The sequence below is a fragment of the Schistocerca gregaria genome, chromosome X (assembly GCF_023897955.1).
Source record: "Schistocerca gregaria isolate iqSchGreg1 chromosome X, iqSchGreg1.2, whole genome shotgun sequence".
Lineage (NCBI taxonomy): Eukaryota > Metazoa > Arthropoda > Insecta > Orthoptera > Acrididae > Schistocerca > Schistocerca gregaria.
Window position 1 is genome coordinate 674,760,081 of NC_064931.1, and position 144,179 is coordinate 674,904,259.

Sequence of the window (144,179 nt, forward strand, 5' to 3'; positions counted from 1 at the left end):
TACAATTAATATGAAGTAAGATGAGCTAGTTTATGTGGCTGGATATTAGCAGGCCCGGGGCTCAGGGCGTGGGCGTGACAAGCTCAGCCAAAGAGCCGCGGGAGCGACCGTGCCAGGTGAGTCAAGGTGCTGACACGCCAGCGAAGGGCCAGATGTGGGTAAATCCCGGTACGGGGGACCTGAACGACGGTCGATCGCTTAAGAGGGCCGGCGATGCACCAACAATGGCGGAGAGTCAGATAATCTGTTAAAAGGCGTCCGCAATAAATCACAGTCAAATAAACCAAATATGAACACACCACGTTCTCAAAAAAATTAGAGGTATCCAGTGACGCAACAACAATTTCAATATCTTTAAAACTAAGGCAGGCAATATTTTACAGTGAGTGAACATTTTCGAAAGGAACCTCTGAATTATCAACTTTTAAATGGTTCGTGCGATTTCAACAAACGTTATCTCAGATGATAGTTTGGTACTACAGCTGCCGTCCCTGAAAGCTGCAGATCTTTATCTGTTTCATTTATTGGGGCTTTTTTTAGATCTTTTTCATTATACAAATGTCTGTCAGAACATCATATTCTCCTCAATAACACAGCAACTGAATGCAGCATGAATACCTCAGATCTTGTCGTACTCATTTAACGCATACGATTTTACTTTTGCCAGATATTTTTTAAACTGTTGATTACAATTACTAATACAAAAGCATAGTAAATTAAGAAGTGGTTAATCCCATGTGTTATTTAACACAACTATTGAAAAGAGATCCAACAGACGTTTCTAACAAGCAGATCTAAATAATTGTTTAAACAATACTTTCTGACAATTTGTTGACATTTAAGGAGAGTGCAATTGCGCAATAATACTTGCTTATTTATTTATGAACATACCTTTATTTGTAATTATTGTAAATCAGTTGGGTGATACTGAATGTTTATAATATTTCTCTATTTAAATATTGTTGTAATATATTAGTTCTCCCCATGAACCATGGACCTTGACATTGGTGGGGAGGCTTGCTTGCCTCAGCGGTTCAGATAGCCGTACCGCAGGTGCAACCACAACGCAGGAGTTCTGCTGAGAGGCCAGACTAACGTGTGGTTCCTGAAGAGGGCAGCAGCCTTTTCAGTACTTGCTGGGGCAACAGTCTGGTTGATTGACGGACCTGGCCCTGTAACATCAGCCAAAACGGCCTTTCTGTGCTGGTACTGCGAACGGCTGAAAGCAAAGGGAAACTACAGCCGTAATTTTTCCCGAGGGCATGCAGTTTACTGTATGGTGAAAAGATGTTGGCAACCTTGTGGGTAAAATATTACGGAGGTAAAATAGTCGCCCATTCGGATCTCCGGGCGAGGACTACTTAGGAGGACGTCGTTATCAGGAGAAACAAATTTGGCGTGCTAAGGATCGGAGAGTGAAATGTCAGATCTCTTAATCGGGCAGGTAGGTTACAAAATTTCAAAAGGGAAATGAATAGGTCAAAGCTAGATATAGCGGAAATCAGTGAAGTCGGTGGCAGGAGAAACATGACTTGTGGTCAGGTGAATAGAAGGTTATAAGCCGGCCGTGGCGGCCGAGCGGTTCTAGGCGCTACAGTCTGGAACCGTGAGACCGCTACGGTTACTTGGGCTTAAGTAGTTCTAAGTTCTAGGAAACTGATGAGCTCAGAAGTTAAGTCCCATAGTGCTCAGAGCCATTTGAACCATTTGAACCAGGTTTATAAATACAAAATCAGATAGAGGTAATGCAGGAGTATGTTCAATATCGAATAACGAAATAGGAACACAAGTAAACTACTACGAACAGCATAGTGAACGCATTATTGTAGCGAAGATAGAAACGAAGCCCCCACCCACCACAGAAGTGCAACTTTATATGTCAACTAGCTCCGCAGATGAGGAGGAGATGGAGGAAACGTATGATGAGATAACAGAAATTATTCAGGTAGTCAAGGGGACAGGAATTAGGTGTAAATAATTCTGAGTTCTAGGGGACTGATGACCTCATAAGTTAAGTCCCATAGTGCTCAGAGCCATTTTAAATCATATACTGCACATCCAGAACCGGCACTGAGGCAACTGTGGTGCACCACGGGCCATAGTTAACAGAGGTGAACGACGGCTGCGGTGTTGCGTATAAGGGAATAGACGTGCGATTGTTAAGCAATTGACCACCTAGATGAGCCAAGGAGGTAGCAACACTGTCTCCTCAACGACCGTTCAGAGAACTTCGCTGTGTATGAGCCCTGGAGCAGGTCCCTGGTTCATGCATCCATGCTCACTGCTATTCATCCTCGACAAAGGCTGTTATTTTCACGCCAATACTTCAACTGGCTGCCACTGAGTGTCTCGACAGCTGTCCTTTTTAGATGAATCACTTATAATGTTCCATAGGAATGTCTGAAGGATACACGCTGCATCCAGTCGAATAACGAAATAGGAACACAAGTAAACTACTACGAATGTCTTCAGTGGCATTCCCTGGTTAATCTCATCATTCTGGAGGCACAATATTTCAACAAAATACACTCCTGGAAACGGAAAAAAAGAACACATTGACACCGGTGTGTCAGACCCACCATACTTGCTCCGGACACTGCGAGAGGGCTGTACAAGCAATGATCACACGCACGGCACAGCGGACACACCAGGAACCGCGGTGTTGGCCGTCGAATGGCTCTAGCTGCGCACCATTTGTGCACCGCCGCCGTCAGTGTCAGCCAGTTTGCCGTTTGCCGTGGCATACGGAGCTCCATCGCAGTCTTTAACACTGGTAGCATGCCGCGACAGCGTGGACGTGAACCGTATGTGGAGTTGACGGACTTTGAGCGAGGGCGTATAGTGGGCATGCGGGAGACCGGGTGGATGTACCGCCGAATTGCTCAACACGTGGGGCGTGAGGTCTCCACAGTACATCGATGTTGTCGCCAGTGATCGGCGGAAGGTGCACATGCCCGTCGACCTGGGACCGGATCGCAGCGACGCACGGATGCACGCCAAGACCGTAGGATCCTACGCAGTGCCGTAGGGGACCGCACCACCACTTCCCAGCAAATTAGGGACACTGTTGCTCCTGGGGTATCGGCGAGGACCATTCGCAACCGTCTCCATGAATCTGGGCTACGGTCCCGCACACCGTTAGGCCGTCTTCCGCTCACGCCCCAACATCGTGCAGCCCGCCTCCAGTGGTGTCGCGACAGGCATGAGTGGAGGGACGAATGGAGACGTGTCGTCTTCAGCGATGAGAGTCGCTTCTGCCTTGGTGCCAATGATGGTCGTATGCGTGTTTGGCGCCGTGCAGGTGAGCGCCACAATCAGGACTGCATACGACCGAGGCACACAGGGCCAACACCCTGCATCATGGTGTGGGGAGCGATCTCCTACACTGGCCGTACACCTCTGGTGATCGTCGAGGGGACACTGAATAGTGCACGGTACATCCAAACCGTTATCGAACCCATCGTTCTACCGTTCCTAGACCGGCAAGGGAACTTGCTGTTCCAACAGGACAATGCACATCCGCATGTATCCCGTGCCACCGAACGTGCTCTAGAAGGTGTAAGTCAACTACCCTGGCCAGCAAGATCTCCGGATCTGTCCCCCATTGAGCATGTTTGGGACTGGACGAAGCGTCATCTCACGCGGTGTGCACGTCCAGCACGAACGCTGGTCCAACTGAGGCGCCAGGTGGAAATGGCATGGCAAGCCGTTCCACAGGACTACATCCAACATCTCTACGATCGTCTCCATGGGAGAATAGCAGCCTGCATTGCTGCGAAAGGTGGATATACACTGTACTAGTGCCGACATTGTGCATGCTATGTTGCCTGTGTCTATGTGCCTGTGGTTCTGTCAGTGTGATCATGTGATGTATATGACCCCAGGAATGTGTCAATAAAGTTTCCCCTTCCTGGGACAATGAATTCACGGTGTTCTTATTTCAGTTTTCAGGAGTGTACTTATATCCATTTGTCCCATACATTAATTTTGTTTTTCCTTGACATGATGCCACCTACCGGCAGCACAAAGCATCATGTCACATAGATTGCAGTGTATGGGCGTGTTTCGAGGAGCAACAGGATCAGTATACTGTTGTCCCCTGGCTGCCAACCTCCCTGGATTGATCCTAGTTGAGAATCTGTGGGACTAGCTCGATCCCACCATGGAGCCTCAACCGAGAAACTTAGCTCAGCTGGCAATTGTGCTGGAGTCGGCATGACTCCACATCCCTCTCTGTAACCCTAGAACCTCACTGCCTTTTTCTACACATCTCACACTGCAAGAGGTGGACATTCAGGCTTTTGTCAGGTGGTCACATTAATACGAGTGGCCCAAGCAGTACCCAGAACTGCCAGTTCTGGCATCAACGATGGCTCCAATTTGGCTGAGCATTGAGTTGAATTGAGCTTGTTTGAGAGGTATGGGTGCAGCACGCTATGCTGCTTCAGTTACATGGCAATCGTAGTGTCAAGTGCAAGCATCCTAGTCTCTTGTCAAAACCGTGACCAAATTTATTCAATGGGCGAGAGATCTGGAGAACGTGTTGACCAGGACTATAGTTGTACACCCTGTGTGTAGAGGTAGGTTTGTACATTGTGGTTACATGCGGTCTTGCATTGTCTTGCCAGCACGCTATGCTGCTTCAGTTACATGGCAATCGTAGTGTCAAGTGCAAGCATCCTAGTCTCTTGTCAAACCGTGATCAAATTTATTCAATGGGCGAGAGATCTGGAGAACGTGTTGACCAGGACTATAGTTGTACACCCTGTGTGTAGAGGTAGGTATGTACATTGTGGTTACATGCGGTCTTGCATTGTCTTGCTTAAACATAACGTTTTGGAGACCTCAGATATAAGGCAATGTCACTGGGTTTAAGGAGTCGCAAATGTAACGGCTGCTGTCCAAGTTACCGGCTATGAGAATCAGAAGTAGATATTTCCGGTACCCATTGCCCTTCAATAGCACGATGCCAGGTATTGGAGCATGTATGACAATGATGGGAAAGCTGAAAAACGATGATGGTATACGCAGAAAGAGTGTGATGGCGCCACTCCTGTGTCCAGGGTTGTCACCACACCTCGCTCTGCTGCTGTGTGAAGGGTTGCAGCAGCAATGGTTTCTGCACTGATAGTCCGCAGTGCTCGAGACTTCACCTCACTCTACGCGTGGATACGTGTCGTAAGTAAGCAAACCCATTTCCTGGTTCTTGGCATGTAACTTTACTTTGTGATCCTCCACAGTTGAATGAATATGCATGTCCCAAAGGCTCGAGATATATGTGATTGTTGCAATCCCTCATGTCGTTGAATAAAGATCTAGTGAATGCATTAATTCCGTATTACGTGACAATCGTGGGATGCCAACCAACGCAAGTAGTGATATCGGGGAACGATAAACCACTGTTTCGAATGTTCACGATGCTGCCACTGTCGAATTCTGACTCGTGCTGGTAGACGTTTCTGTTCGTACGTGAGGCGTAACACGATCATCTCACAAGCAAACAACATTCTGAATGAGAAACCCATATATACATAATGTAGGTGGTATTACTCCTACTACACTGCGTAGTGACAGTATCCAGAATTCTGGTAAAAGTGATAAATGTTTATTATAAGCACTGAAAGTAGCATGGAGGGCACCACGGAGTATTGCAGTGACAGCTCTGGCCACCATCCATGATACGTCGGCAAATAGGACAGAATAATAGATGCGTAAGTGGGTTGTGAAGCAAGTATAGATTAGCGCAATGGTAAATTGCCCCACGCACTAAAGACTCTACATCTACGTGTACATCTACTAAGATACTCTGCAAATCACATTTAAGTGCCTGGCAGAGGGCTAATCGAACCACCATCACAATTCTCTGTTATTCCAATATCGTGTAGCGTGCGGAAAGAACAAACACCTACATCTTTCCGTACGAGCTCTGATTTCCCTTATTTTATCGTGATGATCGTTTCTCCCTGTGTAGGACGGTGTCAACAAAATATTTTCGCATTCGGAGAAGAAAGTTGGTGACTGGAATTTTGTGAGAAGATTCCGTCGCTACGAAAAACGCCTTTCTTTTAATTTTGTCCAGCAAAAATTCTGTATCATTTCTGTGATACTCTCTCCCATATTTCGCGATAATGCGAAACGTGTTGCCCTTTTTTGAAGTTTTTCGATGTACTGCGTCAGTCCTATCTTGGTAAGGATCCCACACCCTGCGGCAGTATTGTAAAAGACGACGGACAAGTGTAGTATAAGCAGTCTCCTTAGCAGTTCTGTTACATTTTCTAAGTGTCCTGCCGATAAAACGCAGTCTTTGGGTAGATTTCCCCCCAAAACATTTTCTGTGTGTTCCTTGCAGTTTACGTTGTTCGTAATTGCAATACCTAGGCTCTTCAATTCTTGGCTTTTAGATTAGTTGAACGGATTCCTTTTAGCACTCATGTGGATGATCTCACACATTTCGTTATTTAGGGTCAACTTCCAATTTACGCACCATTCAGAATTTTTTTCTAAATTGCTTTGCAGTTTGTTTTGATCTTCTGATGACTTTATTAATCGATAAACGACAGCGTCATCTGCAAACAACTTCAGACGGCTGCTCAGGTTGTCCCTCAAATCGTTTATATAGATAAGGAACAGCAAAGGGCTTATAACACTACGTTGAGGAACGCGAAAACTCTCATCTGTTTTACTCGATGACTTTTCGTCGGTTACTACGAACTGTGACCTCTGTGACAGGAAATCATAAATCCATTCACATAAATGAGACGATATTCCATAAGCACGCAATTGCACAACCCGCTTGTGCGGCTCAGTGTCTAAAACTTTCCAAAAATTCATAAATATGGATTCGATTGAAATGCATTGTCAATAGCACTAAGCACTTCATGTGAATAAAAAACTAGTTATGTTTCCCAGGAACGATCTTTTCTAAACCCATGTTGACTGTGTGTCAATGGACAGTTTTCTTCGAGGCTAATTCATAATGATGTAGCAATTGGGTCATTGCCACTGCACTGAAGCAGGTCTATCTGTTATGGGCAGTGTGACTAGACTCCAGGCTTTAGAGGAACAAATGGGCAGTAACGGAATATAAATGAGGCTGAATTCGAGGATAGGAAGTAATTAGTCAGGTACTTGGTAACTGCTGAGTAGCCGCACTACAATTCTGGAGCACGACTGGCCAATCAGACGACTGGGCAGCGCCAGCAGCAGCCTATGGTTCGAGACCAGGCTGTGAGTGCCGCCACAGTGGGTCCTTTGTGAGACTTGGCGTCATGGCCCTGCTGGCTTCCTGTTCCTGTCTGAGGGGTATGGGTTCAGACCCACGCACAACCGCCTCTGCAACCGCTGAGCGAAGAGAAGCCAGGTCGCCTTCTTGGGTGTCACTCCCCTGGAAAGCGCCGCAGCAGCAACTGCCTACTTTTACCCATTCTACATACTACCTTTTCACAATCTTCATAATAGTGACAATAGCATCGTAATTAAATTTTGTAACTGGTTACTTTTTGCTCATGTAGGCACGTTTATATGGAAAATAATCAACAACACACTCAATAATTATCGGTGGCCGCAGGAAAATCTGCACGCTACAGTGGAACCCAATTTACAAGTTCTTTTTACGATTACTGTTTGGTGTGACACCATTGGTAAAATGCTGATAGGTTCAATCAGTTTAGAAGAGCGAATAACAAGACAGAGTGATTTGCATGTTGAAAGCTTAGGAGCGTTCTCTTGGCCTCAGGAACTGCAATGTACTTCCGGCATTAAGGAGACACTCTTCATTGTACCAGACGTATGAGAAAACTTCTCAGTCGCTCTTCCCTAGTCGCTGGTTTGGTTGTAATACTACAATTAACTGGCCACTGGGATGCCAGGTATTACGTCATTAGATTTTTGACTTTGATTTTAGATGAAGTTTCAGATGTACAAGCGAAAGATATGTACGAGAGATGAACCGCATGGTCGCATAATGGACACTGCTATCCTCATTAGGGAACGTGCTGAGGCAGCGACAGGCAAAACGACATGTTCTTCAAGAGTGAACAAATGCAATGAAGTTGGCGCTGCGATACTCGAACACTGATTGTGCACCGTACATCAGCTGTGATGTGACGTGTACGATAATACTTCGAGATGAATGTGCTAAAAACATTTTTTGAGCTGATACTTTGTTAAACTAATCATGTTATATTTACTAACTGTTGTACATGGGTGATGCTGAAAATTTATTGAAGAACACAGAAAATAAATAACGATGTACATTAACTGTGTTCTGTCTCGAAAGTCATTTGGAATAGGGCATATGCCTGTATGAAGTGTTTTGCTTCAAACGATCGTTCCTGTGACATCCCTGAATATTGACCACTCCTCCTGGGACACCCTGTTCCCCAGCAAAGTGTGATGCTGGCCTTGCTGTTCATGTTGAAAATTAATGACAGTGCAGAAAATATTAACGACAACCTCAGACTTTTTGTAGATGGTGTAGTTGTTTACAATTAAGAGCTGCCTGAAACACGGTCCACAGATACTCAGTCTAATCTTGATAGAATTTCAGAGTGATGCAACATCTGGACACTGTCTTCAAATCCTAAGCATGCAAAATTACGTTCTTAACAAAAAGAAAACAATGTAGTATTTTGTAACTACAATATCAACGAGTCTTAATTGGAATCTGTCAACATATACAAATCCTTGGAAGTAACAGGTTTTGAAGGAATGAAACGGAATGATCGCAGTATTTAAAGAAGAAGAGACACAGGGCAATCATTTGCGACCCATTAGTTTTACTAACTGCATATCTAGATTTCGGCTCTAAGTAGCCGTCTTTACATATGGTTCAAATGGCCCTGAGCGCTATGGGACTTAATATCTGAGGTCATCAGTCCTCTAGAACTATTTAAACCTAACTAACCTAAGGTCATCACACACATCCATTCCCCGAGGCAGGATTCGAACCTGCGAGCGTAGCAGTCGCGCGGTTCCGGATTGAAGCGTCTAGAACCCCTCGGTCACCACGGCCGACTCTTCGCTTATACAAGAGAAAGAAAAGAAATGGAAATACGACTGAGTGCTGTGTTTTTTCCTTCCTTGTAGTCTACGATTCCTGTGCACAACAGTTCCTTGTGGAATCAAAGTTTATCGCAAAACTGGTACGTTTTTGCAGATGATGCTTGTGTTTTAAGAAATGCCATTAAAGGGAAAGCATCAGAAGCCATTTTTAATGATGATTTTCAAAGGGGTATTAACTGAGTCTCGAAAATTGGACTCTCTCTAAATTTTTGGGAAAATATATTCAGTTCTGTACAATAAACAGAGTAATATCAACAATAGACGTGGTACAACAACAGGAGACAGTAAACAGGGTAGCATGCTTCAGAATTTGGGGTCTACATACTGATAAAAACTTGAACTGGAAGAAGCGTGTCTCTGTGTTTCTCAAACAGTTAAGTTCAGCTCCTTTTGTTCTTCGTATTGTTGCTAGTCTTCTAGTCTTGGAAACAACATGCTAACATATTTTGCGTATTTACTCTGAATAATGACTCATACAGTAATTTTCTTCGGACATTACCAGTTAGAAATAAGGTACTGCCCAAAATCGAGCAGTAAGAATAATAAGTAACAATGTGTGATGTTCACGCACGGTCATCATGTAGGTACTTCTTGAAGGAGCTGTGCATTTTACATCTACATCTACATCTACATGATTACTCTGCAATTCACATTTAAGTGCTTGGCAGAGGGTTCATCGAACCACAATCATACTATCTCTCTAACATTCCACTCTCGAACAGCGCGCGGGAAAGACGAACACCTAAACCTTTCTGTTCGAGCTCTATTTCATTTTGATGATCATTCCTACCTATGTAGATTGGGCTCAACAAAATATTTTCGCATTCAGAAGAGAAAGTTGGTGACTGAAATTTCGTAAATAGATCTCGCCGCGACGAAAAACGTCTTTGCTTTAATGACTTCCATCCCAACTCGCGTATCATATCTGACACACTTTCTCCCCTGTAACGTGATAATACAAAACGACCTGACCTTTCTTGCACCCTTTCGATGTTCTCCGTAATCCCACCTGATAAGGATCCCCCACCGCGCAGCAATATTCTAACAGAGTACGAACGAGTTGTAGTTTAAGCTGTCTCTTTAGTGGACTTGTTGCATCTTCTAAGTGTCCTGCCAATGAAACGCAGTCTTTGGCTCGCCCTCCCCACAATGTTATCTATGTGGTCTTTCCAACTGAAGTTGTTCGTAATTTTAACACCCAGGTACTTAGTTGAATTGACAGCCTTGAGAATTGTACTATTTATCGAGTAATCGAATTCCAACGGATTTCTTTTGGAACTCGTGTGGATCACCTCACACTTTTCGTTATTTAGCGTCAACTGCCACCTACCACACCATACAGCAGTCTTTTCTAAATCGCTTTGCAACTGATACTGGTCTTCGGATGACCTTACAAGGCGGTAAATTACAGCATCATCAGCGAACAACCTAAGAGAACTGCTCAGATTGTCACCCAGCTCATTTATATAGATCTGGAACAGCATAGGTCCCAGGACGCTTCCCTGGGGAACACCTGATATCACTTCAGTTTTAACTGTGATGTCACAGATTCGTCATAAATAATACACCAAAATTTCAGAACAATAGTGATTTACACCCCTACAAAACTATAGGGAAAAATGTACTTTATTAACAATTATTAAAGCAGTCAGTGGCTCACAAAGGAGTTCAATGTGCTGCAATTTTTTTTTGATCATTTGCACAATAGCGTAATACGTCTGACAGGTAGCGCAGCAAGGTTTAAATATAAATTATAATCATCTTCCCTAGACAACCCAGTTCTACTTCGTGGGCGAACTTATCTTTAAAAGCCGGTAGCCTGAGAAAGGCAATATTTTTAATTGTAGTTGAGCGAGTATGACAAAATCAATGTGTTCATTAATGTAAACAGTCGTCACATATACGTACCCTGTAAACTGAATAATTCCATATCATTTTCTGCGCTGTAGGCAAAGCAGATCGCAGAATTCGTTTCATTGGTTGAATACTAGGATGTATTCAGTCTTCAAATGAGACTGCTTACACAACACTCATACGACCCTTCCTAGAATATTGCTCTAGTGTCACAGTTCGCAGTGATAGACAAATCATCAAGTTCAACAGAAGTGATATCTGGCGTTCCCCAAGGCAGTGTCATAGGCCCTCTGGTGTTCCTGATTTACGTAAATGATCTAGGTGATAATCTGAGCAGCCCCTTAGATTGTTTGCAGATGACGCTGTAATTTGTCGTCTAGTAAAATCATCAGACGATGAATTCTAATTACAAAATGATTTAGAGGGAATTTCTGTATGGCACGAAAAGTGGCAATAGGCAGTAAAGCGAGAAAAGTGCGAGGTCATCCACATGGGTACTAAAAGAAATCCATTAAATTTTGGGTATACGATAAATCGCACAAATCTAAGAGCTGTCAATTCCACTAAATACTACGAGCAACTTGCATTGGAAAGACCACATAGATAATATTGTGTGGAAGGCAAAACAAAGACTGCGCTTTGTTGGCAGAACACTTAGAAGATGTGACAAACCCACTAAAGAGACAGTCTACATTACACTTGTCCGCCCTCTGCTGGAATATTGTTGCGTGGTGTGAGATCCTTACCAGGTGGGATTGACGGAGGACATCGAAAAAGTGCAAAGAAGGGCTGCTCGTCTCGTGTTATCGTGCAATAGGGGTGAGAGTGTCACTGTTTTGATACGCGAGTTGGGGTGTCAGTTACTGAAACAAAGGCGGATTTCTTTGCGGCGAAATCTATTTACGACATTTCAATCACCAACTTTCTCTTCCGAACGCGAAAATCTTTTTTTGACACCCACCTACGTACGGAGAAATAATGATTATAATAAAATAAGAGAAATTAGAGCTCGATCGGAAACATTTAGGTGTTCCTTTTTCCCACGTTCCATTCGAGAGTGGAATGGTAGAGAAGTAGTATGAAAATGGTTCGATGAAACCTCTGCCAGGCACTTAAGTGTGAATTGCAGAGTAACTATGTAGATGGTGATGTAAATCCTATCCCAATAGGACGAACAAGAGTATAGAACACATACAGAGAAAGACAACAGCAATGATCACATGTTTGTTTGATCTGCAGGACAGTGTCACGGAAATTCTGGAGTAACTGGACTGGCAGACACCTACATAAAAGTGTCAAGAACCAGTTTTAGTAGACGAACTTTGGAATATACTACAATGCCGCTACAGGGATCGAGAGGACAAGATTAAGTTAACTACAGAGAGTATAAAGGCGTATAAACAGTCATATTTCTCGAAATCTGTAGGTGAATGGAACGAGAAGAAACCCTAATTAGTTCAGTTGGAACTACCAAATGGTTCAAATGGCTCTGAGCACTATGGTCTTAACTTCTGAGGTCATCAGTCCCCTAGAACATAGAACTACTTAAACCAAACTAACCTTAGGACATCACACACATCCATGCCCAATGCACGATTCGAAACTCCGGCGGTAGCGGTCGCGCGGTTCCAGATATTAGCTCCTAGAACCGCTCGCCCCCCACCCCCCAAACCCCGCACCCCCCCCCCCCCACCACCCGGCCATCTGGAAGTACCCTCTACCATATACATTTCATAGTGGTTTGCAGAATATGGATACAGATATACAGGGGTTTGGCAATGGATGTAGATATACGGGTGTTGGACAAAAACATGGAAGAACTGAGAGAAATACAAAACATTCTTGAACATAAATGCAGATGCTAGCCAAACCTGCTGGGTGCGCTGTTGCAATTGATCACGAACGGCACCTGTGCAATGCTCTCAATATGTTGCAAGTGTCAGTCGTGGCCAGAAGAGTGTTCCGTGTAGCTGTAAATGTGTTATGTCAGAGGTAAGTGAATTCATACATGGCCAGATTGTTGGCGATTTTATGTATTTGCTTCTATTACCAAGTGGTTCGTGTTTCATGAGGCACCGTATCTAAGATTTATACCGAATACCGATAGAGCGGAAACGCGCCCTCTTAGTCACAATGCGAACGAAAGTGTGCGTTGAGTAACCAGCACAAATCATCATTAAAGAGGACTGTGACGAAACATAAGAGGACAAAAGCTATAATAGTCACTGCAGAACTCAATATCGCACTCGAGCACCCTGTCAGCACCAAAAGCCAGGAAGGGGTCTTCATAAACAGAGAACTGCAGGCCGATGTGGAATTTGAAAACCAAGCATTAGCGACTGCAGTGGCTGTAACAGGAAAATGTGGTCCTGAAGCCATAAAATCTTAAATATGGAGCAATGGAAGAAAGTCATTTAGTTGGCTGAGTTTTGTTTTACACTGTTTCCAATTGCTGCCCGCGTTAATGTCTGGACAGCACAAATGGTAGTCGCATCAAATGAAAATGAAAATGACACTTGACGCTTTTATGTGAGATTTGAGGTCATTTGCTACAAAGTGACTTCTCTGCTGGTTCTGTAAGTTATCCCAATAAATTTCTATATGATTCCAAAGTTGTGAAATCCTTTTCGACTCGCCCTGTATAGACCATCAGTTGTTGTATGTTCCACAGAGACAGAGAGTCTGTTGATACTTCCAGTGGAACAAATACAATTATCTTATGTTATTAGCATCTGAATATGTGCAGGTCTGACAGGTATTCACTCAATTATTCATTCCAAGAGATAAGAAACCTTCTGAGATAGTTATTCTGAAATTGGAAGTTGTCGTAAGCAAATTGAGCGTCTTTACAAGCATATAAATAATTTCCCCTATTAGGACATAAAATTAGCTTTAAGGCAAAATGCGGAAATGTATATATTCAGGATTGTGCAGCTTGATGTGATATTGAATACTTATGGTAGGTTCCATCTGAAACACTGTGAAGAGGAACAACTACTCTGTGCTTCTACATTAGAATTTATCTCCATAGCTGCTCTTGTTGTAGCATGGTTGGAGTCCACTGGGGATGTTGGAGAAATGTTAGTGAGCTTATCTTACATTATCTAGACATGCTGGTTGAGTTGGTACACCTTCTGGTCATGTTTGCTTCATGACTGCCAAGCTTCTATGTAACAATTGTGAACCATGCCAATAGAGCCAGTTCTGCATAAACTACTGTTTAGTGTCTCTGCTGGTATAGATTATGGATTGCTTGTTGTGTAGGGGTTTCAATTAGATTGCTTACTGGCTGTGAAACCATGCTTGCTATCGATGGACTGATCACAAGACAAGCTTGAATTCTTCACGTTTCTAATTGTTTTCCTTGTGCCACGACTACCTAATTATATAACAAACTTTGTGTAGTTAACTTGCATTTAATAAGTGGCATTTGCCACATCTATTACTTGCAGTTTTTTAATCACTGTCTCTAGGTCTTCCATCAGAATTAGCCCTTAGTTTTTAGATTCCTTATGGTACTAAGTAATACACAGTAGTGAGTATTTATGACAACAGCGAAGAGCTTTGTGTTTGAGTGCATTCAGCTTTTGACGTTGTGCAACACAAGGGTTGCTGACATTCAAGCAGTCAACAGTCAAAGCAGTTCAGAATTAATTCAATACATCATCAGCAGATAGACTGAAAGTGAAATTAGAATTGGTAACTGATTCATATAGAACTGGAGGTGGTGCACCATTTAACACGATAGTCAGTTTTGATAAGCACACTTCAATAATTCTATTGTGAAACAACAAGCAACTAAGAGAATATTATGTGTCATCTACAAAACAATGGTAAAAAGTCAAGTCCAGCTTGTTAAACCCCCTGCTCTTAACCTGAACTTTATTTCTGGTAGTTGTAATTCAGCTCCTTACTGTAGGTATAGAAATGGGAATAAAACCCCGTGTGATATCCTATTAGTTATTTTTTTCTGTCTCCTCACTTCAGTGCTTGGACATGGCGTCTTCTTTCAGCTGCCAGCTTGACAATGTGCTCTTTTCAGACCAACACAAGGAACTGACCAGCTATGTAAATGCACTCTTTTTGCTGTTAGTGCCATTAAGGCTTTGCAGAATTGATAGAGACTGTTGAAACCTGTTTGATTGTTCAGCTGATAAGGGCCCCCTTCTGGTGAGCAGTACATGAGAATTCAACCTCTAGGTCTGTTGTAACTTGCCATTGCCAATGCTCACTTGGTAGTAGTGATGTCAGATGCAAACAATGATGTTAAGAGAGAGACAGTTTGTGCAAGTGACTTTTTAGCAGTACAAGAGTAGTATTTTTATTCGTTTTTCCATGTTTGGGAAGTGCTCTTCTACAAATATGAATTAACAAACATTGCTCCAGTTGCTAAAAATTCATTTTACTCCACAGCCGGGTTTGGCTTTTGTATTGAAACCATTTTATTGTGGAAACTGAAACTGACATTTTGACTGTATGATATAATGAATATTGAAATATGTTTCATAACAGGAATGTTAAAGTTTCAACACGAAATAAAAATCTTTGGCAAGTTTATGAATGTACAATGTAAGTACAGAAAAAGAAAAATTAACTTAGATTGTCCTATGGTGAAACCAAATCAAATGATTATGAAAGTTAAATAGATTTAGAAGGTGGTGTACCCAATAATATTGTAGGAAAATGTGTGTGTCATGATTATAAGAACTGGACAGTTTCATGCCTTAAAGCTATTGTCATGCTTTAGCATTAAAAGGAACTATATTTGTACATGTTTAAAATTTTAAATTGCTTGCTGTGCTGGTTTAAACCTAAAGGTGGTAGTTTAGATGTACTGAGGTTTTTTATAGTTTTTGACTCCAAGGATTTTACCTACTGCAGAAGTAAAATTTCATCAACTGAAGATGGTCATGTGATTTGGTTTCAACATATTAAGTAGACAATACAACAATAGATTTTGGTGGTATACAAAAATATTTTTAAAAGTGTTGAAGCTGTGATATACTGCTCATGCAAAATACTTGAGAATCAGTAGAAGAATGTTATTTTAAACTATGTACTTAGTGGTGAATTGTATGCTGTCCAGTCACATTAATGTGCTCTCCTGTCAGAAGCCTGTATAACCGCCTTTTGCTGCGCAGACATGCAAGAAGACTGTCAGTGAGGTTCTGGAAGGTACCAACAGTCATGTGAAGCCATGCTTACTCCAGTGCCATGGCCATCTGTGCTAGGTTTTTCGGTTGAGGTCCCATTGTGTGAACAGCCTGATCGAGATGGTCCCGCCGATTGTCAGTTGGGTTTTAACTTTGGGAGTTGGTGGCCAGGGGCATATGGTAAACTCATCCTGACACTTATCGAACCATGCAGATACACAGAAAGCCGTATGACACATTGCATTGCCATGCTGTGTAGGGGTGGACATGGTCCCCAAGGAGACATGCATACTTGTCGTCATAACTGCCGTCTGCTTCACATCTGCTGTGCAGCGAGCTACGTTAATTTAAGTATTTTCCGTATTTTTCTTACTTGTCACTTCTTCTTCCATGTGTTTTTGCTTTTAGGAAGCTTTAATTTTTGAGTACTAGTAATAGTGTTCCATAGATTTTGTGTTTGTTTTGAATACAGTCCAGAGACAGGTAGTGCTTATTTTCATTGTTTTCAACAAGAAGTGTCTAGTAAATACAGTTTAGTCAGCTATCAGCCGCCTTTAGTGAATTAGCAGTCTAGTTAAAAGTTGATTAACTCTCTACAGTAAATTGTTGATTTCTCAGGATGGATAGGATGTGTGACTGCTGTGTACGGATGCAGGAGGAGCTGACCACTGTTCGTGAACAGCTGAACGTGTTGATGGCTGCGGTCAGCCATCTGCAGGCTGCTGCCTTGGAGTGTAGCGGCAGTGAGAAGTCTGGTGGGTCGCATGGTACACCCCAGGTGTTACATGCTTCACCCATGGCCCCTGCTGTCGAAACATCTTCGTGGGTACAGGGTGCTGTTGGGTCACCCTCTCCCCAAGGGGAGTGGCGGGTTCAGCAGCGTTCGCAGCTCACGAGGCGGCGGGTCAATGTAAAGGCTGGCCGTGTGGCATCGCCCGCTCTGCCTGTGAGTGGACATGGGGCTGTTCCTTCAGCAAGGTCCGAGCAGGGGGGAGGGGTTTATTAGTGATTGGGAGCTCCAACGTTAGGTAGGTGATGGAGCCCCTTAGGGAAATAGCAGAAAGGTCGGGGAAGAAGGCCAGTGTTCACTCCGTCTGCTTGCCGGAGTGGTCTCATCCGAGATGTGGAGGAGGCCCTGCCGGCAGCGATAGAGAGCACTGGGTGTGCCCGACTGCAAATTGTTGCTCATGTTGGCACCAATGACTCCTGCCGTCTGGGTTCAGAGGTCATCCTCAGTTCACACAGGCGGTTGGCGGAGTTGGTGAAGGCAGAAGCCTCTCTCGTGGGGTGGACCTCCGCTGTAAGGTGGAGAAATGTAGGGCCCCCTGAATAGGTCAGGCGTGCACTACACGCAGGAATCGGCTACAAGGGTAGCGGAGTATGTGTAGAGTGCACATGTGGGTTAGAGAATTCCCTCCCTAGGCCCGAAAAGACGCCTCCGAGACTCAACAAGGCAAAATGCAACAGGGAATAACAATATTAATATGCTAATAGTAAACTGTAGGAGTGTCTATAGAAAGGTCCCAGAACTGCTCTCATTAATAAGTGGTCATAATGCCCACATAGTACTCTGGACAGAAAGTTGGTTGAAACCAGATGTAAACAGTAATGAAATTCTAATCTCAGATTGGCATGTATACCGCAGAGAAAGTTTGGACAGTGAAGGGAGAGGCGTGTTTATAGCGATAAAAAGTGCCATAGTATCGAAGGAAATTGACGGAGATCCGAAATGTGAAATAATTTGGGTGAAGGTCACGGTTAAAGCAGGTTCAAACTTGGTAATTTGATGTCTCTATAGGCCCCCTGGCTCAGCAGCTGTTGCGGCAGAGCACCTCAAGGAAAACTTGGAAAATATTTTGTGTAGATTTCCCAACCATGTCATAGTTCAGGGTGGAGATTTTAACTTACCGGACATAGACTGAGAGACTCAAACGTTATAATGGGTGCCAGGGACAAAGAAGCCAGCGAATTATTAAAAAAAAAAAAAAAAAACTACCTTGAAAACTACCTTGAGCAGTTAAACAGAGAACCGACTCGTGGCAACAACATATTAGACCTTCTGGTGACAAACAGACCTGAACTATTTGGAACAGTTCACGCAGAACAGGGAATCAACGATCATAAAGCGGTTACTGCATTGATGATTTCAGCCTTAAATAGGAATATTTAAAAAGGTAGGAAAGTTTTTCTGTTTAGCAAAAGTGACAAAAATCAGATTTCAGAGTACTTGATGGCTGAACACAAAAGTTTTGTCTCAAGTGCAGATAGTGTTGACGATCAGTGGAAAAGGTGGAAACCATCGTACAATATGCGTTAGATGAGTATGTGCCAAGCAAGATAATAAGAGATGGAAAAGAGCCACCGTGGTACAACAATCGAGTTAGAAAACTGCTGCAGAACCAAAGGGAACTTCACAGCAAACATATACATAGCCAAAGCCTTGCAGACAATCAAAAATTACGCGAATCGAAATGTAGTGTGAGGAGGGCTATGCGAGAGGTGTTCAATGAATTAGAAAGTAAAGTTCTATGTACTGATTTGGCCGAAAATCCTAAGAAATTTTCATCTTATGTCAAAGCGGCAAGTGGATTAAAACAAAGTGTCCAGACACTCTGTGACCATAATGGTACTGAAACAGAGGATGACAGACTAAAGGCCGAAATACTAAATGTGTTTCTCCAAAGCTGTTTCACAGAGGAAGACTGCAATGTAGTTCCTTCTCTAGATTGTCGCACCGATGACAAAATGGTAGATATTGAAATAGCTGACAGAGGGATAGAAAACAATTAAAATTACTCAAAAGAGGAAAGGCCGCTGGACCTGATGGGATACCAGTTCGATTTTACACAGAGTACGCGAAAGAAGTTTCCCCCCTTCTTGCAGCAGTGTAGAAGAGTGTAGCATTCCAAAGGACTGGTAAAGAGCACAGGTCATCCCCGTTTTCAAGAAGGGACGTCGAACAGATGTGCAGAACTATAGACCTATATCTCTAACGTCGATCAGTTGTAGAATTTTGGAACACGTATTATGTTCGAGTATAATGACGTTTCTGGAGACTAGAAATCTGCTATGTAAGAATCAGCATGGGTTTCGAAAAAGACGGTCGTGTGAAACCCAGCTCGCGCTACTTGTCCACGAGACTCAGAGAACCATAGACACGGGTTCCCAGGTAGATGCCGTGTTTCTTGACTTCGCAAGGCGTTCGATACAGTTCCCCACAGTCCTTTAATGAACAAAGAGCATATGGACTATCAGACCAATTGTGTAACTGGATTGAAGAGTTCTTAGATAACAGAATGCAGCATGTCATTCTCAATGGGGAGAAGTCTTCTGAAGTAAGACTGATTTCAGGTGTGCTGCAGGGGAGTGTTGTAGTATGTACCGTTGCTATTCAAAACATACATAAAAGACCTTGTGGATAACATCGGAAGTTCACTGAGGTTTTTTTCGGATGATGCTGTAGTATATCTAGAGGATGTAACAATGGAAAATTGTACTGAAATGCAGGAGGATCTGCAACGAATTGACGCATGGTGCAGGAAATGGCAATTGAATCTCAATGTAGACAAGTGTAAAGTGCTGCGAATACATAGAAAGAAAGATCCTTTATCACTTAGCTACAATATAGCAGATCAGCTACCGGAAGCAGTTAATTCCATAAATTATCTGGGAGTAGGCATTAGGAGTGATTTAAAATGGAATGATCATATAAAATTAATCGTCGGTAAATTAGATGCCAGACTGAGATTCATTGGAAGACTCCTAACGAAATGCAATCCGAAAACAAAGTATGTAGGTTACAGTACACTTTTTCGCCCACTGCTTGAATATTGCTCACCATTGTGGAATCTGTACCAGATAGGGTTGATAGAAGAGGAAGAGACAATCAAACAGAGAGCAGTGCGATTCACTACAGGATCATTTAGTAATTACGAAAGCGTTATGGAGAAGATAGGTAAACTGCAGTGGAAGACTCTGCAGGAGAGACGCTCAGTAGCCTGGTACAGGCTTTTTTTGAAGTTTTGAGAACATACCTTCACCGAGGAGTCAAGCAGTATATTGCTCCCTCCTACGTATATCTTGCGAAGAGACCATGAGGATAAAACCAGAGAGATTAGAGCCCACACAGAGGCATACAGACAATCTTTCTTTCCACGAACAATACGAGACTGGAATAGAAGGGAGAACCGACCGAGGTATTCAAAGTACCCTCCGCCACACACTGTCAGGTGGCTTGCGGAGTATGGATGTAGATGTAGATGTAGAAGTTTCATATTATTGAACATATTATTGTAAAGTTTGACAGTATTAGCAGCTTAGCATTAATTGTGAAAAGACCACACAGAGATTTTCATCAACTGAATAATTAAAGACAGCTGAATTGTGGATGCCATAATAAATGTTAAAAAGTTGGTCTGTGGCAAGTCAATTCAAGAAATTTCCTTGTCAGTGTTTTTCTCGAGTCTCAACTAGTCCACTTGATACACATGTACTGACTACGAGACTGCGAACATTATTGTGGCTTTTGACTGTTATAAAATCTTAATTCTTACATAATTGTATTTAAAAGCATTTTTGTATTTGTATTCCTTTCTTTGTTGTTGTTCTGGCCCTATTTTTAAAGTAACTGGTAATTGAAAAATTACTTTAATCGATATTATTTAGTTCGGCTTTCATGTAGTGTAATACCAATATTAAGGAAATTAAATTTGCATGTATTTTTGCCTGATAGCAACTGAAAAAAACAGTCCTCAAAGCAAACACAGAATGACAGATCCCACCACCCACCAGACCTCCCCATTTGCTATAACGACTTGCTGTGCCACTTATTCTCGACCACCGTCCATTCTAGAAGTTATTATTCCCCTTCCTCTTTATAGTATTGCCCTCATTTTCCAGAGGGAAGGCTGTTATAGCTGTTAGTTCAAATACTGTTAAGAAACAGGTAACTTTGTCACTTTAACACACCATAATATGTATTGAATTCTTTGTTAATTGGGAATCAATAGATGCATAATCTCTCAACTGTATTTCCATATTTTCATAATATTCCAAAATACTGCTTGTGTGATACACAAGAGTGCATGTAGAAAATCTGTTTTGAGGCCAAAAGTGAGGTGGTGTAGTGCTTAGCTCAATGGACTCACATTTGGGAGGACGATTGTTCAAATCTTCATCCAACCATCCGAGTTTAAGTTTTCTGTGATTTACGTAAATCACTCCATGACTCCAGGCAAAATCTGGGATGGTTCCTTTAAAAAATCATGGGCAATTTCTTTCCCCATCCTTGACACAATCTGAGCTTGTGCTCTGTCTCTAATGACCTCATTTTCAATGAGACGTTAAACACCAATATTCCTTCCTTTGAAGTCAAAAGTGAGTAATATCATAGAACCTTGTGACATTTTGGGCAGTTGCTTTTCCTTTTATTAAAATAAATTTTCTTCATAAGCTAATAAAGATATGTTTGCAATGAATTTGTTTTCTTCCTTCAGAGGGTTCATGACTCTTTCATGAGTATCTGTGTGCGAGTGCAAGGCCCCAAGCTATTGCAGCACGTGCTTCCTTTCTTGTGCTGCAGTCTCTCATCTCAGACTATCCTTCCTTCTCTTACTTACTTTCTGATGATTGGGGCCTTTGATGTTGACCCAGTTATCTTCTAGGTTTTGCCTTCCCTTCTCGACATTTAATTAATTTACTTTACAAAACCATTTGGATGAAGTAATTTTTGGTGCAAGGGTAACATTCATTCTCAAAATAGTGTGTTCGGGCTTGGGAAGAACATCTTAAATAGCATGTACTGCATGCAGTAGCCAATATCACGTGCATACCATACCTGTGTAGTCCCATTATGGGCTTAAAAGCCAATGTGATAGCCATTCAGATGTAGGGGATTTATTATGTACTCTTTCAGTACAGCTCCCTCACACCATAGAGATCGTATTGCTGATGCCTGAGCTGTTAGCTCCCCACGCATGTGAAGCAGTAGATGCCTGTCTTCCTGGGGCATCAGGACTCCCAGCAATGGCTGTCACGTGCTTGAACAGATGGAGGTACTTTTACTGTGATAGAGCATGTTATTTTTTGTGGAATATATTGAAGATAAATTGGGAGAAGAAGAGTCATCGAAAAATTGTGCTGTGGTTCATTACTGATTAAAGTCTTCTGTGCTGCTCGATCTAGTGCTCTTCAGATGTGTAAATGACTGGGTGACATATCAGTGACCATTTTTTCACATGAAAGTTTGAATATGGCCCAAGTAGTCATCTTTCAGAGACCTCGCACTCCAAACAGACAAGGAGCCAAGTGATAATATCGAAAAGTGAGGTGTACTTTTGCTCTGGCCCCAATGATAATCGAACAGATACTGGTGCTTTCATTTTAGTCTTTAAAGGAAATTCCCTCACCCCTCAGAAAAATTTAAGGTCATAGTGAACAGATGTGATGTGAAACTTCATGTCCTGCTACCCATGAGCTGTTTCATATGCTTACACTTGGGTCGTATGTCATTTCATTGTGCAGCAGACCCGTAGTGTGGAAACTGTGGATGATCACTCCACAAAGGTAGTCCTTGCAAACAACTGCCTTTTTGTGTCAGTTGCATGGCACACCATCCTCCTCATTCACAGATTTGCTTAGTCTGTAAGAAAGAAATTTTTGCAAACCAGATATCCCACCACCCTCCTCTCTTGTTCACATGGCACCAACTTTGGGATCTACATCCCGGACCCACCCAGAAAAGATAAAGAGCCAGTGTCAGGGCTCCCTCCTGGGACTCCCCTCCCTTGAAACCTGCAGATGACAGGCCAGACACAAGCCAGTGGCTGAAGAATCCGCAGCCAATGGGTCCCAGTGCTGCCTGCTGTTCATCTGGTCCCATGGTCACTGCAGATAGGTCATGCAAGAATCTTGGCCACTAAAGGCTGTGAAGGAGAAGAAGAAAAATCAGAACAAGGGTACTCTGGTGACCTGGTGAACCCTGAGGGGCCAGACTCCCCCCCCCCCCCCCCCACACACACACACACAATTTTTGTTGCTCTATAAGAAATATGCTTCATTGGTGACGATTCCACAATGCTCAGTGATTATCGTGTATTCTGTTTGAACTGTGCTGACCCCTAGAAGGCATTGGGAGGAGTCTGTACATTGGTTCACATAGATCGCACCAGTGAGTAGATGCACTTCATAGCACACTGGAAGCAGTACTGGTACTGGTGCGCGTGTATACAACCTCAATTATCACCATTTGTTGTGTTTATTTACCTCCAGGCAATCCACTTACTGTTATTCAGTTGACCACCTTAATGCATCAGCTTTTCCCCAGTTTTATTCTACTGTGGGATTTCAATGTGCACCACCTCCTGTGTGGAGGGGGGTGGGGAGGAGGGAGGTACTACTTTGTCTAGGTGGGGTCTTCTGATTGAGCAACTTCTGAATGATCGTGAGCTGTGTCTCCTCAGTGAAGCCACTCCTACCCATTTCAGTGCTGCCCATAGCATTCTTCACATGCCGCCCTCTTCACTTTTAGGTGACTCTGCACCAAGGCTCAGTATCCAATTAAGCACAGTAAAAACGAATGCTGGAAACATTGTTTCCTCATTGGGAATATGTATCTCTTCCTCCTGGATGTGGGCCAAGCTGTGTACTCTTATGGGCTGCCAATTATCAACAGCTCTTCTGGATCTTGTCCTTCAGGATGGTCTTTGTACCGATGCATATTGGTTCTTGCTGAATACCTTGCAACCCAATTTGTGACAGCATCAGCATCATCCTCTTACCTGGCAACCTCTCTGATGCATAAATGACAAGTTGAAGACATCCCCCCCATGTTTCACCCCCCCCCCCCAATCAAGCCAAATTACTGGACCTTTCACTGACTGGGAAATGCCTCTGGCTCTTGCCTCATCTCACAATATGGCCTCAGGTCCTGGTTCAGTTCATTATCAAATGATCCAGCACCTGAACTTCACTCAAAGGCTATTTTACTTAGTCTTCAATTTATTTGGCTCAAAGATTCCTTCCCTTTACTATGGTGAGATAGTATCATCACCAGAAACCTTAAGCGAGGGGAAAATCCAATGTCTCTTGGCAACTACTGACTGATTAGCTTCACCAATGTGTTCTGCAAACTGCTTGAGTGGGAGGTTGCCTACAGATTGTGGGGGGCTCTCAAATGTTGTGGCCTTTGGTCACTCTGTCAGTGTTCTTTTCAGGAGGGGTGATCCACAGCTGAACATGTGTTTACATTGGAAACAGCAATCCAGTGGGCTTCTTCTATTTACCAACACCTCATCACAATCTCTTTTGACCTGCATGAGCCACATGACACAAATTGGCATAATCACATTTAACTTACCCTACGTGATGGGCGTTCAGTGCTCCCTACCAGTTTTTAATTGTCAGTTCCTATCCCACCAGTTCCTCTAGGTTAGAGCTGACACTTCACGCAGCTCTCCATGAGTTCAAGAAAGTGGTGTCCCACAGGGCTCTGTACCGAGTGTCACAATCTTCCCCATCACCATCAATGGGCTTGTGACCTCTGTCAGTCTACCTGTCACCCCTGCCCTGTATGTTGTTGACTTTTGCTCGCAGAATGCCAGCATCAAGACACCATCTGATGAAGGGCCTCCCCTTGGACTCTTTCCCATGGATTCCAGTTCTTTCGCCCCGAAACTTGGTTCATGTATTTCTTTTGTCATACCATGATCCATCCTGACACAGAAATTTACTTTGGCACCCAGCACTTGGCCATTGTTGCAGAGTCCTTTTTTTCTTTGTCCTCCTTTTTGATAAAAAAAGTTGACTCGACTACCCCATATTCATCAAATAAGACTACCTGTACAAGGAAGCTTAATGCTCTCTTCTTCCTTTCTCACACTTCTTGGGGTCTAGGTCACGCTACTCTTCTTTGTGTGTACTGGACCCTGGTCTTGTTCAGACTGGTCTAGATTTATGGTTTGGTAGAACCTTCTGCTTTGTAACTGTCAGACCCAGTCCACCATTGTGACATGCAACTGGCCACTGGTGCCTCCCAGTCTAGTCCCTTATACAGTCTCCTTGGTGATGTGGGAATCTTTATTCCTCAGTTCTGACTATAACAACTCTTGATTTCTATGCATTTGCCATTTTACAATTCCATGGTCAGTCAATGTATCCCATTCTTTTTGCATAAAAGGGACTTCATTCTCTTGATACACACCCTCAGGTGGGATTACTGTTTAGGATGCACCTCATGCTGCTCTGCCTGTGCCTCCAGTGTTTTCTCATCTCCAACCCCCCCTCCCCCCCCCCCCCCCCCCCGCCCCGTCCCTTCTCATCCCTTCCATTGCTGATCTCTAGGCCACAAATTAGGACCGAACTATTTCAAGTTCATAAAGTCATAGTCACACCCATGGTGTTTCGGTGTCTGTTATGTTCAGTTTTTCAGCAGATTACAACCACCTTTAATGTTTATGGTTGTAAAACCATAAATAATACAGGATAAGCTTTTACATATCCTGCAAGTCAGGAACACAATTTGTTGCTGCTTTCCTCTAGTGTTTATTTGGAAAAGCTGATATTAATTAACAGAGTCTTCCATTTTATTAAGAGGTCTTTATTCACCATGTTTTAATATGTAGTGACTCAGTGAGCATTCTTCAGGCAACTGACCAATGTTACTCTTGTCACCCTGTGGTCTCTGCTATTCATGACCTTCTCACTGAACTTGGCTATACTGCATCCTCAGTTGTCTTTCTCTCGGTTCCAAGTCATAACGGTACCCCAGGGAGTGAACTGGCTAACCCTTTTGCTAAAGGAGCAATTAACCATCCAAAATTTGCTTTTTGACCCCAAGTGCAGATTTGCAAATGCAAATAAGACCTCACCTCACTCAGAGATGGAACTACATCTGGCGGGCTGCTGCCCCCTCCAATAAATTTTGCACAGTCAAGGAGACAACTGCTACATGGCCCTCTTCCTCAAGTTACCTTCCGGATGAATCCACCATCCTATGTCACCTACACATCGATCATGCCAGGCTAACCTGTAGTTTTATTTTATGTAAAGAACCATACCCACATCGTGGTTGTGGAGCCCAACAGATAGTAGCCCATATCCCGGCGAAATGCCCTGTCTTTCTGGCCCTCCATACTGAACATGGTTTTCTGAACTCCTTGCCTCTAATATTGGTGAACAATTCATGGATGGTTGAACTAGTTGTCCATTTTCTCCATGAAAGTGGTTTTTATTCTCAGATATCAGATTTAAGCTACATTCAGAGTAGTGCTGAAGTGCTTGGGTTGGGGCACCTCCCATTGCATGCTGGGTCTGGGGCCCCCAACCCTACCTTCTTGACCAGCTCATACTTTCATTTTGTGTGTGTGTGTGTGTGTGTGTGTGTGTGTGTGTGTGTGTGTGTGTGTGTGTGTGTGTGTGTGTGCGAGTGTACACCTGTCCTTTTTTTCCCCTAAGGGAAGTCTTTCCGCTCCCGAGATTGGAATGACTCCTTACCCTCTCCCTTAAAACCCACATCCTTTCATCTTTCCCTCTCCTTCCTGAAGAAGCAACCATCGGTTGCGAAAGATAATAATTCTTTGTGTGTTTTGTTCATGTGCCTGTCTGCTGGCGCTTTCCCTCTTGGTAAGTCTTGGAATCTTTGTTTTTAACATATACAATAATTTTAAATGACAAGAATAGAACAAATGTTGCATATGATCAGTATTACTCAACACAATATTTTATCATAAAGTTTCAACTTTGTTAGTATAATTCATCATTATAGTGTTTAGCAAGAGTACAATGCTAGCTTCTTTATTTATGAACAAACCTTATTTGGGTTTGTTTATAAAAAGCTTTTCTGCTACTAGTCATGATTTTTCTTTATTTATATTTTTTTACATGATGAGTTTTAGGAAATGATTCCTATTTCCCCACCTTTATTTATATTTTTGTTGTACGTGGTCTATGTGTGACAAAATGTTTATACTATTTCTTTCTTTAAAAATTGTTACAACATATTAGTTTAGTGTGGAAAGTAGTCGAGTCAAAATCATGTTTGTATAACGTAAGAAAGATTTATTCTTGGTGGAGATGGCCTTCAGGCAATAGAGAAGAAGACAGTGGAGAATACAACTAGAGCCAAGTGGGGATAGACATTTTCTGAGTAGTGCACTCAAGGGAGCGATTTACGACACTTTTATGTGAGTTCTTGAAGAAGGCGGACATGCCTGTGGTACACTGCGATATTCGGTTGTATTGGTAATTGATTGCAGGTGGTGAGCAGCCACTACAAGACTAACTTCAGCAGCAACTCTAACTTTCACAAGGTCTGAATGTACTCCAGTGTAGAACTTTTAACTTTTCTGCTTGCAGTTTGGAGCTGAGAATAAACAGATAGAGTGTGAGTTCCTACTTGTTATCCCTCGTATATTAATGTGTAGATCATTATGCTGAACTTAGAATTATTTTGAGCTGGTGAATATTTTGTGCACTGTGATCACAAACTGGAATTAGGTTTTCATGTCTTGGATGACTGTTTAGCTTGCAAATTTTGTACCATTCTCATAATGCTGGCAATACAAATTTACTGCATTTAATAAGGTTATTTTATGTCTTTATTTTACTTTGTTATTAACGGACCATTTCTATTTATTTGAGATTTACCTTCTTGAATAAACATTATGCACCTAATTCTCTGATGTCAGACTACATCAATTACATACATTAGAACAGAACCCTTTTTCTTAATTATTCATTTATATTTAATTTATTATTTCTGTTAATTTCATTAATTTGCAATTCTAGCCATTGCATAGACTATTCAACTGTAGGATCACAGCTACAAGTTATAGCTGCTGGGCATGAAAGCACATGTGTGGCTCGACCCTACGATATCATTGAGCTATTCTTTTTAAACAGAGCTGTGTATAGCCAAATAACCTTAGGTATGAGTAACCACAGGTAAAGTCACAACTGATTTGCTCATATAGGATGCTGGTTACAAAACCATCTACACAGGGCATAATATCCATTAGGTAACATCACAGAATGAATGCTGTGAGAAGAAAACACTGGAAACTGACCAAACATAACAAAATGTGTTCTCGGTGTTTTTGGGAACAGAACACACACTGAATGTCAGTTTTATCAGTCTGTATTAAGGAAAACTGTGGATTCAGAAATAGCCTTTTCATACCATGTACTTCTCTTCTTGGATCTTTAAAACAAACAACAAGAAGAAGGTTACTTTCAAGAGGTGAAATGCGTCGTATTGCTGGATCAAATATGCATTTCAGACTAAAAAAGTTTGGAAATTTCTTTCTGGTGGTGTCTTATTCATGAAAGCACTATAACATTTTATATTTAATAAAACTGTTGTGTGCACATAACAGAACTAAAGAATAAGAAACAATCATCAACAAGAGCCTGCTACTGTTTTGGGGCATCTAACATGGCAGCACTAGTTTCAAAGCTACGTATAGTGTAAGTCTGTAGCACTACCTCACCTTATTATACCTCCATGGGTCAGTAGGCATGGGGCAAAGTGATACATCCATTCCATCCATTGGCCCCATGTCATGTGGGTGAACTGTAGTGGCAGATTTAAGGACTGCTGCTGACCATCTCAGCGTCTTGATTACAATTAAGTGCAAAATTTGTGGCAGGATACTATACAACATTGGAAGAGCATCTTTTGGAATGAAGAATCACAGTTTCTCTGTGCCATGTATGCATACATGTCATGTGAACATTAGTGTGGGAATGCAATTTTCCCACTGTCAGATTTGATGTAGGAGCAGTTTTGCTAATAACTGGTTTGTCCCTGAGACACACCCAAACCAGGAAAACTCTTCTACAGCTACACTTAATTTCTGTAGTTGGAACTAGATTCAGGGATGAAGCCTTATTATCAAGTGCCTCTAGCATACGTAGGAGTCAAATGAGATTTAAAATTAAAGTGAATGAATTGAAAAGCATTCCAAAGCACCAATCTCAACCTGGCTAAGCATCTCCTAAGTTACAGTGTGATGATGTTTGGTTTGTGGGGCACTCAACTATGCCGTCATCAGTGCCTGTACAAAGTCCCAATTTTTACACAGTTCAATGTAGCCACTGTCACAAATAATGATGATGAAATGATTATGACAACACAAACACCCAATCCCTAGGTAGAGAAAATCCCCAACCAGGCTGGGAATTCAGCCCAGTACCCCATGATCGAGAAGCAGCAATGCTACCCAACAGACGACGAGCTGTGGGTGAGTTACAATATGACTTGGTAGGGCAATCAGACCATTCTGAAACAGTTTAAAAAAAACTGTTCTTCGTGCTATAGGAAGAATCATAAGAGAATGCTGTAGGTGTAAATATATGCAACAACTTAAAGGGAAGTGCAATCTTATGTCCACTAAAGCAAGTCTAGTTCCTAAAAGCCAAGGTGGCTGGCAGAATAATCTTGCATCTACAATCTCTTTGGTGAAAGCAGAAAGTACTGCCTGATGAGAGCACCCTCAGTGATGACTGATATCACTAACGGCAGATGGATCTGATGCTTTGAAGGACCTGTAGTAGAAGTATAAATTAGTTCCAATATGTGAGTGTCAGCTAAGTGTAAACTGCTTGCTGCTTTTGAGGCTCCTGACATGAAATGTGTGTGCTTGGTAGCACACTTTTGTGATATTGCTATCTGCTTTGTGGCTATATACACAGTATCCTTCCCTTTGGGGGGGGGGGGGGGGGGGGGAGTGAGTGAGGGGTGAGGAATGATTGATGTGGGAGGGGGGGAGGAGGAGCTGATGAAGCTGGCTTCATAAGCTTGATGCTTCCTCACTTCCTGACATGTGAATACGGTGGGTGCACAAATGTTGCTCCTGTTCCCATTTTTCTGCAGTACCAGAAAAAACCATACGTGAAACCTCGGTGAGGGGGTGGTCAGCAAAGATATCCTACCATGACCATTTCCATAGGTTTGTCTGCGAGTTGAAGCAAGATGTCCACATTCAGGGATATGTCATGGGTTAGCTGCAGTTGGCCCCACTGCTGGAGACAAAGTTGGAGGCAGCTGTAGGCTGTATCTGCAAGTCTTCCACATGGCTGGCTGCATGGAAATCATCAGATCCTTAAAAAAGAGACCAGCCAAGGAGTTCTTCCTGCATGTATTTGAGCACATTGTGGTCTTATGTGGTTTTTAAGGAACATGCAACACCATGTTGACATGAAATTACAACATCAAGTAATAACAGATAAAATAATATATGTACGAACCCAAAAAAGAACAAGCCATAAGTTTAAGTAAATGCAGTCAACAATATAACATAGGAATCAGCTTAATTTTTCAAGGAACTCCTCAACAGAATAGAAGGAGTGACACATGCGGAAGCTCTTCAGTGTCAATTTGAAAGCATGTGGGTTACTGCTAAGATGTTTGAACTCTCGTGGTAGCTATCTGAAAATGGATGCAGCAGTATACTGCACACCTTTTATGCACAAGTGTCAAGGAAGTTTGATCCAAATGCAGACTGGATTTCTGTCTAGTATTAACTGTGTGAAAGCTTCTAATTCTTGGGAATAAGGTGATATTGTTAACAAGTAATGACAGTAAAGAATATATATATTGAAAGTCCAATGTCAGATTACCCAGACCAGTGAACAGGGGTCGACAAGGGGTTCATGAATGTACACCACTTATTGACCCGAAATGCTCATTTCTGAGTCAAAAATATCCTTTGAGAATGCAAAGAGTTATCCCAAAATGTAATGCCATATGACACAAGTGAATGAAAATAAGCAAAGTAGACTACTTTTTGTGTTTAACGATCACTTACTTCAGATACTGTTTGAGTAGTAAAAATGGCAGCATTGACCATTGGTTATGGATTCTATGATACCATATTGTTCCAGGTGGTCAAGTTCCTTTTTAACTTTATTCTTTTACAAAGGGAAAATTGTGTGCTTTGCAAAATTTGGACACTGTTTGGCTTCTACATGGTGTGTGCCTTGTTATTTTTAATGCTACTTGTTGCTTCTGAAAAAAATATAGTGATATTTCTGCAATAGTTTTTGTAACATTTTGTCGAAACATCAGTATGAATGTGATTCACTCTTTCATGAATTGTGAAGCCTAGTGTATTGAAGAGATCGAAGCCCAGCAAATTTGTAGCATTATGTGAACTGACAACTATGAATCTCGCCTGTTTGGTAAATTGCTTATTTGCAATGTACATTGTAAATTGATCTTTGGCCAGGATGTGCTGGTTGCTGTAACTAAACAATGAAGTCCAAAATTTTGTTAATTTTGATGACCCTAATTTCTGGTACACCTGTACCTTAATTATTGAAATTGATCAGCACAGGACGTGCTTGGATCAAGGAACAGTCGGAATTATAGTTGTAAACTGTTGTAGTTGCGCTGGAAAAGTCCCTGAGCTTCAAGCGCTAATAGAAAGCACAGAAGCTGATATCGTTATAGGTACAGAAAGCTAGCTAAAGCCTGAAATAAGTTCTGCAGAAATTTTTACGAAGTCTCAGACGGTGTTCAGGAAAGATAGATTAGGCAGAATTGGTGGTGGAGTGTTGGTGTCTGTCAGTAGTGGTTTATCTTGTAGTGAAGTCGAAGTAGATACTCCGTGCGAATTGGTGTGGGTGGAGGTTATACTTAACAGCCGAATTAAGTTAATAATTGGCTCCTTCTACCGACCCCCAGACTCCGATGATACAGTTGCGGAACAGTTCAGAGAAAGTTTGAGTCTCGTAACAAATAAATACCCCACTCATACGGTTATAGTTGGTGGGGACTTCAACCTACCCTTGGTATTTTGGCAAAAATACTTGTTCAAAACCGGTGGTAGGCAGAAAACGTCTTCCGAGATTGTCCTAAATGCATTCTCCGAAAATTATTTAGAGCAGTTAGTCCACGAACCCACGCGAATTGTAAATGGTTGCGAAAACACACTTGACCTCTTGGCCACAAACAATCCAGAGCTGATAGAGAGCATCATGACTGATACAGGGATTAGTGATCACAAGGTCATTGTAGCTAGGCTCAATACCATTTCTTCCAAATCCATCAGAAACAAACGCAAAATAATTTTATTTAAAAAAGTGGATAAAGTGCCACTAGAAGCCTTCCTAAAAGACAATTTCCATTCCTTCCGAACTGACTATGCGAATGTAGACGAGATGTGGCTCAAATTCAAAGATATAGTAGCAACAGCAATTGAGATATTCATACCTCACAAATTGGTAAGAGATGGAACGGATCCCCCGTGGTACACAAAAAAGGTCCGAACGCTGTTGCAGAGGCAACGGAAAAAGCATGCGAAGTTCAGAAGAACGCGAAATCCTGAAGATGGGCTAAAATTTACAGACGCGCGAAATTTGGCACGTACTTCGATGCGAGATGCCTTTAATAGGTTCCACAACGAAACATTGTCTCGAAATTTGGTAGAAAATCCGAAGAAATTCTGGTCGTATGTAAAGTACACAAGCGGCAAGACGCAGTCAATACCTTCACTGCGCAGTGCCGATGGTACTGTTATCGACGACTGTGCCACTAAAGCGGAGTTATTGAACGCAGTTTTCCGAAATTCCTTCACCAGGGAAGACGAATGGAATATTCCAGAATTTGAAACACGAACATCTGCTAGCATGAGTTTCTTAGAAGTAGATACCTTAGGGGTTGCGAAGCAACTCAAATCGCTTGATACGGGCAAGTCTTCAGGTCCAGATTGTATTCCGATTAGGTTCCTTTCAGATTACGCTGATACTATAGCTCCCTACTTAGCACTCATATACAACCGTTCGCTCACCGATAGATCTGTACCTACAGATTGGAAAATTGCGCAGGTCGCACCAGTGTTCAAGAAGGGTAGTAGGAGGGTGCAAAGAAGGGCAGCTCGTTTTGTATTATCGCGTTATAGAGGAGAGAGTGTGGCAGATATGATACACGAGTTGGGATGGAAGTCATTACAGCATAGACGTTTTTCGTCGCGGCGAGAGCTTTTTACAAAATTTCAGTCACCAACTTTCTCTTCCGAATGCGAAAATATTTTGTTGAGCCCAACCTACATAGGTAGGAATGATCATCAAAATAAAATAAGAGAAATCAGAGCTCGAACAGAAAGGTTTAGGTGTTCGTTTTTCCCGCTCGCTGTTCGGGAGTGGAATAGTAGAGAGATAGTATGATTGTGGTTCGATGAACCCTCTGCCAAGCACTTAAATGTGAATTGCAGAGTAGTCATGTAGATGTAGATGTAGATGTAGATGTGTCATTTTGAAATTTTAGCAGCACTTCATTAACTCTAAGTGTTACAGTTAAAACCTCATCACTCATCATCATCATCATCATCATCATCATCATCATTTATTGCCCATAAACAGGCCATTTAAGGCCATGGAAGAAAACAAAAATATACAAAGTCATAAACGTATAACATAACAAGATGATCAACATTTCCAGTTCATGAATCATGACTAAACAGATTTGTGACAACACAAAAATTGATTGCATGTGTTTGCCCATTTACTTCTGTCTCAGGCATTTCCAGTGCTGGCTCTTGGATTTGCTTCTTCCAGGGTCACTAAAGTTTTGTCTTCCCACCTCACTGGCAGATGACTTCTTGGACACTGATATACTAAGCCATACGGCTTCAGCTGACAGAGACTGCAGTCTCGTGTGTGTGTGTGTGTGTGTGTGTGTGTGTGTGTGTGTGTGTGTGTGTGTGTGGCACACAGTAGCAACTATCCTTTCCATAATATTGTTAAATTCCTTACTGCATTTTCCAGTGTTTGATTAGCAAATATCTAATTCGAGAATCTGTATAAGGCTTTCCACACATTTTTTTGTAACTTTCACGCTGAAATTTACAATCTCTGGTTGAACCATGTAGTTGTGCTATCGACTCTTTATAGTCTTGATTCATTTTCTTAAACATAAAAACACAAATTATACCTGGCTGCAGTAACAAGGAATTGTGACTTGAAATGTGATCCTAATTTTTTCTTAATTTCAGAATAGGAAAGAGTCGCTGGTTCAAGTTGTGGACACTTCTGGATTGATTTAAATATCTCTGACCCTACATTAGTGATGAGGAAAGCTTTGCACCCAGCATCACCCAATACTTGATGTGAGATGAAGTGTTGTTCCAATATTGCTATAGCTGGACCATGACTAATTTCTGGTCAGACACTGGAGAGGGTGCTGGCAATATCTTAATATTTCGTGGTCATTTTCCTTGAGTTGCATATTTCATCACTACCTTATGTGATACATACGTAATTATAGATTTCTCTTTTATTTGCAATATGTTGAATAGTGATTCAAAAATGGAAGCATTTCAACAAGAAATTGGAGGTGACATGTAGCTTCAATTAACATTTGTAAAATAATTTATTTAAACTGTATATTTTTAATTTACAGGTAATTTTTCCTGAGAAGATCCACTGAACCTTGAGTCACAGCTTACAAAAGATGAAATCAGCATATGAGACAGTGTCCAAGCTTACTGCAGTGAGAAGCTGGCACCTCGTATTATTCTTGCTCATGGAAATGAAGGTATACTCTCACTTCTTTGATCAAACGTTCATAATAAGTTGTACTTTCTCCTGGGAATTTCCTTTTAAGATGGGACTGTTCATGCGGACAGAGAGGTTGTTATGGTTGGAAAGCCATGCCAGCACTGGCCATTGCACTGTTTACCAAGCTGAATAGGATACAGCAGATAAACCAGACAAAATGTTGCACACAAAAATGTCTCTCCCATCTGTTCTTTTCTTTACTCTTCCATATTATATATCCATAGAGTGTTACTCTGAGCTTAAGTCCAGATCTCTTACATGGCAGTGGCAGAAACAGGATCATTTCAAGAACTCTTATGCAATTTCCTATTGATAAACTGTATTCAGGACATGACTAATATGCATTCAGAGTATTTTAAAATATTTGTAGTGGTAGTAGTAGTAGAAGTAGTAGTAGTAATGCTTGTGATATTTATTAGACATTTCAGAGCAGACTGAAAGAATACCAAACCCCAGGTGCCTGTTTCATAAATGAAAATTGTGAACTTGGCTTGAGCAACACTGAAAATTGGAAAATACTTGCAAAATATTTTGATGAGCTTCTTAACTGTCTGGAAGCAATACATAATCTGGAATTCTCAAACACTCAGAAAAGTCTACATGATTTTCCTCTGAGTATCAAAGAAAATGAAAAATTAATTAGTACCTTAGGAAACAATAAAACTAGTGGCGAAGATGATATTACAGATGAATTTTTAAAATTGTCTGTACCAAAAATTAAAAAAATGAGCTGCAATTAATCTTTGAAGAAATCTGAAAAACAAAAAAGGCCAAGATAGTGAAAGCTAGCCTTGATAAATTGACAACATAAGAAAGGCAGTTAACAATATGTTAACAATAGCAGAGGTCCTTTGCTGCTGGTTGACATAAAATATTTCTCAAGATTGTACTAAACAGTGTGGAGACGACAGGCTAGACTTTTAGTTGAATATCAAGGTGGTTGTAGGAAGGGCAGATCATATTCTGAACGAATATTTAATCTGAAGTCAGTCGTTTGTCACAGATTATATAATACAAAAAATGTTGTCTTAATGCTTGTTGATTTTAGGAAGGCTTTTGATTCTGTTGACAGAGAAGCTATGAATAAAATTATCCAATAATTAGGTGTAAAGTCTAAATTAGCAAATGTAATTTGCGTAACACTTAAAGGCTCAATATCTAATGTGAAGTTTTGGAAGACATACATAGTTCTATTAAAATAAACTGAAGTATATAGCTAGATGATGGCCTGTACGCAGTTATTTTTAATTGCTTTTTAGAAGAAAACAGTGGGAATTGGAATGAAAAGTTGAATGAATGTAAGATTTCACCAATAAGATTGGGAGACAAAACAAAAATATTGGAATAAACTGTCTTCCATTTGCAGAAGACTTTGCTATACTCTCTGACAATGTGACATATGCTGTAAAACAAATTAATCTTTTTGAATAAATAGCCAGTAGAACCAGCTTAAGTTTTTCTGCAAATAAAAAACAAATTCGTAACAAACATAAAAAAATACAACAAAATTTCTGAAAACAGGTATTGATTAGGAAATGAGACACTTAAAGGAGTTTTGCTGTTTGGGGAGCAAAATAACTGATGATGGTTGAAGTAGAGAGGATATAAAATATAGACTGGTAATGGCAAGGATAGCTTTTCTGAGGAATAGAAATTTGTTAACATTGAGTATTGATTTAAGTGTCAGGAAGTCATTTCTGAAAATATTTGTATGGAGTGTAGCCATGTATGGAAATGAAACATAGCCGATAAATAGTTTAGACATGAAGAGAATAGAAGCTTTCAAAATGTGGTGCTACAGAATAATGCTTAAGTTTAGATGGTTAGATCACACAACTAATGAGGAGGTACTGAATATGATTGGGGAGAAGAGGAGTTTGTGGCACAACTTGACTAGAAGAAGGGATCGGTTGGTAGGACATGTTCTGAGGCATCAAGGGATCACCAATTTGGTACTGGAGGGTAGAATGGAGGGTAAAAATCGTAGAGGGAGACCAAGAGATGAATACACTAAGCAGATTCATAAGGATGTAGGCTGCAACAGGTACTGGGAGATGAAGTAGCTTGCACAGGATAGAGTAACATGGAGAGCTGCATCAAACCAGTCTCAGGACTGAAGACCACAACAACACCATGAATACTTGTCTTGATCTGTGTGTCAGGTTGTGTGTTCTACCATTTACTGCAAACAGGTCTGTGTTTTCTGACAAACTAGGCTGTTTATAGAATGTAAATACAGGTGCTATCTATTACACTGAGTACTTTGATAGATATACAGATTGTATTCTTACTCACTTTGTTATTTTTATTAGTCTCTTTAGCGGAGGGAGAATTTCTGCATGCCCTATATACCAACAGCCTACAGAGAAAGTGAATATAAAGCTAGTCTGATAACATGACACAACCACCATCAACCAATGGAACAAGAAATGACCCTAATATATGGGTCAATAAAAAGTACTTTTCCAAATACAATTAACTGTTATTTTCAGGGTATAGGTATAGATGTACAGTGATGCAATTATATTGGATGTATGACCACTTCCATAACAAATCTAATGTCATTCTATTAACAACATAGCTGCTGCATAAAGTGAGAAACACCAGACATTTAATTAATTTTACATTTGATTTGGTTGCCTGAGGTATGATTCTTTTCCACTGCGAATGTTGTGCTGTAGAAAAGTACCAAAAGTACTAGATGTGTAGAAGTACAGTAAATACAGGTTTTGTAAAAGTGAAAGAATTTGTGAGTAGATAAGTACTATATTAATTTGATTAACTGTATAAATTTATTTAGTTTACAGAAAATGATCCACCTTGTAATGATAGTCACTACAACAATTTGATCATAATTTCATTCCAGTATTTGACAGAGAGATTATGAAAGATTTTGGTGAACTAGGAATTCTGGTTGCTACCATTCAGGGGTATGGATGTGCTGGTATTTCCAATGTAGCTAGTGGACTGATGTGCCATGAGGTGGAACGGATTGGTAGTGGTTATCGATCTGCCATGAGTGTGCAGTCTTCCCTAGTTATGGGTCCAATTCATGATTTTGGTACACAACAACAAAAGGAAAGTTTCTTTCAAAGTTGGGTAAGCTGTGTTTTGTTTGTTCACTAAGTGTAAATTTTATTTGAGAAAAATATAGTAGAATTGTTGCCAACAGCTTTAAATATGTTTGATCACTTTCCTTATAACTTAAACATTATTAACAGCAAATAGATAGACAAGCACAAATGCATAATATCAGATTTGCAAGTATATTTATTTATCTATTTATTTGTTTGAATACATGACAGGAATGCTTAGTAAATCAATGTTGTGTTTGTACATGATAGTTTACTGAATATTTATCACTCTGCAAAAAAAAAAAAAAAAAAAAAAAAAAAAAAAAAAAAAAAAAAAAATGTGAAAAAGATAATTTACAGATAAGGGGTCAATGATAAATTCTGAAATGATATAAAACCCATATGTATTTAATTCTATTCATACAGCAATCATTAATTTCATCTCATAATGTACCCACACATATGGGTAGATTATATTTGCAACTCTTACAGAATCATGTTTGCATGCAACAGTTTTGAGTACTTCCTGTATCTATTCCAGAATAATTCCTCTGTTTGCTCTTTATATGATGTGATGTGGTATGAATGTGAGGGTGGGTGTGTGGGTGTGGGTGTGTGTGTGGGGGCTGGAGGGGGGGGAGGGGTGCTTGCACACACTTGACTCAGTATGTTTTCTTTTATTTTGAATGAATTGTTCTCTGTCTGCCCCAGGTAGCTTAGTGGTCAGTGCGCTGGAATGTCAGTCCTAAGGGTCCGGGTTCGATTCCTGGCTGGGTGGGAGATTTTCTCCACTCAGGGACTGGGTGTTGTGTTGCCCTAATCATCATCATTTCTTGCCCATCGATGAGCAAGTCGCTGAAGTGGCGTCAAATAGATAGACTTTCACCCAGCGAATGGTCTGCCTGACGGGAGACCCTAGTAACATGCATTTACATTCACATGTACCTTTAGAATTCTTCTGACACACTTAACACCCAAGACTGACCATTTGGCTGTATTGTCAAAGAAGTCTAATATTGACATAAGCCAGAGATGTATTCTTCCAATGCAGTCAAATAACATGGCCAGGTACATATTGTTAATAGTGCAAAACACACCAAAATGTATTTATATCCGATGTAAGAATGTACAGTCATACACACTTTTGTTACAAAATTCATTAATTCCAAGTCAATTATTGAGTAATGCACATTTATTTTTATGTTGTTGTGTTGAAGTTGCCTGTGTTATATGTTGCAGTAGTCTATTTATAAATAAGTTTTTGTTTGTTATTGCTAGAGTATTCTATGAATGTTGTTAAGGTTGTTGTATATGTCAATGTTGAAAGGTATTTTATTGTCACATGTTATTAGTAATAATAGTATTTATGAAATGAAATGTAGTGGTCACTGGTTTAAGATGGTCAGTAGACATGTTGTCTTTGAACAGTCAGAGAGTTGGTTTTGTGTGCCAGTTTTTGACAATATGTGTTTGTTGGGGAGATCAAAGGCATATGTGTTTGTTGGTGAGATCAAAGGCAATAAATGAACAAATCTGAGAATTATGAATAGAATAGTAGTGTAAAGCACACTTTAGCATTGTGATGCATGTATTAATGAAATCTTGGCATAGTGCTGTGGGCTTCATTACTTAAAGAGCAGCAAAAAATTTTGATGTTACAAGTTTTTGCTGGTGCCATAGTAGATCTGTGAATGTTGTGAAATTTTGCCCACTATGGTTACATGTCGTAGCATAACTTTAATAAGGTAATGATGAAATGGGTAGCCTTCAGAAGTGACCTAAAAACTGAGGAGTGGATGCACCAGCCATTTGATGGATGTAGTCATAATATGATCCGCTCAGTGGGTTTTTTCTTTAGTGTTCAATCCTGAGGTTGGTTTGCAGCAGTATGCCATACCCCGTCTGTTTCATTGCCTCTTCATTTCTGCATATGTAGCACATCCCATCATTCATAATGTGCTGCATTTGTGATGTCCTTGGTCATTCCCAGCAATCCCCCCCTTCAACATCTCCTTCTGTTATTGTTTAGATGATGTTATTGTTTCTTAAAATGTGGCCTATGAGTTTGCCTCTTCTTGTTTGGATGCACCTCCAGAGGGATCTGGTTCCCTCTGCTCTACCACAGTAGTTTCATGAACTTGTCTATAGCTTCCTGGATGTAAGTATTGAATATAGGAGGTATTGTGAGTATAAGAAGTATTGTGAGTTTAATGGCACTGCATTATTAGACAAACCTTCTCGAAGTCATATTTGGGCATTACCTGTGGCTTGTGAGAAAACACCTGCTTATTATGATAACCACTACACTATGATGTGACATCTCACAATGCTTTGGACCAGATGAGATGTGTGTTAGCTATAAAATTACTATGATTACCTCAGTACACTGCAAGCCATTCAGTGCCGGTACACAGCAGAGAAACCAGTGCAGAATATGCAGAGCGTCCTCATTTCTTCACAACATCTAGGGGAAGAGGTGATATTCTTCCCAGGTACTAGTGAATAGAGAGGCAATGAAGTAGTGTGTACTACATCCAAGGATGCCTGCTTAACATCTGCTGAGACACAATGTAACATTCCCCTATAACCAGTGATATTACTGTTGAGATATAGGAAGAAAGAGTGACTGGACGTGAGGGACAACAAGCTGCAACCTGGCCATTACGTAAGTCCTCGCAGCCACTGAGGTGGAATAACATCCTTTTGATGTGCATCTATATTCAGTACTGTCTCCTAACACATGTATTCCTCCTGTAATGCATGGTGCCTATGGTGTACAGATTGTAATATGTCACATTTTAACTGGTTGTTTTTTATACACACGCGAAAGGGCAAAACCTAGTTTACCAGTTGATCTGTCATCTACTTTAGCATTTGAGAAAGTGAATGTGGTATGACTTTCAAGATTCATAAAAAGGCAAAATGTAATGCCATTCTTACAGTCATTTGCTGTACTCTCATGTGGTCTGCATGATGTCCCTGTATCATTATTTGTGATTGTTACATTATGGTATTAACTAAATAGCCATTTCTGATGCTCTGTGCTGAGCCAACTATCCATCTTCAAAAAATTTGTAATTGTTCAGACATGTGTACCTGCTCCAGTTTCATGATGCAACAGCAATGAGGAGTCCAGTTTTCATGTCCATATTGCAGGAATGAAACAATTAATACTTGCTACTCTATCAGTTTATTGCTTATTCCTAGGCCATTATTGAGAAGACCCAATGGCAGATGTGTCCAAAGGCTGCATGGGTAGTACAGATTCTGTTTTCCATGTCCTTTACAGAGGTGCAGTATTCCAAGAGGATTCTTCAGACATTGATGTCTCTTGAGAAATTAAAGCCACACTAAGATTCCAGGACTGTTTTCTTCAAGACAGTCTCAAGTGTGTTCAGTAGTATTGAGCAAAGGTTTTACCTGTGATGAAGACCAGATATGTGCCTCAATAATTGAGCCAGATGCTGTGATTATCTTTCGTAAACATGGTGACTATCATAGACCTCCTGCATCACATAATTCTTGTAGTTCCTTTGCTTTCTGTTGCCACCGGTTGCTCTTTATTTCAGTTTCTTTGCACCAACATGTATTTTACATCTATTTGAAATGTATATTTTTAACTTTAATGAGTAGAACCAGGGCTTGAGATAGATTTCGCTTTTGGCATTGAGATTTAAACTTTCAAGTTGTTCTAGTCTTTTTCTTTTCTAGAAACTAGTGGTCTTTTTTTCTAGTAATACACAGGCGTTTTAAGTGTTGTCCATCCCAACTCTAATTCTTTTCTGGTGACTAGTGATGATGAGTGAGCTGGTCTGAAATAGTGTGTTGGTAGTCTGTGTTGACAGCTCATTTGAGATATTTTCATGTATCAAATCCTCTCCAAGAGGGGCACCGAGTGAGGTGGTACAGTGTTTAGCATGCTGTACTCAAATTTTGGACAATGACAGTTAAAATCCATGCCGATGCCTCCAAATGTAGGTTTTCTGTGGTCCCTGTAAATGACTTCAGGCAAATGCTGAGATGGTTCCTATGAAAAAGGGCATGGTTGATTTCCTCCCCATACTTTTGTGATCTGAGCTAGTGCTCAATCTCTACCGACCACACTGTCGATGGGATATTAAACTCTAATCTCTCTTCCTTTCTTCCAAGAGGGATTGGTGAAATGGCTGTGAGGCTTTCAGTGAGCAGAAAATCAAAGGTAATTTAGGTAATCCAATTGTTGAGGATGTTTACTGCCAGGTGATATGTCAGTTATTCACCATGATCTTAGCACTGTATATCAACGTACTGAACAAGTTTGTTCTGGAAATTGCACAAGTAAGTGGCTGTTGTGCTTTGACTAATACCTTTTTTTCATAGACTGAAACTACCTTTCTTCACCATAGATTTGTTATCCCCATGGAGCTGCATGTGTTACTGCACTGTTCAAAGTGTACCAACACATAGCTTTTTGCCCAACCTGTAGTGATGGCAGGATTTCATCTCTTCTGGGATTATCTCTAAGGTCACAAAGAAATTTGTAGACAGTGTATATGACTCTTCATTTGATACTGTGTGTCTTGAAACAAAATGATAAAGCTATGACAACATGAACCAGGAACAGTATGTTTACACAAACCAATGACGGATATCTGTTCAGTATCCTTTGCTTCTTATGATGCTACCTAGCTGGACATTGTGGTTGAAATGTCATTGTGACAACAGTGTGCATTTAGAATCACATACTAAGTGAAATGCTCCCCATGGGCACTTACTGAACAAAAGAAACATGAAGGGTGGGAGAACTAGCTTTGCCTTCCCAGCCACCACTTTGGGTGTTTCCTTGTACAGTAGCCAGAGGACAGCAGCACATCCATTTTTGGACAAGGAATAAAGAACTGACAGTAAGATGAGCACTGATCCCATTACTGTTCTTCTGGAAGTACTGAAGAAGGTGAGACAGTGGTTAAGAGACTGGAGTAACACTAAGAAGGTTGGGTATAAAATCTTCTCCTAGCCATTCAGATTTTTGGTTTTCATGGTATTTGTAAATTACTTAAGGCAAATGCCAGATGGTTTGTTTGAAAAAGTTGCAGGCAATTTCCCATCCCATCTTTCTCCTAACTGATCTTGTGCACCATCTCAAAAGACCTTGCAGCTTCTGATGCATTAACCTGTACCTTCATTTTCTTACAATGAAACTGTTTTAATTCAGTCTGACATGCGTGTACTGTGTCCTGTGCCCACCTCCATGCTGTACCCAGTAACTAATGTCAGCTCCAGTTGAGTTTATTGTCACAAGTTTGAATTTATTATGCTTCTTTCTGTTATGGTTACCTAGGCTGAAGTTGTGTTGGCTGGGATCTTGATTTCTCTGAGTTTGAATTGTGATCTGTTCCTGCATAACTGTCCATGTACATCTTTAGTATGTCATGTACATTTTCCACTCCATTTTTAACCGTACTTGTGGCAGTCTAATCAATGTAGTTTTTGTGGGCTTGAATTATACATATTTCTAGTGTCTGATAAATTAAACAGCGTTTGTATACAAAATTGAAGGAAAAGCTTTGTTACAATTGAAGAATCTGAGAAACTGTATGCAACAGCATACCAGCCAGACTATTTAAACAGTTCCATACATGGAATATGTATGCCACCTATAATTAAAAGAAATTTTGTGTGTAGATCGACATGGAAAATGGGCACAAATAAACATTTTTTTGAACCAAAATTCTGTGTCACAATGTTTTATGCTGGAACTCTGTAGCAGAAGAATTGCCAGAAACTCAAACTTAAAACAGTAACTTCAACTGAAACCCAGGTTATTTGCTTAACACAGTGTGGAAGTGGATACTGCACATTGAGAGGCATGCTGGACTGTGTGAAAACAGTTTAAAATATATGGCATATGGACTGGTGCCCAGGTAAGTTTCATTCTAGAATGTTTGGTTTGAGTGGAGATTGATGGTTGGATGTTACCACATATTTCAGCTGTTAGCATTATTTCCATGGACATTCAAACTGCCTGCCTCATCTTCTGCGTTTCAAAAGCTTTGTATCCTCCACCTTGTTGTAGATGGTGTAATCCTTAAACCTTAACAGTCCATTTTTCTCGTGACATTCATAGTTTAGATGGTTGTGAAAAGCTTAGATTCTAGATTTTAGTGACACAACTTGGCTAATAAGAAGACTTTTCCATGACTGTGTCTATTACAGTTAACAACACATGGAGTGAAAAAAAACTAAATATTCAGAATTAATTTACACATTCTAACATACGTGAGTAACTGCCAGTACACGTCTGTTTCTCTATTCTTTAGCAAAAGGTGAGCTTATTGATTGCTTTGGCCTGACTGAACCAGACCATGGAAGTGATATAGCTGGATTACAAACGAGAGCAAAGTACTCAGCGGCTACTAAATCATATTTCCTTACTGGAAGCAAGACATGTTAAGTTGGTCACTGCTGTGGGACTTTTTCAGTAATTTTTATTAGTAATTTGAAACGTGTGTTACTAGGTATGAAGCATAGTATTGCTGGTGGTGTTCATGTTTCTAATGCAAGCTTGTCATTGCATATTGTGTGTGAAATTATCAAAAAATTGCCCTGATTTAAAATTTCATTGTCTACCTATTTACATTGATTTAAAATTTGTTCATGCTTTGCAGAAACCCATACATATTATGAGACCTATATTTTATCTTCTCTGTGAATAAAACAATGTAGTTAATGCAGAGAGAGAGAAGGATGAGGGAGAGAGAGAGAGAGAGAGAGAGAGAGAGAGAGAGAGAGAGAGAGAGAGAGAGTGGGTGGGCACATGTGCAATATACTAGCGAGAATGTACTGTGTCTCAGCCTTTTGATTTTTACTGTGCTTCATAGCATTTATTACCAGAAGACAATCTACAGCAAATGCAAAAGTTGCAGACACAAATAGCTCTTCTGGTGTTTAATAATCACAAAACAGTGCAACACTACTTATATCACTGAAATATGGATAGTATTATTTCTCAGTGAAGAGAAAGTGTGACAAGTTGAATGATTTACAAGTACAAAACCTCACGAGAAAGGCAAATTTGGACTGTAAAACGGCACTTGTATTTATGATAATAGATGATTCATTGTCAGTTTTGCACAGCAATATTTGCATGCCTATTTTGATCTGTCACAGGCAACAAATTTCAGGCTTTCATCTACAAGTATCCACTAGATATTCTGACAGTCATCAAGCATAGAATTTACAGTTTGTGCCAAAGAAAAGGAGATTCAGGAATTACAGATGAATATATGTATGTAATATGCAGAGGTCAAGAAGTCATTGAAGTCCAAGGAATTACCAATTCAGCTTTTTTTACCATATTATCTGTTTGAGGTATTTCACTCTGTGAATCTCTGCTTTTGTGCGGAAAATATGAAATTTTGTATACTTAAAAGTACCATGCAATAAGCGAATGCTTTACTAGAATATTTTGTTCATCATCTGGCAATCCACAAGAAAAAAGTTCTCAGAATAAAAAACATCAAAATATATATCTTACCAAACAAATAGAAGCATAGAAGTATTACTTCAATTGAATGTCATTCTCTTCTCCTCCCCGCCCTCCACCCAATTCTCTCTCTCTCTCTCTCTCTCTCACACACACACACACACACACACACACAGACAGACAAATGGTTCAAATGGCTCTGAGCACTATGGGACTTAACAGCTGAGGTCATCAGCCCCTAGTACTTAGATCTACTTAAACCTAAATAACCTAAGAACATCATACACATCCATGCCCGAGGCAGGATTCTAACCTGCGACTGTAGCGGTCGCGCGGTTCCAGACTGCAGTGCCTGGAAGCACTCGGCCACCACGGCCGGCCACACACAGACACACATACACACACTTGTGGTAAGTAGGAGGTGTCATGGGGCAGACAGAACTCCCAGACATTCATCTAAGTGGCCAGCATGTAGCCATACATGAAAGTTATAACAATCTAATTCCCATCAAGATTTACATTAACTTTCAGTAACAATCTCAAGGAAAGTATTTATAAAATTAACTTCCCAACACAGAAACATTTCATTTCATTTTTTATTGGTCATTTTAATCATTTGTTGTACACAGTATAAAATATGACATTGGACAAGTCATTGTGATTTGCAATACATATTTTTGAAACATACAGGTATATTTACATTGATTTAGACTTAATATTATCACAGCTGAAAATTTGGCTTTCATACCTGATATTTAACACAGGTAATTCAATCAGGTTTTTTTACATAAATCTTTTGATTGACATTTCAGTCATTCTTTTTTTAATATCTGGCAACAAATTTTTATGTTTCAAGATATTCATCTATACTCTAACAACACCTTTGCAATAAATATTTATGGACTGCAGTTTTAAATTTTGAAGTGTATTTTATTGTTTTAATATTATTAATTAGCTTATTGTAGAGTCTGTTTTGTGTTTGTAGTGGTCCATTCTGTTTCAGTGTTATGTATGCATGTTGAATATGTATATCCTACTTTCTCTTTGAGTTATGCAGATGGATAGTCTGGTTAATTGATACAAGATTGTTGCTGTTTTCTAAGAATTGCCTAACAAATAGTATCACTTTTAAGATATACAGAAACAGTAGCGGAAGGGTGTTAAGTTTACTAAATGAGGGCTTATGTGAGCTTCTTGAAGCAGCATTTTCTGTGGCTCTTACAATTCTCTTTTGGCATATAAAACAACTTCTGCTTGAAGATGTATTTCTTCAATAGATTATGCTATATCACAATAAGGATTCTGCCTGGGCAAAATGTACATTTTTAGTGTGTATTTTGATGTGCAACCAGAAAGAATTTTGAAAGTCTAGCAAATCTAATTCAATTTATTTGTAATGTATTTTGCATGTTGAACCCATCTTAGACCTTCTTGTTCCATATTCAAAGAAATTTTGTGGAGCTCACGTTTCAAGAGTCCTGGTGAACAACTCTATGTCTGGTGTTCGTGGACATTTATTTTTCACTGTGTGTAAGTTTATTGTAACTGTTTTTTACTGTATTTATTGCTAAACTGTTTCAAGAAAAACAGTCCGTATTGTGGGTGGTACACTTTTTAATCTCATGCAGTAATTCTTCTCTGGTCCTTCCTTTTACTATCAAATTTGTGTAATCTGTGAATTTTATATAGTTATGGCATGGATTGGTTAGTTCCAAGTCATTCACAAAGAGTAGCAACAGAGTTGGCCCTAGAATGGAGCCTTGTGGTACACCGTACCTAACGCTCTGCTTTTCTGAGCAGTCGGACTTTATCTTGTTCCCTTCTTGGATAGCAAGCTCAACTAATTGCTCTCTGTTTTGGAGATACGGTTTTGTCCATTCATAGGCTGGGCCACTGATACTGACAGATTCACGTTTCTTAAGTAACATGTTGTGATTGATGACATCAAATGATTTAGAGGGGTCTAAAAATATGCTGAAATATGCTCTTTGCTGTCTATAGCACTTAAGGCTTCATTTAGAAATGCAAAAATATCCGTCTCAGTAGATTTAGATTTTTTGAATCCATGTTGCATATTAAGAAATTTCTTCTATGAAATTGATTAGTCTGTTTTCTTTTTCACTTCAAATCACCCATCTTTGGGGTACATCAGATCAATCACTTCTTTGATGCTTGTGCTCTCTTTTTCTCCCAATAGTTCTTCATTCTATCTGATGTCTTCTTTCCTTCCTCCTCTGATATCTGAATCGGTTTCCTGGTGTTGATCTTAACTTGGAAACTCTTTGTTTTGACTTTGGTCACGGTCTTGGCTGTCCCATTTTTTAACATGTCTTCAGTAATCTGGAGTTTTCTCAAATCCTTTTCCACTGCCTTAAACCAATTGGGTTTAGTACCTTTTTTTTTTTTTTGTAAAAGAAGTCAAAGATTTGTTTAGTTAGTCTGTCAGGATTCATTCAGAGTATGTGTCCATAGAAATCAATCCTCCTTTTCCTCGTGGTTTTTGAGAGTCTATCTGACTTTGCATACAGGGCTTTGTTTCTATAGAAAACTTGTTTGTTATTTCCAAATTTGGGACCCATAGTTTTTCTCAAAATTTTCCTCTCCTTGATTTCCTATTCCTCCTTTTGCCCTTTCCTCCCTATGACTAGTGTCTCTGCTGCATAGAGTGCTTCCGGCTTAATTACTTTGCTATAATGCCTTATTTTGATTTTCCAAGAGAGGGCTTTCTTTTTGTATGTGCTTTTGGTTTTCGAGAAAGCTAGTTCCATTTTATTCCTTCTTGCTTCTATTGCTTTCTCTTCAAGGTTGTTCCATTCAGTCCATTCCCCTAGGTACTTTAAACTCCTAATCAACTCTATTTTTTGAGACCCTACTTTAATTCTCTTAGGAGTAACCAGTATATTCATTATAATCTTCAATTCTTCGTAAGAAATCTTAAGTCCTTTCTTCCCTGCCTGCTCTTGTAACTTGGCGATTTGTTCTTTAGCTTCCTCCCTTGTTTCCACAAGCAGCGCCATGTCGTCAACAAATGCCAAACACTTAATCATGATTCCTTTGTTTTTTGTTCCAAGTCTTATTCCCCTCTCATTCTTGCATTCCATTGCCTCACAACCTTTTCGAGTGCACAGTTAAACAACACGGGTGAGAGACCATCCCCTTGTCGGACCCCTGTTCTCATCTCAAAAGGTTCTGACAGTTCACAGGCAACTGCACAGAGAACTAAAATATAATGAAGATATAGCTTTCATTAAATATGTTAGACTCTATAAAACCATATTTAAAAGAGTTGTCAAGGCAGCAAAACAACTGGCAAATAACAGGCTAAGTTTAAATCATAAAAATAAGACAAAGGCTGTGTGGTCTGTCATTAAATCTGTGTTAGGTGTTAAAGCCTGTAACCAAGAAATTTCAAAAGTTGACATTGAAGGAAATACTATTGTAAATCCAGCTCAAATGCCAGAGTACTTTAATGATTTTTTTTTTATAAATGTAGCGAAGTCTAATGTAGATGTAAGAGATTATCACAACAAAGTAAATCCCTTTGGCCTAGGCAAAAACCCGGAAAACTTTATGAAATTCTCAAAAGTTTCTGTAAAGGATGTAGAAAATGCTTTTCTAACATTAAGAAACAAAAAATCTGCCGGTTGGGATGGAATACCCATCAAAGTTATTAAAGTGGTACACAATAGAATTACAAACCCACTAGCTCAGATAATAAATCGATGTTTAGAAGAAGGCTGTTTCCCATAGGTACTGAAATATGCTGAAGCCAAACCACTCTTCAAGAAGGGATCAAGAGAGATCATGGGAAATTATCATCCTATCTCCATTCTCCCAGTCCTATCTAAAATATTTGAAAAATGTGCTGTTGCACAAATCCAAAATTTCATTGCAAAATATTCTGTTATTCTAAACAATCAATTTGGTTTTCAGCAGTGTAAAAACACCATCAATGCAGTAAACAGTTTCACTGAGAAAATAAGCACATCATTAGACAAGAGAAATAAGGTGGCAGGAATTTTCGGTGACCTCACAAAGGCATTTGATTCTGTAAACGATGCATTGTTTGTTTACGAACTTGAAAAGCATGGCATTAGCGGCAGTACCCTACAATGGCTTAACTCCTACTTATCCAACAGAAAGCAAAGAGTTAGCATTTTTTCAAATGGCACATTTTATTTGTCTGACTGGAAAAAAATATCTCAGGGTGTTCTACAAGGATCCATATTAGGCCCAGTCCTATTTCTCTTTTACGTTAGTGCCTTGCCCAGCCATAATGATGATTCTATGTTCATTTAATGTGTCCATTAGAGTCTTAAGTTTCCCCACATTCAAAAGTGAATTTGCGTTAATGACTTACCATTAAATGTCAGCTCCCCACCAGTTCTGTTCGCAGATGATACTTCTGTCTTAGTTAAAGATCAGGACTCGGAAAAAATTCCCAAATCTGTGATTAGTACCCTCAGTACCTAGTTTGCTTTCCCGTATTTTACTTTGTTTGAGGTTCCAAGACTTTCCAATTCATCTTTGTGTGACATTGCAAAATCATCAGAATCAAAATGTCTGCTTGTGCACTAATGTACGGTGGATTGACCACCTGGGCTAATTAGTTTCACATCACACTTTTCCATGATTGATAAATCTTTGAGTCCTGATGGTGACTTCTAGAGCCACCATTTTTTACAACCAAGGTTGTTAACCCTGGAGGATTATTCACAGCTGCCCCTTACATGGAGACAGATGCTGACCAAAAGCTGCCCAATTTGAGAACAGACGCTTTTGGATTTTGATTTGATTTTTAATTCATGGTTAACTCCACTAGGCTCTTCTACTCTCTCCACCATTGGGTATCGGATTCCTCTACCACCTTCGAGAGCGTTGACCAGATTTCACCTAAGAACCTTAGGCAGGGGTACTTACAGGGTTCTACCATCTGGAGCCAGATGGACACAGGTTTTTTTTTTTAATGAGGTGTTACTCCTCCCCCACCTCCTTCCTCATCACTTGCAACATGAGGCCCCAGGCTTGGGACTGCCAGTGGCATATGGCTTTCATCTTATTGGTGGAATTTTTGCTTGTTTGACAACCATTTTGGAGATATTTTTATAGGTTTTGCGATAAGTATAAAATTCTGGTGACGTGAGTTGTTGGGACAACCTGTGTAGTAATATTTTTTGAGGATACCAGAATTCCAGAAGTGATCCATTTATGTTTTGTTTTCTTTGTATATATTTTATTCTGTGTTGGACGGAAGCACAATTAAAAATAGTAGGAAAAATTTCTGATTAAGTTTCATATTAAATTTTCCATCTGTGTGTTTAAGTTGTATACCTCTTTCCAGATTCTTTTCTGAAGTAATGGAGAAAGTGATTTATATTTTCATTACTGTAGTTTCTACTGGTGGTTGTTAGGCAGTGTTTAAATTGCAGCTCAGTTTCCATTCTCAGAAAGAGTTTTTGAGCTGTGTGTGTTAATATATTGGTGAGATTTTACTTCCCAGGAAATCCATTAGCTTTAAATTGGTTCTACTGATTGATTAAGTCACTGATTATTTTTAATTTGGTCTCATTCATGTGAAAATGTTAACTCAGTATATACAAATTAACGAAGAGAATGATTACTCAGTTTGTAACGGTTCTACCTACTTTAGTTCTTTGTTTGTTGTCCTTGGTGTTGATATACTGTGTTGCTATACTGGCTGAAAAATGGCGTTTGTAATTTGGACACTGACTATGGTAAATAATGCACCCGACAGATGCATAGTTACTTTTCACAGTCTTTTACTTCTGCTGTTCACAACCCCTACCCCCTCCAATAATACACAGTGATATGGCCAGTGCACTATTGTTTAACCTTCGATAAGTCTCATTAATAGGTTGCAGGCAAACAATCACATACTGCTACAATACTTTCCTGTTGAACATCTACAGGCAGTAAAACCTAACCACAAAGTCCACATTTCTTGAAGAATAATCAGGTATGTATGGAGCAGACACTGTCATTAGTTTAACACACGATCTCACTGCCTCGTGACCAAAAATCGGGTCCTTATCAATAATAGGTACTGAAACTACACATTGTTCAAAGTTAAATTTACAGAAATTACAGTTAAAACTTAACACATTAAATTTACTAAATAAATTGAAAAATTCTGTCTTTTTAACAGTTTCTTCTACTACAATGTTTAGGTCGAATTATTTGGTTAAATGATGAAATTAACATGTATAGTTATGTAAACAATACTTTTGACAAAACTGTTAACTACTTTGGAATTAATGAAGGGCATGTTTTGCAAATAAATACTTTAAGAATACTAGCATTTCATCTTCAAAATGATTACAATTACTACAGAATTTATGTTTGTTTGTATGTCAACAGTAGAATTTAAGTTATGAAACAATTATGGATTTTACCCTATAACAAAAGAACTAACTAGGAATAGTCAAAATAAATTATAAAATCAATTACATACCTAAAGCTAAGCCCAGAATTAGATCTGGTGTTAAATTCTTTAAAACGGAGGGCCAACTGTTCTTTTATATGAAAATACAGATTATACTCGTGTATGTAAATGGTAATTAGTTAAAAGTGAAAAAAATGAATTTAAGGAGGCTGATGGCAAAACAAGAGGAGAATTAAAACCAGCTTGCTGCCTCACAAGTTAATTTGGTTTATTACACCATCTTAATAGTATAAGGTTATTTCTGCATTGAATAATGTCTAGTGTCTTTGAGATAATCTCCTAATGTTTTATGTCTTATACACTCTTCAGTAGAATGTGAAACAACTAGATTCCTGGGTCCCATCTCTCTTTCTTAAGCATTTTCATTGTGAGCCATTTGAGTCTTGGTTTTTCCATTGGGAACATTTGTATTTATTTCCAATTTATATTCATGGAAAAATCAATGTATGACAGTTATCGAAGCAGTTTCTACATGAATCTGTCTTCCATTTTCTTCCAGTCATCAAAACTAAATCTTGCTCTTTCATATCAAAGTAAAAGCTTTTTTTGTGGTATGAATGTTACAGTTTCCCACCACTGTTATTACAACTCTATATATAGTTAAAAAAATCTGTGGTCTCCAGCACACAGCAGATGTTCATCTGTGTAGTCCTATTGTGAAAGGTGCTTCATTGTAAATATAAATAAGCATAATTTATATGTCATTAGATCACCTGTACATCATCTCTACATGAAGTGCAATCTAAATCCTTCCACCGTGCTCACTTTAGTCAAGCATTGGTCTCCTAAAATTTTACACGCCGTGCTTTCCTCCATTACAGAATTGACAATTCTGTGGTACCTCAGGATATAATGCATCATCTGATCCCCTCTTTTTGTCAAGTTGTGCTACAGATTCCCCCCCCCCTCCCCCCCCCCAGACCAACAATTCGACTCAGTACCTCTTCATTTGTTATTCTGTCTATCCATCTAATTTTCAGTATACTTCTGTTCAGTGCTTGATTTGTGGTGGTATGTACCGGTACTCTGCACTGGTACATGTGCAGAACCACAGATTATGAGATTGATAATCACATTATTACACCAGGTTGTCAATCCAATGCCAGTATTTCTAGCATGACTGATCTTTCAGATTCAGGGGTAGCCAGGTTAAAATGCAGTGTGATTCAACAGAGGAAGTCGGAGTCCTCTCGCCAACTTAAAACCAAAACAAATACATTTTTTGCAACCAAGTAAACTTCATAAATTGGGAGATACATTAAAAGAACAGAAGATTCAAATTTTGGCACTTCAAGAAACATGAATGACAGACAATAACACCATGGATTTTCGCAATTATTGTCTCTTTAAAAGTAAAACTGATAAAAGAATACTTAATAATACACCACATCTGGGAGTCACTTTTGCAGTCTGCAAAAATATTTTAAATTCAATGACAGAAGTAAAACCTATTAATAATAGACTAATAACAATTTCTCTTAAGTGTGCAAATAAAGCATACACTTTAATTAATGGCCATATGCCAGTCAACGAAGATAACTGTAAAAAACGTGAAAAAGTTAATAAAGCTTGGGAAACGTTAGAAAGCATCATCTCAAAAATTCCCTCAAACCATGCTGAAATTTTAATGGGTGCTTTTAATGCTCAATTAGGTAAAGAGAAGGACATATAAGAAAATGGTGGATGGATTTCCTGCTCATAAGTAGACCAATCAAAATGGTCAAAGACTTGTTGAAACATGCAAAAATTTTAACCTTAAAATCACATCAGCACATTTTAAAAAGAAGCCTTCTAAACAAAAGCTTGACAGGAGCTCAATACATTTATTGGGGAATTTCATATCGATCATGTAGCAATTTCATACCCTAACGACAAAGAAATTTTAAATTTCCAAGTTAGGAAAGGGGCTAATCTTGATTCTGACCATTATTTAACGTGAATAAAAGTAAAACTTCATCCTCAAAAACCCTTCAAAACAAAAAATGTTATCCCAAAATTTGACACTGCTAAAATAACCTCAAACCTAACAAGTGAGCTTGACATAAAACAATCCAACAATTGGCAAAGCCTAAAAGAAAAGTTCATCAAACTAGCACAAAATTTAATTATGCTTCGAAAGAAAGAAAAACACCCTTGGTGGGAGGCATTAAAAATTGGAATAGTAACAAAACTGAAAATACATGCAACACCTTTCTAACGGTAATAAAAGAAAGATCTAAATTAATCTGACAGACTAAAAGAAATTGTGAAAATGCCCAACTTATAGAAATCAAAAAGACTTCCAAAAGAACAATACAAGAAACTTTTATAAGACATTAAAAACAAAACTAACTGGTTACCAACATCAAAGTCTTTGCTTCAAAAATGAAAATGGCAGTTTGCCTCATAATAACCAGGAATATTGTAAGGCACTTGCTAATTATTTTTAAAACTTTTAAACTGTCTAGAACCACAGAATAAATTCCAACCACAGCAAAGTAACACCAATGCTAATTCTAAAGAACCTGATGAAATTGAAATAATTAAACAAATTAACAGACTTAGAACAATAAAGCTTACAGAAAAGATGATATAATTGCAGAACTACTAAAAATCAGCTGGCCCTAACACTATAAAATAGATCACACAACTAATAGGACATATCTGGCAATCTGAGGAAATACCTGAGGACTGGAAAATTGCCCTGATTCATCAGTTACATAAAAAAGGGGATAGAGCCAATGTTAATAATTACTGAGGAATCTCTCTCCTTCTGGTCACATACAAAATTCTCTCGCAAAGTTTACTTGATCGAGCCCAAGAACAATTAGAACCTGAAACTGGTGAATACCAAGAGGTTATAGACCAAACAAATTCGTAATTTAAAACTAATCCTTAGGCACCAAAGAATTTCTGGTAACAATATTGTAACTACATTTGTGATTTGTAAAAAGAGCTACAACTCAGTTGATTTTTCTACATTTTGTAGGAACAAGGGCTAGATAATAAAACTCTCACACTTAATGAGGAAACATTAACTGACACTAGCTCTAAAGTTAAATTCATGCGAGAAATTTCTGAAACATTTGATATAACAACTGGTGTTAGACAGACTCTCCCAATTACTATTTAACTGATAATTACAGAATGGTGACAGCAAACATCAAGTCAAAATATACACTCCTGGAAATGGAAATAAGAACACCATGAATTCATTGTCCCAGGAAGGGGAAACTTTATTGACACATTCCTGGGGTCAGATACATCACATGATCACACTGACAGAACCACAGGCACATAGACACAGGCAACAGAGCATGCACAATGTCGGCACTAGTACAGTGTATATCCACCTTTCGCAGCAATGCAGGCTGCTATTCTCCCATGGAGACGATCGTAGAGATGTTGGATGTAGTCCTGTGGAACGGCTTGCCATGCCATTTCCACCTGGTGCCTCAGTTGGACCAGCGTTCGTGCTGGACGTGCAGACCGCGTGAGACAACGCTTCATCCAGTCCCAAACATGCTCAATGGGGGACAGATCGGAGATCTTGCTGGTCAGGGTAGTTGACTTACACCTTCTAGAGCACGTTGGGTGGCACGGGATGCATGCGGACGTGGATTGTCCTGTTGGAACAGCAAGTTTCCTTGCCGGTCTAGGAATGGTAGAACTATGGGTTTGATGACGGTTTGGATGTACCGTGCACTATTCAGTGTCCCCTCGATGATCACCAGAGGTGTACGGCCAGTGTAGGAGATCGCTCCCCACACCATGATGCCGGGTGTTGGCCCTGTGTGCCTCAGTCGTATGCAGTCCTGATTGTGGCGCTCACCTGCACCGCGCCAAACACGCATACGACCATCATTGGCACCAAGGCAGAAGTAACTCTCATCGCTGAAGACGACACGTCTTCATTCGTCCCTCCATTCACGCCTGTCGCGACACCATTGGAGGCGGGCTGCACGATGTTGGGGCGTGAGCGGAAGATGGCCTAACGGTATGCGGGACCGTAGCCCAGCTTCATGGAGACAGTTGCGAATGGTCCTCGCTGATACCCCAGGAGCAACAGTGTCCCTAATTTGCTGGGAAGTGGCGGTGTGGTCCCCTACGGCACTGCGTAGGATCCTACGGTCTTGGCGTGCATCCGTGCGTCGCTGCGGTCCGGTCCCAGGTCGACGGGCACGTGCACCTTCCGCCGACCACTGGCGACAACATCGATGTACTGTGGAGACCTCACGCCCCACATGTTGAGCAATTTGGCGGTACGTCCACCCGGCCTCCCGCATGCCCACTATACGCCCTCGCTCAAAGTCCGTCAACTGCACATACGGTTCGCGTCCACGCTGTCATGGCATGCTACCAGTGTTAAAGGCTGCGATGGAGCTCCGTATGCCACGGCAAAGTGGCTGACACTGACAGCAGCGGTGCACAAATGCTGCGCAGCTAGCGCCATTCAACGGCCAACACCGCGGTTCCTGTTGTGTCCGCTGTGCCGTGCGTGTGATCATTGCTTGTACAGCCCTCTCGCAGTGTCCGGAGCAAGTATGGTGGGTCTGACACACCGGTGTCAATGTGTTCTTTTTTCCATTTCCAGGAGTGTAGATCAATCAGTCGAGTTAGGTAGAAGTAATATTAGAGTAGATTTCCTCGCCTTTGCAGATGATCTGGCAATTTTAGCTAGTGATATTACCACAGGTCAAAAACAATTGTAAATTCTTAACCAAGTTGTAGAAAAAGTAAGACTACAAATATCATTTGAAGAAACAGAATATATGACATGCAAGAAACTAACACCAAAATTTGTGACCACAAAAGATGGAAAATTGAAAAGGGTTCAAATACTTGGGGGGAACCATGGAAGAAAACAATCTTAAAAAGCTGCAATTGAAGATCGCTGTCAAAAAATGGCAACTGCATTCAGATTAACAAAAAATATTTATAACAACAAAATCACTTTCTAAATTCAGTAAACTTAGGCATTACGGCACTGTAGTCAAACCTGAATGTTTTTATGGGGCAGAAATGTTAATTTTAAATACAAAGAGGGATATTGAAGAAATTCAAAAGAAAGAAAGATTATTAGGAAAATAATAGGGCTCAAAATTACTGCTGGAGATATTTATAGGCTCAGAAGTAATAAGGAAATAGAAGAATACACATACATGGTGACATGATAAAAAAAAGACTTAAATTTTATGGACGCATTTAAAGAATGGCACCCACTAGGCTGACAAAACAAATAGTAGAACTCTACAAAAACAGAAATAAGGCCAAAACTGATCAAATTAAATGGATTTCTGCAATGAAGGGGGATCTTAAAGTAGCTGGTATAACTCAGGCAGACATTACAGGTAGAGAAACATTCCGGCAAAATATATTTGATTGGAAAGTTGGCCAGAGGGAAATTAGAAAATGGACTGCAACATCGTGATCTGATGAAAGAAAGAGATGTCATTCTGAAAGGATGAAACAAATTTACACACTAAGGGGAGGCCAACCATCAAAAGTGACATTGATGGACTGTACCTTGCGTGGTCCTACTGGGCCCATACATGAATAATAACAGTAATAATAATAATAATAATATTAAGTTTGGATGTAGCTACATCCAAACTTATATATACAACTACAGAAATCCGTAATTATTGATACATGTTCAATTACCCGAAAGTTTCTAAATGCAATATAACATATACTGTACAGTTAAAAGGAAGTCACGCTTGATCAAGGTCCATGTCACTTTCCATTTTTGAGCACACATAACATCTGAGAAAAGAAAGAAAGGATAATAATAATAATAAAACCCGTGGAGGCCCGGGAAAAGAATAGACGTCCAGTATGTTCTGCCAGTCATAAAAGGCGACGAAAAGAACAAACCACATAAGGGCTAACCCCCCTTTGAGTGTGATTAGTTGGTTCAGGACAGAACTAATGAAGCCTCGAACAAGCGCTGTCATGGTCGGGGATGACGCTTGAACCCTATGCCCGTCCACATTGGTAATGACACTGCTAACCACACGGAAAATGATTTAAATCCAAATAGAGGTGTTTTGCAGGATATGCTTCCTCCAACAACTCTAGAAGGAAAACAAAGACAGAGGATGAGATGGTCAGATGAAGTTAACTGACACCTCATGTTCTGTTATTACCAAGCAACAAACTTAGGAAGCAACACAACTGGATACAGATCACAAGTATACACAACATTTATTACCAGATATCCAGAATTAAATTTTTAACAGGAACAATGACTAGCTGATCAGATCCGTGTAATAATCAAAAATAACAGGATACCCCAGTCAGAATTAGAAAACATCAAACAACAAGTACAACAAATACTAGGACAAATTGATGTGGAATCAGAAGAAGAAGAAAATACAGTAATGGGCTCAAACATCCCAGAACAAACAAACTAAGAACAACATGCATCAATTAAGCAATGAGAGGAAAACGAAATCTTAAGACAACCACCAGAAGAAGCACAAATAGAACATGAAGTGACATACATGCTAGATATAGAAGAAAAATTTCAGCTTAATGCAATTTTGTCATATGATGATATGTTGGAGACCGTGGTTGTTGTTTGAAGACAAATGTTGATGGTGTTAGGACAGCAACCAGCCACAAATTTACCTACAGTTCCTTTATTCAAAGGAAACTGTTACTGGTTTCAAATCGTTGTGACTCATCATCAGATGGTTTACACACATTCTTTCAGACATTTGGTGTGTTTTTATAGATTAATTGTCCTAAAATATAAATAAAATATAATTATAAACACGGCACACACAGATGGTTGCATTACAGATTTTTCATTGCATGTGACTTACGTGAAACGTCGGTTTTGAGTGTTTGTTTTCATAATGTTCGTCCAATCGATGTAAATGCATTCCCACTGCATCCTTGTTGTCGCACACGTAATAGTTTTCACTGTACCCTTTAGATTTGTCGCTGAGATCATTTCAACCACGCACCACATGTTTTGATACATATAAATCAAAGCAAATTTGTGGCTGGTTGCTGTCCTAACACTATCAGAATTTCAGCTGACATGTATAGAATACAAAGACACAAATACAGACATTAGACCATTCTTGCATAGAACACCAAATAACCCACAAGTCGAAACAACAATAACAACTATCAACACAATCATACACAACAAAATAAATGAAAATACAACTATGGAAGAGTTACAACTACTGGTTTATATAGGAGCACTCACTACACACTAGGCAGAGATCAGAACCAACCAACACACAGAAGAAACCCACAAAACCAGCATGGCAACACAGATCAGAATAGAAAAACTGAGAAAAGACATCGGACAGCTAACATAATTTATAAGAAATGAAATGTCAGAAAAAAAAACAAAAAGGTTAGGTAAAATCTCACAGTAAGAAGCAATAGAGCAATTAGATTAAAAGAAGCAGAAATTACAAGCACTGGCCAAACGACTTAGAAGATACAAAAAAAAGTGAAAACAGAAGGAAACAAAACCAAACATTCAACACAAATCAAAATAAATTTTGCCAGACAATAGATAACACACACACTGAAATAGACAATCCACCAAACATAACAGACATAGAACACTTCTGGAGCAACATGTGGTCAAACCCGATACAACATAACAGCCATGCGCGGTGGATACAAGCAGAAACAGACACATACAAGATGATACCACAAATGCCTGAAGTGATAACTTTACAACATGAAGTCACTCAAGCAATTAATTCTACTCACAATTGGAATGCCCCTGCAAAAGATAAAATAGCAAATTTCTGGCTAAAGAAGTTCACCTCAACACATTCACATCTAACTAAATTATTTACCAGTTACATTGCAGACACATACACATTCCCTGATACACTTACACATGGAATAACTTACCTGAAACATAAAGATCAAGCAGACACAGCAAACCCTGCTAAATATTGCCCCATAACGTGCCTACCAACAATATACAAAATATTATCTTCAGTCATTACACAGAAATTAATGACACATACAACACAGAACAAAATTATAAAAGATTAGATTAGATTAGATTAGATTACATTATACTTGTTCCATAGATAATGAATACGACATTTCGTAATGATGTGGAACATGTCAGGTTAATGAAAGATGTCTGTACAAGATATTACATTACACAAAATATTGCATGACACTAATGCTTAAGTTAGTTTTTTTCCCTCCCTTAATTTATATCTAAAAATTCAGCCAATGAGTAGGAGTTGTCATCTAGAAGTACTTTTAATTTATTTTTAAATGTTGGTTGACTATCTGTCAGGCTTTTGATGCTATTTGGTAGGTGACCAAAGACTTTTGTGGCAGCATAATTTACCCCCTTCTGTGCCAAAGTCAGATTTAACCCTGCATAGTGAAGATCATCCTTTCTCCTGGTGTTATAGCTATGCCCACTGCTATTACTTTTGAACTGGGCTGGATTATTAACAACAAATTTCATAAGTGAATATCTATACTGTGAGGTTACTGTGAGGATCCCTAGATCCTTAAATAGATGTCTGCAAGATGACTGTGGGTGGGCTCCAGCAATTATTCTGATTACACGTTTTTGAGCAATGAATACTTTTCTACTCATCGATGAATTACCCCAGAATATGATACCATATGAAAGCACTGAATGAAAGTAGGCATAGTAGGCTAATTTACTGAGATTCTTATCACCAAATTTGCAATAACCCTAATAGCATACTTAGCCGAACTCAGATGTTTCAGCAGACCATCAATGTGTGGCTTCCAGTGCATTGCCCCCCTCGAACCATAATGATTTAGCTTATCTAAATACAACACATACAACACAGAACAAAATTATAAATGAAGAACAAAAAGGCTGTTGCAGAGGAGCACGAGGATGTAAAGAGCAACTGATAGCAGATGCAGAGGTGACATATCAAGCTAAAACTAAACAAAGTTCGCTACACTAAGGATACATTGATTACCAAAAAGCTTTTGATAGTGTACCCCACTCATGGTTACTACAGATATTGGGAATATACAAAGTAGATCATAAATTGATACAGTTCCTAAACATACTAATGAAAAATTGGAAAACCACACTTAATATCCAAACAAATTCAAATAATTTCACATCACGGCCAATACAGATTAAGCATGGAATATATCAAGGAGACTCATTAAGTCCTTTCTGGTTCTGCCTTGCTCTGAACCCACTATCCGACATGCTAAATGATACAAATTATGGATACAATATTACTGGAACATACCAACACAAAATCACACATTTGCTATACATGGATGATCTAAAACTACTGGCAGCAACAAATCAACAACTCAACCAATTACTAAAGATAACAGAAGTATTCAGCAATGATATAAATATGGCATTTGGAACAGACAACTGTAATAAAAATAGCATAGTCAAGGGAAAACACGCTAAACAAGAAGATTACATATTGGATAACCACAGCGACTGCATAGAAGCGATGGATAAAACAGATACCTATAAATATCTAGGATACAGACAAAAAATAGGAATAGAAGTATCAAAGAAGAACTAAAAGAAAAATATTGACAAAGACTAACATATATACTGAAAACAGAACTGACAGTAAGAAACAAGATAAAAGCTATACCAATATTGACCTACTTATTTGGAGTATTGAAGTGGAGTAACACAGACATAGAAGCACTCAACACACTTTTTTTTTTTTTTTTTTTTTTTTTTTTCCCTCCTCCATCGAACTACTGACTGGTTTGATGCGGCCCGCACTTGCAACCTACGTCCTCAATTATTTGCTTGACGTATTCCAATCTCTGTCTTCCTCTACAGTTTTTGCCCTCTACAGCTCCCTCTAGTACCATGGAAGTCATTCCCTCATGTCTTAGCAGATGTCCTATCATCCTGTCCCTTCTCCTTATCAGTGTTTTCCACATATTCATTTCCTCTCTGATTCTGCGGAGAACCTCCTCATTCCTTACCTTATCAGTCCACCTAATTTTCAACATTCATCTATAGCACCACATCTCAGATGCTTCGATTCTCTTCTGTTCCGGTTTTCCCACAGTCCATGTTTCACTACCATACAATGCTGTACTCCAGACATACATCCTCAGAAATATCTTCCTCAAATTAAGGCCAGTATTTGATATTAGTAGACTTCTCTTGGTCAGAAATGCCTTTTTTGCCATAGCGAGTCTGCTTTTGATGTCCTCCTTGCTCCGTCCGTCATTGGGTATTTTACTGCCTAGGTAGCAGAATTCCTTAGCTTCATTGACTTCGTGACCATCAATCCTGATGTTAAGTTTCTCGCTGTTCTCATTTCTGCTACTTCTCATTACCTTCATCTTTCTCCAATTTACTCTCAAACCATACGGTGTACTCATTAGACTGTTCATTCCATTCAGCAGATCATTTAATTCTTCTTCACTTTCACTCAGGATAGCAATGTCATCAGCGAATCGTATCATTGATATCCTTTCACCTTGTATTTTAATTCCACTCCTGAACCTTTCTTTTATTTCCATCATTGCTTCCTCGATGTACAGATTGAAGAGCAGGGGCGAAAGGCTACAGCGTTGTCTTACACCCTTCTTAATATGAGCACTTCGTTCTTGATCGTCCACTCTTATTATTCCCTCTTGGTTGTTGTACATATTGTATATGACCCATCTCTCCCTATAGCTTACCCCTACTTTTTTCAGAATCTCGAACAGCTTCCACCATTTTATATTGTCAAACGCTTTTTCCAGGTCGACAAATCCTATGAACGTGTCTTGATTTTTCTTTAGCCTTGCTTCCATTATTAGCCGTAATGTCAGAATTGCCTCTATCGTGCCTTTACTTTTCCTAAATCCAAACTGATCGTCACCCAGCACATTCTCAATTTTCTTTTCCATTCTTCTGTATATTATTCTTGTAAGCAACTTCGATGCATGGGCTGTTAAGCTGATTGTGCAATAATTCTCGCACTTGTCAGCTCTTGCCATCTTCGGAATTGTGTGCATGATGCTTTTCCGAAAGTCAGATAGTATGTCACCAGACTCATATATTTTACACACCAACATGAATAGTCGTTTTGTTGCCACTTCCCCTAATGATTTTAGAAATTCTGATCGAATGTTATGTATCCCTTCTGCCTTATTTGATCATAAGTCCTCCAAAGCTCTTTTACATTCCGATTCTAATACTGGATCCCCAATCTCTTCTAAATCAACTCCTGTTTCTTCTTCTATCACATCAGACAAATCTTCGCCCTCATAGAGGCTTTCAATGTATTCTTTCCACCTATCTGCTCTCTCCTCTGCATTTAACAGTGGACTTCCCGTTGCACTCTTAATGTTACCACCATTGCTTTTAATGTCATCAAAGGTTCTTTTTACTTTCCTGTATGCTGAGTCTGTCCTTCTGACAATCATATCTTTTTCAATGTCTTCACATTTTTCCTGCAGCCATTTTGTCTTAGCTTCCCTGCACTTCCTATTTATTTCATTCCTCAGCGACTTGTATTTCTGTATTCCTGATTTTCCCAGAACATGTTTGTACTTCCTCCTTTCATCAATCAACTGAAGTATTTCTTCTGTTACCCATGGTTTCTTCACAGCTACCTTCTTTGTACCTATTTTTTCCTTCCCAACTTCTGTGATGGCCCTTTTTAGAGGTGTCCATTCCTCTTCAACTGTGCTGCCTACTGCGCGATTCCTTATGGCTGTATCTATAGAGTTAGAGAACTTCAAACGTATCTCGTCATTCCTTAGAACTTCCGTATCCCACTTCTTTGCGTATTGATTCTTCCTTACTAATGTCTTGAACTTCAGCCTACTCTTCATCACTACTATATTGTGATCTGAGTCTATATCTGCTCCTCGGTACGCCTCACAATCCAGTATCTGATTTCGGAATCTCTGTCTGACCATGATGTAATCTAATTGAAATCTTCCTGTATCTCCCAGCCTTTTCCAAGTATACCTCCTCCTCTTGTGATTCTTGAACAGAGTATTTGCTATTACTTGCTGAAACTTCTTACAGAACTCAATTAGTCTTTCTCCTCTTTCATTCCTTATCCCAAGCCCATATCCTCCTGTAACCTTTTCTTCTACTCCTTCCCCTACAACTGCATTCCAGTCAACCATGACTATTAGATTTTTATCTCCCTTTACATACTGCATTACCCTTTCAATATCCTCATACACTTTCTCTCTCTGTTCACCTTCAGCTTGCGATGTCGGCATGTATACCTGAACTATCGTTGTCGGTGTTGGTCTGCTGTCGATTCTGATTAGAACAACCCGACCACTGAACTGTTCACAGTAACACATCCTCTGCCCTACCTACCTATTCATAACGAATCCTACACCTGTTATACCATTTTCTGCTGCTGTTGATATTACCCGATACGCATCTGACCAGAAATCCTTGTCTTCCTTCCACTTCACTTCACTGACCCTTACTATATCTAGATTGAGCCTTTGCATTTCCCTTTTCAGATTTTCTAGTTTCCCTACTACGTTCAAGCTTCTGACAGTCCATGCCCCAACTCATAGAACATTATCCTTTCATTGATTAGTCAGTCTTTTTCTCATGGTAACCTCCCCCTTGGCAGTCCCCTCCCAGAGATCCGAATGGGGGACTATTCCGGAATCTTTTGCCAATGGAGAGATCATCATGACACTTCTTCAACTTCAGGCCTCATGTCTTGTGGATACACATTACGTGTCTTTAATGCAGTGGTTTCCATTGCCTTCTGCATCCTCATGTCGTTGATCATTGCTGATTCTTCCGCCTTTAGGGGCAATTTCCCACCCCTAGGACAAGAGAGTGCCCTGAACCTCTATCCGCTCCTCCGCCCTCTTTGACAAGGCCGTTGGCAGAATGAGGCTGACTTCTTATGCCGGAAGTCTTCGGACGCCAATGCAGATTATTTATCAAAATTGAGGCAGTGGCAGGGATCAAACCCGTGACCGAAGACGTTTTAATTATGAATCAAAGACGCTACCCCTAGACCACGGGCTGGACCTTCAATAAACTTACATGATCGCAATGCCACAAATATAGAATACATCACATACATTCAGCAACAGAAAGATTCACATTAAAAAGAAAGGAAGGAGGAAGGGGATTTATCGACATAAAACAGCTACACTTTGGACAGGTAGACAATTTAAGAAAATTCTTTCCAGGGTGAGCAGAAAATAGCAAAATACGCAAAGCAATCACTCATATAAATACATCGGCTACACCACTGCAATTTCATAACCACTTCTACAACCCTCTAGATCACATAACATCAACAGATATGAAGAAAGTAAATTGGAAAAAGAAAACACTACATGGCAAGGACCCGTATCATCTAACACAGCCACACATCGATCAAGACACACCCAACACGTGGCCAAGGAAAGGCAATATATACAGTGAGATGGAAGGATTCATGACTGCAATACAGGATCAAACAATAAACACCAGATATTACAGCAAGCATATTATTAAAGATCCCAATACCACAACAGATAAATGCAGACTTTGCAAACAACAAATAGAAACAGTAGATCACATCACAATACTAGCAAATACAGATTACCCCAGAAGACATGACAATGTAGCAAAAATAATACATCAACAACTTGCTATACAACATAAACTAATAAGACAATATGTTCCCACATACAAGTATGCTCCACAAAATGTACTGGAGAATGATGAATGCAAAATTATACTGGAACAGGACCATTATAACAGATAAAACAACACCACATAACAAACCTAACATCATACTCACCAATAAAAATTAGAAATTAACACAAGTAATTGAAATATCCATACCCAATACGACAAATATACAGAAAAAAGGAGAAAAAATTGAAAAATACATCCAACTGGCTGAGGAAGTCAAGGACATGTGGCATCAGGATAAAGCTGACATTATACAAATTATACTATCAACTATAAGACTCATACCACACAATATCCACCAGTACATCGATGCAATACTGCTACATCCAAACGTATATATACAACTACAGAAATCTGTAATTATTGATGTTGTTGTTGTTGTGGTCTTCAGTCCTGAGACTGGTTCGACCCAGCTCTCCACGCTACTCTATCCTGTGCAAGCTTCTTCATCTCCCAGTACTTACTGCAACCTACATCCTTCTGAATCTGTTTAGTGTATTCATCTCTTGGTCTCCCTCTACGATTTTTACCCTCCATGCTAGCCTCCAATACTAAATTGGTGATCCCTTGATGTCTCAGAACATGTCCTACCAACTGATCTCTTCTTCTAGTCAAGTTGTGCCACAAGCTCCTCTTCTCCCTAATTCTATTCAATACCTCCTCATTAGTTAAGTGATCAACCCATCTAATCTTCAGCATTCTTCTGTAGCATCACATTTCGAAAGCTTCTTTTCTCTTCTTGTCTAAGCTATTTATCTTCCACATTTCACTTCCACACATCGCTACACTCCATACAAATAGTTTACATGTTCAATTACCCAAAAGTTCCTAAGTGCAATGTAACATATATCATACAGATAAAGGAATCACACTTGATCAAGGTCTGCATCACTTTCCATTTTTAACCAGACATAATGTCTGAGAAAGGAAAGAAATAATAATAATCTGATAGTTCACTAATATTCATACCTGTCAGCACCTGCCTTTTTTGGAAGTCAGTTTATATTTCATTTTTCTTACAAATCTTGCACTCAAGGTGGACTACTTTTTGTCATATCTGGCTCTCCCAAGGCTCTTTGTAATTCTGAGGGATTGACATACACCCTACGTGCCTTGTTTTGGCTTAGATCTTTCAGCTGTCTACCAAATTCTTATTGAAAAATCACATGTGTTATCTCGTATTCATCTACTTCCTGTTCCATTCCTATAATATTCTCTTAAAGTTTATTTCCCTTCCATATATTCCTTCCCACTTCCAGCTTCCCTTTCTTAACTTGGTAGTAGCTTGCCAACTGGGCTCTTGACATCCATACAGCTGCTTCTGTTTTCTGCAAAGGTCTCTATGATTTTTCTTTAGGCAGCATATGTCTTTCCTGTAGTCATGCATACTTTTACAGCTTCATATTGCTCCCCTAGTCATTCCTGCTTTACCATGTTGCAATTCTGTCAGTCAGATGTTTTACACATCTGCACTCTCTTTTGACACCATCATTTACTGCATTTTTGTATTTTCTCTTTTTGGTCAGTTACATTCCATATCTCATGTGTTATCCAAGGATTTCTACTGGGCCTTTCTTCTTGCCTTTATAATTCTATGCTGCTTTCATTATGCTACCCTTTCATTTTTTACTGTATTCCTTCTGCCTGTTTCAGTTAATTCGTAATGCTCCAAGTGCAATTCTCAACCACCTCTGGTTCCTTTAACTTAGGCAGCCCCATCTCCTTAATTTCCTGCTTTTCTGCAATTTCTTTAGTTTTAATCTGCAATCTATAACCACTATATTATGGTCTGAGTCCACATCTGTCCCTTGAAATATTTTTCACTTTGAAACCTGCTTTTGAAATCTATGCCTTACTATTATATAATCTGTCTGAAACCTTCTTGTGTTTTAAGGTGTTTTCTGTGCATACAGATCATACAAATTTCTTTTCATGATTCTTAAATCAAGTGTGGAAATGATGAAACTATACTCTGTGCAAAATTCTGCCAGGCTGCTTCCCATTCCATTCCTTTCCCCTAGTCCATATTTTCCCACTATTTTCCCCATTTTCCATTTATTGCTATCAAATTCCTGGTCCTCTAAACAAGGGGATACCACCACTGTTAAACCATGCAATAGAACTGTGTGTCCTCAGCAAATCTAATAGCTGTAGTTTCCTCTTGATTTCAGCCAGTGGAGTATCAACATAGAAAGGCCATATTAGTTAATATTACAATACCAGATCAATCAATCATCCCAACAACTACTGAACAACCTGCTATCTCTCTTCAGGAGGCCTATGTTAATCTGAGTCAGACACCCCTCACATGTGGTTACACCTATCGTGCAGGTAACTGTATCTTGGAAGCACACAAGCCATCCCACTGCACCAAGGTCCATGGTTGGCTACATAACTTGTAGCACACCCTGATCCAGGTGAGAAAATCATAGCAAATTAATGGCAGAGGTTTCCGAATACTTAGAAGGGAATTGCATTGGACACTGACTTAACAGTATCCCTAATTATGGGGTCAAATGAAATGAAGTTTCCAAATGGAACTTAGTTTTGTGTTTGCAATAATCATTAAAGCTGACTAAGTGACTGCGTTATGTCCACACTGGCTGAGATCACAAATAGCTGAGGATTTTTAAATTTATGTGGCCTACAGATGTCTTTAATTACTCACAACAGAGTTCCTAAAAAGGACAGTACCACTGTGCATTAGGAAGTTTGTATAGGACTGTTCAAATTCAGAATTTAAACATATAGAATCTGGTGTTTTCAGTCTTTTTGCTGCTTGAAATTATAGTAAGACATTTAGGTTTCAATGATTACATCCATTAGCTGGTTGCTGTCAGGTACTGTTGATGAAGTTGATTGATATAATCATCAAAGTTTTTAGTTTTTACTCTGATTTCACATGCCAAGAGAACTGAAAACATTTTATACAAAGATATTCATTTGTTTCATGCAAATGGCATTTACAGGTCAAACCACAAATATAGTACCTCATAAAGTTGCCCCTGATGCTCCTGACATTGATATACAACAAAGTGGCTTTCCTTGTTGACATATGACTGGAATAGGCCATAGGCAACAAGACTGGGTTCATTAATGACGTATATTTTCTCAGTACCTTAAATATTTGTGTCTCTATCCATGACAAGAAATTGTAATGATTCTGTTATATTTTGACCTAATTTTTGTCTCAAAAGTTATCAAATGTGGCAAAATATTGATGAAGATGGAAGGGTTTGAGTCTTTTACACAGCAGACAAAGAGATAATTAAGATAATATTTACTACAAAATAAGATTGTATGTTTTATTTTAGACAGAAAATTAGTAGTTATTTTTTTTATTATCCTGAGCTGTATGAGAAAAGTTATTAACAATAGAAATGCTAGTTCTACATAGACATGTGCTATACTGTGTTCCCACTACACTGGGTTCATAAATACCCATACAAAAACCTCTCTGCCCCTGGCAAGAGGCTGGCCTCAACCTCCATCACTTTCACTCTCTACAACCTCCTTTGCTCTTCTCACATTTGGTCATAGTAGTTATGAAATTGTTTACCTGCAAAGGAAAACTTGATACATTCATATCTCTGCTCCACAGTAACCTGAGTTCTGTGGCCAACAGTGCTGACAGGTGACACTCAACTTCATGGAACAAGTTGAGTCCAAACATATACATGAATAAGATGAAAAATACAAGTTTCTTACCAGTTTTTCTTCTGAGATAGTATTGAGAAAAAATAAGAGTTCAGTATACAGTCCAGTAAAAAATTTATCATGACAGAGTTAATCAAGTGAAAGGTAAATGAAACAGTAAACTCTATTTTCTTTCAAATTATTGTGGTTACAGTTCTATGTAGTTGGAAAGTTCAGTTAGTTGTGATGTCTTCATAGCACTTTTGGCAACATGATGCCACTAAATTCCATAGCTGCTGTGATATCTTTCCCTACTATATTTTTTAGAAGAAATTTTGCAAAAAGGGTTGAGTCACCAATTTTTGGTGACTTGGGAGATGATAACTCACAGGTTAAAATATCTTGTGACTTACGTATTCTCAGCAAACATGGTAGTTCACATAAATGAATTTCTGAACTACTGCTACAGCATTAAGTTCAGTTAATAAAATGTTCTTACAGCAAGTCTTTGAAGCAACAGGGATCATTTTACAAAATGGTAGTTGATGCTTCCTCTGTGTTGCATAGCAAATGACAGCTATTTAGACTTTTGAGACTATTACCCATGTAATGAGACTAGGACTTACCAATTGAATGAGCTCCTAATTCTGGATGGAGTGTCCATAATAGCAGTGGCTGCATCACCTACAATGGCAGCGTTATGTGGAATCATGTGCCATGTCCTTCTTCACCAGTCCATGCCGAAGACCCGCTGCTGGCTGCTACTGCTGTCCTGTATCTTGACCATAAACAGTGCAAAGCTCTCATCTCTGACAGCCTTCTGTTTGTTTCTGTCACAGAGGACATACTCCCATGTCTTTTCTCCCTTTCTGTTGCCCCCAACATATTCCCATTGGTCTCCATTCTTGCTGCTTTGTTATGAGAGTAATTTTATTCTTATGTGGTTCAGAATAGCACAAAAATTTAGTGGTTATTTTCGCTGTCTAAAATTACAAAAGTGAATTACATACATTCACATAATGCACCTGGAATACCTCAAAATGTTGCTTATAGTATTGCCTGTAAGAGTCTCAAGCCCCTGTGTTTCTTAGAATGGCACAAATGACGATGGACATGGTAGTAGGGACACTAAAGCTTGTATCTCCTAGGACTGTTGGCGACTGCATTATTCCAAACTCTTTTATTGGCTCTCCTGTTTGTTTAGTTGTTACTGAAGTAGTTGGTGGTGTTGGTGTTGTCCATGCTGAAGTTATTGCTGGTATATTTCAGTTCTTATTGCTTGCATTTCCTCTGTGGAAGGGAATGCATTGTACCTTATGAAAGAATAATGGCTTATTAACAGGAACCATTGACCTTGCCATTGGTGGGGAGGCTTGTGTGCCTCAGCGATACAGATGGCCGTACCGTAGGTGCAAACACAATGGAGGGGTATCTGTTGAGAGGCCAGGCAAATGTGTGGTTCCTAAAGAGGGACAGCAGCCTTTTCAGTAGTTGCAGGGGCAACAGTCTGGATGATTGACTGAACTGGCCTTGCAACACTAACCAAAACAGCCTTGCTGTGCTGGTACTGTGAATGGCTGAAAGCATGGGGAAACTACAGCCATAATATTTCCCATCGGCATGCAGCTTTACTGTATGGTTAATGATGATTGCGTCCTCTTGGGTAAGATATTCCGGAGGTAAAATAGTCCCCCATTCGGATCTGCAGGTGGGGACTACTCAAGAGGACGTCATTATCAGGAGAAAGAATACTGGCATTCTATGGATGGAATGTCAGATCCCTTAATTGGGCAGGTAGGTTAGAAAATTTAAAAAGGATAGGCTAAAGTTAGAAATAGTGGGAATTAGTGAAGTTTGGTGGCAGGAGGAACAAGACTTTTGGTCAGGTGAATACAGGTTTATAAATACAAAATCAAATAGGGGAAATGCAGGAGTAGGTTTAATAATGAATAAAAAATAACAGTTCTGGTATGCTACTACAGACAACATAGTGAACGCATCATTGTGGCCAAGATAGACACAAAGCCCATGCCTACGACAGTACTAAAGTCTATATGCCAACTAGCTGTGCAGATGATGAAGATATTGAAGAAATGTATGATGAGATAAAAGAAATTATTCAGATAGTGAAGGGAGACGAAAATTTAGTAGTCGTGGGTGACTGGAATTCAATAGTAGGAAAAGGAAGAGAAGGAAACATACTTGGTGAATATGGATTGGGGGTAAGAAATGTACGAGGAAGCCTCCTGGTAGAATTTTGCACAGAGCACAACTTAACCATAGCTAACACTTGGTTCAAGATCCAAAAAGAAGGTTGTATGCATGTAAGCAGCCTGGAGATACTGATAGGTTTCAGATAGATTATATAATGGTAAGACAGAGATTTAGGAACCAGGTTTTAAATTGTAAGACATTTCCAGGGGCAGATGTGGACTCTGACCACAATCTACTGGTTATGAACTGTAGATTAAAAATGATGAAACTGCAAAAAGGTGGGAATTTAAGGAAATGGGACCTGGATAAACTGACTAAACCAGAGGTTGTACAGAGTTTCAGGGAGAGCATAAGGGAACAATTGACAGGAATGGAGGAAAGAAATACAGTAGTAGAAGAATTGGTAGCTCTGAGGGATGAAGTAGTGAAGGCAGCAGAGGATCAAGTAGGTAAAAAGACGAGAGGTAGTAGGAATCCTTGGGTGACACAAGAAATATTGAATTTAATTGATGAAAGGGGAAAATATAAAAATGCAATAAATGAAGCAGGCAAAATGGAATACAAACGTCTCAAAAATGAGATCAACAGGAAGTGCAAAATTGCTAAGCAGGGATGGCTAGAGGACAAATGTAAGGATGTAGAGGCTTATCTCACTAGGGGTCAGATAGATACTGCCTACAGGAATATTAAATAGACCTTTGGAGAAAAGAGAACCATTTGTATGAATATCAAGAGCTCAGATGGAAACCCAGTTCTAAGCAAAGAAGGGAAAGCAGAAAGGTGGAAGGAGAATATACAGAGTCTATACGAGGGCGATGTACTTGAGGACAATATTATGGTAATGAAAGAGGATGTAGACGAAGATGAAATGGGAGATACCATACTGTGTGAAGAGTTTGACAGAGCACTGAAAGACCTGAGTCGAAACAAGGCCCCCGTAGTAGACAACATTCCATTGGAACTACTGACGGCCTTAGGAGAGCCAGTACTGACAAAACTCTACCATCTGGTGAGCAAGATGATTAAGACAGGCAAAATACCCTCAGACTTCAAGAAGAATGTATTAATTCCAATCCCAAAGAAAGCAGGTGTTGACAGATGTGAAAATTACCAAACTATCAGTTTAATAAGTCACAGCTGCAAAATACTAACGCGAATTCTTTACAGACGAGTGGAAAAACTGGTAGAAGCCGATCTCGGCAAAGATCAGTTTGGATTCCGCAGAAATGTTGGAACACGTGAGGCAATACTGACCCTATGACTTATCTTAGAAAATAGATTAAGGAAAGGCAAACCTATGTTTCTAGCATTTGTTGACTTAGAGAAAGCTTTTGACAATGTTGACTGTAATACTCTCTTTCAAATTCTAAAGATGGCAGGGGTAAAATGCAGGGAGCGAATGGCTATTTACAATTTGTACGGAAAGCAGATGGCAGTTATAAGAGTCGAGGGGTATGAAAGGGAAGCAGTGGTTGGGAAGGGAGTGAGACAGGGTTGTAGCCTGTCCCCGATGTTAATCAATCTGTATATTGTGCAAGCAGTAAAGGAAACAAAAGAAAAGTTCAGAGTAGGTATTAAAGTCCATGGAAAAGAAATAATAACGTTGAGGTTCGCTGATGACATTGTAATTCTGTTAGAGACAGCAAAGGACTTGGAAGAACAGATGAACGGAATGGACAGTGTCTTGAAAGGAGGATATAAGATGAACATCAACAAAAGCAAAATGTGGATAATGGAATGTAGTCGAATTAAGTTGGGTGATGCTGAGGGAATTAGTTTAGGAAATGAGACACTTAAAGTAGTAAAGGAGTTTTGCTATTTGGGGAGCAAAATAACTGATGATGCTCGAAGTAGAGGGGATATAAAATTTAGACTGGCAATGTCAAGGAAAGCGTTTCTGAAGAAGAGCAGTTTGTTAACATTAGTATAGGTTTAAGTGTCAGGATGTCGTTTCTGAAAGTATTTGTATGAAGTGTAGCCACGTATGGAAGTGAAACATGGACGATAAATAGTTTAGACAAGAAGAGAATAGAAGCTTTCGAAATGTCGTACTACAGAAGAATGCTGAAGATTAGATGGGTAGATGACATAACTAATGAGGAGGTATTGAATATGATTGGGGAGAAGAGGAGTTTGTGTCTCAACTTGACTAGAAGAAGGGATCGGTTGGTAGTACATGTTCTGAGGCATCAAGGGATCACAAATTTAGTATTGGAGGGCAGTGTGGAGTGTAAAACTCCTAGAGGGAGACCAAGAGATGAATACACTAAGCAAGTTCAGAAGGATGTAGGTTGCAGTAAGTACTGGCAGATAAGAAGTTTGCACAGGATAGAGTAGCATGGAGAGCTGCATGAAACCAGTCTCAGGACTGAAGACGACAACAACAACAACAACAGGAAACTTGAGACATATACCAGAATAATTGTCAGTTTGTCAGGACATTACATGAATAATGTAGAACTGAGTTCAAAACTTTTTTAACCTCAATTATTTGCATAGAACAGATGATAGAAATGTACTGAACTTCATTTCAGGTAAGGGAACCTTTAACAGACCACCAATCGTTGAAATACCTCTATCAATGTGCTTGTGGAAGAACATTGCATTGGCATAAATAAAGATATTATGTTTTGTGGCTTGGGTACCAAAGAGAACTTTCAGGGCTGTAGAACTAGTCAATAATGTGTTGCTCAATTGAAATTTTGGTATCCCCACCAGCAGACAAATGTATGGACAAATGTATGGACACAGATGAACTGCAGTGGGTCCTATGGTAGAGTAGTGCAGAAAGCTATCATATACATCATGTGTGGTGTGTCATAAGGGCAGAACTGCTGACTCAGGTGTTTACTTGCCAGGGACGATAGGTTAAGCCAGTGAGTTTCTATGGAGTGATCGACTAACACTGACCTGGCTTCCACATTGCAGCATGCTCTTGTTTCCGCTTGTTATTTGTTTGGTAATTCATGGTGGTTGCATTTTGTGCTTTTCTCCCTGTGTCTCTACATGGTTTTTGGACTCCCTTTCCCCCATAGATCAACTTACACATTGAGTTTATCCTCTTCTGCGGTCCTGGTTCCAGGCTCCCGGGTTGAGTGCCCACAGTTGGCTAGATTAGTGACATTTGTGGTGATGGCTAGATTTTGCAACCTTGTCATGCCTGTGCAGATACAAAAGAAACAATTATGTTGAAGTATGGTTTTTCACTGTATTAAGTGTTGCAAGTATTAATTCTAGATTCGCATAAGGCATTTGGTTCTATTAATCATACAGTACTTTTATCCAAATTAGCGGTATAAGAGTAGTATCACTAAAATTCGTAAGTTACTTCTGAGATGGGAGACAGTATGCTAAACTATCTTAAAAGAATGGAAGTAAGAATGCCTCACATTAAAATCAGCATACAAGACTCTCAACTTTGGAGTTCCCAGGGCAGTATTCTTAGATCATAAAACTTAAAGCTAGTCAACTATGCTGCTGATACAGCATTTATTATCCTCAGCCACAATGAGCAGATAGCATTCCAAAACAATATAGACAACTTTGAACTAATCATGGAACATCTGATCATGAATAAACTTATACCGAATAAGGCCAAGACTGTTGTGATAAAGTTGGTGCTCAATTGCAACCAGTCTCAAGTGTATATAAACAGTTGAAACATCCAATAAACATACATTTTCAGACATTGTTATTGATGAGTGTCTTACATGAAAAGAGTCTGTCAGCTACATCTGTAAAGAGACTAGCTGAAATATTTGGTTACTAAAACACCTGAAAAATATATAACTCCTCCTATCATTAAACAAATGCGCTATGGATTAATCCCTTCAAATTTACAACACGAGACTGAAATTTGGGGAGGAGCACCCACAGTCTACATGGATAAAATATTCAGGCTTCAGAAGATACTAGTTATGGTAATTACTACTGTAAGCAAACACTAGTCATGTTGGGACTATATTAAGTATAATGTATTGACTATATAATAAAGGTATATGCTTATGGCAATTATATGATGCAATAAGCATAATGAATAGACATTTCATTAATTCAATACATGAACAAGGTGTATTCAAATAACTTACGGGAATGCAGCTGGGTGACGACATTCTATACACTGGGAGAAACTAAGGTCTCATAAGATGTTGTTATTATGATACTGAGTAACAAAAGAGCTACAAATGCAAGTCCACTTGCATTTTATTATAGGTTGCCAAATTTTGTAAAGCAGCTCTGTGGAAATTTCTTTAAGAGCAAGTTGAAACAGCTGTTAATTAAAAGACTTTTATACCCACTCAGACATTTCTGAACTCCATTATCAGTAGTATTACTTTTGAATGTTGCAGTGTATTAGTGACGGTGAATGTTTATATAATGGCATCTAATGTGCTTCTATTTCAGCTTATGTATTCCTTATATGTACAACATGATATCATCATTGTAAGTGTGCAGTAATTACAATTATCATAGACAAATAATGGTTAATAATAATAATAGTAATAATAATAATAATAATAATAATAATAATAATATTATTATTATTATTATTATTATTATTATTTCTTGTGTTATAAAAATCCTACACTGGTGCTTTTCTTTGTTAATAATCATGCATAATAATATTGTATTTTATTGTATTGTATGGAACTGAGGACCTAGAAATGATGGAGAGGCTTCGTCCCTGCCATAGCCCACAGTGGTACACAATCCCACAGCAGGCTACAGCAGTCCACTCAACCCACCACCGCCCCACACTGAACCTAGGGCTATTGTGCGGTTCAGCCCTCAGTGGACACCTCCCCTCCCCCAGGAACATATCACACCAGACGAGTGTAACTCCAAAGTTTTTGCATGGTAGAGTAATGATGGTGTATGCATAGGTGGAGAAAGTGTTTGCGAAGCAATCACTGACATAGTGTAACTGAGGCAGAATAAGTGAAACCAGCCCACATTCGCCATGGCAGATGGAAAACCGTCTTAAAAACCATCCACAGACTTGCTGGCACACCGAACCTCAACACTAATCCATCGCATGGATTTGTGCCGCGGACCGGCATCCCTCCTACCCTGAAAGCAGTGCGTTAGACCATACAGCTGACCAAGCGGGCATGCATAATAGTACATACCTATAACTATATTTGGGTATTTCAGGCACATCATATTGTCATGTGCTTGTTCCTTAATACTATCTATGATGAGTTTCCATTGTGTTGATTTATTTTTATTTGAAAAGTGTACTTGTAATACTGCATCTATGTTTATGTAACTTATTGTCTGTTCAGGATAAGCAATGCCCCAGTTGCAGATATTTTAATTATTTGGGCAAAATGTGAAGATGGCAAGTTACGAGGATTCATTGTGAAAAGGAATGGAGCTAAAGGATTGGCAACACCCAAAATAGAAGGCAAACTCTCACTTCAGGCATCTGCTACAGGAATAAGTTTCTTAGATGAAGTTGAAGTTCCAGAGGAAAACGTTCTTCCTGGTGTGACTAGTTTCAAAGTAAACTTGAAATTTGTTCTTGTCATGTGTCACCATAACTCACTACCATGATCCCTAATCTTATACCAGAACATACTGAATATTGGCAGAGTAATTCAGTCAAGAATTGCAATGTGTGAGACTGACAAGTACGTTGCGACACCAACCAAGAGCAGTATTTAATTCTTTGTTAAGTGAGAATTGTGTGTTGATAGGTCCAAGTGACGGCAAAGTGTCATGTTTTGTGTATGTATTAACTCAGAACAGAAAGAAAAATTTCTTTATTCCAGTAGAAGCATCATTAGGCAACAGATGCAAAAGTTACTTTATTTTCTACAATTTTCTTCTTTATTATGCTTGTGAGGCATAAGCAACTTCTAATCAAGCTGCGGGCCTATGGGGTATCATCTCAGTTGTGCGACTGGATTTGTGATTTCCTGTCAGGAAGGTCGCAGTTCATTGTAATAGACAGCAAATCATCGAGTAAAACTGAAGTGATATCAGGTGTTCCCCAGGGAAGCGACCTGGGACCTCTTCTGTTCCTGATCTATATAAATGACCTGAGTGACAATCTGAGCAGTTCTCTTAGGTTGTTCACAGATGATGCTGCAATTTACTGTCTAGTAAGGACATCCGAAGACCAGTATCAGTTGCAAAGTGGTTTAGAAAAGATTGCTGTATGGTGTGGCAGGTGGCAGTTGACGCTAAATAACGAAAAGTGTGAGGTATTCCACATGAGTTCCAAAAGAAATCTGTTGGAATTCGATTACTCGATAAATAGTACAATTCTCAAGACTGTCAATTCAACTAAGTACCTGGGTGTTAAAATTACGAACAACTTCAGTTGGAAAGACCACATAGATAACATTGTGGGGAAGGCGAGCCAAAGGTTGCGTTTCATTGGCAGGACACTTAGAAGATGCAACAAGTCCACTAAAGAGACAGCTTACACTACACTCGTTCGTCCTCTGTTAGAATATTGCTGCGCAGTGTGGGATCCTTACCAGGTGGGATTGACGGAGGACATCAAAACGGTGCAAAAAAGGTCAGCTTGTTTTCTATTATCATGTAATAGGGGAGAGAGTGTGGCAGATATGATATGCGAGTTGGGATGAAAGTCATTACAGCAAAGACGTTTTTTGTTGCGGCGAGATCTTTTTACGAAATTTCAGTTACCAACTTTCTCTTCCGAATTGGAAAATATTTTGTTGAGCCCAACCTACATAAGTAGGGATGATCATCAAAATAAAATAAGAGAAGTCAGAGCTCAAACAGAAAGGTTTAGGTGTTTGTTTTTCCCGCGCTCTGTTAAGGAGTGGAATAGTAGAGAGATAGTATGATTGTGGTTCGATGAACCCTCTGCCAAGCACTTAAATGTAGATTGCAGAGTAGTCATGTAGATGTAGATGTATTATGCCTGTAATGTCTAGAACTTCCTTTAGATTCCACAGATGAGTGTATTTTAATTCCCTTAGCTGAAGTTTTACCCAGCAAAGTGATCCAATTATATGGCCAGTGTGTCGGTGCCCCTGTGTTCATGCCCTATAAGCAAGGAGGAGAGGTAGTAATGGTGTACTTTCCAGTACTGTTACAAGAGGAGTGCTGTCACACGCTAAATGTCTATACTCACATCTGAATGAAGTACCCATTTAGAATAAGACCAGAATTGGGACACATAGTATATCTCACCTTGGCTGCTCACAGTGGGAAGCAGTAAGAAGGGCAATATCTGGAAAACTATCTTCCCCAGTGACATCACTATTTTCTACATGTGTATCTGTTGATTCTTTGTGTGCTGTTTCACTGAAGGATGACAATGCTGACTTTTTGTTTGAATCTGTGCTCAGTGATTTTATTTGTATTTTCAGTTCCTTGGCCATCAAAGTGTGTCTCCTCCAATCATCATCATCACACACTTTTTTGGCATGATATGTATACTTTCAAGTCTTCTAATGACACACCAGTAAAAGATAATGTCACAGACACATGAGCAAAGTGACATTGTGGTCTAGTGGTTAGCATTTGTGGCTAGTAATGTCAATGTCCTGTGTTTGATTCCCACTGTGTTTGATTCCCAGTGACCATCTCAAATTTTTCGTAGGTAGAAAAGTTTGGAATGAAATCCACTTAGCCTTGTAATGCCAACTATAACCAGAAAAATGGATGCATAAATCACCAAAGTAGTGTTACATCAAAAGGTATGCACCAAGCTAGACGACAAACGACATTTATTTATTAGCAGCAGAAGCATGAGCTGTTAAGTTTTTCAGGTTACAGTGTAAGATGTGTGATGTACCATGATTATCTTTGCAAGATTTCATAATAATTCTGTAGGATTTAGGTCTAGATGGAGTGACAGCAGTAAGAAGGGACTTTTTTTGCAAGAGTTTACCAATTGAATAAAGAGAAAATGTTTATTGCTCCATAATTAATGTGAAAGTTCGGTTTTCTTTGTCTCTACAGATTTGTAGTTTTTTGCCATTTCTACATGATAGTCTGAAGTTTTCCCGTTGTAATCACAGAGTAAATGTGAACAAAAAATAAAACTGTGCAGTCACAACAATGAAACACTCTCTGGCACTAGCGTCCGATGACACTGTTAACATTGCCACTTTGCAATATTTTTCACAGTGTATTGTGTATGGATCCATGGCTCATCTAAGTAAACCATTGGTCACTTTATGCTAATGCTTCATTTTTTAAAATTTTTTTAAAAGTCTGATATCATAGGCTTTTTTGCCAGGATGTTTATGAACCATTCATTCTAGCAACTTCTAAAATCAAATCCCATAGGTGGAACAGTTTTTATATAGTTTCTTTTCTAGTAGGGAAGGCTAATTCAGTGAAACAACAGCGGTGAAATTTCTGCAAATATTATATTTCCTTCCATGTCCATAATATTGCAGCAATTTATTTAGATCACCAATGAAATATTTATTGTTTGCATTTCTCTAATTCTGTTTTGGGGCACATGCTTGATGTCCTAATCCACTTGGCATAATATCCCTCCTTCTGTAATTAGCACACCATACCCTAACTGAATCCATCTTTTATCACCGTCTGTGTCAGCACTATCACACTTTCCTTGTTTTCATTGCCTGTAATATTAATGATGTTAATAGCAAGTAGTCATGGCGTTCCACAAAGCTATTTTCTGCAGTCCCTTTTTGTGCTTGCACTCTGAGTTGGACTGGAATGTTACTGTAATGAGTCACATCGACAAGTAGTTCCCATTACAGCCAGGTAACTGATTCACCTTGCCAAGTAATACTGAGTGCTTATTGTAATTGTTGAATTCATCAGTCTGAAGACTGACTTGTTTTCTGGTATAAGCCTTTTACTACCTGCATAACTAATGCACCCTACATCAATTTAAACCTGCCTACTGTATTTAACACTGATTTCCTCCTGCAATTTTTACCCTTGACACGTTCCTCTAGGCCAAATTAAACTATTCTTTGATGCCTCAGGATGTGTCTAATCAATCTCTTTCTTCTGTTAGGCAAGTTTTGATGTTAAGCTCTTTGATGTCTAATTCCATTCAGTACCTCCTTGTTACTTATCCGATCTATTCATTTAGTCTTCAGGATTTTTCTGTAGCACTACATAAGCTTATATTGTCTATACCATTTATTATCTTCATTTCACTTCTACATGACGCCACACTCCAAATGGATACATTCATAAAAGGCTCCCTAACACTTAAATTTGTATTTGTTGTTAACATCATCTTGCTTTTCAGGAAAGTTTTTCTTGCTATTGCCAGTCTATGTTTCATGTCATTTGTACGTCTGCTGTAATCAGTTATTTTGCTACCCAAATAGTATGATTTCTCTACTTTCAGCATTTAATTTCATAATTATCACGTGATATAATTCAACTATACTCCATTATTCCTGTTTCACTTTCTTAGATGTTAATTTTATATCCTGTTTTCAAGAACATGTTCACCCCATTCAGCTGATCTTGCAAATACTTTGCGATATGTTGCATAATTTCAGTGTCATCATCAAACCTTAAAGTTTCTTGTCTGGGAACTTAAATTCTTTTTTCCATGTTTCTCCTTGGTTTCCTTTGATGCTTGCTCAATTTACAGATAAAGTTATTTAGGGTATATGCTACAATACTGTCTCACTCTTTTCTCAATTATTGCCTCTCTTTCATGTCCTTTGACTCTGGCCTGTACTTATTTTAGATAACCTTATACTCCATGTGTTTTATCGTTGATAAATTCATAATTTTGAGGAGAGTATTCCCGTCAACACTGTCAAATGCGTTTCCTCCATCTACAGATAGTATAAATGTCTATTTATTAAATACATCAAACTGAGATCAGTGTATATGTTTTTGTCATCCTCTTTAGTTATCATGGAATCACTTCTTTCTTGGGATCTGACATTTTCTTCATACACTGCTGAACATTGCTTCTACAAAGGGTGAACCATAATTCCACCAGCACACTTTCAGATGTAGTAGCATGAACAAAACAAGAAAGAAATGTCTAGTAAACATAGGCTCTAAAATGCATACCTTAAGAGCTATGAGCACTTGTTCAGTACAAGTGATGTGTTTCACAGTAGCAAAGATGACCATGTGCTCATAGCTCTTAAGGTACCAGTTTTTGAGCCCATGCTTGCTAGACTTTTTTTCTTGTTTTTCTGTGGAGTTGGTTCACTCTGTATAATGCAGTCTCTACATATGAAATAACCTTGGCAATTGTTAATTTGAAACCCTTTGAGTATGAACCCTAATTCTTTCCTTCTCGTATAGAAATACTACTGTACTCACCTGTGTGTGTTCGATATTCACTCCGTATGCTCTAAATATTCTTGTCAGTTTTATATTTTCTTTTGAAATATGATGTAACCACTGAACTCTAAAAAATACACTATAATCTAATCATCAGATGAACTTGTTAACTGTTGTAGAGGGTTGTTTTTCATGATCTCGCTAATATCCAAAAGCCACTCATTGTGAGAATGCAATTGCAGCAGTGCTAGACAGGGAGCAGTGCTGTAGGTTTTGTGCCATTTTATTTTGAGACTACAGCTTGCTGTAGTCTGACAGAAAGCATGGCAAATAGATGGATCAGGCTGAATGCCTTCTGTTTTTATCCAAAGTTTTTTGTACATTTGGGTACAAAAATCCTCAGTAATTATCAAATTTGTGTGTGCTTCAGAGGAATTAGAAATTCAGATAAGAAGAAAGTTACTTACAGTCTACTGCTGTCTTTTGAATGCATGGAACTAAAATATCCAAATTCATAATAGTGATTATGTATAAAACTATTTTTGTGTTTAGCAGGATATAAGCAGAGTTTAGTTTCTGAGAGGATGAAACTGGTACAAGGGTATACTCTGCAATGGTTTTAAGATAACAACTGAATTTGATGTACCATAAACTGGGTTAAATTATGCAACCTGGGTTATTTTACACACTTCCCATTAAGTTCTGTGGGGTGCCACCCATGGCCTGTTTTAAAAATTCTGAGTAAAATGGCTGCTTAGATAAGACATAGTGAACTTTACTGGATTGAAAAATCATGACAGTGTTGTTCATACATCATGCTGCAGGATGATAAATGCGGTTAACTGGATGTGACTATCATTACGTATTTTTACATTGCTTAGAAACTGTCATTGCTATGTCATAGTTATGTGGAACAGTAGGTGAAACACTCTTTTCGTGGAGACATTTTACTAGCAAGCTGAAAACAAGCAAAGGTGTGTGACTTTTGATTGGGTGGGGGTAACTTTACGACGACTGCAAACAAAAGCAGAAAATAAGGATACTGAGGAAATTATTGGACAAGTGCTATCTTATGATGAGATTCAAGTTAAGTTTGTGACGATGACAGGTGACTTAACATAGACATTTGTATGGCCTGATGTTGGAGATATCTCCAAAATTAATAACTAGGGGCTTCTTGGTGAACCTGTGGTATTACAAAGATGATCTTTGTAGTTCAAAGAACACCTGCAATCTTTTATGTACATATCCAGTCTTTATTGAAGTGAAATCAAGGTTAGTAGTGCCTCATCCTGCTATAGAAATACTATACAAATGAAGAGTGAGACACTCATGCTCCAGACACAGTGGAAACATTATTTTCAATTTACATAATAAAAACCTAAAATTTAAATGACTTGCCATATTCCATTTATCCCTGTAATAGGTTCCAACAAGTCAATAAAGCTATGAAAAGTGTCATTCCACTTCAGATTTCTGTTTTCTTTCCACTTAAAATTTCCAGACATGTGTAAAGTTATCCATTATAAGGCAATACCGCCAAATATCTTGCAAAGTACACTGAAGAGCCAAAAAACTGGTACACCTGCCTAATATTGTGTAGGGCCCCCCGCAAACATGCAGAAGTGCCACAACATGATGTGGCATGGACTCGACTAATGTCAGAAGTTGTGCTGGAGGGAACTGACACCATGACTGCTTCATGCTATCCATAAATCCATAAGAGTATAAGAGGGTGGAATCTCTTCTGCACAGCACGTTGCAAGGCATCCCAGATATGCTCAATAATGTTCATATCTGGGGAGTTTGATGGCCAGCGGAAGTGTTTAAAATCTAAAGAATGTTCCTGGAGCCACTCTATAGCAATTCTGGACGTATGGGGTGTCATGTTGTCCTGCTGGAATTGCCCAAGTCTGTTGGAATGCACAGTGGACATGTATAATGGATACAGGTGATCAGACAGGATGCTTATGTATGTGTCACCTATCACAGTCATCTCTAGACATATCAAGGGTCCCATAGCACTCCCAACTAGACACGTGCCACACTATTACAGAGCCTCCACCAGCTTGAAGAGTCCTCAGCTGACATGAAGGGTCCATGAATAAATGAGGTTGTCTCCATACCCTTACACATCCATCCGTTTGTTTCCAGTCATCAACAGTCCAATGTTGGTGTTGATGATCACAGGTGAGGTGTAAAGCTTCATGTTCTGCAGTCATCAAGGGTACACAAGTGGGCCTTCAGCTCCAAAAGACTATGTTGATGATGTTTCATTGAATGGTCACACACTGACACTTATTGATGGCCCAGCATTGAAATCTGTAGCAATTTGTGGAAGGGTTGCACTTCTGTCACGCTAAACTATTCTCTTCAGTTGTCGTTGGTTCCGTTCTTGCAGGTCTTTTTCCAGCTGCTGCGATGTCAGAGATTTGAAGTTTACTGGATTCCTGATATTCACTGTACATTCATGGTCATATGGGAAAATCCCCACTTCATCGCTGCCTCGGAGATGCTGTGTCCCATCCCTTGTGCACCGACTATAACACCATGTGCAAACTCACTTAAATGTTGATAACCTGGCATTGTAGCAGCAGTAACTCATCTAACAACTGCACCGACCACTTGTTGTCTTATATAGGCATTGCCGACTGCAATGCCATATTCTGCCTGTTTAAATATCTCTGCGTTTGAATATGCATGTACTCTTTGAATGGAGTAACTTTACACACAATGTTGTTAAAACATGTCATAAACACGATTTCCACTCATTTTGCGGTTACAATTGCCCTTAAGAACCCGAATGATATGCAAAAACCCATTTATATCATTTATATAACTAACCATCTCCCCCTTTGAACCATAGTCCTTGCCGTTGGTGGGGAGGCTTGCGTGCCTCAGCGATACAGATAGCCGTACCGTAGGTGCAACCACAACGGAGGGGTATCTGTTGAGAGACCAGACAAATGTATGGTTCCTGAAGAAAGGCAGCAGCCTTTTCAGTAGTTGCAGGGGCAACAGTCTGGATGATTGACTGATCTGGCCTTGTAACACTAACCTAAACAGCCGCACTGTGCTGGTACTGCGAATGGTTAATAGCAAGGGGAAACTAGAGCCGCAATTTTTCCTGAGGGCATGCAGCTTTACTATATGGTAAATGATGATGGCGTCCTCTTGGGTAAAATATTCTGGAGCTAAAATAGTCCCCCATTCGGATCTCTGGGCAGGGACTACTCAGGAAGACATTGTTATGAGGAGAAACAAAACTGGTGTTCCACGGACTGGAGTGTGGAATGTCAGATCCCTTAATTGGGCAGGTAGATTAGGAAATTTAAAAATGGAAATGGATAGGTTAACGTTAGATATAGTGGAATTAATGAAGTTCGGTGGCAGGAGGAACAAGACTTTTGGTGAGGTGAGCAAGCAGTAAAGGAAACAAAAGAAAAGTTTGGAGTAGGTATTAAAGTCCATGGAGAAGAAATAAAAGCTTCAAGGTTCACTGATGACATTTTAATTCTGTCAGAGACAGCAAAGGACTTGGAAGAGCAGTGGAACGGAATGGACAGTCTCTTGAAGGGAGGATATAAGATGAACATCAACAAAAGAAAAACGAGGATAATGGAATGTTGTCAAATTAAGTCAGGTGATGCTGAGAGAATTAGATTAGGAAGTGAGACACTTAAAGTAGTAAAGGAGCTTTGTTATTTGGGGAGCAAAATAACTGATGATGGTTGAAGTAGAGAGGATATAAAATGTAGACTGGCAATGTCAAGGAAAGCGTTTCTGAAGAAGAGAAGTTTGTTAACATTAGTATAGATTTAAGTGTCAGGAAGTCATTTCTGAAAGTATTTGTATGAAGTGTAGCCACGTATGGAAGTGAAACATGGACGATAAATAGTTTAGACAAGAAGAGAATAGAAGCTTTTGAAATGTGGTGCTACAGAGGAATGCTGAAGATTACATGGTTAGTTCACACAGCTAATGAGGAGGTATCGAATATGATTGGGGAGAAGAGGAGTTTGTGTCATAACTTGACTAGAAGAAGGGATCGGTTGGTAGGAGATGTTCTGAGGCATCAAGGGATCACCAATTTAGTATTGGAGGTCAGCGTGGAGGGTAAAAATCATAGAGGGAGACCAAGAGATGAATAAACTAAGCAGATTCAGAAGGATGTAGCCTGCAGTAGGTACAGGGGATGAAGAAGCTTGCACAGGATAGAGTAGCCTGGAGAGCTGCATCAAAGCAGTCTCAGGACTGGATACCACAACAACAACAACAACAACAACAACAACAACATAACTAACCACACTTTATAAAATCAAGAAAACACAAAAAATGTGTTTATAGTATCTCCAGTTGACAGTAACAGGAATATTTTTAGTTTTAATGTGAAAAGCAGAAAAATAAATGGAGGAGAATGAAATACATTTTTTTGTGCAATAAGAAAAACTATTGGCTCTGGCCAGTTGTATTAAGACAATACATTTTACTGTTATTAAGCTTGCAGGGACTCATAAATGATCATCATTGTGTTGTACTGTATTGTATTGTATGTTAACTGGGGGCCTAAAAACGACAGAGAGGCTCCATCCCCTCCGCAGCCACAGTCGTCCACAACCCTATGATGACTACCGTGGTCCACGTCACCCCTCTACCGCTCCACACCAAACCACTCTTTCAGGGTTATCGTACGTTTTGACCACAGCTCTGTGGTCTAATGATTTTATCAACCAGACTGACCATCTTCATCTTAATGAGGGTGACAGCATGGTCTTCAGGAACAATGGTTACAACATTCATCAAATAAATCCAGTGCTTTCAAGTGAGAATCACAACAAGACCACTGACAAAAAGTACAAAAAGAAACTTGTCTTCTTGCCATTCTGTGGGTCCATGTTGAGCAAGACAAGCCATCTACTGAAAAGACACAAAATCAAATTGATCTTCAGGTTTCTGATAAATATTTGGAAGTCCTGAGACCAGTTAGAGATGGAGCAGGTCACAGAATACCTCGGGTCTACAAGATGGCTTGTGAGTGCGGCCAGTCATATTTTGGAAATCAGTATGAATGGTAGAACAATGCAGACAGACGAACAAGAGGCTTTATCGCATACACTACCTTGAGAAATCCACTTTAGCTGAACATGCTATAGAAAACGGTCGCCAGATCAAATTTGATGAAACCACTGTTGTGGCTCACACTAAAGGCTTTTGGGACTGTGTAATTAAAGAAACCACTGAAATAAAAATCACCAATAACACTCTTAATGGAGATGGTCTCCTGCAGCTCAGAATGATGTGGAATCCAGGGATCACATGGTTGAAGTGGGCATATTGAATGCCAAGTCAAATTATGCCCATATATGGCAAGGCTGTGAGCACCAGTGATATCAGCTGGCAGCTAGCATATATAAGGGTGTAACAGCAGCCCACTGGCAGTCATACCTCTTGAAAATGGCCAATGAGCACTTGGCTGAAAGCTTGTGACGTTCACCTGCTTTGTTTCTTCATTGGTCCTTGGTGTCGACGTACTGCATTGTTATACTGGCTGAAAAATAGGGGATGGGTGGTGGGGCTGTAATTAATGTAGCTAACAGTTGCACAGTTGTGTTTCACAGTTCTTTACTGTCACTGTCCACAACCCCTAATATTACACAGTTCACTATTGGTAAATTTTGATAAGCCTCATTAATAGGTTGCAGGCAAACATCAGCATACTGCTATGATAGTTTGCTGTTGAACATCTATGAGCAGTAAAAACCTAACCACACAGTTCACAGTTCTTTCAGAAGAATAAGGTATGTGTGACACTATTTCTCAGATAACTTGATCAGACATTGTCATTGCCTTAACACATGGCCTATTTGTGTTACACTAATTCCACTGTTAAATTTTATGCATTGTTGTAACTTGAAGCAGTACATAATTTCCCTCTGAAAATTGGCCATGGACGGACTGTCTCAGGACAAAAAATAGGGCCTTTATAAATCCTCTCAGTACTGAGACTATACTTTTTTGATGTTTTAAGTTACAGAAATTACAATTAAAACATAACTCATTCAATTAAATGAATAGATCAAAAAATACCTCCTTTTTTAACAGTTCTGTCTACTACAAAAATTAGGCCAAATTATTTGTTTAAATAATGGAATTAGCAGATCTAGTTATGCAAACAATGCTTTTGACCGATCTGGTAAGTATTTTGGAATTAAATAAGGGCTGGCTTTGCTAACATGTTTTCGAATAGAGCCAAGTAATTACTTAAAAGATTCTAGTAGTTCTTCTTCCCAATGTTTATAATTATTACAGATTTTATTTTTGTTTATAAGTAAACAATAGAATTTAAGTCCGGAAACAATTACTGGTTTCACTCTATAACAAAAGATGTTAACTAGGAATGGTCAAAATATATTAGGAAATTAATTACATACACAAAGCTAAGCACCAAATTAGACCTGGTGCAGGGGATGTGATGTAGGTGGTGACCTGATAAAGATAGCTACTCAAACTGATGACATTAATCTGCATTGCATGCAACTGTTTCAGCATCATGATCAGCCTCATCTTAATGCAGCTGTTAAGCATGTTAACATTGGGCTGGAGAGGGCACTGATGGCAGAGGGCATGGGTGCCATTTGAGTTTATCAGTAGATCGTGTTTCACTAGGCATGGCCTGCAGCTCAACAGGTATGGGAAGGAGAGACTGGCAAAGCTTATAGGTGACAGTGTAGTGGGTGGTGGTAGGATCACTCTTGGAAAAATTCCTGTAGTAGTTGGTGTTAGAGCTGCACCGTTGTTGAATGAAGTCAGCTGATGAGTATACCTGCTCAAAGGAAGTCCCTCTAAGGGCTCACCTTCAGAGGATGTCATGTTTCCAAGTAGAGAAGGAGTTAGCATATTTCATCAGAATATTAAAGCTATTAGAGATAAAGTTAGTGAACTGCTTATAGATGTTGACTATGAAATTATTCATATATTGGAGCACCACTTAAATAATTTGACAATTCAGAGGCTTCCTTTACCAGGATACACGTTAGCTGGCTGCTTTTCAAGGATTCATTGTAGGGTGGGAGAGTGGCCATGTACTGCACTGAACAGATATTTGAATGTTGTGCAATTGAAGTTGAATTTAGTGAAACTAAACTTTTAATTGTTGTTGTTTATAGGTCCCCTAATTTTGACTTCAGAACATTTCTGCCCAAGTTAGAGGGGTTTCTTGATTCACTTTATAGGAAGTACGAGAAGTTAGTTGTATGTGGTGACTTCAGTATAAATTTTGTACATGATGATGCAAGAAAAATGATGCTGGTAGATCTCCTAAATTCATATGATCTGATGAAGACTGTGTTTTTCCAACTAGGGTGTAGGGGAACAGTAGCACAGCCATAAACAAAATTTTTATTCATTCTTCATTACTAGATGGGCATTCGGTTAGTAAAAGAGTGAATGCCCTTTCAGACCATGATGCACTAATTTTAACACTAAAAGAATTATGTACTCAAACAAATGTCACATATAATTACAAACTATGCAGGAAAGTTAACCTAAAAGCCAGCCCGAGTGGCCGAGCTGTTCTAGGCGCTACAGTCTGGAACCGTGTGACCACTACAGTCACAGGTTCGAATCCTGCATCGGGGATGGATGTGTGTGTTGTCCATAGGTTAGTTAGGTTTAAGTAGTTCTATGTTCTAGGAGACTGATGATCTCTGAAGTTAAGTCCCATAGTGCTCAGAGCCATTTGAACCATTTAATCCAAAAGCAATTGAGAATTTTTTAAACCTTGTCAAGGAACATGAGTGGCAGGATGTTTATAGTGCTGGTAACATAGATGACAAATATAATGCTTTCCTTAACACATTTCTTATGCTAGTTGAGAGCTGCTTTCCATTAGAATGTCCGAAATAGGGTTGTTGTGGTCTTCAGTCCTGAGACTGGTTTGATGCAGTTCTCCATGCTACTCTATCCTGTACAAGCTTCTTCACCTTACAGTACCTATTGCAGTATACGTCCTTCTGAATCTGCTTAGTGTATACATCTCTTGGTCTCCCTCTATGATTTTTACCCTCCATGCTGACCTCCAATACTAAATTGGTTATTACTTGATGTCTCAGAACATGTCCTACCAGTCGATCCCTTCTTCTAGTCAAGTTGTGCCACAAGCTCCTCTTCTCCCCAATCACATTCAATACCTCCTCATTAGCTATGTGATCTACCCTTCTAATCTTCAGCATTCTTCTGTAGCACCACATTTCAAAAGCTTCTATTCTCTTCTTGTCCAGACTATTTATTGTCCATGTTTCACTTCCATACATGGCTACACTCCATACAAATACTTTCAGAAACGACTTCCTGACATTTAAATCTATACTCGATGTTAACAAATTTTTCTTCTTCAGAAACGCCTTCCTTGCCATTGCCAGTCTACATTTTATATTCTCTCTATTTCGACCATCATCAGTTATTTTGCTCCCAAATAGCAAAACTCCTTTACTACTTTAAGTGTTTCATTTCCTAATCTAATTCCCTCAGCATCACCCAACTTAATTCGACTACATTCCATTATCCTCATTTTGCTTTTGTTGATGTTCATCTTATACCCTGCTTTCAAGACATTGTCCATTCCGTTCAATTGCTCTTCCAAGTCCTTTGCTGTTTCTGACAGAATTACAATGTCATCGGCAAACCTCCAAGTTTTTATTTCTTCTCCATGTATTTTAATACCTACTCCAAACTTTTCTTTTGTTTCCTTTATTGCTTGCTCAATATACAGATTGAATGACATTGGTGATAAGCTACAACCCTGTCCCACTCCTTTAACAACCACTGCTTCCCTTTCATACCCCTCGACTCTTATAACTGCCATCTAGTTTTTGTACAAATTGTAAATAGCCATTCGCCCCCTGTATTTTACCCCTGCCACCTTTAGAATTTGAAAGAAAGTATTCCAGTCAACATTGTCAAAAGCTTTCTCTAAGTCAACAAATGCTAGAAACGTAGGTTTGCCTTTCCTTAATCTATTTTCTAAGATAAGTCATAGGGTCAGTATTGCCTCACGTGTTCCAACATTTCTGCGGAATCCAAACTGATCTTCGCCGAGGTCGGCTTCTACCAGTTTTTCCATTCGTCTGTAAAGAATTCGCATTAGTATTTTGCAGCTGTGACTCATTAAACTGATAGTTTGGTAATATTCACATCTGTCAACACCTGCTTTCTTTGGAATTGTAATTATTATATTCTTCTTGAAGTCTGAGGGTATTTCGCCTGTCTCATACAACTTGCTCACCAGATGGTAGAGTTTTGTCAGGACTAGGTCTTCCAAGGCCGTCAATAGTTCTAATGGAATGTTGTCTACTTCCAGGGCATTGTTTCAACTTAGGTCTTTCAGTGCTCTGTCAAACTCTTCACGCAGTATCATATCCCCCATTTCATCTTCATCTACCTCCTCTTCCATTTCCATAAAACTGTCCTCAAGAACATCGCCCCTGTATAGACCTTCTAAATATTCCTTCCATCTTTCTTCTTTCCCGTTTTTGCTTAGAACTGTAGGCAGTATCTATCCTACCCCTAGTGAGATAAGTCTCTACATCCTTACATTTGTCCTATAGCCATCTGTGCTTAGCCATTGTGCATTTCCTGTCGATCTCATTTTTAAGACGTTTGTATTCCTTTTTACCTGCTTCATTTACTGCATTTTTGTATTTTCCCCTTTCATCAATTAAATTCAGTATCTCCTCTGTTACCCAAGGACTTCTGCTAGCCCTCATCTTTTTACCTACTTAATCCTCTGCTGCCTTGACTACTTCATCCCTCAGACCTACCCATTCTTCTTCTACTGTATTTCTTTCCCCCATTCCTGTCAACTGTTCCCTTATGCTCTCCCTGAAACTCTGTACAACCTCTGGTTCTTTCAGTTTTAATCTACAGATGATAACCAATAGATTGTGGTGAGAGTCCACATCTGCCACTGGAAATGTCTTACAATTTAAAACCTGGTTCCTAAATCTCTGTCTTACCATTATATAATCTATCTGAAACCTATCAGTATCTCCAGGCTGCTTACATACATACAACCTTCTTTTATAGATATTGAACCAAGTGTTAGCTATTGTTAAGTTGTTCTCTGTGCAAAATTCTACCAGGCGGCTTCCTCGTTCATTTCTTACCCGCAATCCGTATTCACCAACTACGTTTCCTGCTCTTCCTTTTCCTGCTATTGAATTCCAGTCACCCACGACTACTAAATTTTCGTCTCCCTTCACTATCTGAATAATTTCTTTTATCTCATCATACATTTCTTCAATATCTTCATCATCTGCACAGCTAGTTGGCATATAGACTTTAGTACTGTCGTAGGCGTGGGCTTCATGTCTATCTTGGCCATAATAATGCGTTCACTATGTTGTCTGTAGTAGCATACCAGAACTGTTATTTTTTATTCATTATTAAACCTACTCCTGCATTTCCCCTATTTGATTTTGTATTTATAAACCTGTATTCACCTGACCAAAAGTCTTGTTCCTCCTGCCACCAAACTTCACTAATTCCCACTATTTCTAACTTTAGCCTATCCTTTTTAAATTTTCTAACCTACCTGCCCAATTAAGGGATCTGGCATTCCATCCATAGAATGCCAGTATTCTTTCTCCTGATAATGACGTCCTCTTGAGTAGTCCCCACCTGGAGATCAGAATGGGGGACTATTTTACCTCCGGAATATTTTATCCAAGAGGACGCCTTCATGATTTAATCATACAGTAAAGCTGCATACCCTCAGGAACAATTACAGCTGTAGTTTCCCCTTGCTTTCAGCCATTCGCAGTACCAGAACAGCAAGGCCATTTTGGTTAGTGTTACAAGGCCAGATCAGTCAATCATCCAGACTGTTGCCCCTGCAACTACTGAAAAGACTGCTGCCCCTCTTCAGGAGCCACACACTTGTCTGGTCTCTCAACAGATACCCCTGCATTGTGGTTGCACCTACAGTACGGCTATCTGTATTGTTGAGGCATGCAAACCTCTCCACCAAGGTCCATGGTTCATGGAAGGGGGAAGGGGGGCAAAACAGGGTACTAGCAGTAAAAGGCAGCCTGGGTGGCTAACTAGTGGGGTAAGGATATTATGTAGAACAAAGCGGGAATTATATCAAAACGTTAGAAGTGGTCACAATCAAGCTACAGTTTTACATTGCAAACAGTACTTCAAGGTGCTTAAAAATGTTATTAGGAAGACAAAGTGTACGTGGCATGCAAATAGAATAGCTCATTGTCATTAAAATCATATGGTCAGTTGTGAAGGAAGTGTCCAGTCAGCAGCACAAGGTCGGCAATATAAAGTCAGTTTCTGTTACTTGTATATCAGATATATGTACAGTATTTAACAATCATTTTCTGAGCATTGCAGGTGAATTAAATAAAAATTTAGTTTCTACAGGAAATCATATAACTCTCTTAGCAAATGCCTTTCCGAGATTGATGTCTGAAATACTTCTCTGTGATACAGACAAGGGGGAGATTGAGTGAATAATTAAATCACTGGACACTACGGAATCTCATGGATATGATGGAGTGCCTAGCAGAATATTAAAGTACTTTGCTGCACATTTTAGCCCTGTATTTACCCATGTTTCTAATTTTTCGTTTAGGAATGGTCAGTTTCCTGAATGATTAAAGTACTCAGTAGAAAAGCCGCTTTATAAAAAGCAAGAAAGGGATAATGAGACAATTTTCGACCTATTTCTATGCCATCAATGTTTGCTAAAGTTATTGAAAATGCTCTGTATGTAAGGATAATTGATAATTTTATATCACACATTTTGCTATCAAATGTACAGTTCGGCTTTAGAAGTTGTTTAACAACTCAAAATGTTATATTCTCTTTTCTGTGTGAGGTACTTGATGTGTTAAACAAAAGGTTTCGAGTACTGGGCATATTTTTTATTGAACTAAGGTGATTGACTGTGTTGGTCACAAAATGTTGCTGCAGAAATTGGACCATTATGGAATGTGGGTAGTAGCACACAATTGGTTCACTTCTTACTTTAGCAACAGACAGCAAAAGGTCATTATTCACAGTGTTGAGAATAGTGGTGATGCGGAGTCTGAGTGTGGTATGATCAAATGGGAGGTGCCACAGGGATCAGTGTTGGGGCCACTCCTTTCTTTATTTATATAAATGATATGCCCTCTAGTATTTCAGGTAACTCCTAAATTTTTCTGTTTGCTGGTGACACTAGCTTGGTAGTAAAGGATGTTATGTGCAATATTGGCTCGGTTTCAAATAGTGCAGTCCATGACATAAGTTCATGGCTTGTAGAAAATAAACTAATGCTAAATCACAGTAAGACTGAGCTTTTATAGTTCCTAACACACAATTCAACAAAACCTGACGTTTTAATTTCACAGAATGGGCGTATGATGCCATTTTTACAGTTAGAACGGTATCTGAAGTAAGTGATCGTTCAACATGAAAATTAGTCTACTTTGCTTATTTTCATTCACTTATGACACAAGTCTTATGTCATATGGTATTATATTTTGAGGTAACTCTTATCATTCTCAAAAGATATCTGTGCTTCAGAAATGCACAGTTCGGGCAATAAGTTCGCAAACCTCTTGTTGACCCCTGTTCGCTAGTCTGGGTATTGACATTGGCCTCTCAGTATATTTATTCTTTACTGTCATTTCTTATTAGCAATATCAGCTTATTCCCAAGAGTTAGCAGCTTTCACTCAGTTAATACTAGACAGAAATCCAATCTGCATTTGGATTGCACTTCCTTAACACTTGTGCAGAAAGGTGTGCAGTATACTGCTGCAGCCATTTTCAATGAGCTACCACAAGAGTTCAAAAATCTTAGCAGTCATCTATGCACCTTGAAATTGAAACTGCATAGTGTCCTCATGTGTTACTCCTTCTAGTCTGTCGAGGATTTCCTTGAAAAATTAAGCTCATTCCTATGTTATATTGTTGATTGTGTTTACTCAAACTTATGGCTTGTCATTTTTGGGTTCATATACATTTTATTTTATCTGTTATTACTTTTATGTTGTAATTTCATGTTCTGACATGTTCCATGACCTTGGAGATTTGCTACTCAATTTGGTCCTACGGAACTTGATGTGCTAATAAAAAGAAAAAAGAGCTGTGTATTTCATAGTCTTATCATGCAAAAATAGTACATTGTGATTGTAAATTTTTGGAATGGATTCATTTGTGGGTTTATAGCTCTTTATTGTATTTACAGCATCTTTACTTCAAGGTCAGCCAACCAGGCGTATTTCTTTTCCTTTCTTATGTCTTCTCAGAACCCGGTACCATATTGTATACTTAGCATTATTTAATTCTGGTACATCCACCTTTGGTGAGTCCTTTTCTACCCATCTTTTTGCAACGTGTGTTGGCTTTTTCATGTTTGCCTTGTGTATGAGAGAGACAAGCCTATTACAATTGTGGAACTTCCCTCTTCTGTTTAACTATAGCCTATGAAATGCAAATTCTTTTCATTAGTGCAGATGATTGAAATACACAAAGAATATAACAGAATAACTTGTATGTCATACTGTCAGAAAATAATTTTTGGAGCAAACTTTGTTGCTTCAGTTAGTTATCAATAAGCTGCCAATTTAATTGTCTGTTTGGCTACATAGGAACCTTACATGTTGCATGTTCTGAATTTCCAGCACATTTATCTCATTTCAATTACTTACAGAGTCATTCAGTATTCTAAAATAGTATTAACAAATCTGACACTTTTGTGGCTTGTGGTGCATAGTAGTAATACTTGATCTGTACAACTATTTTATCGGCAACCATTGCTGCCTGATTATTTACCATCATTGGAAAGCCATTAATGAAAAATCAAGATAAGAATAGGTTGAGTCTGTACTATCTGATTTCCCATGCTTTATTAATTTTGTAAGTCTAACCTGGAAGAGGTCCAAAAATTCAAAAAGATACTCGGAGGATACTGTTAACAAAGTATTTTATTCCTGTAAATGATTATAGCATCCTCTGTGAAGTATCTTATATGGAAACCAAATTGGGAAGGAATCAGAAAGATATTGCAACATGCCAATAAATCTGATCATAAATAGTCTTCCAAAATATTTTGAAAAGTAAGTGGCAGGAGATAGGCAGGTTTAAAGTTGAAAGATACAAACTTATGTCTGCTTTTACAGGCTGATATCAAAACAGCATACTTACTCATCTGTAGGAAATAAAACTAATTATTTTCTATAATTGTATTGCAAGTTAAAGATTTGCAATATGTATGACCATTTCTACTAATTTTAAGAAAATACAATTAGTTTGAGACACTACTCTTTCATATAAAGTGAGAAAATTTGTACAGTTATGTTGCTACTCTTTTTCAAATTATCTTCTTCTTCCCCATTGTGAGGCAAATCATCCTGTAGCTGAGCACTGATTTGATGAAGTACTGTAAGCAGATTGTTGACACAATTACTTTGGATGTTCCAAGTTCAATCATGGAATAATCTAGATTCTCATCTCCAGATATGTACATAATTCCCAAATTAACAATAAGATTACCACGTAGATTAAAGTTGTATTCATTACACTCATTTATGATGGCTGATCCAATTTATTCTTCAAAGCCTAAAAGGAAAAAAAACTCTCAACCCTACAATCTGTTATCTTGTGGATGAATCTTGGTAAACATGGCAAATGTATTCTTAGTTCAGGCACATTGGATTATATAATCAAAACTCATTTGGTTCTTACAGTTTACACAATGTGGATATAATGAACTCGAAGAATACTGAGGAAATGATGCATACTGTAACAGGCAAAACTAAAAAAGGCCTGATGTTTGAAGTGAATATAATAAAATTTTTCTCTGTGTTCTATTTATATTCAAAATAAACTCTTCCATGTTTCTCATTTTTATTGTAAGTGTTGGATCTGTTGTAACTTAAGGTTCTTTTTTTGTGCCCTTTTTCTCCAGGGACCTTTTACCTGTCTTAGTAATGCTCATTGTGGTATTGATTGGGGAGCCCTGGGTGCAGCAGAGTTTTGCTTAGCAGAAGCACGTCGATATATACTAGAGTGTCACCAGTTTGGACAGCCTTTAGCAGCCACCCAGCTCATTCAGAAGAAATTAGCAGATATGCTTACAGAAATATCATTAGGTCTTCAAGCATGTCTTCATATGAGTCGCCTGAAGGATAAGAATTTGTAAGTGTACTAATTTTCGAGGAATAAGAATTTGTAATATTGCTTATTTTAATCACAAAGAAAAAACAACATTTTCAATCAAAGCAAAACTTAATTTGAAATATGTTGAAAAAAACTTAGATAATCCAAACTTGTTCATTACTGAAAATAAATTTTTTAAATAAGGGTAAAATATAAGGTATATCAAAGAATAATAACATTTTTCACCCTATAATTCTGTCCTGTGGTATTAACTGCCTCTATACAGACACATTGACTTGTAACTACTTTTATGTCATAATTTACAAAGTTACACAAGAAATGCTATGTAATTCATTTGGAATGAAGATGTTCACTTTCAACTCAGAAATTCCTGGTAATAAAACTCACTCAGGCTTAGTGTGATGCAGAAATCAGTGGGTTATGCAGTCCCAAAAATAATTCACCGCTTATCCAAGTATGTGAAAAATCTAATATACAATATAATTAACTTCAAATGCAAACTGAAATCGTGTCTGCTTGACATCTCCATCTCCATAGGAAAAGGGTGGAGTATTAGAGCTTAACATTGTCAATGATGAGGTCATTAGAAATACGTTGGAGAGGAAACCAGCTGTGCCCTTTTAAAAATACCTTTCCAAGGTACTTTCCCAGCATTTGCCTTAAACTGTTTAAGCAAATCAAGGAAAACCTAAATCAGGATGTCCAGTTGGGGATTTGAACCGAATGAGTTGAGTGTCTTACACTGTGCCATTTTGCTTGTATACAATTGAAAAATTTCTGAATGTACTAGTGCATATGACATTGCACATATAGTTAAGTATAAATCAATGTACGTTGAAAAATGGAGATTAAAGATAGCTTAATATTAATTAAAGGACAATCATATAAATGGCTAGCCTGTTACTATATTTTTCACTGAGTAAGTCCTTTGTAAACTAAATGACTCATTTGGTCAGAGTACTGTGAAATCACATACTTATTTACAGTATATTCTGAGGTTCATTATTATGCTGCAAAGTTCCCAAGGAAGAGTACTAATTACCGGAACTGGACACAAATTTGATGGAGGAGAGTTCAGATCCTCTCAAAGTTATTTATGTTTTCCTTTACTTCCATAAATTGATGTAGACATCTACATCTACATACATACTCCACAAGCCACTTTATGATGCTTGGCAGAGGTTACCTTGCACTGCAGCGAGTCATTATCTTCCTTGTTCCACTCGCAAATGAAGTGAGGGGGAAAAGACTGTCTAATTGCTTGTGTATGAACCCAAATTTACCTTATGTTTACTTCATATTCCTTACACAAGATGTACATTGGGCGTGGTACAATTCTCCTATTTAAGTTCTCTGAGGATTTCCATAATACTCACATAATGATTGAACCTATCAATAACAAATCTAACAACGTGCCTCTGAATTGCTTCGATGTACTCTAATCCTACCTGGTAGAGTCTCAAAGAATCTAGTGGTATTCAAGAAGTATTCTGTATGTGGCCTCCTTTAGAGATGAGCTATACTAAAATACTTCTTGCAATAAAACAATTTTGACCACTTGCCTTCTCTGCAACTGATGTCATGTGCTTGTTACATCTGATAACAGGGTAACTGCACAACACATCAACACCTACCATGCTTGAAAATGGCCTGCAAGGCCAAAATTGGGCAATCATGCAAGATATAATATAGGATGATTATAATTAAAATTAAACTTTCAAATCACTGTAGAAGTAACACCTCTGGTGAGAATGATATCAGATTGTAATGGAATGTTATTGGAGAAGGGGGAAAACGTATGGCAGATGGAAAATAAATAGTTACAAAATTATAATTTAATAGTGGTCGACTACAAGTGACAAATGAATCATACAACAATGCCTAAGGTGTAAGTTTGACATTAAACAAACTTAACTACTCGGTTGGCATGCGTTTACAGGTGTGATACCATTAGTTACTTAAGCCCATCCACCATGGCAAGGTCATATCACATTGGACAGGAAAAATTGGTTTTTAATTGTCTTGAGGCCAAAAATCACATAAAAAGCATCACTTACATCAGTTTTTAATTGTCCTGAGACCAAAAAGCATCAATCAAAATCAGATCACATTATTAATTTCTGTGTGACTGGTCCAAAAAATGTTCAGTCTGCTGTCCTCCATTTTCTGCAAAAAGTTGAAATTGAGGAACAGAGTGTTACACAACTGATGGAAGTGTTTCTTCAATGCAGCTACGTTTGCAGTCGGAACACTGAACACATCATCTTTCAGGCAGCCGGACAGCCAGAAGTCATACAGTTATGATCAGGTGATCAGGATGGCCAGGCTGTAAGAAAATGGCAGCTGATAATTCTAGCAATTCTGAAATGGCACTTCAGCAGTTGCTTAACTGGATTTGCAATGTTCAGAGGTGTGCCATCTTGCATAAAAATGATCCCATCCACACATCCATGCTTTTGGAGAGCTAGAATAACTAGGTTGAGCAAGAGACTCTCATAGCACTTACCAGTGATGGTACAGGCAACAGGACCAGAAGCACCTGTCTCTTCAAAAAAATATGGCCCTATGATAAATGATGCCATAAACCCTCACCACTCAGTGACCTTTTCAGGATGAAGTGGAACCGGTTGATTTGTGTGTGGATTTTCTCTTGCCTACATTCGAAAACTCTGTGTATTGACGTACCCTGTCAGATGGAAGTGGGCTTCATCTTTCCACAAAATCTTCCCTGGCCAATCATTGTCCACTTCCATACAAGCAAAGGTCTCTCTTGCTGGCAGGTGAACAATAAGGAACTTGTGCACAAGGGTAATTTTGAATGTATAACAAAGAAGAGTGTTTTGTAGGATTTTACGCACAATGCTCATGGGTATGTCCAATGTTCAGGCAGTTCTCTGTGCACTACACGTTTGCACACCACCACTTGTCTCCTCCTGCACTGCTGTGGTCACTGCTTCCACTGACGTCAAATCAATTTGTTTCCTCTGTCTATCAGGTTGCTAACCAAAAGAACACGTCTTTTCGAATTTATGAATAATTTTCTCCATACCCACGGCAGTCATTGGACCAATGCCTTTTTTAAAACCCTACAGTGTCCAGTACTTCCACAGAATGATGTGTGCACAGTCATCATTCTTGTAATACAGCTTTACAAGCAGAGTGTGATTCTGCATTGAGACAGTCATTGCGAACGTTGCAGAGGCAAAAGGAGGAAAAGCCTTGTACCTGGAGTGTTTATACCAACTTCAATGTGTCGTGCGCATGACAGGTGTTTTCATTTACCTATTCTGTCACATGCAGCACCATCTGTTGATCAATTTTCATACTATATTTTTCATCTGCCATGTGTTTTCCCCCTTCTCCAATAATTTTCCATTGCAATTTGACATCATTCTGACTAGTGGTGTTATTTCTACAGTGTTTTGAAATTTTAACTTTAATTATAATCACCCTGTAAAATGAATAATAATGAAAATCATCTGAGGTTGAAAACTTCAAAATGTCCTTTAATTTGATTGCTGATAAAAAAAAACCATGACTTTCGTGTGTCATGTGACACATTTGCAGATGAATAACATGCCCAGAACTTCTAAAATGGATCCTAAAAGTGTGCTTGTCATACTTACTGATAAAAGTAAGAAATTTCCAGTGTTGTATCATGAAACACTTAAAGTTTAATTATTTATCAACAAGAATAATGTGTGGTAGCTCACCCATGATCACCTTGTAGACATTTGTTTAAGGAGTTGGGCATCCTCACTTCTGCTTCACAGTATATTTATTACCTCATGAAGTTTGTTGTAAATAATCCATTACAGTTCATTACAGTACATTATGATGTACATAATTACAATACCAAAAAGAAAAATGACATCCATTACTCCACATAAAGGTTGTCTTTAGTAAAAAAAAAAAAGGGGTGGTGTAATGCTGCAACAAAAATTGTTGATCACTTAATGAGGGATATAAAATGTCTGGCAGACAGCAAAGCAGAATTTGAGAACAAACTGAGAAAGTTTCTCCTTGACACCTCCTTCTGTTCTATTGAAGAATTTATGTTATTCTAATGTGTTAAAGGTGATGGGTAAGAATTACCAAATCAAATAAATTTTGATGCCGTAACAATATTCACAAAATAATTTGTGATGGAATGTAAAATGACTCATTCCTACAAGATATTGATTTATATACAACAAACTCAATTTAAATTGTGCAATTTTTACTATTAAAATAAAATTGTTTTAAACATGAGATAAGTTAGTACATTTCACACTGTGACTTTCTCGGAGTATTTCAACAAATTTAAATGGATGACAGGGGGGTAGTGGGAAAAACTGAAGACCAAGCTTAAGAAAATTCCTTATGCACTGATTGCCTATAGTATTAATATTATGAGCATCCTTCTATCAAGATTGAGCTCACCTAGTAACCCAGGGGGGACATCATAATACCAGAGGTATTATGGAGTAATGAGGAATATAACCTAATAGCATCTAGCAAAACGTTTCGGCCTTATGACAGCAGTGACATGTCATTGCTCGGACTGTGTGAAACAGTGTGTGTAGATAGCCACCTTGATCCATAACTACTCAACTGTTGACCACAACACACAGAAATTGGCCAGAAATGGATCCAAGAAACATACATATGGTGTCCTATATGTGCTCAATATGATTAAGGTCAGGTGACCTGAAGGACCAGAAAACTGTCTCATTTCATGCAGTGTTCCAATTTGGGAGCAACTGGATAAGGGACTGTCTTTCTAAAGGTACAAGTCACCTGGAGAGGGAGGTGACAGATTTAGTGTGCACCTGATTGGGCTGAAGGTTGTTGTATCATTCACCGGTGAGGAACAATGTTAGTCATACCAGGAACCACATTTCATTCCACGTACATGTCCACCATATGGTTATAACACTGCTACTGGCCTGAATGGTGTTCTTTTGGAAAATAGCTCACCCGGTTTTTGGTGTAATCGTACCTCCCCATAAGAGTGTACCAGTGTGTTCTGCACCTTCTCAGTTCAGGTAACTTTCTTTACTGTCAGTGTCCAGTGATGATATGAATATCCATGCTCTTTGATGTTCAATAAGCATGTGAGAGTGATGACTTCTACACATTATAGTGAGAGGATGATTGTGGGTGCTGACCAATCATCATTGTTGTTTATGGAGGTATGTTCCATTTATGCAACTAAATGAAAGGCAGTGTATTTATCTCCATATGCCTTTTGCTTCTTTTGTTTGTGAAGCATCTTCAGTGGCATGTTATATATATTTATTTTTTATACATATAATAAATTTGTGTTTCCCCCGATGGCTGAGAAGTCAGTGTGGCAGTCTGTCATGTCATGAGGCCCGGTTTCAATTCCTGGCTGGGTCGGAGATTTTCTCCGCCCAGGGACTGGGTGTTTTGTTGTCCTCATTATCTTTCATCATCATCAGTGGAAGGCAACAGGAAACCACCACTGGAATCACTTCCCTAGACGCTCATGGGGTGGACCTCTCTGATGAGGCTTCCTCCATGACAAGACCTGCCATAAGGCAGAACACAAAGTTTTAGTTTTTATAAATGAGTTATGTAGTAGTTACAGAATGTTAGTATGTTACATTTTGTCACATTTTTCTCTTATTTTTTAGTTTAAAACCAAATTTTGTATCACAAATTTTGTGATGTTAAATTATCATTTGGTGTTATGATTTCCAGTGTTGTTAGTCCATATGTGGTTCTGGAGATGTATTAATTCAGACCCCATACTCCAGCTGGCCGATTTCTGGTGGTTGTTCACCCACATTTATCATTTTTCATTTATTGTCTGTGTGTGTGTGTGTGTGTGTGTGTGTGTGTGTGTGTGTGTGTGTGTGTGTGTGTGGAGAGAGAGAGAGAGTGAGAGACAGAGAGATAGAGAGAGAGAGAGAGAGAGAGAGAGAGAGAGAGATCCATCAATTATTTACTCTTTTGTCATGTTTCAGATTCCTGTTTGTTATTGTTTTAGTGGCTAACATGATCAGAGAGTTATTGATTACATTAATTAGGTCATTGATTACTTTCTTTTTCATTGCATGGGCTCTTTGTATGTGAAAGTTTTCTCGTAATGTCAGGAGTTTTTTGTTGTGACTGTTCACTCTTCTCACATAAAATTATTAGAGTGAACGATCACAACAAAACTCCTCATATTACAAGAAAACTTTCACATGCAAAGAGCCCTTGCAATGAAAAAGAAAGTAATTAATGACCAAATCAACATAAGCAATAACTCTCTGATCATGTTAGCCACTAAAACAATAACAAAGAGGAATCTGAAACATGACAAAAGAGTAAATAATTGATAGATCTCTCTCTCTCTCTCCATCTCTCTGTCTCTCGCTCTCTCTCTCCACACACACACACTAAAACAATAATAAACAGAAATCGGAAACATTAACTAGAGTAAATAATTGATGACTCTTCCTCCCCCCCTCCCCATCTCTCTCTCTCTCTCTCTCTCTCTCACACACACACACACACACACACACACACACACACACACACACACACACTTATTCACTCAAGGAAAAAAAAGACTGGCCCCACAAATAATGTAACATTTACACATAACAAAATACACACACACACAAAACAAATGAAAAATGTGAAACCACACAAAAAATACAAAAGATAAACCACATGGTGATAGTTGGCAATACCGCATACTGTAAACAAGCACATATTGATCACAAAATGAAAAGTGCAAGTAATGTGTTGTAATAAATGTGGGTGAAAAAACTGACATAAAGTGGCCAGCTGGAGCATGGGTACTGAACCAACACAGCTACAGGACCACACATATGGACTAACAACACTGAAAATTGGAAGTAACATCAAATGATAATTTAACCTCACAAGATCTGTGTAATAAAAGTTGTTTTTAATCTAAAAAACAAGAGAAAAACATGACAAAATGTAACACAGTAACATATTGTAACTATTACATAATACATTTATTTTATGTATAAAAAGAAAAATGTATTACAGGCCACTGAAGATGCTTCATGAATAAAAGAAGTGAAACGTATATGGCATAAGCAGTCTAACTTTCATTGACTTGCATTTTCGAAACGTATCTCCATGAAATTTGAAGCAACTAAGGAATTACAGAGATAGGAAAAAATGACGTTGTTGTTGTTCTACATTGAACTGGCTGTGGCCCACAACATAAATCTTACAACCTGCACTAACTAATAGAGCTAGTGGCAATCTCTTTCATCACTGTGTTATTTCTCATGACATATGAGAATGGTGGTAGTGATTTTCCGCATTAGCAAGTCCTCAGAAACACCATTGAAAGAGTGGCATATGAAAAGCCCATCAATTGCATAGCCTCAAAAGGAGTGTCTCATCTGCCATATACACATGATCTGATCTCGATGAAATATGCTAATATTGGATATCTTTAACACCCTGCTCTCAACTGTTATGCCAATGACCAGTACAAAATTTGATGACTGCCAGTCATGTGGCATGCCAAAGTGTTCACTTTGAAAACAGGACCACTCTCTTTCCTACACAGCAACTATCTCAAATTTATGTACTCGTGGCATGACAGGTGCCAAGAGTGCAATTAAGTCATTTAGTCTACGCTGTATTCTGAGATTACAGAAAACTGCTGATTAACTTCAACAAAGGTCACATTTTGATAATTTAGAAGCTACAAATGATTACTGCAAAAGCAGCGTAGGTTATTGGATGTTCATATTCTGATATCACTAATATTTATCAAAATCAAACTAGTTATATTGTAACCTAGTAGAGATTAGAGTTTGAAATATGATCAGTGAATTTGCTAGTAGCAGAGTGGCAACTCAGATGAAGGTTCGGAAAAGGTGACATGGACCTTCTTGGGACCTGCGGTTGCTATAGAAGGCATTATGAAAGCTGTGGAATATGCCAGTATTTTTATTAGTCACATATGCTCCTTCATAGTTTATGGTTTCCCTATCAGATGTGGCGTTCCCAGGAAAACACAATCCATACCAACAGGTCAAAATCACACTACAGTGGTTTGAGGGATACTTGATGTCCTGATTGCACATAATCCCAGTTGAATTGGTCTGGGGTGTCATTAACCATGCGTTAGGAACATGGAGACTCCATGTTCTGATAATGTGCAGCTGTATTGTATGTCACGATGAGGCAGCTATCTATTAGGTGACTAGGTGTAGTATGAAACTGCCCAGTGTAAATTAAACTTTCGTTACAGTCGTGAAAGATAGAATATTTTTCAATATTACATATGACACCTATGTGGTACTTGAATTAAATGAGATATTGTTATACAGTAAATTTTGTTTGAAATTTAGGTATCTTGTCAACATTTCATTCTCAACATTGTGGCAACTAAAATCGACCATACAGAAAGTATATGCTATGGACCTTTACCTCTGCAAACTCTTCAAAATTTCGTGCAATGGTTTACTACATTTAATGCTGCACATTAACTGTGTTGAACATCGAAACAAAATTAAGTCATTTATGGGGTGAAGGTATCAGTCAAGAAGATGCGTAAAAATCAAATTTTTGGGCCAAATAGTGTTTTTGAAATCAAATGATACGTGTGTCAAAGCAGTGGGAACACCATGTGGCTGCACAGGCAAGCAGTGCAGTGATGACAAAATCACGCACAGCGCAGAATGAGGGCAGCACGTGTCTGTGGCAGCAATAGGGTTAATGAAGAGACAAAGCACTAGAAATTTCAAAAAACTGCATTCAAACGAATAAAATTCGTGAAGTAAGACACTGCAATATCGTTTTTAAATAAAGAAAATATTAAGCACCGCGCAAGGGTTGAACTCATAATCTTCTGCTTAGTAGCCCAACACCTTAACCGTTATAACCTTTTCCTTAGTAGTCCAACACCTTAACCGTTATGCTAATGCAGATCATCTTACAAGCCAACTACATGAGGAGTCTAACATGTCACGTAAAATACTGACAAACACTGTTGGTATGATTATGAATTACTGACGCTTCGTCGAAGTACAATAGGAAATCAACAATTGCCGCTGTTTTTTATTGCGAAAAAGCGGTTCGTGAGATTGATACAAACATCTTTCCTTGCTATCACCTGAATTAGGAGTCTTATTACTTGTTAGGTTTAATTAATTAATAGAATATGAAGCAATTGGTATAAAGAATGCTTTTTCCAAACTTTCTACAAAAGAAAGTCTGCTATCAAGACATTGATTTTCTTCTATTACTTTATTTATGACTGAACGTTTCTAAAACTGACAACACTCGTCCGTACTCTGCACTGCAGTCGAGATCTGGTCGTTCTCTGTTCATTGGCTGACTGTGTTTTGTGACATCAGATGCACAGAACGAACCTAAACTCTGTCGCCAACATAAATGACGTGCACTATAGGTGCATGTAGCCATTGAATGGAGAGGTGATAGGGTGAATGCAACTTCGCAGAGTCACACGGGCTTCTGATTTGTGCACACAGGCTGCCCAATGTAAGCACAGGAATCTCCCCACTCCAGACAGGGAGGCAAATGCAGCAGTCATGTACCTCTATGTAATTTGAAGAATATTACCATGCATTTCTTGTTTGTGGCTGGTATATTCTGCAGATTATAAAGACAGTGTGAAATGAAATGATTGTCTACAGATTTTCACAACAAAAAGAATCTAGAAACAATAAAGACACACCTGAACACAATAAAAGCCATTGTTTGTACTTCTGACAAGTACATATTGATGAGGAGTAATTCTTGGACTCTTGATGTGCCAGCACTGACCCATTTCCTTTACATGTCACTTCAGTTCATAGATAGTTTGCTTATAAAAATAGTAGTAGTAATAATAATAATAATAATAATAATAATAATAATAATAATAATAATAATAATGTCCACCTTACTAAGGTACCAATCTGGCAGTGTCACTGCAAGTCCTCAGTGGTGCATGAATAATTGAGTCTCAGATCCTGAAATTGTATTAGTTGGTGTTCTCACAGTTCAGGGACAGATGTAACACCATTGATTTAATTTTGATACTCTTCCTTATTTATTCAGATTAAGTTGCACACAACTGATGACCAGTTCTCACACATTTTCGTAGTATCAGCAGTTAATAAAAATAATTTCATTAGTAATACTCATCTAATCAGTCCACTTTCTCTCCAGATAATAACACTAGTTGGCCAAGTTAGTTACCGAATATAACGGACTTTTGACAGTGGCTGGATAACTCATCGATAGTGCTCTAACTGGTTCAACAATCATGTCTCCCTTATCCATATTTACACCTATCACTGACTTACTACACAAGGAAATTCATACACGTTTATTTTCACAGCTGAGCACAGATCATTTCACTGATGTGTTGACAAAATAGTGCTCGTGGTGCAGGGTGCGGTGGCTAGAAGCCAGGATGCTGCAAATGGGTGGTGGAGCTGAGGTCAAGCCCAGATGGCAAAGGACGGCAGCTGCAAATGTAACAAGTTCTTTTATTGACACATCTGCACTGCTTGATGCATAGGGTCAGTGTCCAGCTGGCTGCCGAATTCTGCTCGGCTGTCTGCCTGCACAACCCTTGTTGCCGGTGCAGTACTACATCGTGCCAGTGACCTTGTTACATAAGCTGGTTGCATGGACCCTGCACCATCATTGTGCAAATTTTATGCTGCTATGGCTTCTGTGGCCCCAAGTTCCATCTGCTGGCATCACAGCAGGGGTGCCCACCACACTGGGATCCCTGTCTGGGAGTGGCTGATGTGCATGGGAAGAAACCTCCTGCCCCCTGGGCAAGAGTTGGCTGTGCTGTCAGGGATGTACATGATGTGGCCAGTGGTATCATGCCTCTATAAGTCTGTGGAGAGATGTAGTGTGCAAAACTGCTGTCCTGCAGTGGCCTCGACTAATAACCTCTGTTGACAAGCCCGGGTGTTCTCATTTGGCACAGCTGCATCATCTCGGTTGGGCTGCGAGACTAAGAATAATTCTATTAAAAAAATTACTAGTGCTTGTGGCTGGCAGCAAGATGTGTATGCACCACTACCAGTAACAGATGGCATCTATATTCAAGTGTGTGCCAGTTTAAGGTTTTCAGCATTCCTGTGAGTCAATCAAACCTGTGACCATTCATACTACTTTTACTTGTTTAGATTCAATATACATGTCATCATGGAATGCAGAAGTGTTTTTAAGCAGTTTCCTGTGTATATTGACTGCATTATCCTACTATGCTACCAATGAACAATAGTCTCTATCTACTTTACCCACAACTGAGCCTATTTGATCATTCTATTTGATATCCCCTTAAATTGCCACACCCAACTATTTTTCTCCATTTCATGAAGTTCACAATTTTACATTTCTGAACATTTAAAGTAAGTTGCCAGTCTTTGTACCAGTTTGAAATCTAGTATGGACATTTTTACATTATTTTTATAGGCAGTGTTTTATTATACAAATGAAAACTTTATTCCTTATGTGCTCATAAATTCTTATTAATGGTCTGCTGCGACCTACATTCTTCTACAGTTGAGTGATGTTCTTCACCTTTGGCAGGTGACAGGCTTTGTTCCTTAGCTGAAGAGTATAGCCAATAATAGACAATGTTTCCATTTGAAAAATATTTTGAGGCTGTGGGCCAAGTACAAACAAAATTACTACACTACAGATAACTGTGTGATCTGAAAAATGTCTGAGGTTGCTATTAATACTATCTGCTGGTTAACTGATAGACAATATGAACAGCAAGGGCCCCAACACACATCCCATGGGCACACCTGAAGATATTTTTATTTCTGTCAATGACCCACTATCCCCAGGATAACATGCTGTATTCACCCTACCAAGGAATCCTCCATCCTGTCACAAATTTTATTTAATCTCCCATATGATCTTATTTTTTGTTAGTAAACATTGACATTGTAAGTGACTCAGATGTATTTTAGAAATCAAGAAAAGCTGCAACCAGCTGGTTACCTCTCTCCATACTTTTCAGGATGTCATATGAGAAAAGTGTGACTTGTATTTGCATGACAAATGTTTTTGGTATCCATGTAGACTGGTATAGGAGAGGTCATTCTGTTATGTTTGATTTCAGAATATGTTCCAAGATTCTACAACAGATGAATGCCAAATGATATTGGATGGTAATTCTGTGGATCAGATCTATTACCCTCTTGCAAACAGTTGTGTCTTGAAGTTTCTTCTGACTCCAGGACACAGTTTTTGTTTGTGGGATCTGCAGCAAATTAGGTTAAAATGGGAGATAACTCGGCTGTAAATTCTGAATACAATCTGACAAGGATTCTTTTGAGCCCTGTAGCCTTTTTTAAAATTTTTGTGATTTCAGCTGCTCCTCAATGTCTCTGACACTAATATGTATATCAGTAATTCTTGCAGTGGTACATGAATTAAACTTAGGCTGTACTTCCCTATCTCCTTTCCTAAATGTACATTTGAAAACATCGTTCAGCATTTTTGCTTTTGATTTGCTACCCTCAGTTTTGTTTCCTGTGTCACCCATAGTGTCTGGACAGTAGCTTTGTTGCCACTGTCAACAAGTATACAAGACTAGAATGTCTTTGGTTCTGTAAGAGATATTTCAATAAGGTCCTGCTACAGCACTCATGAAAGAGTCACCTAATCTAAGAAACCTTTCTTTGCACTCCAGGCACAGTCAGCCTCCTTGGTAACAGCCTCTGATACGTAGTGCACCCCAGGCTCATTTAGGAGGACCATACACTTCTCAGCCCTGTGGCAAAAGTCCAGGAAGTTGCAGCCTAGCTTGTCATAGAAACTTCAAAGTCTCTGGTTCAAGCCTTCTACTTGGCTCAGAATGAGATGACCATGATCAGTTCTGGGGACAATGCTGCATATTGTGAGTTTAATTAGAACTCTGTAAGGCTGATCTTCTGCAACTTTTCTACCAGTCACTGGAATGATAAAGAATGTCCTCAGAGCCCCGGTGACAGATATTGTTTGTTCCATTGTGTGCCACAATATACAAACGCTCAATGACTTCCAGTAAACACTCTTTGGCATGTTAAATGAGGTTCTTAGGCATACACTCTGAGTACACGAGGTGATCCGTCACAGCCCATGCTGCCATTTCCCTGAGGGTAGCATTATTCACCATATGTTTAAACTGCCAATGATTACTGGAGCCCTACCCTTAGTTCCTTAATTAGTGGCATGTTTCACAGAGAATATGAACAATTCTTTTATCAAATTGATGTGGATGACTCAGTTTCCAGGACATGTAGATGTGACTAGTGTTGACAGTAATGACTGTTTTTTTTTTCTTTTTTTTTTTAGTCCTACTGCCCCAACAGTTACCATTCCAGTGGTAAAAGTGATAAGTGTAGAACTTTGAAGTTCTTCCCAGTCCTGACCTTCCTCTGGGCCAACCATTGACTCACCACTCAAAGTCTGTTTGTCGACATCTTGTATTTCCTGGAGAAGGAACAGTACCCTTGGGAGAGGATAGTACTTCACGCTCCTTTGACAGAAGTCCACCCAACCATCCATTCACACCGGTTTTCAAATGCTTGATAGCAGTCTGGACAATTTGCAATTACTTGCAAACACCAAGCAGTTAATCCAGTGCCTGAGGGCAGCATTCTCAGTGGGGCTGCATTTGGCTGGTGCAATGTTTATCTGAACAACAAACAGTAATTTAATTGGGTAGATAAAACATCTACTCACCAAGCAGTGGCAGAACACACACATAAAAGAATGTTGTAATTAGGCAAGCTTTCAGTGTTAGTGGCTCCTTCTTCAGGCAGAAGGGTTGAAGGGGAAGGAAGAGAGATGAATGAAAAGGACTGGAGAGGTCTAGGAAAAGGGGTAGACTTTGGGAAAGTCACCCAGAGACTTGGGAGACTTACCACACGGGACGAGAAGGATAGACTGATTATTGAGGTCAGCATCTGATGAGATTTGAAAACCTGAGAGCACACAAAGTAAAATGCAAGACAGGTTACTGCTTAACTATCATGCACAATTTAATAAAAGTGAAAATCTAAGTGCATTGTATGTAGCAGAGGTGGGAGGGGTTAGTGAAAAATAGATGTGACAATGAAAGATGCAGAAAACTAAGGTGGAGTGAAGAGAAGCGTAGTTACTGTGAAGAGATGTTGAGGTGGAAGAAGTTAACATAAATTAAGGCCAGGTGGGTGGTGAGAACCAAGGACATCTTGTAGTGCTAGTTCCCACCTGCGGAGTTCTGAGAAATTAGTGTCTGAGGAAGAATCCAGATGGCATGTTTGGTGAAACAGGCACCGAGGTTGTGATAGTCATGTTGTAGAGCATGCATGTTGCATGTTGCTAGTATACACCCTCTGCCTTTGTCCATTCATCCTACTTGATAATTTGGTGGTTGTCAAGCTGATGTAAAAGGTCGAACAGTGTTTACATGACAGCTGGTATCTGACGTGTTGTTTCACAGGTGGCTCTCCCTTTGATAGTATATGTTTGCCAGTTACAAGGCTGCTATAGTTGGTGGTAGGAGGGTGCATAGGGCAAGTCTAGCAGCAGGGATGGTCAGAGGGGTAGGAGCCATTGGGTAGGGAGATGGGTGCAGAAGGAGCATAGGGTCTGACAAGAATATTGTGGAGATTTGGGGGGGGGGGGGAGGGGAGGGGGGGCAACGAAAAGCTGTTCTAGATGTGGTGGAAAATGGATCTCATTTCAGGGCATGATTTTAGGAAGTCATTTACCTGTCGAAGTAGCTGATTTATACATTCCAGTCCAGGACCATACTGAGTCACCAGTGTTGTGTTCTGAAGCTGTGTTTTTGGAGGGATCAGCAGTACCAGGAATGGATTTGATGGCCCGGGATATCTGCTTTTGAACTAGGCTGGTGAAGTAATTACGTGCAGTGAAGGCTGAGGTGAGACTGGTGGTGTATTGCTGTAAAGAGTCTGCATCTGAAGAAATATGTTTGCCTTGACTTGTCAAATGTTCCCTTCCATACAGCTTTGGCATTTGAGACAAACGTATTTGTTCAGATGCAAACTCTTTAGAGCAATACACCAAGAATTTCACCTCAGCCTTCACTGCACATAATTACCCCACCAGCCAAGTTCAAAAGCAGATTTCCCGGGCCATCCCATCCAATCCTGGTATTGCTGATCACTGTAAAAACAGCTTTGAAGCACATGACTGGTGACTCAGTGTTATCCTGGTCTTTAATGTGTAATCAGCTACTTCAACAGGGCCATGACTTCCTAAAAACATACCATGAAATTAGATTCATTCTGTATGAAATTGTACCCATCACATCTAGAACAGCTTTTTGTTGCCCTCCCATTCTCTGCAATATTCTTGTCGGGTCCTATGCTCCGTCTGCACCCATCTCCCTACCCTATGGCTCCTAGCCCGGTGACCGTCCTCACTGCAACACTTGCCATATGCACCCTCCTACCACCACCTATAGCAGCCCTGTAACTGGCAAAAGATATACTATCAAAGGGAGAGCAACCTGTGAAATGACATGTCTTGTACCAGCTGGTATGTAAACACCGTTTGGCCTTTTATATCTGCATGACAACCACCAGATCATCAATTAGGATGAATGGGCATAGGCAGAGGGTGTATATTGGGAGCATGCAATATCCTGTTGCCGAGCATGCTCTACAACATGATAACCATGACCTCGGAGTCTGTTTCACCACACGTGTCATCTGTACTCTTTCCCCAGACACCAGTTTCTCAGAACTCTCCAAGTGGGGACTAGCACTACAACATGTCCTTGGTTCTCATGAACCATCTGGCCTTAATATATGTTAACTTCTTACATCCCAGCATTTATTCACAGTAACTACACTTCTCTTCACTCCGCTTTAGTTTTCTACATCTTTCAATGTCTTACCTATCAATTTTTCACCACCCCCTTCCACCTTTGTTACATACAATGTACTTAACTTTTTGCTCTTATTAACTCATGCATGATGTGTAAGCAGTAATCTCTGTCTTGCATATTACCCTGTGTTCCACCTTTAAGCTCTCAGGTTTTCAAATATCATCTGATGCAGTCCCCAACAATCAGTCTTTCCTTCTCATCCTGTGCCGTAAGTCTCCCCTGATATGTGGTTCTGGGTGACTTTCCCAAAACCTACCCCTTTTTCTAGACCTCTCCAGTCCTTTTCCTTCACCCCTCTTTCTTCCCCTTCAATCCTTCTGCCTGAAGAAGCTTGCTTAATTACAATTTTCTTTTATGTGTGTGTTCTGCCACCACTTGGTGAGTAGATATTTTTTATTTATCCAATTAAATTTAAATTATTTTTTCAAAAACTGATTGTTTTTGTGGAACAATAAACAAGTAACTTTAAACTAATTTCGGATTTTTTAGTTTTGTGATTTCTTACCCTACAAAGCCTCCAAGTTCCTTTTTTAAGATATGAAGTTTCAACACCCAAGAAAGTGGCTTTTGTTAAATTTCAGTGAATTGTTGAAGATTACTTTGTCTCAAACTTCTGTTGAAATCATATTCATTAACAGATTCACGTGGGGAAATGATTTTCCAAAAATATGTTGCTGCTAAAATTTGCAGAGTACACAATTATAGCTCACAACCATTGATTTATTGTGAAATATGTTACACACAGCGCTAAGAGCTTCCAAAAATTCTCAAAAATGTATCATTTAGCACACGTGTACCAACTGAAATCAGGAGGCAGTGGTTGTCTAAATGATGGGTTCTGCTGCCAAAATGTAGTTTGCAATTGACATTGTAGTACAGATCTTTTGCAGCACTCACAGATGTTTGAAGATACACAATATATTATGATACACATAAGCCTTAATACAAACAATAAAATATTTCTAGAATTCTGCATCAGTTTTACCTGACACATGACGTGGTCTCACACCATGGAAAAACTGAAAGTTAGTTTACATATTTAAATAAACATGTGCAATGTTTGGGTATTTTTACTTAGCTGAATTTGTGACATATTCAACACTAGCATTCCACAGATGAATACTGTAACATCAATTTATGTCGTTTATAAGAGTGAAAATTGTGGAATATCAACTATTTAGGGCAGCTAACAACAGAATGATTAATGTTTCATGTTGTCTGCTCAGATAATCTGAAATCTGTTTCTTGTCACATTTATTAATGAGAAATATCTATCTGCCTTTCTTAACATATCTAATGACACTATGCTGGTGATGCTATAACTGCTATATCAGCTTTGATTCTCTGCTTTATGTTAACTAAATTAAAATGTTAAGACCAATTTGTAACTAGATTTAAGACATTTCCCCTCATAAGTCACTTCCCTTACTAATTGTCCAAGGTAAATTTTAGATAAGAATTCATAACAATATCACACAAATCCCTGTTGTTATTGCTTGCCATAATCATTGTAGAGTTTTCCAGACTATAGTTAGTAAGTTGAAATCTTCCCATACCATAACGTAATAAGGTAACTCACAGTTTATGAGTTTTCATTATTATTCACACTGTATTTGAACAGTAGCTGAGAGGGTGTGGTGCCATGTTTCTCAGTGATAATGATGATGAAAAACTTTTACAATATATACTGTTTAGAGTGACCTACAATAAACTTAGCTGCATCAGGCCAACACACAACAAATGGAAAATAATATGAATTGACATAGATGTCATGCATGGGACTGATGACTTCGCTGGTTGTCCCCTCCCCCAAATCAATCAACCAATCAAAAAAATGTCATGCAGGCAGATGAGATACACTTTTCAAGTAATTGAAATGTGTATACATATAGCTTGATTAATTGTAGAAATACCTTTGTATTAGCAGTGAAAAGGTGAGTGCACATTCAGAGAACGTTTCATTATTGGTTCCTTTTCTTTTGAAGATATATGCAGTGGTAAATTTTAAACAGTTGTTTTTTTCTGCAAGTGAGTATTTACTGTGGTTTTAAGAAACACCATTATTCTCTCTGCACAAGAGAGGTAAGTATTCATAGTATAACAGTCACCTAGAGTGCAGCACATTCAGTGACTGCAGCTCTTGCCCCAACAATTGCTAAAATAAAAGTGTCATTGAGTAACATTGTGGATATGCTACAACCCTGTCTCACTCCTTTCTCAGTGTCTCACTCCTTTCTGAACCACTGCTTCCCTTTCGTGCCCTTGGTATATTGTAACTGAGATATCTGAATAAGTTCCATATAATCCTTCACTCCCTTTAGTTTACTCCTGTCACCTTCAGAATTTCAAAGAGTGTGTTCCAGTCAACATTGTCAAAAGCCTTCTCTGAATTTACACAAGCTGTAAACATGGGTTTCCGTTTCCTCAACTTATCTACAAGACCTAAAATAGGTTGTTGGGTCAATATTGCCTCACATGTTCCAATGTTTTCCAAAACCCAAAAACCCATCTTCTCTGAGGTCAGCTTCTACAAGTTTTTTCACTCTTATGTAAATAACTCATGTTAGTATTTTGCAACCATGACTTATTAAACTGATAGTTTAGTAATATTCACACCTGTCTGAACCTGCTTTCTGTGGAATTAGATTTATTACTTGAAGTCTGAGGGTATTTTGCCTGTCTCATACATCTTGCAAACCAGATGGAAGAGCTTTGTAATGGCTAGTTCTCCCAATCCTATCAGTAGTTATGACAGAATGTTGTCAACTCCTTAGGTCTTTTGGTGCTCTGTCAAATTCTTCTGACAGTGTCATATCTTCCATCTCATCTTCATCCACATCTTCTTTGATATCTATAACATTGCCCTCAAGTACATCTCTCATGTACAGACCCTCTATATACTCCTTCTACCTTTCTGTTCTTTGCTTGGTACTGGATTGCTATCTGAGCTCTTGATAGCCATACAGCTAGTTTTCTTTTCTCTAAAGGCCTCTTTAACTTTTCTGTAGGTGGTACCTATCTTCCCCCTAGTTATACATGCTTCTATAGACTTACATTTTCCCTCTATCATTCTGCTTAGCCATTTTGCACTTTCTGTGAATTGCATGTTTTAGACATTTGTATTCTCTTTTGGCGCTTCATTTGTTGAATTTTTATATTTTCTTCTTTCATGAGATAAATTTAGTATCTCCTGTGATGTCCAAGGATTTCTGCAGGCCTGGTCTTTTTACCTATTAGATCCTCTGCTGCCTTCACTATTTCATCTCTCAAGCTATCAATTTGTCTTTTACCGTGTTCATTTCCCTCATTCTTGCAATCTATTCTTCTGTTTTATCCACAGTTCATGACTGATAAGTTACGGCCAGAGTCCACAGTTGCTCTGCAAATGTCTTACAGTTTAAAATCTGGTTCCAAAAATCTCTGTCTTGCTGTTATGTAATCATCTGAAACTTCCCATTATCTCAGGTGTCTTCCATGATTGTTGATTCTTGAGCCAAGTATTGGTGATGATTAAAATATGCTCTGAGCAAAATTTTACCACAGATTCCTTTTTTGTTCCTTTCCCCCAGTCCATATTCTCCTACTATTTTCCCTTCTCTTCATCTTCCTACTGCTGAATTCCAGTCACCCGTCACAATTAAATTTTTCTCTCCCATAAGTTTCTGAATAATTTCTTCTGTCTGATCATACATTGTTTCACCCTCCTCATTATTGGCAGAGCTAGTTCACATATAAACTTGTACTATTGTTGTGGGTGTTGGTTTTATGCCTATCCTGTGTATAATAATGTGTTCACTGTGCTGCACATAGTAGCTTACCCACATTGTTATGAGGCTCACCCAGAAAGTAACACACCACTTTTTTTTTCTCAGCCAAAAACAATGCTACAAATGCAGAACATTCCATATGTATTATTTGAAGTCTCCTGAGAGACAGAGCGCACCACGTTTCTGTCACTTCTGACAGATATTGTAGCCGCAGGACAGTTTCAAAATCACATCTGTAGGAGATGTATGTTACAGCAACATGCCATCATTGAATTTCTCACTGCAGAGAAAGAAACTGTGGTGAATATTCACAAATGCTTGTGCAAAGTCGATGGGGCATCTGCTGTCAATAGAAGTACAGTTAGTTGCTGGGCATGGGGGGTGAGGTCATCAGAAGGCGATTTGGTGGAGCTCCATGATCTGCAGCAGTGTCTGTCACTCCTGACACACTTAGCGTAGCCCTTGGACTTCCACTCGTTTGGGCCATTAAAGAATGCAATTCGTGAAGACATTTTGCTGAAGAGGAGGTGATTCACACAGTGAAACACTGGCTCCACCACCAGGACAGGGATTGGTACTGACAGGACATATACGCCCTTGTTTCGCGCTTGAGGAAGGCCATAGGATGGGATGGAGATTACGTGGAAAAATAGGGTATGTAGATGAAACACCATTATTTCATGTGTGTAATTCTTGTTATCTTCAATAAAGAATTGTTGAAGAAAAAAATGTGGTGCACTACTTTCTGGGCAACCCTCATATTTTCTTATTTATTATTAGACCTTCACCTGCATTATCCCTGTTTGATTTTTTATTAATAACAATGTACTCACCTGACCAGAAGTTCTCTTTATCCTGTTACAGAACTTCACTTATCCCCATCCAATCTAACTTCAAGCTAACCATTTCCTTTTTTTTAAATTTTATAATCTACCTACCCAGTTGAGGGATCTAACACTGCATGCTCCAATCTGTAGAAGGCCAGTTTTGTTTTTCCTGATGGTGACATTCTCCTGAGTAGTCCCCACCTGGAGATCCAAATGGAAAATTGTTTTACCTCCAGAATATTTTAACCAAGAGGATCCCATCATCATTTAACTATATGGTAGAGTTGCATTTCCTTGGGAGAAGTAATGGCTACAGTTTCCCCCTTGCTTTCAGCTATTCACAGTACCAGCACAGCAAGGCCATACTGTCTGACATTATTGTAATAGATCAGTCAATCATGCCGACTGTTTCCCCTGCAACTACTGAAGAGGCTGCTGCCCCTCTTCTGGAACCACATTTTTCTGGCCTCTCCACAGTATTAATGATATAATATTGTTTCTTATATGGCAGTTACATTGTCTGGAAGAAAGTTTATTATTTGAAAGTCATATTACTGTTAGAGACACAACTAGGAGGATCAAACTCAATGAAATATCTAATATTTTGAACAAAATTTATTAGTGTCAGTGTACTGCATATAAATGTAAGCAGTTTGTAAACACTCTTGATAAATACTCTTTTATTTTAGGTTGTACCAAAAGTGCCAATTTGTGTCATGAATGGTGAAAGTTTGTGATCGTCCTCCAAGATGGAAAAAACTCCAGTGAGAATCCATACTGTCTCAAAATCAGTGTACAGGTATGCAGTACACATGGAGCTTAATATCAGAAGATGCAACACAGACATTTGTGCACAAGGTTTGGAATAATGAGTGTCCTATAGCTTTAAGTAATGAACATCTAGTCTGTAACTATGAATCTAATACTGAAGACTGCAGATTATGATATTTTCTGTACACCAAAGTTGCTGCGGTATTGTATGAACTAAAAATGCTTTCATGATGCATTTGTTAATAAATAACTTTTATTTTTACTCAATAAAGTGCAATACCAAAAACATCATATTAAAAATTTTATTCTATATTATTATATGACTCTGTTGAAATGAAAGTCTGAATATTGTCAAAAAGATGCCACGTTTCTGCCAGAGAGCTGGGACCTAGTTTTGTTTTATATTTATCAACATGACACACACACACAGTTAATTACATCAATAAGAAATGAAAAGTAACACCAGCAGTTACTTTGTGATTGGTGTAAGAGGTAACAGTCAAAATGCTCACACATGCATGTTGACAATATGGTAATATTGCAAAAGTTGTCTGAAAGGTACGAAGAGGAGGAAACGAGTGAATTCTAAATATTTACCTCAGTAATATAAGCAATAATTGTGTACACCTGTTTTGCTTTCTAGAGAAACAGTCACAGAGAAAAACTGTTCTGGTAAAATGACTACGATACTAAGAGACTTATATTAACATTGCAAGATCACAGGTTCATGTAAGTGTGAGATAAGCCATTGCAAATGTGAAGTGCTGGTAACCAGTATAACAGCCAGAATGTTGCATGCAAACTTGCATGCATTGTGTTGTACAGGTGCCGGATGTCAGTTTGTGGGGTGGAGTTCCACGCCTGTTGTACTTGTTTGGTCAATACAGGGATGGATAATGCTGTTTGTGGATGATGCTGTAAATGATGGTTAATGCTGTTTGTGGATGCTGCTGGAGTTCTCATCCGATCAAGTCCTATGTGTGCTCAATTGGAGACAGATCTGGTCATCAAGCAGGCCAAGGCAACATTTTGACACTCTGTAGAACATGTTGTGTAATGACAAGGTATGTAGTTGAGTGTTATCCTGTCAGAAAACACCACCTGCAATAATGTTCATGAATGGCAGCACAACAGGACAAATCACCAGACTGATAAACAAATTTGTAGTCAGCATGCATAATATAACAATGAGAGTGCTCCTGCTGTCATACAAAATTGCACCCCAGACCCTAACTTCAGGTGTAGATCCAGCACGTCTAGCACGCAGACAGGTTGGCTGCAGACCCTCAACTGACCTCCTCCTAACCAACACATCACCATCACTGGCACCAAGGCAGAACCAGACCTCCACCATGCCCTCCAATGACCTCTTGCTTAACGGAACTGAAGTCAAAAATGACAGTGATTGGGGTCACTGGAATGCACGCTACAGGGCATCTGGCATGAAGCTGTCCTTGAAGTAAAGTGCCTGCCAAGTCTTTCTGCAATATTGCAGAAAGAACATCCACCTTCTCCTAGCTGTATTACAACTCACGGAGTCTCTGTCACCTTCTACATCTACATCTACATCCATACTCCGCAAGCCACCTGACAGTGTGTGGCGGAGGGTACCTTGAGTAACTCTATCGGTTCTCCCTTCTATTCCAGTCTCATATTGTCTGTGGAAAGAAGGATTGTCAGTATGCTTCTGTGTGGGCTCTAATCTCTCTGATTTTATCCTCATGGTCTCTTTGCGAGAGATACGTAGGAGGGAGCAATATACTGCTTGACTCTTCCGTGAAGGTATGTTCTCGAAACTTTAACACAAGCCTGTACCAAGGTACTGAGCGTCTCTCCTGCAGAGTCTCCACTGGAGTTTATGTATCATCTCCATAGCATTTTCGCAATTACTAAATGATCCTGTAACGAAGTGCGCTGCTCTCCGTTGGATCTTCTCTATCTCTTCTGTCAACCCTATCTGGTACGGATCCCACACTGCTGAGCAATATTCAAGCAGTGGGCAAACAAGCATACTGTAACCTACTTCCTTTGATTTCAGATTGCATTTCGTTACGATTCTTCCAACGAGTCTCAGTCTGGCATCTGCTTTACCAACGATCAACTTTATATGATCATTCCATTTTAAATCATTCCTAATGCATACTCCCAGATAATTTATGGAATTAACTGCTTCCAGTTGCTGACCTGCTATTTTGTAGCCAAATGATAACGGATCTATCTTTTTATGTATTCGCAGCACATTACACTTGTGTACATTGAGATTCAATTGCCATTCCCTGTACCATGCGTCAATTCGCTGCAGATCCTCCTGCATTTCAGTACAATTATCCATTGTTACAACCTCTCGATATACCACAGCATCATCCGCAAACAGCCTCAGTGAACTTCCAATGTCATCCAATAGGTCATTTATGTGTGTTGTGAAAGTTCCTTCACGTACTCTGTGTAAAATCGAACTGGTAGTCCATCAGGTCCAGCGGCCTTTCCTCTTTTGAGCGATTTTAATTGTTTCTCTATCCCTCTGTCGTCTATTTTGATATCTACCATTTTGTCATCTGTGCGACAATCTAGAGAAGGAACTTAAAGACAATCTCGACCAACATCAATTCATCACTTACACTGTCAAAGGTAACCAACTCGTGGTGTCTCCATCACCTTAAAGGCATTCTTGACTAACTTCAATTCACCACATACACTGTCGAAGGTAACTAATACTCATGACCATTGCATCCTCATAGTGGCACTCGATACATTATATCTAACGTAAATAAACTTGGGGGTTGCAACAAACAGAATCAGTATTTGAGTGAACTGATAACAATTGTTCCAGTTCAGCAGTGGTGCAACAGAAAGTATGATGCAGTGGCAAGTGATTGTATGTCTTATTGTTATCAGGCATGTGCACATGTTTATGGTAGTGATATATTGCCAGATGTAACCATTTGCCACAAAGCCTTCTTAGCCTTACACGGTATTATAAATTGCCATGTAGAGACTTTAAAGAAACACTTCTCTGAAATCTGTAACTCTCAGATAGATGGTTGAAGCAAATATAAATCCAAATAAAATCAACTGTGTGAGTAAACTAAAACCATTGTTTTTCTTCATGAAATCTATGAGAGGAAGGAAATATAACTATTCTTTAAAGGATACATCAAGAGTGTGCCTACCTGAAGGGCTAGATGAAGCCAAACTATACAGAATATATACTGAGTCTAACAAAGAGCATACTGGTGGTTCAACAACTTTCCAAGAAATTTTTGATGGAAACTTCAATATTTATTTTTGGATACCCTGAAAAAGTCATATACAGTTGTTTTAATTGACTGAAATGATAGGTACCAGTTTCAGAGAAAACATTACTGAGACTACTGACAAGGGACCTGAAGCCTCATTAGCCATGACTTCCTCTCATAGATAAAATAAATGGATTTAGTTTACTCACACAGTTGATTTTATTTGGTTTTATATTTACATCAACCATCTATCTGAGAGCCACAGATTTCAGAGTGTTTCTTTAAAGTCTCTACATGGCAATTTATAATACCGTTTAAGGCTAAGAAGGCTTTGTGGCAAAGGAAAGACAAGATCATATGGTGAGAAGTGGGAAGTTTTATTCAGTCAAAACAAACTGTTATAAACAATCCAGAAAACATGAAGAAATTTAGGCAATTATTGTTGATTAAAAAAAGAATCTGCTTACTCGTAATGTAACCACACCTGATGTATACAGTCATTGTCAACTGAATTTAATATCTTTTAATATACATGTATCATCAGACTAAACTTCAGTATTTTACATGTATGATGAAAGTGCCACCTGGAAGAGGACAGATGATGAGAATAACCTCAGCCCAATAGTAAAACACATCATTCTTTTTTCCCAACCCATATGCAAGTCAGAACAAGAATTTCATGGTTATGCATTTTCTGCACTACACAGCTCATGCACAGAAACAACGTACATCTGTAAAAGTAGTTTTCGCTATAAGAGGCCACTGTTATATGAAAGGTCTTGTCAATGCGAAATCTTACACTGAGACATCAGATGACTGGAGGGATCTGATCAGAAATACCAGAATCAAACCATGACCTTTCACTAACATCATTTGTGCCATAGACATCAAATTTGAAACTTAGACAGACTTTTTATGTGTGTTTTATGTTAAAAAGTGCCTTGTGGCAACACCACCAATTAGAAATTAAAAGTTGACCAAAAGGAGGCAAGATTGGTGCTTCACAAGACAAACTACTTTTAAAACTATTAGAAAGCTGTTTTTGCTGAGAATCAAGGCACAGAAAACAAGAAAGTGTAACAATCAAAGTGATCTAAACATACTGAGAGAACTTTACAATGGCAAACTACCCCTTAAACCTGCAAAATTCAAGAATCTACTACATTTAAAACCATTCTTGACCAATCCCAATCCTCAATAATTCTGTGATTCACTGGTTGCTGCCCTAGGTTTGGACGAGGAGATGAAGATGACATTAAGAATGTTGATGACCTGCCAATTAATTATGCTCCACAACTGGCAGAACCAGTCAAAGTCCTGATGTCTTTTTGTTTTGAAATTAACTGTTCATGTTCCATGTGTTAAATGCAATTTTTTATTTCTGAATATGTAATAAATAATGTATTACAATGCACCATTTTGGATTGTGACAATCTAGTGCACCAATTGGGCACAATTTGACATGATATTCTTCAGGAGGACATCCTTCAGCCCTGTCAACCAATGCCAGGCTGAATAACTGCTTGCATAATGTCCAGAGGTAGACCAGTGCATTATTGACTTGTTCAATTTGTGAAGTTCTTGCCGTTGAATAAATCATCCAGTTTATCTAAAATTGCAATACTTTATTTGATTGTACGTTATATCATGTCTACAAATTTCTGTCCCATTCAGATAATTCTTCAGGGTGGGTCTTTTTTTGTTTTATTGTACAGTGTATTATTCTTCTTATTATTATTATTACTTTAAAGACATTACTATATTTCATTATTATTAAAATCACAGACATATGTGGCACATTAAAAGTGGCTTATGCAAGATGAGTTTCGGAATGGAATAGGGGGGGGGGGGGGGGCGGGAGTGTCTGCAGAGACTTCAAGCCACCCACTTTACACTTTTTACCCCCCCCCCCCCTCCAAGATCAAACCTCAATCTGTGCTTGTGCAGAATTAGCAATTGTAAGAGCAGCAGAATGTATTTCTCTAGGAGTATCAGTGATTGCGCAGTACAGCTTGAAGATATTACCAAAGAACTTCCTTACCATAAAAACCTCTTCGTGGAAACAGTTCTGACTGACAGTTTTAAAATTGGTTTATGGCGAAACTAAATCGTGTTTGCTCTGACCCACAACATACGATACTATACGGGGCGAAATATCTAAAACCTGCACCACAAATATTGTTGAAATGGAAAGTGCTATTGACGCGCGGTTTTCACAGAATAGGTTGGTAATTATGGGCTCGTATTGTTAGCCAATGAACAGATTGTAATAATTCTTAGAGATTGTATTTTTTGTGCAAACATACACTTTTTAAATGGAACAGTGCCTATTGAGATTAAGGATCTAAAAGAAGGGTAAATTAGGATGTCAGTGGTGTTTCTTTTGCAGGATTCTAGTGAGTCGTTTACGGGATATCATATTTCGAAAAGTTCCAACTCTGACTCTTGTACAATACCAGTGGTAGCACACACTAAAGAACAACACAAGTGCATACTCTAGGTATGTGGATTATGACCAGTAATAAGACAACTGGCCATCACAGGCTGTGTTCAAAATGACCACTGACAGCAGCAATACACACTTCCAGTCTGGTACGTAACTACTTCTGTACACGTGCTAGCATTTCAGCGGAGATGTCCAAGCAGGCTGTAGTAATACGTTGTTGCATATCATTGTGTGTAACTGGTATGTCCTTTTAGATAGCGTCTTTCAGCTTTCCCCACCGAAAAAAGTCTACAGGCGCCTAATCCAGGGAATGGGCCGGCCAAGGCACAACTCCTCTACGTCCAACCCAATGACGTGGAAACAATTTGCGAAGACATGCTGTAGTACTTCGTGCTCTATGGGCTGGACTGGCATCACATGGTAGCACAAGTTCCTTCTAGTCTGCAGTGGAATATCTTCTAGCATCCGTGGGACGTGGTCTGTTAGGAGGCTGCAATACTTGTGTGCTTTCAGTGTTCCATCTATGAAAAACAGGACAATGTACTCATGGTTCATTTTCCCACACCACACGTTCACGTTCCACCTGACGAAGATAGTGGGGATTGTCAATAGACCAGTGGTGCAAGTTTCGTCAGTTTACCTTTCCATGATTGGTAACTCTGGGTTCATAACTAAACAAGATACTGATACATCTGGAGTAGCCTGTCTTTATGCCCCTGTACAGAAGTTGACACAATTCTCATCATCGTTTCCGTGCACCTCTTGATAGAGAGAGACGTAACAGGGGTGGAACCTATGACAAGGGAGAGTGCGTAGGACATTTGCCTGACTCTTGCCACTTCCTCACGCGACTGAGTGGTAGCTAACGTGAGGATCAACCGCAACAGCAGCGAGAACATTAATTTCCCCCTCTTCTGTCATTACCTGTTTCTTTCTGTTACATTGTCTAGTGGTTATACTACACTACTGGCCATTAAAATTGCTACACCAAGAAAAAATGAAGATGATAAACGGGTATTCATTGGGCAAATATATTATACTAGAACTAACATGTGATTACATTTTCACTCTATTTGGGTGCGTAGATCCTGAGAAATCAATACCCAAAACAACCGCCTCTGGCCGTAATAACGGCCGTGATACGCCTGGGCATTGAGATTGAATGGCGTGTACAAGTATAGCTGCCCATGCAACTTCAACACGATACCACACTTCATCAAGAGTAGTGACTGGCGTATTGTGATAAGGCATTTGCTCGGCCACCATTGACCAGACGTTTTCAATTGGTGAGACATCTGGAAAATGTGCTGCCCAGGCCAGCAGTCGAACATTTTCTGTATCCAGAAAGGCCCGTACAGGACCTGCAACATGCCGTAGTGCATTATCCTACTGAAATGTAGAGTTTCGCAGGGATCGAATGAAGGGTAGAGCCACGGGTCGTAACACATATGAAATGTAACGTCCACTGTTCAAAGTGCCGTCAATGTGAACAAGAGGTGACCAAGACGTGTAACCAATGACACCCCATACCGTTACGCCGTGTCATACGCCAGTATGGCGATGACGAATGCACGCTTCCAATGTGCGTTCACCGCCATGTCGCCAAACACGGATGCGACCATCATGATGCTGTAAACAGAACCTGGATTCATCTGAAAAAAAATGACGTTTTACCATTCGTGCACCCAGGTTCGTCGTTGAGTACACCATCGCAGACGCTCCTGTCTGTGATGCAGCGTCAAGGGTAACCGCAGCCATGGTATCCGATCTGGTAGTCCATGCTGCTGCAAACGTAGTCGAACTTTTCGTGCAAATGGTTGTTGCCTAGCAAACGTCCCCATCTGTTGATTCAGGGATCGAGACGTGGCTGCACGATCCCTTACTGCCATGTGGATAAGATGCCTGTCATCTCGACTGCTAGTGATATGAGGCCGTTAGGATTCAGCACGGCGTTCCATAATACCCTCGTGAACCTACCGATTCCATATTCTGCTAACAGTCATTGGATCTGGACCAACGTGAGCAGCAATGTCGCGATACGATAAACCGCAGGCTACAATCCGACCCTCATCATAGTCGGAAACGTGATGGTACCCATTTCTCCTCCTTACACAAGGCATCACAACAACTTTTCAGCGGAAAACGCCGCTCATCTGCTGTTTGTGTATGGGAAATCGGTTGAAAACGTTCCTCATGTCAACACGTTGTATGTGTCGCCACCGACGCCAACGTTGTGTAAATGCTCTCAAAAGCTGATCATTTGAATGTCATAGCATCTTCTTCCTGTTGGTTAAATTTCGCGTCTGTGGCAATTCATCTTCGTGGTGTAGCAATTGTAATGGCCAGTAGTGTACGACTTGCACGTAACTGATTGAAGAGGTTGATAAATAATTCCAGAGACGATTCTTGCTGCATACACTGTACAAGAACGAACTGCATTCATCCCACACTCCAAATACACCATGAGCATAGCGGCATTTTCTGCATTGGTAAATACCATCGTCCTCTCACACTTGGATTGAAACACACCAACTGACTAGCAAGTCGAAGTGCATTCAAGGAACGCACAAGTACACTGTAAGGAAACATAACAACATCATATCTAGCAACTATGCAAGCTGAATGGCACTACCAAGTATCAGTGTGGGAATCTTTCGAAATACGATATCTCGTTAAGCGACTCGCACTAGAATCTTGCAACAAACACCACTGACATCATAGTTTACCCTACTTTTAATATGTTAATGTCCAAAGCCATTGTCCCACTTAAAAAAGCCTATGCTTGCACAAAAAATACTCTTTCGAATTATTACTAAGACCTGTTTATTGGCTAACAATACGAGCCTCCTACTACCAATCCATTCTGTGAGAACAGCGCATCAGTAGCACTTTTCTTTTCCGCAATATTTGCGGTACAAGTTTTAGGTAATCACCCTTTATATGAGTAGCCCAGTTGCAAAAGCATCAAAATTTGAGTTAGAGGCACTTTCTTGTACAGGTTTTCACGGACTATGTAATAATGTATCGATCAGGCTTCAAAAACGGTTATAAGCATTTTAAAATGTGTGAAAATCGCGTACGGTTGCAAAGGTTTTCTACACGTTAGGTTGCAAAAGCGGCCAAATCCTATTCGGTTACATAAGAGATAGTCTTAATGGGATAATGGCCGCCGACAAAGGGTACGGTTGCTGACCTGGGCATATTACCTTTCACACGTAAAACTTTTAAAAAGTTCCGATTTTTAGCTACATGTGACTAAAATGTTTGCCGGCCGGAGTGGCCAAGCGGTTCTAGGCGCTTCAGTTTGGCACCGCGCGACCGCTACGGTCGCAGGTTCGAATACTGCCTCGGGCATGGATGTGTATGATGTCCTTAGGTTAGTAAGGTTTAAGTAGTTCTAAGTTCTAGGGGACTGATGACCTTAGAAGTTAAGTCCCATAGTGCTCAGAGCCATTTGAACCATTTTTGACTAAAACGTTTGGGTTGATATTACTGGGTAGATTCTCATATGATTTTGCTTCCATTGCTATAAGTGCGAGAAGGCATTGTTATACGATAAAAATACCTACCAGCACACTCGTTCCACTGTGTATTTTAAAACGACTTTGTAGGCAGTTTCATTGTAGCACAGTTCGAAATGGACAGGGATAATGAAAGGAAATTTCTACTATTGTAGTACATTTCGAAGAACCCGACGACAATAGAGCCCAAATTAGCGTTAATTATGAGAGCGGAGATGCCACTAGAAACTCTACTTCTAGAAAGAGAAGAAGGAATGTAAACCAATGGAAACGAATCGTCGAGAAAAGAAAGAGGTAAGAAAGACCACTGCTTAGAGTAATATTCAAATATTCGTTACAATTTTAATGTTGTTGGAATTAATGCCCTGGCAACATTACCTAACCTTTTCTGGAACACATTTCTTGTGAATTCAACGTACTTGGAAATAGAAACACCGAACTTCTGATTGCATTGAAATAAAACTACTATCAGTTGGTTTTCAGTTTCATTTATCATTTATCTGTAGGTACCAACGGAAAGGGTTTCCACAGATGTCAAACTGTAAACATCCTGCTGGAAAGCTGAAATGTAAAGAACTCACTATGCAGGACGTAAGACGGACCTACCAAAACTTTTACGAACAAAATAACCAAGAATGGCAGAACAATTACATTCGACAGCATGTCACTGTGTCATCTCCTCGAACATCTAAGATTCTATGCCTACAGTAGACAAAGTATCAAGAAAGCAACTAATTACGGAGTTCGTGCTCCCAAAAAAGTGAAGGAGTTTCTATAAACACCAGGGTTTGCAGAGCGGCTTTCATGGGATTTTGCAGATAAAAAAATGAGACTTAACAAAATTTGTCAGAGTATAATGAACAATTCCTCACCTGCAACCGCTGAAAGAAAAGGATGTGACAGAAGAACGAAGCTGTGCGAAGAAAGGAAAAATGCAGTTGTCAGACACATTGAACTATTCAAGCCGATCGAAAGTCACTATTCTAGAAGGAAAATGCTACATCGCCGATGTTTGTCCAGTGAATTAAATGTAAAAATAATGTTGGAAATGTTCTGTGACAAATATCCTAGTCTGGATGTAAAGTATGGCTACTACCGGTCAATATTCTACAATAATTTTAATATTGGCTTCGGACCACCTTCTATTGACACATGCTATACATGCTCGTCCTTACAAAGCATGATTTCCTTGGAAAATCGGCCAATGGAAAAGAAAAATTTGGAACATCAGCTTACAGCTCACAAAGTTCGGAGCGATGTTTTTTATGAAGGCTGAAGGAGGACATCGAAGGTCAACTAATTTTAAGTTACGACTGCTAGAAAAATTTAGTCCTTCCAAAAGTCCCTGTTCAGGCGGCTTATTATTCCAGACAGATGTACTTATATAATTTCACGGTTTGCCGAGGTTCCTCTACGAGCAGTCACACGAAAGACAATGTGACCTCATATGTTTGGCTGGGGAACTAATTTGCAAAGAGGTCGAATCAGATTGCTTCACCTCTTCATCATTAATTGCTTAACTCCAATTTGCATGGTGTCACCAAATTACACCTCTTTTCGGATGGATACGGCGGGCAAAACAAGAATACAACAGTGATTGGGATGTTGATGTACTGGTTCCTGTTCGCTGCTCCAGTACACGTAGAGAGCGTTGAAGTTTGGTTTCCGATCGTCGGTTATTATTTTATACACTATAATAGAGTTTTTGGAAACATGGAGAAAAAATTTTCAAAACTGAGCGTAATCGAAAGCCTTGCAGTATACGTCGGCAAAATGAAAAAAATCGGCACAGTGGTGCATTTGGGGTTGGACGAGTGCAAAGTGATAGACTGGAGGAAGATGGCCACTGACGTCATCAAAGCTCCTGGATTCTAGCACTTCCAGTTTCAAAAGTCGAAGATAATTATCCTCACGAAGGCAGCAAACAGAAATTTATGTCTTATGCATGGAGAAGCACTCTTCAATTCTTAAAAGAGGCAAACGTATCACGAAAGAAATTCTTCCTGAGATTCCAAAAGGCGTCCCATTGAAAAACGCTAAAATTACAGACGTCGAGCGGCTCTTAAAAACTACACTGGGGAGAGACATGGCCCGAGGAGGAAAAGTTAAAATTCTTCGCTGATGTTTTTGAGCAGCAGCAGATCATGTAAACAGACGAATGTCAAAACGACGAGGACGAAGGACTTAATTTTGAGCTCTTACATGACCATTCCCCGAAGTTAGCTTAAGCGCTGTATACTTCATTTTACCTTGTGATCGTTTCTTTGCAGTATTTCATTTTTACAAGATTTGTTTCCAAAGATTTCTCATTTTCATGACAGGTGTTAAGACTGAATTCAGTGATTAAATCTGTGTGATGTTAATATTGTACGTTGTAGTAGTTCGTGTTTGGTTCTTGTTGTTTTTTTGTAAAGGTTTCAGTCTTTTTAAATATATAAAATAAAACAGTATTTCAGCACTTTGTTCGTTTAATTTTCTTCCTTTCGCATTATTTTCGTAAACTACTGTAATCTACCATTCTTACCGGCATGGCCAGATAAACACAGGAATTAATTTTTCGGCCGGTCTTGCAACCGACTGCATTCCATCACGGCCGCCGATGCAGTTGCAGAAGCGGGCCGGTATTGCAACTGACTGCATTCCATCATGGCCGCCGATGGTGTTGCAGAAGCAGCTATCTGGCCCATTCGGTTGCAAAACCGGTTAAGTACAAATTTTTACATAAAAATACTAATAAGGGGTTAATGTAGGAATATAGAGACATTTATGATGTGGTCGCTATGATTCTCTCTTTTTTTTTATTTAGATATTAACCACCGTTGTAGTATAGCTGTGGGAGCAGGGCTACTTTTTTTTTGTCTTTTCCCAAAAATCTTTTAAAACTGACTTAGCCGCTTTTTCAACTGGGATACTCATATATGTATTATCCATTCATCATAAGAATAAAACTGATGAAACATAGCACTATGTTTTCTTCCGCGTTTGCTGGAATCTGTTTGGACTTCCGTTTCACGTGGGACTGCAGCCAAGCTGTCTCGAGTACTGTCAAGTGCGATAATGAGTGTACTTTTGTCCTGTGCATTACGAGCACATAGACTTACCGGTCACGTGGTACAGTTAACCTGCAGTGACGTGCTCAGGTGCAGTTCACACGTAAAAAGGGACGAGCAGAGAAGCAATACAGCTTCGAATGTCATTTAATTTTAAGCAGAATGAAATAATACCCTGCAAATCTCTCACTATACGTTCCTTAGACGACTAGACGAAAACCGCAACAGGTTATCCTTTTCCAGCTAACGTACTATTGTAATTAAAAACAAGAATGATGAAAATTCCTGACTAAACCACAGGGTAATTTTTCTGCATAAGTTGTGTGTAACGTCAGAGAGTATTGAAGGATTTCACCGTATAGTTAAATATTGAAACCACTGAAGGTATTACTTACAGTCAGTCGTCTGGTAATCTCTTAGCATTTCAGTTCTGGAAGTGTCACCTGCTACGTTGACAACGAGCCTATCAACAACACAATCCACGAAGCCAACCAGGCGCAGCATTTTCTCTCCTTTATGACGAGCCCTTCTATATCCCGCAAGCGTCCAGCAGTGACGTTAAAAAGTTGCGTGCGTTAGTTCCAGTACGTCTAACAGCTTAGTCTTGTTACTTCTCGGGCCAAATCCCGCAACTTGGCCCCAGATCAGTCCTGTTGGGTTCATATTGTAATGGTACAGTAGCAAATGTAAAAATTCAGCATCTGTATGATTTGCTCGATGCTGTGAAAATAATTGTCCTTTATGTTTCTACGATACTTATTTGGTTCAAATGGCTCTGAGCACTATGGGACTTAACATCTATGGTCATCAGTCCCCTAGAACTTAGAAATATTTAAACCTAACTAACATAAGGACAGCACACAACACCCAGCCATCACGAGGCAGAGAAAATCTCTGACCCCGGCGGGAATCAAACCCGGGCGCGATACTTATTTACCTGCAATACGTGTAACGACATTCCTCTCAACAGCGATTAGTTCGCCTTCCGTAATGTTCGCACATGCATTGACAATGCGCTGACGCATGTGTCAGGCGTTGTCGGCGGATCACGACATTAAATATCCTGCAACTTTCCCCACATATAGAAATCCGGGGACGTCAGATCCGGTGAACGTGCAGGCCATGGTATGGTGCTTCGACGCCCAATCCACCTGTCATGAAATATGCTATTCAATACCGCTTCAACCGCACGCGAGCTATGTGCCGGACATCCATCATATTGGAAGTACATCGCCATTCCGTCATGCAGTGAAACATCTTGTAGTAACATCGTTAGAACATTACGTAGGAAATCAGCATGCATTGCACCATTTAGATTGCCATCGATAAAATGGGGGTCAATTATCCTTCCTCGCATAATGCCGAGCTATACATTAACCCGCCAAGGTCGCAGATGTTCCACTTATCGCAGCCATTGTGGATTTTCTGTTGCCCAGTAGTGCATATTATGTCGGTTTGCGTTACCGCTGATGCTGAATGACGCTTCGTCGCTAAATAGAACGCGTGCGAAAAATCTGTCATAGTCCCGTGATTTCTCTTGTGCCCAGTGGCAAAACTGTACACGACGTTCAAAGCCGTAACCATGCAATTCCTGGTGCGTAGAAATATGGTACGGGTGCAGTCGATGTTGATGTAGCATTCTCAAGACCGACTTTTTTAAGATTCCGATTCTCGCGCAATTTGTCTGCTACTGATGTGCGGATTAGCCGCGACAGCAGCTAAAACACCTACACTTCCTGCTTCCTCAAATAACGTAACTATCCGGCGAACGGTCCGGACACTTGGATGATGTCGTCCAGGATATCGAGCAGCATACATAGCACACGCCCGTTGGGCATTTTGATCACAATAGCCAGCGATACATCAACACGATATCGACCTTTCCCGAAATTGGTAAACGGTCCATTTTAACACGGGTAATGTAACCCGAAGCAAATACCGACCGCACTGGCGGAATGTTATGTGATACCACGTACTTATACGTTTGTGACTATTACAGCGTCATCTATCACAAAGCGAAAAAAGTGGTGCAACTAAAACAATCGTATTTATTTACGTGCTATACGGATATGTAATAAAAATGGGGGGTCCTATTAAAAAAAAAAAAAACGCAGTTGATATCCGTTTGACCTATGACAGCGTCATCTAGCGGGCCAACCATAGGGCCATATGGTTTCCTCCTTCAAGCTAGACGAGTTTCGTTCTTTGTAGTTTTTTCGTTTGATGCTTATTTCGTGAGATATTTGGCCCGGTCACTAGCAGTGGAACTAAACTGGGAAAAATGTTATTGTGAACATATCAAAAACTATAAATTTAAGAGTATTTCATTGTAACCTGAATTTCGTATCTTTTAATTGGCTTAGTAGCTCTTAATTGACAAAATTGGTTTTCATGTTAAGAATGATATATATGTGTAGCATTCACATTCTTCTTCTTAAGTAAGAAGAAGGATGTGAGTGCTACACATTCCAAGGAATTAAAAACCTGTTGGTCTACGACAAAGCACATTTTAGAATTTCTTCGATGTTGTTAATAATGAAAACAGTTTAAAATGGCAGTTTTTGAAGTTTTTTCCATACGCTTTCAAGGGAAGGAACCCTGGATTTTCTTTCTCTTCCAGGAAACCGCTCTCACCAACGAAATTTCATTAATCTACCACTGCCTGACTGAACTGTAAATTGCAATAAATCTTTAGAAACAGAACTAGAATTTTATTTTCCCTCTTAAAGACAAATCATGTAATGCACAGAACAGTATGCAAGAAACAATTGATTTAATGCTAGCACAATTCGTCTGTACTAATTTTGTAACATTCTCTTTCGTGATTTCTTCTGCACCCTAGTTTTGTTTGACATGACGTTGACAAGTTTTTGAGTTTTTAGCTGCACGTTTATGCCATTTGGAATTGATATGCACTTTTTGCAGATACGTGAAACCTTTTGATAACTGCCATGCGTTATACGTGGCCGGAAGGGCACAAAATTTACATAGTGCAACTTTAACTGAGCTATAATAAACCAACCATGGGTATAATGACAGGCAGCCGTATCGAAAAAATCTAATTATGCTGTCTATATCATTCCTGAAATTATAATTTCGTTGGGGGATTCAATATAACGTTATACTTCAGGGAATCATCAACCTTTTCTTTCAACATTATTTCTGACGTCGGAAATATTGACCAGGAGACTACTATCCCGTCCATCAAAGCACCTGAAGGTAGAAGTACTGGCTATGTCTGTATTTCCTTCATAAGTGCAATAACTGGAACTTTTAATAGAAATATCTGAGTCTGGCTCGCCCTTGTCTTGTGATATTTCGTCGCAGGTAATATAATTTTCGATTCCCTCACGCTCATTTTCGGCTTTTATTCGTTTATGAGGTACAAAAACTTACGAATATTGGTCATTTTTCCACTGTATTCACTATGCTTTTACGCTTCATAATATTCTAAATAAACCACATTCATGCATCACTGCTCACTTTCAACTATGGTAAACATTGAGTAATAACACTGCTGACAACACTCTTGCGCCGTTCCAATCAGCTGAGTTCCCCCCATCCACTTCAGCAATCCCATTAAGTGATATGTTCACCGAATACACAACGGGGATAGGGAACGACTGCAGTTATAGAGAGCTATGATTCTTTCAGTGATCAGTACATCAAAACAAACACACTAAAGGAGGGGTCATATATTATTTTTATTTCTAGGTGAAATGGCATGTAAATCTGAAATATTGCGGAGGAGGAGGAGACTAATGTTTGATGTCCCGTCGACAACGAGGTCATTAGAGATTAGATTAGATTAGTTTTTCGTTCCATAGATCCATGCTGAGGAGATCCTCGTGGATGTGGAACATGTCAACTTTTTTTATTTTTTTTATTTTCAGCTGAAATAACAATACTAATAGTACGAATATACACAATACATCATTTGTTTCTATTAAAAATTCATCACTGGAGTAGAAGGAGTTGGCCACTAGTAAGTCTTTCAGGCTCCTTTTAAATTGATCTTTATTTGTAGCTAAATTTTTTATGTTTGGTGGCAAATTATGGAAGATGAGTGTTCCTGATTAGTGGGCCCCTTTTAGAACTAAAGTAAGTGCTTTTAAGTCTTTGTGCAGATGGAGCACGAACTCGTGTTAGGGCAAGATGGGGAAGGAAATCGGCCTGACCTTCCAAAGGAACCACCCCGGCATTTACTTGAAGTGATTTAAGAAAGGGCGGAAAATCTAAATCAGGATGGCCGGACGCGGGATTGAACCGTCATCCACCTGAATGCAAATCCAGTGTGTTAACCACTGCGCCACCTCGCTCGGTGTGAAATATTGCGTGCGTGACTTTTGTTCAAATGGCTCTGAGCACTATGGGACTTAGCTTCTGAGTGACTTTTGTGACCTGCTGATACCTAAGTATCTAAGTTGAGGATGTGCTTACTGAAAGACATTCGCTAAAGAAAATAGCACTTCCTTCTTCCGATTCATATTTTTTATTAGATGTATTTACACTGGTAGCATCTAATTTGGGCGAAAAAACGACGAGCGAAGCATTCAACTATTACCACCGTTATACCTTAGCAAAAGATCTTCCTGATAATCAGAGAAAATTTCGAACCTACGAAAAACCGCGAAGCAGACCGAATCCTTCCATACAGTCACTCATTGAGCAGTCTCGTAGGGCAATAGAAAACAGCAAAAAGAAATCTCAAGTTTTAAACTTCTCGTTTAAGAAATCAGTCACGAAGGAAGCTCGTACAAACATACCGTCTTTTGACCGTCGCACATACTCCAATATGGAGGGTATAGAAATAAGCATCCGTGGCGTTGAGAAGCAGCTGGAAGTGTTGAAAACCAATAACAACCAGGTCCGATGGAGCCCCAGCTCGATTTTACAAAGAGTACTCCACGGAATTTTCACCTTACTTAGATTGCATTTATCGCTAATGTGTCGCCCAGCGTAAAGTCCCAAAGGACTGGTAGAAACCACAGATACTTCCTGTATATAAGGAGGCTAAAAGAACAGACCAATATCCTTAACCTCGGTCTGCTGCAGAACTATTGAACATAGTCACAATTCGAATATAATAAATTTTCTTGAGACGGAAATGCTTCCGGTCACAAACCATCACGGATTTAGAAAGTATCACTTGTGGGAAACTCATTTCATAATATCCTGCGAAGAATGAATGAAGGGCAACAGGCAGAGTCCATATTCCCAGATCGGTTGGCGAAGGTACCGTGATACGGAATAGGTTCCCAGATACGTGGGTGGCTCGAAGACTTCTTAACTAATAGAATACAGTCCATTGTCCTCGATGGTGAGGGTTCATCTGAGACAACTGTATCAACAGGAGTCTCCCAGGGAAGTGTGATAATCCTGCCCGGGTGGCCGAGGGGTTCTAGGCGCTACAGTCTGGAACCGCGCGACCGCTACGGTCGCAGGTTCGAATCCTGCCTCGGGCATGGATGTTTGTGAAGTCCTTAGATTAGTTAGGTGTAAGTAGTTCTAAGTTCTAGGGGACTGTTGACCTTAGAAGTTAAGTCCCATAGTGCTGAGAGCCTCTCTCTTTTTTTTTTTTTTTTTTTTAAGTGTGATAGAATCGCTCTTATTCTCTATATACGTAAATGATATGGCGAACAGTGTGAGTAGTAATCTGCGGCTGTTTGTTGAAGTTTGTTGAAGCTGTTATGTGCGGGAAGGTTGAGTGACTGTAGGAGGGAAAAAGATGATTTAAACAAAATTTCTAGTTGGTGTGATGAATGGCATTTTGCGCTAAATGTAGAAAGTTGTAAGATAATGCAGGTGGGTAGGAAAAACAATCGCTTAATGTCCGAATAAAGTGTTAGTAGTGTGCTGTCTGACATAGTCGCGTCGATTAAATATCTAGGCGTAACGTTGCAAAGCGATATTGGATGGCACTAGAACGTCATGACGGTAGTAGGGAAGGAGAATGGTCGACTTCGGTTTACTACGAGAATTTGAAGAAAATGTGGTTCACCTGTAAGGGAGACTGCGTATAGAGCTGTACTGTGACCCATAGTTAAGTACTGCTCGAGTGTTCTGGATTTCCATCAGTTCTGATTGAAGGAAGACACGAAGTAATTCAGGGGTGGGCTGACAGATTTGTTACTGGTAGAATGGGTCAACACGCGAGTCTTACGCATATGCTCCGTGAACTCAAATGGGAATCCAAGAAGGGAATATGACGTTCTTTTCGGGAAACACTACTGATAAATGTTAAGAACTACATTATGCAATACACAGCTGTACCAAATGCACACAGAGGTTTACAAATCATCACAGTTTTTACTAAACCTCCAGATTGCCAGTGTATGTCAGCTGTCTATGTGACATTAATATTTTCTTAGTGTCCGCCTTCTTACCTGGGTGGTAACGTGCTCGCCTCCCATGCAAGCGGGCCCGGGTTCGATTCACGTCCGGGTTGGAGATTTTCTCCGTCCGGGGACTGGGTCTTGTGTTGTCCTCATCATAATCACATCCCCATCAACGGCGCACAAGACGCCCAATGTGGCGTCGACTGAAATAAGACATGCACTTGGCGGCCGAACTTCCCCGATTGGGGCCTCCCTGGCAACGATGCCATACGTTCATTTCCATTTTCATTTTCTTAATAGTCTACGTACTGTTTTAATTTATACCGCTCTGTTATATGGCAATGGTCGACTTCGGTTTACTGGGAGAATTTTAAGAAAATGTGGTTCACCTGTTTCTGTGCCATATATCATTGTGGTTTATAAATAATAACATGCTAATATAGATATAGTTGCTATGAGCATAAAAGAAAGAATTGGTCAGAGCACCACGTGTTCTCACAATTTTTGTAATGTAGATATCTATGGCCATTGGTTACCTCTAACGAGCGCACTGACTGAATTATTTACGAATCATCGATAGTTACATAACTTTTCATCACAAAGACCAGTAAACAGTAAATTGTATAGTAGCACATAAACTTCCTTTTCAGTAATATACTATACAACTACATAGTAATATAGTATACAACTATGTTAAACAGACAAGGTACCAGAACTGTCAAAACTGATGATGATAATCACTTACAATAAATATTTAACTATATACCATATGTTGATACGCATCCATGTGGGAATAAAAAAATAATTTAGATTTTAGTTGACACTGCATGTCATGATTATGTTATCTGTATGGAAGTGAAACGTGGGCAATAAATGGCTTAGACAAGAAGAAAATAGAAGCTTTTGAAATGTGATGCTACAGAAGAATGCTGAAGATTAGATGGGCAGATCACATAACTAATGAGGAGGTATTGAATAGAATTGGAGAGAAGAGAAATTCGTGGCACAACTTAACTAGAAGAAGGGATCGGTTGGTAGGGCATATTCTGAGGCATCAAGGGATCACCAGCTTGGTATTGGAGGGCAGCGTGGTGGGTAAAAATCGTAGAGGGAGACCAATAGATGAATACTCTAAACAGATTCAGAAGGATGTAGGTTGCAGTAGGTACTGGGAGATAAAGAACCTTGCACAGGATAGAGTAGCATGGAGAGCTGCATCAAACCAGTCTCTCGACTGAAGACCACAACAACAACAATGATCACTACCTATATTACTTTCAGAGTTCGTTCGACTGAAGTGTGTCTGTCTGTGTTTCCATTAATGTTATACAGTAATCATAAAATGCGACCGGTTTCTAATTGAATTATTAATGTTGAATAATGGATGCATCTTGTGTTCGTCATTATGTGAAGTGTTAATGTGTATGTAGTATTAACAAACGAGCACATCAGTAGTTGGTATATGTTTGCAATGCCTTAAATGCTTCATTGAATACTCTTTGACCTACTCTCTTCAGTGCATGAATAAACCACACACAAATGTCTATGAGGTTAAATAAACATAATGTTACGTACACTGAGGTGACAAAAGTCACGGGATACCTCCTAATATCGTGTCGGACCTCCTTTTTCCAGGCATAGTGCACCAACTCGACGTCACATGGACTGAAGAAGTCGTTGGAAGTCCCTACAGAAAAACTGAGCCATGCTGTCTCTATATCCGTCCATAATTGCGAAAGTGTTTCCGATGCAGGATTTTGTGCACGAACTGACCTCTCGATTATGTCCCATAAATGCTCGATGGGATTCATGTTAGGTGATCTGGGTGGCCCAATCATTCGCTCGAATTGTCCAGAACGTTCCTCAAACCAGTCGCGATCAACTGCGGCCTGGTGACATGGCGCATTGTCGTTAATAAAGATTCCCTCGCTATTTAGGAACACGAAGTTCATGAATGTTTTGGGAGATGGGACCAAACACCGAGGCCATCGGTCGCATCAGATTAGGGAAGGGTGGCGAAGGAAGTCGGCCATGCCCTTTCAAAGGAACCATCCCGACATCTGCACATCTGCCTGAAGCGATTTAGGGAAATCACAGAAAATCTAAATCAGGATGGCTGGACGCGGGCTGTAAATGGTCTCCCAGTTACAGAATACAACCATAATCAGTCAATGATCGGTGCAGCTGGACCAGAGGACCCATGTGAACACAGCCCACACCACTATGGAGTCACCACCAGCTTGCACAAAATTTTGCTGCACTGTCCTAACGAAGATCGTAGTACTTCCCACACTGATTTCTGAGGTTATTTCATGCAGTGTTGATTGTCTGTTAGCACTGACAACTCTACTCAAATGCTGCCGTCCTCGGTCGTCAAGTGAAAGCCGCCGGCCACTGCGTTGTCGTTGATGAAAAGTAATGCCTGAAATTTTGTATTCTCACCACACTCTTGACACAGTAGATCTCGGAATATTGAATTCCTTAACGATTTCCGAAATGGAATGTCCCATTCATCTAGCTCTAGTTACCATTCCGCGATGAAAGTCCGTTAATTTCAGTTGTGCGGCCATAATCTCGTCGGAAACCTTCCCACACGAATCACAGGAGTAAAGATGACATCTCGGTCATTGCATACTTTGCATATACCTTGTGTACACTATCCTACCGCCATCTGTATTTGTGCATACCGTTTTCCCATAACTGCTGTCATCTCAATATACACTACTGGCCATTAAAATTGCTACACCACGAAGATGACGTGCTACAGACGCGAAATTTAACCGACAGGGAGAAGATGCTGTGATATGCAAAAGATTAGCTTTTCAGAGCATTCACACATTGCTGGCGCCGGTGGCGACACATACAATGTGCTGACATGAGGAAAGGTTCCAACCGATTTCTCATACACAAAAAGCAGTTGACCGGCGTTGCCTGGTGACACGTTGTTGTGATGCTCCGTGTAAGGAGGAGAAATTCGTACCATCGCGTTTCCGACTTTGATGAAGGTCGGATTGTAGCCTATCACGAATGCGGTTTATCGTATCGCGACATTGCTGCTCTCGTTGGTCGAGATCCAATGACTATTAGCAGGATATGGAATCGGTGGTTTCAGGAGGGTAATACGGAACGCCGTACTGGAACCCAACGGCCTCGTATCACTAGCAGTCGAGATGACAGGCATCTTATCCGCATGGCTGTAACGGATCGTGCACCCACGTCTCGATCCCTGAGTCAACAAATGGGGACGTTTGCAAGACAACAACCATCTGCACGAACAGTTCAACGACGTTTGCAGCAGCATAGACTATCAGCTCGGAGACCTTGACGCTGTATCACAGACAGGAGCGCCTGCGATGGTGTACTCAACGACGAACCTGGGAGCACGAATGGCAAAACGTCATTTTTTTCTGATGAATCCAGGTTCTGTTTACAGCATCATCATAGTCGCATCCGTGTTTGGCGACATCGCGGTGGACGCACATTGGAAGCGTGTATTCGTCATCGCGATACTGGCGTATCATCCGGAGTGATGGTATGGCGTGTCATTTGTTACACGTCTCGGTCACCTCTTGTTCGCATTGACGGCACTTTGAACAGTGGACGTTACATTTCAGATGTGTTACGACCCTTCATTCGATCCCTGCGAAAGCCTACATTTCAGCAGGATAATACACGACTGCAAGTTGCAGATCCTGTGCGGACCTTTCTGGATACAGAATATGTTCGATTGCTGCCCTGACCAGCACATTCTCCAGATCTCTCACCAATTGAAAACGTCTGGTCAACGGTGGCCGAGCAACTGGCTCGTCACAATACGCCAGTCACTACTCTTGATGAACTGTGGTATCGTGTTGAAGCTGCAAGGGCAGCTGTACCTGTACACGCCATCCAAGCTCTGTTTGTCTCAATGCCCAAGTGTATCAAGGCCGTTATTACGGGCAGAGGTGGTTGTTCTGGGTGCTGATTTCTCTGGATCTATACACCCAAATTGCGTGAAAATGTAATCACATGTCAGTTCTAGTACATTATAGTTGTCCAATGAATACCCGTTTATCATCTGCATTTCTTCTTGGTGTAGCAATGTTAATGGCTAATAGTGTATATACAGCTGCTGTTAGTGATGAAACAATATACATCTGACAACTATTATTCAAATTACGCAAACGCTGAGATGAGTGGTTTTGTAAGTATTTTCTTACAGTGATGTAAGATATGATGTACTTAATGCCGTTTCGCGTAACAGCTGAATACTTTAAAGTACACAGTTTCATAAATTTGGTTTTGTTCTACTCTGGTACAGTGGACCCCATGATGGTCCGATGATAGACGGACATTATGTTGTTTATAACAAAATTTACTGTTACAGCTGTGTATTCATAACGCAGTTCATGAAAGCTGTACAGCTCCACCTCCATAAAATATTATCAACGAGAAAGTTTTGAGAACCGGCGTTTGAAGTTGACCGCAGAACTAATCTACTGGTCGCCATATGTACATGTCGCGTAAGTACAACGAAAATAAGAGAAATTAGGGCCGGTAGGAGGCATATAGACAGTCGTTTCTCCCTCGCTCTTGCGAGTGGAACAGGAAAGGAAATGACTGGTAGTGGTACAAGTTACCCTCCGCCACTCGCCATACGATTGCTTGTGGAGTATGTACGTAGGCGAATGTGTACGTTTGATTCTTATTTTTGTATTGGTTAGGCACGGTATTTCATCCTACAGAAGCGTGAACTGTATCAGGGGTGGGCAAGGTTCCTTTAGTAAAGAAGACGATCTATATCTTTTGATATACTGCAGGATACATGTTTTCTACATACAAAGCGATACAGATGATCACATAAATGTAACATCTGGGTTCATTGCGGATTGCTACTAATAAAAAATTTCATTTGCTTTTTGGTCAAGTACAATACGTAAGTACTAGTTTTCCGAAAAATGTTCGTCAACCTGTTGATCATTTAGAAATAAAGAAAGATAAACATAGGTGTATACTTGAGACGAGTTTCTGTTTAGTACTGCACTTTTGTATTACGTTATTCATTGCATTTGCAACATGCAACATGTAGAAATGTAAAATTTTAAGAATTTTGTAGGGATAGTTTGAATTTAGTTTTCGTAGTCAATACGTAGATTTCTGGTACATGATGAAGAAAATGTAATTAGTTTTATGCAAGTCATGTCATTAAATGAATGTTATGGAAAATTCATAATGTAAAAATACCTGCAATATTTAGAAAGTATGATCTCAGATTTGAAATTAATATACATAAAATCCAAAAATGTAATATTTGTTTGAAACTGAGATCGCAGCTGAGAAGTACTGTAATTAGAAAAGTTCAATTTTCAACAACATTCTTGCGCCAAAGAGTAACCTATAAATAAACGAGAAGTGTGCCAACCAAGGTTCAGTTAGTCACTTATTTTAGAAATGTAGAGATATGCTCTGTCTTTCAAATGTTATGTGTTTTTGTAAAAAGTTGTTCATTATAATGTATATTTTCAAGCTGTTATTGTCAAGACGTCATTTTGGAGGAAAATAAATAGCAAAGCCATATGCAGAAGAGAATTTTAATCATAAATATGAACATCTGCCCCACAAAGATGACGGAGACAATGTTTATCTACAACTGTTGTACCATATCACAAGAAAAAGATAAAGAGCTTTATTAGAGTTTGTAAGTATTCGTTCCCAATGGTAACTATATCATGCATAGCGAATTTTAGCACACCAGAAGTGCACTGATAACGAATTATATTACATGTTCTGTTTAGCAATATTCAGCTACACTTGTAGGTTTCGAAGTATGAAACACTGATATTTTATATTGATAATTTGAAGGTATATTAAAAATGGGGGATTGGTGCCAGAATGTGAAATAGAAAGGGTGAAACACTAAAGTTGTTTGTATTTTCCAAAAAGGGCCAGAAACAGCATCACACAGAAATGCCAGAAACAATATGACGCTGAAAATAAATTTTATGGGTGTGACAAAGAGTTGAAAAAGGAGAAAGTAGTGAATGAAAAAGAAAACCAAAAGACTGCTATATGTTGACTTCCACCTCAGCCAACTCAAATATTGCAAAATACTGTCACCGGAATGAAGAATACTGAGGCCTGAGATTGGGGTTGGGAGCGGCGCTGAGGATGTGGATCGATTGAATACAAGGCGTGTTTTTTAAGTAAGTACCGTTTTGAAATTAAAAAAGACGTGCTAAGATATCTCAGTAATTTTATTTTTACATGAAAGCCTGTACCTTAATCTACGCACTGACGCTATTACAGTCTGATTCTTCCTTGTTTGCGTTGTGTACTGAGTGTTTAAGATGCCTCCGATAATCGTGAGTTCCGCCGACTGTGAAGTACGGGCTGTTATAAGATTTCTTAGTGCTAAAGGTCTTCAAGACGACGATGAAGTCAAAACAGTGGTGATGCAGTGGTTAACAAGTCAGGCACCAGACTTCTATCAGGAGGGTATTCAAACACTGGTGCAACGTAATGACAAATGCCTCAGTATTGACGGAAATTATGTAGAAAAGTAGATTAAGGTACAGATATCTTAGCACGTCTTTTTTTTAATTTCAAAACGGTAATTACTTAAAAAAACACGCCTCGTATTAGCAGATGTAATTTGCGTATCACGGTACCTCGGACTTCTTTTCTGAATGATTACAGGTGTCGCACATACAATAAGTAAGAATGGACAGTGCAGATTAGTAACGGAGTCACACAAGTAGCAGATCGGTGCCACATCGAAGTGTTACCTCTTCCCTGCTAGAAATTCTGAGAAATAAAAAATCATAATACAATGAATAATGAAATGAAACCTGTGGACTGGAGGATTAATAATAAAACAGCGCTTTAGTAACTCAAAATAAGGTAGCATATTGTGAAATCTTTACAAATGCAGCCCTTGATTCTTACATTATGGAGGTTGAAAACAGAAAGACAAGTGCCAACAGCCAGGTTTGTCCTAGCTACTCTCTAAAAAATTTGAAGGCGGCTCCTTGTTTTATTACACAGATAGAACAAATATGGATTTGGAGAAAATTCCAAACTGTAGACAACTGTTAAAAATGAATGCTAAAGGGTTACACATCAGATGAATAGTTTTCTTGTTAGTGTAGTTGGAGAGCCAGTAATTATCCGTAGTATTAAAACAGAAATTTCTTTTGACAACTATCATTACTTCAGAGGTCGTGAAAACTATTTCACCTGAAACTGTTATTAAATAATTCACTTGCAGAATCGCCAGCCACATTGATTACGTTACAGTTCCTTTCACTGAAACACTAAGATCTCATTCAGTTTGTCTGGTTCATAGGATATCTATCTTGTGTGGGAATAAGTGTTCAAAAATGGTTAAAATGGCTCTAAGCACTATGGGACTTAACATCTGAGGTCATCAGTCCCCTAGACTCAGAACTACTTAAACCTAACTAACCTAAGGACATCACACACTTTCATGTCCGAGGCAGGACTCGAACCTGCAACCGTAGTGGAAGAAGTGTGTTCTGGTGTGATAAATCTCCCTTGCTGCTTTATACTTGTTTGTAGCAGTTTCTATATACCCGCCATAGGCTACTTTCTTGGTAAACGATTTTGCCATTGTAAACTTTCGTCTAATTCAGATATGCCTTATAGCCTGTATCAGACAACGTAGTTCCACTCTTCTAGTTAATTTTATGCATCCTTCGCAATAATAACACTTCTCCTAGAGTACTTTTAAGTCCACTATTGTACCAGTTTGGTGACTTTCTTTCATGACTGCCTTTAAAATTAGTCTTTCTTAGAGGCAAACAAATGTACCACACATCAATACATCTGCTGAAGAATCTATTA

General features: G+C 39.4%; 1 pseudogene; it reads left to right on the forward strand.

Annotated features, from left to right (window-relative positions):
- The first annotated feature begins 34,352 nt into the window (after nucleotides 1-34,352).
- LOC126298270 (glutaryl-CoA dehydrogenase, mitochondrial-like) lies at nucleotides 34,353-96,547 on the forward strand (annotated as a pseudogene).
- The last annotated feature ends 47,632 nt before the right edge of the window (nucleotides 96,548-144,179 follow it).